Genomic DNA, 121,855 nt, shown 5'->3' with positions numbered 1-121,855 from the left:
GTTATGGTGGTACAATCTAAAGTTCGCATATTCTGTCACATATAATCGTGTGCAAATTTGTCTTCCAAGTATTATACTTGGAAGACAAATTTGAGAAGTTAGTAATTATGAGTCATAACATGATACTCAAATCTTATATTATTTTATCACTATATCATCACATTATTAAACTGTATTATTTCGTTATCAAATTATTTTTAAATATAATGCACCCAAATAATCGTTAATAGAATATATATAAACTATAAACCGAATGTTGGATCCTGTGGATAAGTTGCCGACCCAGTAAGAGATTTTCAATGACGCTTATACTGTAGCGTGGCTCTATATGCACCAATGTTAAATCCCTCATTGGTATTTTAAAACAGGTATGGAAACATTTTTAAATTAATAAATAAGGAAAATAATTGCAAAGGGCTTTGTTTGTAATTCCAATTGCAATTTCCATTTTTTTCTAACCGGCTATATCTAGTAAATTATATATCGTAGAACGATGTGAGTCATTAGTTCCCTAATTGTAAAATTAAAATGTTCATGTAATTATGTATTTATTTGCATTCCATAACGTTACAAAAGATGTTTATGAGGCTTAAAGCTAGGTACAATATTATGGACCCTGTTAGGGCACAGCAAAAGAAGGCATTACGAAACCTATATAACATAACTAATAGCAACACAATAAAAAAATAGCACATAAAGCTTCACACTCCAGGCTAGTACCAATTACACAGAATAACATTTTTTTATTTATTTATTTAATTTTGTATATTTAGGGATTAATAATTATGAAATTAAGCAATATTTTTATCTTCTAGGTACTCATTAACGCTATAATAACATTTACGTATAAGAAGTTTTTTTAGTTTGTTTGTAAATATATGTATCTTTTTTTCATTTCTTAGTGTCTCCGGTAGTTTATTATAAATTTTGATTGAAATGACTAGTGGGCTTGATGCATGTATTTGTAATCGGGAAGATGGTAGGTTTAGGCGTTTTTTGTGTCGAAGTGTATATCTTGTCTGTATGTCTTCGCGTGTGGTGTAAAATTCTTTGTGTGTATGGGCAAATTTACAGATTTCCAATATGTATAATGAGGGTAGAGTGATAATGTTTAGTTTTATGATTTTTTTCCATACTATAGCTAAAAACCATCGTATTAAAATAAAATATTCCATCATCCTGACTAAAACTATCGATGTCTCTTTACGTCACAGCGTGAGCACAGTTTGACAGAAAATTACGCAAAATACTTAAGACTGCCAGACATGTTTAGCTTTCAAAATAAAGCTACAATACAACCCATGCCATTGTTAGCTTAAAGCTTTAGCTAAAAAAGTGTGTTCATGATTTAGTTTTTATTAATATGAAATATATATCAAGTTATCTCTACAGCGTTTGATACTGTTTCACGTCAGAGGTGCGGATAATATTAATTAACAATTACTGTTCGTATTAACCCAGTATTTAAGCGAGATGCTGAGAGCGCATTAATCAACTAACGATTTAATTAAATGTACCTTTGTGAGCTTGGCCTAGAATATTATATACTACGAAAGGTTAGATATAAATAATTGGCCCATTTAATTTGCGAAAAGTTATTTAATTATTATTTCGTTTTATTTTAGAATACGCAGGCTGCAATTTCCCTGTACTAGATAATCTAAAGTTAGTAATTGTTTTCTGGGAAACGGGATACTTTTCTTTAATAAAATACCAGAGGCTTTTTTATCTCAGCCTTTTAATAAATTTAAGAAATGTATTAAATAAAAGCTATGTAAAAAGTCTTACTATAAAGTTTACGATTATCTAGTTGATAAAAGGGCCTCGGACTAGTGCTAGATAGGCTACTTCTAATTAATTTGCGATATTTGTTTTTTGTTTCACTACATTTTTAGTGACATATATTGTTAAATTATTCACAAAAACAGTAATTTTAAAAATACCGATAAAGAAAAACCTGTAAGAAAGTTAAGATTTTGTGATTAGATAAATACATACTTATTTCGTGATAGTTCATAAATTGACGAGAACTAACTTAATTAACTTTAACTTGAAATATGAATCAAAAAAAATTTCACACTTATAATTTGTATCTTTAATGAAATGTGACATTTTTCCTTGTAAATTAAATCTGAATTATTTATTATATCAATGATAGACGACTAAATATAGTTACTATAACGTCGAGTTTATTTGAATCATATAATTGTTCAAGTGATAAATTAATTAGGAAATAAAATAAGATAAAAAAGTAAAAAAACACCTTTAATTACTGAAACATGTTAAGTAAAATACACATACTTAGACAATTTTAAACGCTCTGTGATAGAGAACCCTTTCGCTTAAAACCACCGAACCAAAGATCTACAGTTCTCTTATTTCCGAATAACCAGAAGAATATTGAAAAAGCACAATGATAAACTGTGACTACAGTTGCCAAAAAGAAGAAATTTGACAAATTATATTCATTGACACTCAAAATATACATAACCCTATGGACATCTACTATTATCTGCTGCACACAAAAGGTAAATAATAGCGTCACCATGACAATTACAATTCGAAGATTATGTCCACTTTTTTTTATTATCCGGTGAATTATAGCCTTTAAAACCATAATTAATAAGACGCCGTTTGAAATGAGCAAAGGCCATTTTATGAAAATCATGTATACAAATTGAAATTCACCATATCTTAATAAGCATAAATAAGATGTTACAAAGAATAAAATCGCAATGATCACTGGTGATACCCACGCAACGATAGATAATTTTAACATACACGTCTTGTCAACTGTAAATACTTTTACAAAACTTATATACATTTTTTTGGTGAAAATAAACATCCAAATTATCAAAGCAGCTTCCGTTGTTAATTGAAATATTAAATGATAGTTGATGTGCGAACTAACATGCATACCACAAAGATTTAACACATCGTAAAGATACCTCGAGAAAGTGTAAAAAAATCTTGCAATCATAAACTGTGTGAGGATCTGGTTTTTTGGCCTTCGTCTCCATTCGACGAAGAAACAAGTCGTTGCTAATAGAAAAATCATAGCTACTGTTGAGCACACCATGCCAATTGTGATGGCTGAGACTCTTAGTGTTGATGATGGAGTCCATACTGATGCTTGGAGGAGATCAAAACATTCCGGTTTAGACCACTCCATTATCACACAAACTATCTTTGAAAATTATGGCTTGGCTGATTATTGTTTATTGTTTATTGTTTATTGTTTTAGCAACACACAGAGCTTCATATAGAGAAATCTTGCATTTTTACTTTAAAAGAAGCTTCGCAAAGCACTTTCACTATAGCTTTGAATTATGAAAATAATTACTTGATAAATATAATCTTTCGGCGATTAGATTGCTCTTGATGGAAATTTATTAAGGTCCTTCCGATAAGGATAACATTATAATATTATTACTTTGTTATTGTTGCTTTGATCCTGTAAATGATATTTTCGTATATAATAATAGCTATCCTGGCCAAGAAAATATTTGAAATAATTTAACAGTGTATAAATTTATAAACGTTTTCTCTTCGATATTTTAATTTTTCTATACATATGTCTTTACTAAGATATCATGGAATATTACGATCTAGCCTAAGTAAAGACTAAAAACTAATTTAAGTCTAACCTGAAGTGACTAACAATACTACTTACAGCCACCATTAAAGGGTCAGCAGTCTTCTTGTAGGCCCGTGATATCAAGGAGTTGAATAGCCTCGACATTCATGCTCCAAAATGATATGTGATAAAATATTCTATAGTCATCAATTTTATCTTAAGCCGGCATCGCATTTTTAAACGTAATTCTGGCAATGTTAGTTTGACAACATTTCATACCCTTTTTGAATTTATATGAAAAGGATGAATAATACAAAATTAAGGAAACACAGAGATTTTATTACCAAGTATCAACGACAGGTCTAAAATAAACATTGTTTGTGCCGAATATTAATTATAAAAGTTCCATACAATTAGTCAACAAGGATAGGATTTAACCTATCAAGACTTGCCTATCAGGCCATAAGAACAATATTTTCGTGTTACGTATTTTAATGTTAAGGAAAAGATTGGTTATCACTCCTCTCCACCGTGTATGCGTTTAGATATATGAAACTATGCTTTACTGTGTTCAGAATTCAGTGTCAATTAAAAAATCCGGTTTCGTTCAACCACGAACTAGTAGTTCATTACGTTAGAATTTTACTATTAATTTTTTCCAATGAGATTGATTGTGAGACTGCAACCAAATATAAAAATGATTTTAAAAGTGCAATATAAGAATACATTGATAAATGATATTTGTTATTGAACCAATCTACGCAGTGCTAAACCTTCATCTGCCACAAAGATATTGTTCCTATACAGTTAAAATAATACAGGAAGCATTTTAACATCGTGAAGTTACAGTTTAACATGAAAATATTTTTCCAAAGAGATTTCCACTAATAGACCTATACGTGCATCTACTTACAAAATATTATTGCATTTTTTCTAGCAATAGTCACTACGCTACTTTATGTCATTAGAAATGTTAAGAAATAATCCACCGTAAATCATTTTCTTCATATTGTATTCAGTTCAGTCAAAAAAAGTTCGCAACCCATTAAAAACATACAGATTTATATATTTCAGTAATAATATACTCATAACTCAAAAATTATACAATTTCATTGTCTGTCAACAAAATATTTTGTTTAAATATTCAATTATATAGGAAATCACCTTGTTTCTTAGATAAAATAATTTGATCGCTATTATAGTTTTTTCCATTTAGACAGTTTAACGATTTTAAAAGATTAACAAACGTTTACAAATGAATATATGCATCACAAATAATTATGTAAAACAAATGGAATTGTAGTGTTCTTTTCTAAAGTTTAAAAAGCTACAAACATTTTTCTCTAAACGTGTAAAAGTTAAGTACTAGACCAAGAACTAGGTACCTAGTTTTTAATACTTATTATAGGGATGTAGGTTCTTAAGTAGAAGTCTTAACAAGGGATCACAGTTTGGAAAACTAGTTCAATTACAGGGTTCGAATCCCTGTAAATGATACATCGGTGTAATATTTACTAAGTCTAAACTGAGAAACAAGTCTGCAAAGCATACTCCTAATAGCAATAAGTAACTATAACTCTTTACCAGGCGTGAATAGGTCGACTTCAAAGTAGTATTTTCTACGGATTCACTATAAAACGTAGACAAAGAATTTGCGACATGTTTGTAACCAAAGTTTTAACTTGTTTTGCAAGGTGTGTGTGGTTTGTTTAAATTAAGCAAGTTTTGTTCTGGATAGTGACTAATCAAAAATCAAATACCATACAAATTAAGCATTGCCTATTATGGTGTAAGTTTATATTTATAAATGCATCTCACCTGTAAAGACGGAAATTGTGCTCATAAGTAAAAGGCATATCAATTAAAAAACAATGCACTGTCTTATGGTATTGAGAGTCTTTATGGGCGATCTTATCACATAATAACAGGTAATCCTGCCTCACATTAGTCGGCCTGTCTTAGATATGTTACGATAGTTATTGACTATTATGATTAAAAAAGTATCAACCTGTTCACGTCTGGAACGGCACATTAAAACAATAATTACATTAAACATCGATTTTACCACTAAACAGTTTGAAATACAGTGACTTCTATTAAGCAGTAGGTCTGCAGTAGAATTTATTACCACCTGGAAGAGTAAGCTACTAGAGCTTAGAAACGAGAGATAGAAACTATTTGACAAAAACCTAATTAAAAAAAGAGAAAAACAGTTTTCATCCAAAAGTTAAATGTTTTTTTTTACCTTGTTATTTCAGATTTGATCAATATAAACAAAATTCATACTCATAATATATTAATAATTGTGTCACGTATTATTTGTTAACATAAAAGTAAATGTTACTTTTCATATTTTATCCAGTGTGCATTCCGGATTTCGCTGTTTTGATATTCAGATCCGTTTGAGTATTTCTCAAGGACCTTACCTTATTCCTTTGGCTTGTGGCTACCTTATGGCTTGCGACGCTGAAGACTAAACTGGTATTCAATTTGTTTTCAATTCAAATTTTTAAAAATTCAACTCCAATTTATGAATAAACCAAAAACTTGATAAATAGAAGTCACTGTTAAGAGGCTTCTTCCAACTTTCATCTTTATGAAATTGAAAGAAACCTTTTAGAAGCTAAAACTACAAAATCACATTGCAGAGGCTTTAGGTTTAGAATTACGTGAGGTACACTAATTTACTTCAACAATCTACTATTTAGGCTCAAGAGTATAATTGAAAGAACTAAATCATTGACTAAGACACAAAGGAGTCTCATATCTCGTCATGAGACCTTAATAGATATGATATGTGTATACATATAATATGCAAATTATATATATAGTGTAAACTATGTAACGCCCCTAGATTTAACGACGAATTCACTAAAGCATCGAATCAATTGGCTTTGGTTGAAAGCTTGTCTTTCATACAATGATACACTCTACAGAGCATGACAACCACTCTCAATAACGACAACAATTGAGCACTAAAGCACTCTTTAAGTTGCTAAAATTAATAAACAGCGCAGCTGTGTAAGATCTTTTGTTTCTTTATTATCCTAGCCCACAATAAGCTCGAACATCGGCATCATGCATACGAACTTTGGGACCACGTGTAGACTGTTGTTGACCATGGCTGATAAGTAGACGTTCATTTTTATTCTCTCCATTTAATGGCAACTTTCTATAATGACATAAAATGCACAGTGCTTTAAGTGTCGTTATAGAGAGCTTACACTGTATATATATAACATATGTAATTTGAACATCTTTTTATATATTATATTTATATATAATTTGCAAGATACAAGATACGATTACATAAGTTGTACAAATTATTGTTCAACCAAAAACGTTATATCACAACGTCACAACAACACACTATATTTTATATAGTGACGCAAGGACTAGACATAAAAATAAAAATTATTTAATTGATATAAACGCAAATGTCGCAGTCTATGGACATAGTATGAGAGAGATGTTTCTTACTGACAATTATAGACTCAAAGTTAGAGTTATGTAAACAATGTAAATACATATTTTTTAATATGAATAATAATGTAATTCCCTTTCGACAATATTGACACAAAAGTGAAATATTATACTGTAATGTTTGATAATTAATAAACAAATTTATAATCATAATTAGTATGTATTTCTTTTTTGACTACAAACTCCTTTTTGTCTTAGCAAATACAATCTTGACTAACTTAAGTTGTTGACTAAACAAAGTTTACTTAAAAACACAATTTAAAAATAAATAACACCTAGTAAAAAGCATAACATAATATAGTTTTGAGTCCAGCTCATATTTTAAATTAATGAGGTTACATAAACTTAAGATAAGTCAAGAGTTTCCTATTCCACCATGTGCTCTGAAAATAAAACAATAATTTAAGTTTAATTTTATTTTGAACTACCTTGCATTAAAATTCTTAATTATAATCAAACCTTGATGTTATTCCAATTATAAAAATAAATAAAAAATTAACGGAATTTTATTCAAAAATCATTTCAAACGACCCAGGCTTTCTCGTTAATAATAGTGTATCTTTTATTTATACTATTTGATATATTTTATATCTACATTCCGTTATACATTATACGTTGTTGGATCTTAATTCGAATTCACACGCCACGTCAACTCAACGTCTAACTTTAATATGCAAATGTATTTGAGCCGCGAAATCTCACGCAAAGTCCAATTATACTATTAAGTTCCGCAAATGAAGACAATATTCTGGAACATATATTCAGTATATGAAGCTGATTTTCGACTGTAAGGTGATCAGTAATTAATAACGTTAAACATAATTTAATCAACAAAGCTTTTTACTAACTTGACGAACATTTAAATGATCCTAATTGTTTGTGTCAAGACTTGGCGATAAAAAAGAGAGGCCGAGTGTTACTTGCCAGTTCTTTTCGCCAGATCTATGTCCATGACTTGCGAACTGGTTGTAAATGTTTTTTTTCTGTGAAGTTCATAAGTTTACTTGTTGCTTGTCATATTATAGGTAATGAATAAAGTTATTTTGAGTTTGAATTTGAGTATAAACCCTTTAGATTTAGTGCATTGATGGAGCAGAAATATTAAAAAATAACACGAACGCGGATACTTTAACTTAATTTTTTCTTGGGAATCGAAACCCATACGTGTTGAATACATACTGACGCATTACTAATATACCATTACAGTTATTATAATAGACTAGATATATTAATAGGTATTTGATATATCACTCACTCACATGCTCTCACACAGTTTTAAAAAAATGCAATTGAAAAAATTATTATGTAATTTTTTATTAAGTTTGTTATGGAAGAGCTGGTAACACATTTATTTAATAAAGGGTTCCTAAATCGTATATTATAATAAATAAACTTATTTTTATTATTTTGAGGATCATATATCGTGAATTCTCAGTACGTTCTAATTAACAACCTCTCACCTTGCTCCTCAACTGGAGTGTGCTCTTCATCAGACGAATCCACGCGTTCGATTAATGAACTTTGTTTTGATAGAGACTAGAAGGAAATAATATACGTAAATAACTATAATAAGACTGTTTATTTTTTTCTATCCTTCCATGCCAAATGGGAGTCAGGTTCAGGACTGCATCGTGAATTGAGATATATATAGGGTAGCATAACAGACGTAAGTCTTATCTTTTGCTAACATAGCTTTTACACATTGATAGAAAGCACTTTTTTAACCGGATTAAAGCAATTTGTATTATTATAAACTTATAATTATTTACATAATTTTAAATTTAATTTTGTCTCCGACGTTTCGCATGCGATATCAACTCCGGGGAAATAATTACAGATAACACAACTTTCTCTACAGCTGTGATACTTTTTGACATTCAACACCTTTTGTCTTCAGTCACCATGACGACGCACGCTGTAAAGCACGCGAAACGTCGGAAAAATTTAAAATTATGTAAATAATTATAGGTTTATAATAATACAAATAACTTTAATCCGGTTAAAAAGTGTTTTCTTTCAAGACGTAAGTATGTATAAAGACCTCAGGCATGACTTTCATTATTGACGAGATACAAATTATCAATAATTATCAATTTCAGATATTTTCTTTGTATCATATTACATACTACATATAAAGATTAAGTCGTTTTGAAATTGGTGGTCATTAAACACAGTTTTTAAACCTATATCAATAACCTTCTTAACCAAATTAATGAATTGTATTATTTAGAAGCTGTGCGAGTGAAATTCATATTTTACTTAGCCGTAACGTACCTAGTTATTATTTTTTATAAAAGTACCTTATTAGACCGTCGCCTTGGAGGTGATATCTTATTCCATAAGGCTTCGAGCTGATCAAAATGTTGCGATTGCGCCAGCGCTGCCTGTTCCGGACCAAGGCTTACCTTTAAAAATTTTTTTTTTTTAATTTCCTGTCCAAAACGCCAAAAGTAACGCCCAACCCACAATATTACGTGTTTTTGAGGATGATTATAATTACCTGTGAACCTAAATCTTTATTTTTCGCTTCTTGTATTTTCGATATTTCTTCCATCGATGCTGATACGGAGAACCTGTTGAAAATAAAAATGAATATACTACATTTTAATTATATTGACGATTTTCCTACACAGAAATAGTACATTCAATTCAATGAAAGCTATTTTAATGTATGTCGTACGAAAACTTAATGAAATAACTCTTATCTTAAAAATTTATTACAATTCTCAGGTCAGGTCGCTGTTATGAAACGCTCCTCTAACAGATGCTATTTGGAAATTCCATCTTACGTACGTACTTACGTAATTGCATCGATATTCATGATTCCGTGAGCTTTTTAATTTATTTTAGATTGAGGTTGGTGATTTTATATTTTTTTTATAAGATTTGGTTTACACTTGCATTTTACCCATATTCTTATTTCTTGTTTTATTTATTTATTAACACTTCGTTGCATTTCCATATAAAAATTGAACAAAATTAAATTAAAAGGAGGGCAACTGGCGGCTTCAGTTAAGGTTGGCTGAATCCCTTGTTAGCGATAAGGCTGCCCGTAGCATCCCTTATAATATTCACGTGTTATGTTAATTATTTTTCTATAAATGTAGCAAAGTGTTAATAAATAAAACTTAATGGATTTCAGCATTAACAGTACAGTGGCCTTATTTCTGAAATAGCTATTATATTCGCCAGGTGATACTGGCGAGATATCCCTCAGTTTAATTATGAAAGGTCAACGCACGCTTAAGAGTCATCAATAAAATAACAGTTATTTTAATAAAATTCTGTGATATATAATAATACTAACAAAATCAGTACAATTTATAGAACAATAAGTGGCACTACAACATTTTTAGGTCTCGGCCTCACATTTCTAAATCTGTTTCTTGATCATCGTCAAAGTAATAGACAAGTAATCAGCCTCCTGTGCCTGACACACCGTTGACTTCTAAGGGTCTCGGGTCTAAGGCAAGCTTCCTCACGATGTTTTCCCTCACCGATCAAGCAAATGTTAAATGTGCACATAGAAAGAAAGTCCATTGTTACACAGGGGATTGAACCTACGACCTGAGGGATAGGAGTCGAATGCTGATAGTCGGAGAATTAGCGATAAATATAGTTTAAAAAAAAACCCGCAATTTGTTATTTTTTACATTGTGATTCTTTACAACCGTAGTATACCTTCGTTTCAGTCTTTCATCGACTTGAGCCATCATCGCTGCGGAAGTCAGATGTGCATATTTCTTTTGCCACGTGTAGGTATCCAACGAAACCTCTTTCTTTAACAGCCTTCGCATAGGACGCTTCGGTGCCAAGGGGCGGAGCTCTGAAATAATTATTTTTTGAGTTAAGCACAAATCGCTTAAAAGTGCAATACAGCTGCCCCTTAAAAAGTTCAGATATCTATACGGTATATTTATTCTTATCCGGTACACTCTTGACAGAGCGGTCGTGATCGCTATTTAGTAGTGGTAATCAAAGGAGCAGATGTGATGCGCTTCACGACGTTTCGCCATCGTTGCCTATTAGTGGTCATCCTGCTACACTCATTGAGTGTACCTCTACGGTATATAAAAAGGGATTAAAGTCCGACATTAAATAGAAAAATAAATCTTCAAGCTAGCTAAATTGAAAGGTAATACAAAAGAAGCTTTTAGGAATACTTAACTTATCTAGGAGATTAACTATCTCCATAGGCTTAAATATATATATATATTATTTGCACATAATAAATAAATAATTAAGTAAAGTCATTCCACAAAAATTGTTGGCGTATCTCTGTCGCAAGAAGGTATTCCAAACAATTACCAAAAAAAGTTAAAAAGTATTGTAATGGTGACTAATGGGTTTAGAAGTGACTTTTATAGCGAAGGCGTGAGACAATTGGAGCCGTAATGCCATGGGATTTTCAGATTGCGAAACTGCAAAGTTTCGGAAGATAAGAATTTTCCGGAAGTTTTCAGCGCATTTACCGGGCGTAAATGAGCAACTTTCTCTCTTTTGTGACATTTTGAAAAGGGTTTTTTGTTCTGATCACTGCGCTATACAATCTTTACAAAATAATTCTGCAACTTTAATTAACAAGTAACTTCAGACGACAGTACAAATATCTAATTAAATGAGTTAATAACAAGAAAAGATTGATAGCGACAAGGCTGTTGAGCTCAAAGTGTTAAATAAATATCCAAAAATGACGACGTGTATATAAGTAGTTTAAAACTTTGCGGCTACTCATTATCCGTTAATAAACACAATATATTTTAAATCAATGACGCTAAAAGAATTTGTGGTGACAAGCACTACCACGGTTTCGGCGTCAAACCACATACACACTATGAACTTCTACTGCGAAGGGGTCGTCACGCCCCGACACAGGTGGGAGTATAATTTGTCTTTTTTTTCATTTAATAATAATAATAACAAACCATCGACATCCTTCGTGGGCGCAGCGTAGGTCGGTATCTTTACGTAGGTGGCCGGCGTGTTGTGTAAACAGATTATCGGCAAACAACCTGTTGATTGAATTATTGAAGTATTGAGGTGATTCGATGAAAAATAATTGTGCAATTATGGTTTGAATGATTGCCTTAAATAAGTTGAGAAAATACAGAAAACGGGGCAATATATATATATTAATATCTGAGACCCTTTTTAGGTTGGCTTATATAACTTCGACTAAAAGATCTCAATTGTTTGAAACAAGTACTTTGATATAAACTAGCAATATATATTACTCTATCAATAATATATATTATTCAAAATCGTTATTTTTTATAGACACTCATTACTAGAAGGCTCGAGACTGCGATGGTGGGCTTCTACGCTCGCTACGCTACGCTATTGATACGCTCTTTTCTTGAAGGACTCTTCCTATTGTTTACAAAATACCTCGACTGGTTAAATATTCAATTCAATATAAAACCATCATGGTTCTTAACCACGTAAGTTTTTACGTCAAAGTGACCAATTATTATTTAGAAGTTTTTATTTACAAAACAAAACTTAGCGATTAAACACACTAAGTTTCTCGCTAGAACTCGTCAAATCTACGCCCTTTATTTAAGTACTAGTCGTAGTTAGAACCAGTTTATTGATAATCATATAGTCCATAATTATGAGTTGTATTAAGCAAAGCATTTTAAAGAAACTTACCTCTATCCAACAGATGTATGACAATACGAGCGCAGTCACTTGTTATCTGGAACCCGAGCAGAGGAACGTGTAACGCTAAAGATGTCAACGCCAGGCCTCGTTTCGTCTCCCATATTATCAGCGTTTTGTCCTCCGCACCTGCAATAATATTTTATAATACATATGTGGTACATGCAATTGGTTGAATGTAGGTAAATTTTGGTATAGAATTTCAGGTGATATGATTAACATAATATTGTCTATATACATTCAAACGACGTTGAAACATTTTCAATCAGAAAAGTTCGCTTAAGACATTAAAGTAGGATTTCAAGTTTATGACCAATGTTTCCTTGAAAAGTTATAAATAAGTGAAAAATGTGAGTACCTTTAATTGAATACCCAACTTTATTATTAACTGTTTCTTTTTAATCTTAATGTTTATCTATATCCTTATTTTCTATTCTTACAATTACCTAATCTTAATACAATAGAATATTAATATATTGTTTATACTTGGAACATATTAAAACAAATAAACAATAAATATAAGACCTAAGCCTTTTTATAACAAATTATAAATAATGCAATCCCAAATTGTGATAAAGCTTTTATAAATTTGACGAATACTTAAATGTTTATGATTAGTATAATCCTTGGAATTGATTTGCTACAATTCAAAAAAATTGTATGACTCAATACTTGGCGAATAAAAAGAGTGGCGGAAAGTTTCTTACCAGTTCTTCTTGCCCGATCTACGCCCTTCACTTACGAACTGGTAGTAAATATAAATTTACAATTAATTAAACTTCTTTTTGACGTTCATAAGTGTTGTTTACCTATATGAATAAAGTTGAGTTTGATAACCAGTGTGCAATTAAGTATCAGTCATGATAAATCACAGCTCAACCAAGGGGCACATTACATTTCTGTATAAGTTTTATGAATCTTGTTGATAATCTTATCGTTTAGAAATCGTAATTGTTCCGTTGCATTCATTACCAATTTATCGTTTATCGCGTGAAGCAATAAAATTATGATTATAAATGTTTTGAAAGAAGACGAAAACTTCAATTATGTGAAGTGTGGTAAACTTCTCAAAATAATCACTCCTCGCTAATTTAAAGGATCCTCAAGAAAATTAAATTAACCCTTGTTGTAAGGGCTCCGAGCGCTCCTCCGGCATTGAATAGACTGCGAGGAAATTAAATAAATCACACCGAGCTTTGAGAATGCAATATTTCCTAGTAACATTTATTTAATGATGACACATTGCATAGGCTATCCCATTAAATTCATTCAATTACAAAATTATGCCAAAATACAAAATTGAAAAACAAATGTGTAGCCCTTATTTAATAAATACACGGATGTATACAAAATTATTTGCATAATCAACCTGCGAGAGTGAATAGTGTTCAAAGAAAAGAAACGAACTTACGGTTATACGTATACGTACTTATTTTTAAATTAAAAACCATTTTTCACTTTACAGATGACATGACAATACTGTCTGAAAAAAAACTAATTTTATTATTCAGGCAGTGCGTCTAAGAATAGGAACGTTACCTTAAATCGATAAATATTCTAAGAGTCAAAACTTCACGTTCTTTACGTTAAGTATATGTCAAAAATATATCGAATTTGTCACAGAATACTTAACTTAACTAAAATAATAATACACATGTTTTGGCAGTGATAATTGTAAGGTAAATAACGTTACTTTAAAACCACACAATCATTTCACTTAAGATATTTCACAAAGTAGTTTATATTTTTAAAGGTCACACTAAGGTGTCCTAAATTTTTGTTTAAGGCAACCTCCGAAGAATTTACTTTTTGTGCAAAATTTGGCAAATGACATTTAGGAGACAATTTGAATCCCCGGGCGAAGCTTCCTTGAAAATTAAGCTAAAATGAAGGCTTAAAAATTTTCAAGCAGAGTTTTTGACGCATTAAAAGTTATCTTACACCAACGTTCTTTAATGTTCGCTACAACTACTTATTATATACATTATGTATTAAGTATGTAATGGAACCCTGTAACGGGTATTTCTTTACTTAAAATGGAAAATGGAAAAAGGATAAGGAAAAAACTCATTTTTATTTTATTTGTTATTTAAAATACAAGTGGTTTCTATGAAATGTTAATGTAAATATGACAAAATACGTCAGTCCAAGGAGAAGAAATTAACAATAAAATAAGTCAAACAGCACTCTTTAAACAAACGAGTGTTGTGTATTTTTCAACCTTGTCTCTTTTTATCACGTAGTAAATATAATTCCGTTTCTTATCAGAAGAAATAGATGTATTGTACAGTTACAGTAAATTATATACAGTATAGTAAGAAAGAGTATTGAATTACGAATATATTAAAAAAATTGCTCCAATATTGATTTGTGTGTTAACTAGGTATATAATATATTGCACCAAAGCGAAATAGTAATGATATATATATTTATTAAATAAAAAAAAACGATAAATAATTCTTCGCAAATCAATAATTGTTTTGTAAGAACACAGAGAGCTTAAACATCAACTATGGCTCGCTTATCAGCAACTTTTAATGGCCCAGTTAATAGGCTATCTCGTTCTTACAACCTAATTGATAACATTGATGTAAATATTGATATATTTTACAACAGTTATTAATGAGGTTTTAGCATTAGTTATTATTATTTATTTTCTGGTTGCTTGTTTAATTATTTGATTCCATTGCTAGCTTGCCTAAGTTCTAATATAATTGATGCATATGTGTATGTGAGTAAAATTTGTGATGCCTTGCCGGCTTGTTCAGATTTTCTGAGTTTTACAAGCATTGCGATTGTCGGAATTGTGGAGTGTGGCTCGACTGTTTCGCCAATTACAGTTACTATATTTAACTAAGACACTTTATTGCTTCCAGTTAACTATTTTTTGAAAGCGAAATGTATGTATTAAATTGAAACCAGAAACTCAGGAACTGTACAACACTTACCAGAAACTGCAATGGAGCCATCACCAGTGACCTTAACACAGGTGACCTTTCCAAGATGACCGGACAGCAAGTGCAGATCAGTCCCAGTGTTGATGTCCCAAACTATCAAGTTGCAGTCCCAAGAACCGGACACCACCTGAGTCTTATTCGTTATGGCTACCGCAACGCAGGTAACTATATCTGAGTGACCCACTAGTACCTGAGAAATTGTAAATAACTCTCAGAAAAAACCACACATTAACCTTTATCATGTAGCCCTGATATATCAATCCATAGGAGTGGTTCATAAGCAAAAAATTGGCGCCAACATCTTAGCTAACTACCAACAACCATCTGGAATAACATTTATTTAAACAAGGTTTTTAAGTATGTAAAAATATGTGCTCAAAATGTAAAACGTAATAATAAAACTGTTAAAGTTATTATCTAAACAAAATTAACCATCAAATATTTAACTTCCTATAAATAAGGCTTTTTATGATAGCAACACAGGAAGCCTATTTTATTGCGCGTTGAGAGTTTAATCAGTGAAGTCGTATTTACAATCAATAAAATTTTTATGGAGATTTCTTATGGCACTGTGATTTGTTCTGTTTCTGCTTTAAACATGAACGTCGTAAATACTGTCGTTTTTTTTAAAGCAGGCAAACGGGCAAGACACTCAATCATTTGTCATAGACATCCCATGGACACTCACATTGCCAGAATGCTCGCAAGTGCGTTGCCGGCCTTTCAAGAATTGGTACGCTCTTTTCTTGAAGGACCCTAAGTCGAATTGGTTCGGAAATACTTCAGTGGGCAGCTGGTTCCACATAGCGGCGGTAACTGCCTTAGAAAAGGCCCGGATGTGGAACGACGGACGTCGAGGTGATACGGATGGTATTTTGTATTTTACCTTGAAGTCCGATAATGAAGCTGAGTTTCATTATTATTATTATATTAACGGGTATTAGACAACGAAAAACTCTTCTGAACACTCCCCATGGTAAATGCGGTAGAAGATGCAGCACCCAACTTCTTTACGCAAAGCCAAGGGATCAAGCCGCACGGAAAGTAATTGGTCGTCGACGATTCGAATCGCTCTTCGTTGAATACGGTCAAGTGGAAGGAGCTGGTACTGAGGAGCTCCCGCCCAGAGGTGAGAACAGTATTCCATGTGGGGCCGAATTTGCGCTTTATAGAGTTGTAAGCGGTGGCCCGGAGTGAAGTACCGTCTCGCCTTGCTGAGCACACCAAGCTTTTTGGAGGCTAATTTAGCCTTCCCTTCCAAATCACCGCGAAACTTGACGTTATTTGATATGTCAACGCCCAATTTCCGATGTTAACTGAGGCTTTAAGGAGAGTGCCTTCAAATAGGGGAGTAGCGACAAAGGGAGTATAAAATACAATAATTTATATAGTACACATACATACATCGTCGGTCCAAAACTGAGCGCTTTTTAAGGCAGTTTTTGCCACGAAGCATTACTATATGGAACCAGCTGCCTACTGAAGTGTTTACGAACCAAATTGACTTAGGGTCTTTCAAGAAAGAACGTACCCATTTGTAAAATGCCGGCAATGCACTCGCGTAACCTCCGGGATTGAGAGTGTCCATGAGTGGCGGTATCCCTTAATACCCGATAAGCCTTCTTACCCGTTTGCAGACCAGAAACAGAAAAACTTACTTGCGACAACTTGCCCCCATCCAACTGCCATACTTTTAAAGACATATCCATAGATCCAGTTACGACGTGATGCGAATCGGATGTCAGAGCAAAACATGTAACTCTCTCAGCATGAGACACTGATCGCTTCTCTTCGTCACCATCAGCTAGAGCCCATATACGGACAGAGTTGTCGCCTTCGGAGAGGACCTGGAATAACATTATTATTACACCTACTTTTAATTTGGAAATATAATAAAAAATTTTGATCAAAAGATATGATACACAATAGAATGATAGCTTTTGCAAATTATAATTGAATATAATATATATTTAAATACGCCAAGCTTGAAGAGAATACAACATGCAAGATTTCTATTTTACCTGTCGGAGCGTTTTCATTAAGAGGCTGTATTGTTTTCGACAGTATTCATTATTTCTATACGTTAAAGGTAAGAAAAGGAACGTTTAATAACGAAAGCAAATTTAGAAGGGGCTTGTTTCTGACATTATTCTATGAGAATAAGAATAAACCTTACCAATTTGTTACAATGTAAACCTCCTATTGGAGTACACAGAAAACATATAGCATATTATATTTAATTTCCGATTTGTCGTTAGGGAAGGAATCTAATATCAACAAATTAGGACATATGTAAGCTTACTTCAAGTTACAATTTGACGTTGAGTGTTGTCGGAAATGTCAAACAGTAACAAGACAGAAATGGTTTGACAGTTCAACTGTCATTGTTGTTCCTTTTTCATATTCTGTGTATAAAGAAAGTCACTCTAAATTGCTGCGAAGTTTTGATGTTTATAATTTGGTCACCATAGACCGGTGTTTCTCCATGAAGCATAACATCTTCAGAGCTGTAGGGAGAGCCAAGTGGGCGGCACATAAGCTAAACCCACTCATCACAGGCAACCTACCCCTCCGCACCAAGCTCACGCTATACAAGCTATATGTGCGTCCCCACCTGACACACACATCACCGGCGTAGTTCTCCTTCACAAAGGAAACCAATCGCCGAAGACTGCGCATCCCTATCTTACGGCGCGCAGTACTACCTACCTACTACTACCATTGTCGTCGCACGGCTCGCGAAGAGAATGTTTGATCGAGCGGACGCCTCTCAACATCCTTCAAAACATGGCCTCCAGACCGATACAAGTACCCGCGTGAGCTCTTCTCCGCGGGTCCCGACGACACCAGGGAAGGAACCGCGGCTTCGACCGCTGGTCGCCTCGCTGGGCCTTCCCTGGGACAACCGGGGGTCTCACGAGTCAACCGGCGCGAGTCTGCCCACTACCACGGACTACGACACCGGGACCAAGTTGAAATTACTCCTTGGCCCTCACCACTACCGGACAGACACCCCGAGTTGACCCCAACACCGGCTGCGCGCAGCGAGTGGAGCCTATGTCTCCTTGCGCGATGCGTCCCCCACCAAGGGCTATATGTCTACCCCCGTACCACCCTGTATCAGCAGGGTTGCGAAAAAGAAGCACCACCTGAAGGGGACATACGGCTCGAACGGGCCAAAGGTCACCCCTTTCAAAGGAGTGTGCAACATGAACAACGATGTTCATAATTTAAAATCACGGTTTGTAGGAAAACTAAAAAAAAATATTTTTTCCATAAACAAGTAAATATATTTTAACTCCTTAACATTTACCAGAAAATTAACATTATAATCAAACATTTAATAAAATTCCCTAACAGTTGCCAAGAAATTAATTAGTCGAGCTGTATTGTATATTAACATAATTAATATGTAAAGTAGAAAAGATGGAAGGAAGATTTTTACAACTATACATTATAAACAAAATCTTAATATTTCGGAATTTAATTGTTTAAACAAAACATATAGAAGAAATTATGTTGATTACATAACTAACTAAAATTCAATATTCATAAGTAGTTTTTGTTAGCTTAGTTCAGTCTGTTTATCTCTTACTTATCTAATTATTGATAGAAGTAAAATAATCAATCAAGAAGATAAAATTAAACGATAGACTCTCGACTAGTTTTTCTAGTTGACAATTTTAATAGTAGTTTACTTCTAGAAAAATTGCACTTTCATGTTCCTGTTTAACAGACTCGTAATTGTGCTTTGTTTCACGTTTCTCACATCAACACGCAAAAATCATTTTTTTTTTGTATCGCTCAGCCTGGACATACAATGATCACAAACTAAGACTTGACATATTATACTATCGCGGAATATGCTTAAAAGGAGTATTAAGAATATGAATCACCAGCACACCCCACATACCTACCGTTGCGCCCACGACACAGCCGAATAAGGTATTACTTAGTTAAATCTATTTCATAATTGTTAGTGGTTTTTTTTCTTTTCGTAAATGTTTGAACCAATTTACATGCATTCTATTTATGGCCATTTCTTTAGTATAATTGTTTTTTGTAATAAATAATTTACCCGCTGTAAGCTTACGTAATAACATATTATATAAACAAATTTTAACTAAAAGTACGTTTAAGTTAAACTAGAAAATTATGATATATAATAAAAGACTTACCGCATATTTCATATTAAGAGTGACATCAATACTAGTGCTGGGACAGGCTGTGGAATGTAGAACAATTCCAGAATCTACCAACCAGACGTGAACATTGCGCGCGCGGTCTCCAGACATAGCACGCCGTCCGTCCGACATCATTAAAAGGCTTTGAAGGGCTGCTGAGTGACCCTAAAAAGAAAATTTATTTATTTACAACACAAACAAAAGGTACAATAGAATAATTATTGTCTTCAAATGAAATGTTAAGCAGCGCTTCATGGCCTTATTTAAATTTACATTTCATTAGAATAGTATTTGTTCATAAACAATATCATTCCTTTGATGTACCGACACAACGCCGATTACGTATGATGGCCGATCACAGACATTTATGCACACTAACGTGATTGTCTTTAGTCGCTCATCATGGTCCATTGTGAAGGGGAGTCATATATAAGACACAACAAACTAAAAAAAGGTCCAAATAAATCCAAGTCTTTGGTTAAGGGTGTTTGGTTTGTCTTAGGATATAAAATCTTCAAAGGAAGTACAATAAATTAACATTATTTTTAAAATTGATAACAATGAATCTATTTCAAACCCAACTTCACGAGCGTTTTGTAATCTATACGAAGATATAAAAAAATCCCTTTAACCTACTCGTATAATCTACTGAAATGTTGCATATTAACGCCATCTATTGGCGATAAGTTGGTATTTCAAATTCTACGGGATTTTATTAAACTCTCTGATATAAATGAAGTTATACATTTCCGTTATATCCGTGGATTATATAAAATATTAAAATGATCAGAACTAAAGCCTTGTAGTTAAAAATGAATGCCTAAATAATAAAATATTGTTCGAAACTTTCCTAATATAACTGAACAAACGTCTAAAGGTTTGAGTGAGTTTCGAAGCGATTCTTCCTCTCGAGACTACAAAGGAACACTTAACGATCCCAAAAAGCCTTTGTTGTGGCGAAAAAGCCTTTAGAATATATAAGTTTGCAATACTTTCGGTATGATAATTAAAAGTTTCAGTTATGAATCATTCTTGGGCATTCTTCGAAAGTTTTATAAAGACCTAAAATTGTTAATTATAAAAGAAATTTAAAAGTTTGCGTCACAGCTTTACGCTTCGGTATGCTGTAATGAAAGTTAAATGGAAACTAGTTGGAGACAATTTTCGTATTAGTTGGTAAGTTACTTCAATAACGTCTACCTACTTAAAAGCGTTTCAACCTTCTAAAAGAGATTCTGACTCATTTTCACTTTGTATTTACAAAAGTTTGCCTTCCTTTGATATTTTTTTTACTTTATTGTTATGGCAAGGTTAGGATAGTAGTTTAGTTTATTTAAATTTCTTAAATAAATGGCTTAATGTTAAGAGGCTTTAGCAGGTGTTATTACAAAAGATGCAACAAAAAATACAGAACCTGTCATTTATTATAAGTAAAAAAATTATGTTCAAAATTAGTTTTTATAAATCCTTTTATTACATAACTAATTCAAACAACGGTTTTACTACAACAGACTACTAACAGATTAACAAAAATTTTCAAAATTAACGCAAAAGTACAATTACATATATTATGCAGTATTTAGACGATAAGTTTGACACCTTTAAATAAACCAAGTTAAATAACATAACTTTGACATTATGTTAATGTTATATGTCATTGTAATAATTGATATGAGAGCAGTGTTGGCCTAGTGGTTTCAGCGTACGAATCTCATCCCTAAGGTTGTAGGTTCGATCCCCGGCTGTGCACCAATGGATTTTCTTTCCATGCGCATTTAGCATTAGCTCGAACGGTGAAGGAAAACATCGTGAGGAAACTGGCTTGCCTTAGACCCAAAAAAAAGTCTACGGCGTGCTTCACCTACTGGCCTATTAGATTAACAAGTGATCATGAAACAGATACAGAAATCTGAGGCCCAGACCTAAAAAGGTTGTAGCGCCTTTGAATTGCATGCCTATTTATATATGGCTATATAGTGCAGATATTTGTAGTTGATCGATCTAATTGTACCACTATCTTGGCAAATAAACGATGTATTATTATTATTATATTATAGAGATATCTACTTTATATCGTTAAAAACACGCATAACAAAAGTAATATGTATGGATTTATACGACTATGAGGAAAGTGGACAATCTTTGAGTGCCTACTAGCCCAAAAAACCTACAAACCACTACGTATTCACGTCGACAAATGAGTCACAAAAGGGGGCATGTACCTTATAAGTCAACGATGGAGAATTGTCAGCTAACTGCCAAACGACAATAGTTCTATCCTCAGACCCGCTCAGCACCAGGAGATTATTTGGCGAAAACGTCACACATGTGATGTGGCCTATATGACCACTAAGAGTTGCTTGGAGCCGGTGTGTGGACAGCTGCCAGACACGAACCAAGCCTCTAGCACAGCCACTGGCAGCGAGCTGTCCATCTCTTGATACTTCCAAGCAGCTTATTGGTATTAGTTCACTTTGTTCCGCCTGAATCAGAAACTATAAGTAAGCATGAATAAGTCAGAATTTGTGTAAATTTCATTGCAGTCGCCCAAATAAGTACTCTAAAGGTAAATCTAAAAAGCAAAGTCGTGCAAAACTTTTTATACCTTACAAATAGACATTTCTAGACTCAAATGTTTGTGTTAAAGAAAGTTACACAAAAGATTATAGTTGTTCCAATAAAACGAGTTTTAATTCTGTAAAACGTAAAGTTTAACTGAGATTATCTCGCTCTGTAATAGTATAACCCTCTTTGATATGTACATAATTAATCTTAACAGCTTTTCATTAAATTTATATTAAACCTAATCTGATTTGAAGTAAAATAAAATTTAAATTAAATAATTTCTAGTTATACTTTTTTACGTTTTACAAATCCGCTCATTTATCATAAATAAATTAACATTTATTATAATAATTAAATGTAAGATTTAATAGGTAATATTAACATATACAAAAGTTATTTTCAGGTTATAGCGGTTTCTTTAAAAATATTAAACTGGAATCTGTGTTCAATATTTTGTATGAAAATTTTCAAATATTAAATCTCTAAAGTTTCCATACTTAAAATACTTTAACCGTTTCACATCTGTATCAATTGGATTAACGTCAGCTGCAACTGAACTAAAAATAGATGTAAAAACATCTGATATATCGCTGAAACTTTTAAATGAATTGATGGAAAACTATTCACGCAAAAACCTCAATTTTAAGGGTGAAATATTTTCAGCTTTTTAATAAATAGGATTATAATTTACAACAATTTATTTACAGTAATAATATCGTACAATAGATATTCGTATTTTCTGTTTGTAACAAAACTCGAGCGTTGAACGCACGTAACAAAGGGTTATATTGTTATTTATTCTACTAATGGCTTGTCCCGGTTCTAATAATAAAAGCTTTTTAGAGATAACTCTTGTAATCGGTCCAGTAGTTTTCTAATTTAGTCGTTTGACTATTTATTTTAGAAAGATCTTGAATCCATCTCGAAAAAAGAGTTGCCAACATAGAAAACTAGGCTAGCGTACTTTAAGATGTCATTGGAGAATTGTAGGAAATTAATTGATATATCGTTTTCATTTAGTCAGAATAAGATTGATTGCCCCAAGCTTTTAACTAAATTTAAATTTCGTGGTCCCTCTTGGTACCCCAGGCTATCATCTAATTTGCCCCTCCAACACTCACTGATATCTAGACTGAGCATTCTGATACACGAGCTAGATCTGTATTTTCCTTTGATTTTGTTTATATATCTTAATGTTTGCCTATAAGTGAATGTCACATCTAATACCGTATTGTATTTTTCTTTTACCAGTGTATCAGTGTACCGAGTGTTGTCAAATAAATAAATAGTTGAGATATACTATGAAGCTATCTTTAGAGAAATAATTTCATACTAAGTCTATTCAATGTAATCGATTCTATAGATAAATGTTAAAAGCCTCTACGTGTTTCGAGTAACATCTCGATAGCTATAACTCGACTCTGATTGAGAGGCTTCGTGTTACATACTTGACCTCATTGAAGTCTAGATTCTAGAACACTCTGTTTGTAGAACTTAAAGCTCGTTATGTTTGTGGTGAAGTTCGTTCGACGTTCGTTAGTGGATTTGATGAGCATACGGTAAGTATTTTTCAATGATTTTTTACATAAATGTATCATTACGCCTATTATAAATATACTATTAGATATAGGTAAGGAGCGATTCTCATCCTTGAGGTCATAAGTTCGATATCGTGCACAATTGGACTTTCAGTATATCTGCGCATTTACCATTCGCTCAAATGGTGAAGTAAAATATCATGAGGAAACTGGCACTCCTGAGACCCAAACTTGACAGACACAGGAGGCTGATCAACTACTTGCCTTTTAGATTGACAATTCATAAACCAGATACAGAAATCTGAAGCACTGACCTAAAAAAGTTGAAAAACTAATAAATATTTTAAAGAATTAATTTTTGTACAATAAAATATTGTTTTGAAAGACCCTCGCCAAGACATGAACTAAAATTATTTTGTGATACAAGGAATAAATATTAACCTGTAGCATAGATATATTTGTCGTTGATTTTGTTTGACGTCTCTTCATTTGTTTCGTAGGCCTGAAGTTCGTCAAGTTATCTTCTGTGTGGAACGAATATATGGTCACCCGATTTCCTCCTAAAAAGGACCTCATCACATTATTGATCCAAAATATTCAAAATAACATCAAGTCATACCTTAAAGTTAACACCATTGTTAGTATGCACGTTGTATCTCACGTTCCCGGGATAATAATTGTATTAATAATGTTTATCTTATAGAATATGCGCTGTATCGTTAAAATTTACAAATTATATTTATTTCAATAGTCACTAATGTTACAATATTTATACATTTTAAAATAGCCGTGATAGCACACTAGCTAAGCGCTAAGCTTTTCCCTTACGTCAAAAATATATTGGATTTTGACATATAAAACTCCCGGTCTTAGTTCGTAATTTCTGTTTCACCCTAAGTTACCAACATTTCATTACATCAATATCAACATACATATGATTAAATTAAGAGATAAGCCACTCCTGTTTATATGTGTCATACAATTAAGTTTTTTTTATGTAAATTTGCTAAAATGTATAAACTATTGTTGAAAATGGTGAAACTGTCTGTGGGAGCCCCACTATAGTAAATGGTACAATAGAGTAAATGGTACAATAGAGTGCCTATTAGATTATTGGTTATTTTTTATGTTACAGGCGGCAATCGGGCAGGAAGCTCACCGGACGTGAAGTCCAACCGCTGCCCATACACTAATTGCTAGACGGCTCGCAAGTGTGTTGCCGGTGTTTTAATTTAATATATTCAACATGATTATTTTATTACATTGTAAGGTAAGATTTAACAATGTTAGTATTTAGGTGAGTGCAGTATTGGCAATGTTATACGAACGTAATGTCAACGAAGATTTGTCCGCATTGCAGCATGCTGTAATCTAGTACAAAACAGTAACAACTTTAAATATCTTTTTTTAATTAAATTAATCAATAAATCCTTTTATAAATTAGGCTATAATGATCCTAACCCTTGGTAGTGTGTGTGTGGCTGTGACACAAATATTACTAATATACCATTTATTAAACTAAAACGTACTAACTCCTCCGTACTATAAAGTATATAATAACAACGAATTTTCCGCGTAAACGAACATATCCCATTATATAAGCCTCCCGTTAGTACTTAAACAAACGAGTTTGATTTTTGAATATATTACAAAAACCTTACCAGCAGCAAGAAGAAAATGATCTTGATCAGCGACTGCAAGTGCGGCGATGTCATGAGCAGCTGCAAGTGTGCGCAGGAGATGTCCACTATGAAGGCTGTATACGTATATGCGTTGATCTGTGCAAGCGACCGCGGCGCGTGATGAATCGTGGGCGACGCAAAAACATTTCACCTAAAAACGTGTCGCAATACTATATTAGTTATATGCGTTTAATCCTATCAAGAGGCTAAAACGTTTAGTTAAATGTTAGCAATTGTGCAATTCTGTAGTTTTAGGTAACCTGATTTTTACTCTTAATGCAACGAAAAGATAATTAACAAGTTTGCAGTCATCACTGTCGAAAATTAATAAATTTTATGAAATAATTTTTAAAATGGATGACGGTCAGCGGATAGACACAAGCTGTTTCTTTGATTTTATAGCAAATACGTGTAGTCTTCTGTACGTCAACCTGAAATAATGAATATTTTGTGTATGTACTTAGGACCATATATAATTGAAAAAAAAATGTAAGTATTGACTAAAAAAATGTTCACACAAACAACCTGAAAGGAAATCTGAATGTGATAAATGTCGATATATTATAAATTTAAGTTGTAAGGCGTTTGAGCTTTCATTAACCTGGTTGAAGCTCCTAAGATAATCAAAGCGGTATCAGAAAATTCACCAACAACAATGTTCTGTTTCGGACAAGTTCAGATAGTTTCAGTTAGTACAAATATAAAGTCCATGTCATTATTCACGGTTTATAAGGGTTTAATTGCATCTTACAAGAGGCACCTGAGACTACTATTCCGAATATATATATTTATATATATACTAGCGGACCCGACAGACTTCGTTCTGTCAAAAAGATTTAAAATGTGGCAGTTTTTTGTTCCTACCGATTTTATAGTCGGCGCAAACAATTCTCCTGAACAGAACCGTCACCCTGATGATAGGGTGATGTGTGAGGTTCAGCTCGGGTGACCAAAGTATCTTCGCTTCCACGAACTTTGGCCACTCTTCTGTGACCCGCTAAATAACCCCGACTGGGATATTTTCCTATTAGTAGGTATGTATTTAAATAATTTAGCACAGATAGGGATATTAAATTAATAATTCAAAAATTAAACCCTCTTTTAACGCGGTTTGTTTGACAGATGTAATGACGTGAAAACGTCGCATGCCGAAACTAAAATAAAATAAATAATACCGCGAAGCCAACCAAAATAAATATCAGTACTAATGATCTATAGCTATTACAATTTTTGACTATTCAATTTGGTCGGGTTCGCGATATTGTCACTTTTGTTGAATTTCGGAACGCGACAAAATCCTCCTACACAAACACGCACACTGTTTTGATAGATATGATTGAATTTGAACTTTGTGCAGCGATAATAAAGTGCAAATAGACTCTTTGACGTTAGGAACACACCTACATTGCTTAGACAACAGTGAGTGCTTGTAATTTAATATGAACTTTTTTTATTAGCAATAAAGTTCAAATTGACTGTAGAAAATGTTTCTATGGGAAAAAGAAAAGGGCTGTTTTTAGGGTTTTCCCGGAAATTATTAGATTTTTTCTCGCCTTTTAAACCTTCCCTAGACCTCCACGAACATTTCAAGACTAAGATAAGATAAATCCGTTCAGCCGTTCTAGTTTTAGTGAGACTAACGAACAGCAATTCATTTTTATATATATAGATTCATTTATCATCATCATTATATCATATATTTATATATAAATTTATTATATATATATATATATATATATATATAAATGAATCCCTATTTCCCTTGGTCACGGCATCACGCGTGAACGGCTACACCTATTTCGCTAATGATTTTTTGTTGTGTTTGTTATTGTCAGTAGGTTCTTATGTAAGAAAAAAATAAGGAACTGGCGCGGAAAATTAGAAAATTTAAGAATACTTAACCACCATATTAAATAATCCTGATTGACTTTTGTTATGATAGCAATTTTTTTCAGTGTTTTTACAATTCAAACTTTTTTGATGTAACCTAATGGCGTTGGACATTACATTGACAGAACATTTTTTTAGTTAATTATACCAATTCGAAATCAATATTCATAGTTAAGACAGGACAACGTCAGTCGGGTCCGCTAGTATTATATATAACTTAATATTAAACATATATTATTTAATATTCATAAGTTTATTTATCCAAGGGGTAAGTTTTAAATAAGAGTGTCTTAGTTGAACTCATAAACATCTAAAGATGTAGAAATAGAAAACTGAAGTATTCCGAACCAATTCGACTTCCTTCAAGAATAGAGCCTACCAATTCCTAAAAGGCCGGTCACCCACTTGCAGCCTTCTGGGAATGGGAGTGTCCATGGGCGGTATTACTTAATATTTGGTAAGCCTCCTGCCCGTTTGCTATATATAGAAAAAGCATAAATAGATTTATTATACAAAACGTATTTACTACAAAACATTTCACTTATAACCACAATAGTTCTTCAAGTCAATGATGCTTAAACTATTTCTACAGGGATAGAAATAGATATTCGAGTACAATATAAGATCTATTGTGGCTTCGTTGTCGACAAAATATTATGCATTGTGCTCTGAATATCCATGAAGAATATTTGTTTAAGAAGTTAAATATTTATTATGATATATTGACAAAATTTATGAATTCATTAAAGGTAAATGTTAAGCTTTTTACAATTAAAAACATGTCAATAATAAAGAGTAGCGCAGAGTTTCTTGCCAGTTCTTCTGCAATTTTACGCGATAGATTCAACGCCCAGTGAATATAATTTAAGAATCATTTTTGTGGATACCTATATAAAATTCCTGTAAATGAAATGAAAAAAAAATGTTTCATGATAATTTTTTTAATTTAATAGGTATTACAGTGATCAGCCTGCCGTGTCTGACACACGCCGTCGACTTTTTGGGTATAAGGCAAAACTGGTTTCCTCACGATGTTTTCCTTCACCGTTCGAGCCAATGTTAAGGTCCTATACGGTCGCACAACTCCAAAAAAGTACAATGTTTCTTTAGATTTTTTGTCAACGTTTCTTGAAGTATGGCAGATGGAAAAAATATATGATGTAGTTGAGTAGTTTATACATGATTGAAATACCTTCGCTCGATAGAAAATAAATCCAAACATAGCCAATTTTTGACACTTTGAATTCATTGTATGACGAAAATGTGTATGAAACATGATTTTGAAATTTACACGATATATTTTATCGCAAGCCAAGTAATCAATTTCAGAAAAATAATTGATAAAATTATATAATTGATAAAATAAGGGACCTTCATTGTGGACCGCAGTCCACCCCGAGACACTGACACAGCAATGCGCCCTGGTATAGGGCCTTAAATGCACACATAGACAGAAAGTCCATTGGTGCACAGCTGGGGATCGAACCTAAGATCTCATGGATATTATCTAAATGGATATATATTTTAAACGTGGTTTTTTAACCACAATAAACCGCTTTAAACGTATCAAAATTTCATTACCAAAATGGACTGAAACTGAGCAGTTATCACTAGATCCTGTAAATGTAATAAGACAGGGTCTCGGCCATTTAATGGAAATCGACGGCAATTTATTTTATCCACCAATGTGTAAGTAAGAGGTAAAACACATCGGTGATCCTCAATTACAGCAGCCACGGGAAGAAATTTAAGATAAATCCTTTTCGGTGTTCCAATAATACGATCACTTAAATGCCTCTTTGCTGCGTAATGGGACGGAGAGTGAAGTACTCTCCGTACTATTTATTTCTTTTTTATAGATTACAATTTATTTGCGGTATGATGGAGCTCATTAGTGTATTATCTTAATTACTTCATATAATTGTAAATTATATTAATTCGTGTACGTTTTTAACTATTTTTAATACTTTGTGAAGGATTAAATAGCGGCGTAAATATATAATCCGTTCGTAAGGTATATGTGTGTAAGGTACACGCAACAGGGACCAAACTTTTTAAATTTGTTTTTATATTATATTCATTCATTTTTAATTATTATTATTACTATGTAGGTTAAGTGAATTGTTAAAAATAAATCTTTAATTTATAAAAAAATACAAAACTGGAACTGAAACACACAAATGTAATGTTGAAATTTACACATATCAAAGATGTCAAATTCAAAAAAATGGTTTTAATTTTGGCCATAAATATTGACATTACGCGATGTTTAATTAACTTACACTTACATGCTGAAACTGGAATATATAAATCTGACCTGAGAAGAAAACATTATATGGTTTTGTTAATAATAAATTATATATCTTTATGTTCATCGTAAACTGCTTAGCGCCTTAATCTTTTAAACTTCTCTTCATTCACATATAAAATAATATATAGTAAAATATATTACTATAGTATATTATATTTACAAGCTAATTAATAGCTGAATAATAAGATTGAAGTAACAAGAAGAAATTTCTTAATAAATCAACATATCCGATTGAAAAGCAATCCAATTAAAGTTCAACAAGAAAACTAAATCTTATATTATTGACTCCTGACTTCCATATAACCTTTTTTTTATATCGATATATTGAAAATAAAGAAAATGTATTTCTTTGTGAGTGACCTTTTTCGCTAGACGTCCGGGATTATTGAAACTTCAGACGCGTTAATAACATAGAATGTTGTTTTGACAATCGCTTTGCATATAAAATCCAGTTGTATATACATTATAAGGGTATCTATTTCTAGATATTTATCATTTTCTATTAAGACTTTAAACCTCTATATTTCTAGAAATGAATAATCACTACGTACGTATCCCTAGCCCCGGGAACAAATTCGCTTGCTTTAGCAATATCTATTTTTTTTTTCAGAAAAATAAATTACTAGGATACATATATAACAAATCAAACAGTTTTTTCCTACTTGGCGATTTAAATATATTTGTTGTAAATAGTTAAAAAATTACTAAATGTACATTAAAATAATTTATCTAACTTGACGTTTTCAATTGCTTCACTATTTAAACATAATTACGGTCACAGTAATCGCACATTACGACGGTAATTTTGACGAATGTCTAGAACGTAATAATTTATTGCCACTCTTTTCCCGGAAATATTGGTGAAACAGAGATACATTACCAAATACCAATATACCAAAACAATTACAATGTTTATTTATTTTAAAACAGTCGCATTCACTTATATGATAACTTGCCAGAATTTCAATCTGAACTAAAACTATCCTAAATGTTGTTACTATCAATTTCAGGAAAGTAAATTAGTATTGACTTTGGTTACCATAGCTTTTACACATTGAAAAAAAAAACATATTTTTAACCAGATTAAAGCTATTTGTATTATTTATTATAAGTTTATAAAAAATATTTTTTTTTCCAAAGTAAATTAGGTTGTGCTTAAAATTATTTTCGTAGAATAATGATTTATAAGAAGTTGTATTGCAAAAAATCATCACCCAATGTCAAAATTGAGAAAACATTGAAACAGTCGTAATAGTGCTTTATGGTTTTCTCCGGGGCAAGCGATATGCAAAATCCTGGAAACAAAAGAAAGCGCTCACCTTAGCCTTATGCCGTTTAAGAGGATGTAAATAAGTTCCAGTGATAAAAGTTCTCAAATGCAATTCATTTTCGCCCTGAAGTGTGATGAGGAAGACGTTGTCATCTGTCACTTCCATGATATGTATCGGAACTCCAGCGGCTATTGTACTCAGTAATATGAAGTTGTCAACACTCCATGTACAAACAGTGCCATCCTGTGATCCAGTGACTAGAATGTCGCCATCTTGAATCACTTTTACTGACGTCACTGGACCGCGGTGGTGGTCCAATTTTGTTACCTAATGAAAAAGTTATGTTCATTATTCCATGCCTTATAACTTTAAGAGTAATTTTTAAAATTATTATTCATGTATAAAACATATTAAGGGCTCATTTTTACTTTTTTATATTTAAGATAAAGTCTCAAATTAGATGATTGTGTTAATTGACAAACTAAGCTATATCAATAGTGATACATTATATATATACAAGACAAAATTCAGAAACAATTCTAAGGGCGAACAAATTCTGTTCTTCCACAATCCTATTATCAATTTCGCCACTTAGCCTTGCATCAATATACAATATACTATTAAATTGATGTTTTTGGTATATTTTATTTTTACATTTTCGGTACAGAGACAGACAACATATTGATTGAATACATAAAGCTACTACAAACTAAACAACATTTTTAAACCTGCACCTACACCTGTACACATAATTTCTGTGGCATCTTCAGTCCTGGTTTACCAAATACTAAGCATTACATACAGTATACATTAAATTCAATGACAAAAATAGAAATTATTTCGTTTGCAAGTCTTCACCGCGAATAATCTTTTTAAATTCATAAAAACTATTGTGAAAAATATCAACACACAGAATTATAATACATTCTAGCGAGTGGACCATTCTGGAATACATTGTTGTAACTTATGGGTGTCTTACATAGTTGTGGGATACGCACAGAAGGTGTCGGTACCTTGATGTCAAGTTTATCTAAAAGATAGCTGTCAAGTGAGCCATTTGCTATTACGAAGAGCCCAGGTTGATCAACCACCTCCTCCTTTCAAGACTTACCATCTGAAAGTGGGCAAGACGCTGATCATATTGATTTATTTCGAGCCGAAGTCCATACGAGCATAAGGCCCTAACAAACCCCCTTTGTATTGCTACTAATCTATCTGTATGAAATGTATAAAAAAAACCGTCTTAACATCCTCAGATTTCTGTATCTGTTTCATTATTATTCGTCAATATAATAGACAAGCGATCAGTGTCCTGTGCGTGACACACGCCGTAGACTTTTTGAGGCTCACGATGTTTTCTTTCACCGTTGGAGCGAATTTTAAATGCCTACATAAAAAGTACATTGACGCACGAACCGGGGATGGATGCCTACGATATCTGAAGCCACTAGGCCACCACTGCATTTGACATATACTATCTAAAATTAGTCTGATGAAAGGGATTATATTACATTGCAATTAACGTACCAAAGCTCCATCGACAATAGACGTCACAATAACAGCCGAGTCCTCCCCTCCGCTGATCACAAGCGAACGGTTCACGATAGCTGCCACGCACAATACGGGCGCAATATGTTCCCTGGAGAAATTATTCTCTGATTATTCAACTTCACTAAGCACCATATTGATCATATCATGTGCAAGAGACATGATTACCGTTCATACCCTCTTATACGCTCTGGGTTTATACGCCAAAGTGTCTTTGATTGCATATATACGACGACCGCCACTAGTGAATAATATGCTTTGGATTTCAGTACAATCATAAAACACTATACTGAAAGTACAATTTAATTAAAATAGGTACTGCAAGAATCAAAATCCACTGAGTGAGGTAGTCGAGTATCGACTCGATCGAATATGATCGCGTAGCGGTTGGCTGTTTTAAATGATTGATGATGAACGATGCTACCCTCAACAAATACAAAATAAAACTGGTACTTCGAACAAATTCTACTTACTACATCGTTTATTAAAACCAAAACATAACAATCTAATAAGAGTATTTACAATTTTCTTAACTATGTAGGTTATCTATGTAGGGTAATAATAAAAATAATTAAATATTAAAAGTTTGGTTCCTGTGGCAGTGTACCTTTAAAGTTTTATTTTATTCTTAAGTAGAACACCAAATTCCATATAAAACAACTCGTTCCTGTGGATAGAATTTTTAAGGCATCCTTCGACAAAGAAAAATCTTGGAACCTTATTGGCTTCGGTAAAAGCTAAGTGTAGCTTTTATTTTATCAAGATGGCACGTTGAAAAGGCTAGTTTCTATAAAATACCCTTGTAATCGGTCTACCAGCGACAAAGTTTCATCGGGTAACTTTAAATGTTCAACCGTGAACAATTGTTTTCAGATAGGGTAACAATAAAGCATTCAATTTGAAAGTGTAAAATACAATTGAAAGTAAATGGAAAATCAACAGCGCGATGACATTCAATTAAAGCCTTCCTTGGATTTTACTAAAGTTCTGGTAGTATTGTTTACGGAGAAAGGTTCATTTTACTATAAGAATTATGCAATCTATAATAATAATTATCATACATTTATCCATATTTACGAAATATACACACACATAAAATTTATACAAAAATATATTTTTTTTCGAGTACTTTTATAAGTCTCCTTGAACTAACATCACCATTCTCTATCTTGAGCCTACTGTGTAAGAGGGCAATCTCTCTTTATTTTTCTTGGTGGCCCTGTTAACCTGATTATCTATCTACCATTGTTCATGTGTGGCCCCGCCCATTTCGAATTAACTAAATCAATTAACTTACAATATCTTCGTTTTAACAGCAAGTGTGTGAAGGTCCCAAACAATGACACTTGTATCTTCGGAACCGGTTAGCAAATATTGAGATTCACGAGTCACGCACATACAGAGAATCCTGCCCGAGTGACCTGCAAATATACACGTAATGGGAACACAGACCAAAAGCAAACAACAAAATAAATATACTTGTTTGTTCATAGTGAAATGGCGTATGATTTCTGAAGGGTGGAAATTGACAAAACACTGATATGAATGTTACCTGTGCGGGTTTTGTTCGTATGGAAACTGTATAAAAACAAAAGATACACACGGCGGGATATGCCTTTAATATTTGTAGGGATAAAAATGTACAAAAATTATTTATAAAAACTAAATTAGACTGGTGGCTTTTTGTATCTTTCTGTGAAATTTTAATTACGCGGTGCTGAAAAAACCATAACTAAATGATACTTTAAATGAAATGGAGCAATTAGGTACCGGCATTTATACATAAGACTTATACCGCTTATAAAAATAAATTAAGTTATATTTAATTTTGATGGCAATACTTATTAGTGCATTTGGAGTCGGTTCTATTAAAAAGAAGTTCGAATTTTATTAAAATCTAGTGGTGTCTTCTAGATTTGTTAATGTAGTCTTTTGATTTAGCTGGCTCAACAGCTTCTTTGGGCTTTTCTATCGCTCCCAGTCTGTATGGCCTCCCTAAGAAATTATGCAACTGGATCTCCAGCTTTCTCGGTGTTCGCAGCATCAAGGCCGTCATTGACGGAGCATGTTCCGATCTAAAACCCGTGAATGCTGGGTCCTAAAGTACTTGGGATACTCTTAACACTGTTGTTCTGATTAATACCTGCAGCTGAGTCTCATAATTGGTTGTTGAAACAGAATGCGAAATTCCACTCATATCACCTCGAAGACGTCCGTTGTTCCACAACTGAGCGTTATTAAAGGCAGTTTTTGCCGCGCACCACCACTACGTGGAACCAGCTGCTTACTGAAGTATTAACCGAACCAATTCAACTTATAAATAAAAACGAAAACCGAATATTTCAATTAGCAAGGCACGGTGAATAGAGATTATGCACTATATCACTGTGGGAAGAGCACGCCAACACATAGTATGACCTACTACGTGTTGTGTCAATCAAAATTGTGACAATAGTAGTTATAACATATTGAAATCACAATGCTAATTATTAATATCTAAAATGACATGTTCGTGTTGGTTTTTGTTTTGTAACAATACACAGTAGAAATGAAAATATTAACGCATTCAAAATAACGAACCATTCAACAATAGCTCGTTCGTATTTTTATATGTAGAGTAAATTACAGTTCTTTTAAAATGAAAATTTCACTGGCATGACTGATTGGCGTACAGATGCAGATACTTTTAATAAAAATCTAGTAGACTCACTTCACAAATGGTTCAAGTTCACAATTATTTTAGTTTTGTTACGTTAAAAATTAATTAAATAAATTCAGATAATATTACGTTTCAAAACTAGAGATTGAAATGGAATCCAAATCTATATTACTCAACTGACTCAACGGCGAATTTTGTAAACCGCTAAGTAAAAAATCGTGAATTGTATTATTAATTGTATTATTCAGCAGGTTTGAAAGTGGCACGCTCTATCCTCTCTGTTTATGATCACTACTTATAATCTAAAGCTCATTTTAGGCGTTTAAGTTAATATTTAACTTTCGAATTCTATAAAAGTAAACCTTCAGTCTGCTTAGATCACATAACCATTTTTATCACACACCAGCATAACCAGCGAAAGCCCAAATGTACAAACTTTATATAGAGTCTATATTAATTTACTGTATATATGTAAGCCGTGTGAAATCTTGGATTAACCCTTAGCAAATAACGTCGCCGCAAAACTTCACATTCCTTCAACCTTAAGAGGAAGCTTCGAGAAATTTGAAGAATATGAATGAATTGAATTGTGAATTTTATATTGCAATGCACTGGACAAATATCTACATTCCCTATTTCAAAATGAACATACCTTCAATATATTAAGGATATATATATATAGATAAATATAATAAATTAGTTAGGTTTTTTATTTGAAATAAATGTATAAATGTGTTCATAAGCTTTATGTATTTTTTTTTTTAATTTTACATTTTCGTTTAGTAGTAGCATTATTCGAGATTGTTGATTGACAATCAGTTATGCACTTTATCGTTCGTGTTTTCCCTGTTGCTTGATAAATTTTTAGCGTTAAGGCTGCCCATTGTCTCCCTAATCATTTATATTTTATTAATTTAAACCGTGTGTTTAAAGTTTAACGAACTTGTGATTAAAAAAATTGCTTTAGGTTTGTAAGTAATTTGAGGATAAATATTATTTATAATTTATAATTTTAAAAATCAAATTGACAGACGGCCAAAAATGTTAGTCGTCTTAGCAAATTTAAGTACGTTGCCGCCTAAACAGTGTAAGCTTCGCCTTAAGTATAAACTGTCTAATGAAACCTCGGTAATTAGTCGTAAGTAGGATTTGATAAATGAGCAAAAATTCCAACTCCTAAATTCAGTGCTATTGTAACAGAGATTTATACTCCTTTATAATTACTCTTTGATTAAACTTTGGGGCGAGGGATTTGGGCATAATTATAAAATTGTAACTTGAGAAAAAGTTTGACCGTAATATTGGCATTGAGGTTATACGGGTACGAAATATTTTCAACCCTCTGTTAATTAATGTATGAACAAGTTTTTATATTTGTGTTGAGTGCTTTAAAAATAATTTAAAAGTATTATTTTATGTTCACTTATCTTATAAACATACAAAGAAACTTAAACTTTATGTAAAACATATTTATGAAAGTTTTTATGTGTCATTCTTTTGTCTAAGCTATATAGCCTGGATATCCAGGGATTCGTAACATTGTTAGATTCTTAGGTCTCACCCATATATTAAGTTCCATAGTTATTTATTACATATAAATTTAAATACACAATTTCACAGTCCATATCATGAATAAGTAGTATATTACAAATTTAAACATTAGTTTTAACGCCAGTAATCCAGGACTTGTGGTTGAAAAGAAACAATTTTATCTGAATTTAGTTTGAAAACATTAGCATTATTCAAGGGAAAAATCGCAGGATGTAAAGAAAAATGTTAACTTCTGACGCAAAGTTGCACTCGCAACAAGGTTGGTCTTTTCTTTCAACTCCAAAACATGCTACAAATTTATTTAAAAAAAATCAGTGGCGCTACAACTTAATTAGGTTAGATTATTATACTTATTATTAGATTTCAGTATCTTTTTCATGATCATTTGTAAATAAAATAGGCAAAAGTAGGTAATCAGCTTTCTGTGCTTGACGCTCGCCAACGACTTCTTAGGTCTAAGGTAAGTCCATTGGGGCACAGCCGAGGATCGAACCTTAGGGATGAGAGTCACACGCTGAAGCCACTAAGCCAACACTGCTCTGCAGAAATCTCATTTACTTGTATTTAAACCCACTTAGTTATTTCAAATGCGTACACTTTAGACGATTTCAGAATTTTAATAATAATATTTTTTTTCATTATACTGTCGCTTAATTCGGCTTTGATTTAGGCCATCAGACTTACAAGTATAAACTTAATTAATTCTTAGTAATTTGAATAAAAATCGTACAATTGCTTTTAGTAAATATAGGATGTAGTCGGAAAACACATACAACTGTGAAAGCCGAGACAGAGGACACAACAGATTTTATTTTTCTTCGCATTTTTCCTGTTGTATTATTTTGATAGACATTATAGAACAACAATGGTATATTATTTATTGAAAAATGGTTGTAAGCATTCAGAACTTTAGATTTATTTATATCTGTGAACGAGCGTCTAAGCAATTCTTACTATTCTGAGCCTACCTACCTATTAGACCTACCTGCACTTTTGTATAAAATATTGTACATATTGTTAGAAACTAATATTTTTATTTTATACATCTCATTTTTAAATTGTTTAATAACACTATGTATCTAACCTACTCTAAAATTTCTCATCAGGTGAAAATTATTTGAGAAAGACATTCATAATCTGAACAAAGAAATCCCTAATGTATAAACATATAATATCTTTATTCATATAGGTAAATAAGTACACTTAAGAACGTCAGAAAAGAAGTTAAATTAATTGTATATTTACATTTAGTACCAGTTCAAGGGCGTAGAGCGGATAAGAAGAACTGGCAAGAAACTTTCCGCCACACTTTTTAATCGTCAAGTTTTGAGTCATACAAATTGTTTGAACTGGAGCAAATTTATGACCATTTGGATATTCGTCAAATTTATAAAAGGATTTATTGATTAATTTACGTTTGAATTTGAAGTTGGGCTTTGAATAAATTAAGATGTATATCATCCATAAATACGGTTAGCTTAAAGCATTATACAGAACTTTTAAAAGAACTGAATATTTTATACAAGATTTTATTTTTCTTATAAGCTTTCTAGGTAATGAATGAAACGTGATAGCGTTTCGAAATATAATTATATTGATTATTGATCACGTGTTTTAGACATTTCATATAACATTTTGAGATTACTCGACAGCGATATCAATACTCTAAAGCATTGTTTAGCAAATAGAGCTGGGAATTTCTTAAATAGGTGCTCAGCTGATATAAATGTCAAAATAACCTTCTATTTTTTGGTTATATATACCTCAATTGTAAAACAAAAAAACTTGGCGATTAAAAAGAGTGGCGGAGAGTTTATCGCCAGTTCTTCTCTTCCGATCTACGCCCTTAATTTGAGATGTGGCAGTAAATGTAAAATTAGAAACATTTCAAATTCATTTCTGTTTTTGACGTTCATAAGTGTACATTGTGTTACCAATATGAATAAATGATTTTTGACTTTGACATGAAATTCATAAAAATAAATAAATTAATAAATGCGGCTACAACTTTTTTAGGTTTGGGCCTCAGATTTCTTTATCTGCTTCATGATAATTTGATCCCTAATAGGCTAATAGGTGATCAGTCTTCTGAGCTTGACGCACGCTGTCGACTTTTTGGGTCTAAGGCAAGCTGGTTTCCTCACCATGTTTTCACCGTTCGAGCAAATGTTCATTGAGCACATAGAAAGAATGTCCATTGGTGCATAGCCAGTGATTGAACCTACGACCTCAGCGATGAGAGCCGCACGCTGAAGCCACTAGGCAAACACTGCTCAAATTAAACTATTACTTATGAAAATATCTGTCATTTTGTTTCTTAGACTAAAATTTTCTGAAATCAAAGCCAAGAGGGAGTGCGTAAGTGACAAGAGAAAGAGATAAGCTTGAAACCACATTTAGAACCGGAAATCAAATTTACTATTTGAAAATTTTAGAACACATTTAAAATTCAAAACTTTTTTATCACGGAATTAACTAATCCAGTGGAACTCTAAAAAAGCGTAAAAAATATCTTTAATAATTGTAGATTATTTTCATCAACTTGTTTGTTGAAGCTCTGTTCCATTAGCGGAACGACGTTAAAGACATCACGTTATGCAAACGCTGCATTCAATACTTTTGAAAGATTCTAAGAAAAATAAAAAGTTATATAAAATATTCCGGTTTTTTTTAAGTTTAATGATTTTAGATACGCTAATCGTATGATTAATATCTTCATTTTAAAATATAAATAAGATTAATCAATGGCGCTACAATCTTTTGTAGGTCTGGGCCTCACATTTCTATATCTGTATCATGATCATTGGTCAGTCTTTTAGGCAAGTAGGTAATCGGCCTCCTGTTCCTATCACACGCTGTTGACTTTTTGGGTCTAAGGCAATCCGGTTTCCTCAAGATGTTTATCCTCACCGTGTGAGTGGATGTTAAATGCATACATAGAAAGCAGGAATGAAACCTATGTAACGTAGTGTTAAACACCTTGCCGACCGCCTGGCGTAAGTTCTTGGAACTCGAGAGGGTGTCAATATCGTACCAAAGAGTCCATCTTACCAAGAGTTCTTACAGTGCAGGAATTGTCTCGGTTTTGGGCACACCAAAAACCGTTGCTCAGCCACAGCTAAATGCGCAACATACAAAGTCCATCACTTTATTGATATTCAAGAGAGCGGCCATAAGTGCCTGACACAATTTATATTCGGTATAAAGAACAGTTTCTGGGTTCTTTCTACTACATATATATAGTATAGTATACATACATATATATGTATGTATACTATAGAAGAAAGAGGGTAGACAAACAAAAAGTTTTACAGAGGTAAAAATCATTCTCACCTTTGAATGTGTGTACTTTGGAATTTGACATAACATGCCAAAGTTGTGGATCACCCGCAGATGGTGCTAACACCAAATGTTGTCCAGATGGCGCTAGCTGAAGTAAACGTGCGCCTGCGCCTGGTGTTGAACCACCCACAGACATGACTCGTACTGTTGATGCAATGGGTGGATGTAACCTGTGACCCAATAATAATGTTAAGAAAAACACTTTTTGAACGGATTAAAGCTATGTATTATTAAAACTTATAATTATTTACATAATTCTAAATTTTAAATTTGCGTGCTTTTCACGGTGACTGAAGACAAAAGGTGTTAAATGTCAAAAGTATCACAGCTGCAGAGAAAGTTGTTTTATCTGTATTTATTGCCCCGAAGTTGATATCGACTAAAAGATGACGGGTTTTTGCAAAAATGACTCACGGTGTCCTCTGTTTTCGCAGATTGTTTGTCTTAAAGTGTTTTCTTAATGTGTAAAAGCTATTTTAACAAAAGACAATACGATAATAATGTTTATAAATCAGGAAGCGTAAGTAGAAGTTTAAGAAGCATCTCCACTAAGACAATTTATTATTGAGAGTAAGAGACGAAGGAGAATATAAGAGTCAATATAGACAAATAGACAAATATATCCTATGATGACTAACAAATTAACATTGCCAGATCCTATAATTGGGATATGTACAGGCGTTGCAGCTCCTTACAACCGTTGTGTAAAACAAATCTTGACGATTGAAAAGAGTGGTGTAGAGTTTATTGCCAGTTCTTCTCTTCCGCTCTACGCCCTTGATTTGAAAACTGGCAGTAAATGTAAAATTAGAAGCATGCAATATACATTTCTGTTTTTGATGTTCATAAGTGTATATTGTGTTACCTATAAGAATAAATGATTTTTGAATTCGTATAACTATAACTAAAGTATAACAATTTCAATAGTAATATTATTACATTTAAATATTATATATCTAATATTTTAATTGCTTATAAGATCTATGTTCCGAATGAATATCATATTACAGGAAATAAACATTTTTTTAAATTTAAATACAGTAACTTATAACTACATAATAAAAGTTACACCATTTTTAAAAATGTAATTCAAAATTCTAACATACTACTCTTTTATACCATAGTAATTTAATACTGGTACAAAATGTCAGCGTTCTATTGAAATTCAACTCGGCAATCCCTTGTGATTTGTATTTCATTTGCTAATGTAATTTTTCCGACGTAATTGGATAATGGTATTTCATATAAACGTAGAAAAACGTTGACTTTTCGTCAAATTAAAGCTTTTAGGAAACTCGTTTCGCTATCTTATATGTTTGAACAACCCCGCAATAACGCTTGGGGTGGTGGCATTGATAAAATTTGAGCCAAGAAAATCATTGCGTAGCAACTGGAAACAATAATTATTCCGTGTATAGGATATTGTAATCGTGTATAATTACAGCTTAATCAGTGGCGCTACAATATTTATAAGTCTAGGCCTCACATTTTGTATTTGTTAAGTAAAGGTGGCAAGTAGGTAATCAGCCTGTGCCTGACACACGCCGTCGACTTTTTGGGTCTAAGACATGAAGGTTGTGTACTGTAGTGCTGTTTCAGGCAGTAAGGTAACCTAAGTGTCTGTATGTGGCAAAATTTTGCATATAGATTTTAAAATTCATTAATATTTCTTACCACCCATTCAGCGGAACAAGCAGTGGTTTGTCGTAACCATCACACCAAGCCATGGCCGCCGTCACCAACGTTGCCAGCACCCCACGACGAGCTACAGCTGGCCTCAACCAAGCTATTATCTAAAACAATTTTTTATTACATATATAACTATAACACTTTTCTGTCTATTTATTATCTATTGAAATCTAATTAAATATATTATTAAAAAAAAGGAACAAAGAAGGAAAACCCAATAACAACTCATTGAAGTTTTGTATTTCGTTAGGTGCGGAGTTACGTTCGTGCGTCACGCAAAAACCTTGTCAATATCAAGACGAGATCCGAGACGAGATTTAAACTGTAAATAATGAAAATTAAAATCTTATGTTGAAAAGTCCAAATGGATAAGAAAATGTAATGCGGGATTAGTTAACAACTAACTCTAGGAAGCATAGCGCAGTGAAGTGAGTGATCAACAACAAAATCTCATATTTTACAAAACAATAAATTATAATCAAATCTTGATTGTATATTGAATTAAACTACAAACAAGTTGTACATTATTAACGGACCGAATAAATTTGGAAGGTATTAGGGTCGTAAAATATCGTTAATTTATAATGAGCGCTTAGAAATCAAACCATTTGCCTTCAACCGCAGAGTAAACAAGCGGCGAACTTCCAGAGGGAATACCGAGGCTATCCCATTAAAAGGTAAACATTTTTCAGAATTTTCATTTATGCTTAAAGCTCCGAAAATTTTATTGCTGACAATTTATTCCTATTTATATAGAGCAATAATAATATTATACATTACAGTTTATTTATATGAGTTAAAGAAAACTTATTTATCAATATAACATTTATCAATTAGACTGCTAGAACTTATAGCTGGACTAGGTATACAGTTCAATTTTTTTTTCCATAAAATATTTATTTATTTTTGAAAAACATAATCCTGTCCTAACAAGTGACCCTAAATCGACAAGAATTCACAACAAATGAAAAAAATACACCAACCTCTTGGTTGGACAAAGATAATTTTATTACGTTTTTCTAATTTTATTTTGTGGATGCTTGCTTGCTTATGTTCTAATATAATTAATGTGTATGTGAGTAAATGTGATGTCATATTTTCTTGTATAATATTATGCATACACATGTTTTCAGAACTTACAAATTAATAAGAAATTAATTAGGAAAAACAAAATTTCGTAAAGAAAAATATACAAAGATGTATAGTACATACTATGGAAATGAAACAAATGAAAAATGATTATATTAAGCTATTATACAAAGGAGAGTTCAGATTTCGACCTTCCTATTAAGTCAAACAAATTACTTTGTATACGCGACAAAACATTAATAAAGGCGCATTGTATGGAAATAGCAATTAAATCTAAACTAACATTTCAAAGAAGATTTTTCGTTTGTCAAGGATAGGCATTAAATTTAAACTCTTTCAACAAATTAAAGCTATAACTGTGTTGTATTATCGCCACGTTACTATGGAATGAATGGGGGCGAATACGCTACAACCATTTTAGGTCTGGGCCTCAGATTTCTGTATCTGTTTTATGATCATTTGTTAATTGAATATGCAAGTGATCAGCCTTCTGTGCCTGACGCACGCCGTCGACTTTTTGGATCTAAGGCAAGTCGGTTTCCTCACGATGTTTTCTTTCACCGTTGCGAAAATAGAAAGAAATTCCATTGTTGGCAGATCCGGGGATCGCATCTACGACCTCAGGGATGAGGATCGTACGCTGAAGCCACTAGGCCAACACTGCTCTAATATTATTATATTACTAAATGTCTTATTAGACATTTGACATTTCTCATGGTCAAAGATCCTCAATTTACAGAGATGACGTTCACAAGACACTATCGGAGCCACGTCGGAGACACGACCCTCATCTGAATAATGCCTTCAACTTGTTGCATAGATTATATCCATAGATTATCTAGTCTACCCACTAAATTACTGGGGTGTCACGAGGGAGAGTATTGAGTCATCAAAGTATTACCAGGCTATACTTTTATAATGCAATGAAGATAGAAATATTTGACAGGTGTTTTTTGAAAAAAAATCCTTAGTAAGGTTCATATTTTGTGGAAATCATCACACTCCTGTGTGTACTACATTCTCTGCTAAAACTATTCGTCCTTCAACATGTACCTTAAACATTACAGGCCCTCGGGGTTCACAAAGCGATTTAAATTAAGAAGCACGCTCAACCACTGGGACGCTTACTCACCAATAAATCTTTATATGAAAAAAGGTAAAAAATACGGACGGGGAACACAGAGTACTAAAGTTATAAATAAGCATTGTACGATACGGACAGTGAGCTATGTGGTAATTTTGTTTAAAGGCCACCCGACGCTTCTTACAAAATTGAATTTATAATGGAAACGGCAATGTTTATGGATGTTCTACCCGCGTTATATTTTACGGCACTTTCATAGATATAGCTAAATTGATACTTAAATGTTAAAGTTTATAAATAATTATTTATTTATCTTATATATTTTTTATCTATATAGTAATAGCAATAATTAAAAATGGATAAACAAGAAATTACAACAAATTTAAAATTATTGTAAATATTGTATATTTGTGTGTTTGAAATAAATAGTTATGATTTATCTATTTTAAAACGTTGTGCTTATCTGTTTAATTCTTTTATTTTTATTATTAAAATCAGTTCTTTTCAAGCGGAAGGAAGGTTCGTAGCGCAATACCATGCCATGGTTAAGTAAAAACCTCAAGTCAAAATTATTAGGAGCTTTCAACAGAGCAAAATAACTTGACATAAATGCTGACTTGAAGGGATACATAAAAAAACAAAGACAAAGACAGATCAGCGAATGCGAAACAAAACACTTCAAAATATTTCTTTTATTTCAAGGGGAAAATATTTATTAGGTGACATCTGGACAGCAGATAACGAATGGGTGAACATGTCGGCCGGCGGAACTGGCGGCGACAGCGGAAATGAAGGCGGCTTTCACGGAACGCAGTACACCGTTGGTTTATTTATGTTCCCTTTTAATTGAATTAACGCTTAGTTAAATTGACTGAAATCTTTATCAAATTCAATCAATCTTGAATTTTCAACCCATTACCCGCTATCTATTAAAGTGCCTGTCACTCTAGGTGTCACTGTTCAAATAACCATGTCAATCTTCAAACAGTAATTGAATAAAAGCGTTACCAAAAACACTGTAAAATGTATTAACTTAGTGGGTGTGTTGGTGGTGAACCACCCATACATTAGAACACATGTATTGAATAATTAGAAATAATACAGTGTTTCGTTTAAGATAGTATATATGTCGTGTTATATATGTAACCGTAAAATTGTAAATACAGTAAGTTTGTAATCTATCTCGCGTGATTGTGAACTGTCGAAAGATTGTGAACCTCAACGTACTGCTTACAATTTAACGTATTATTATTCGGTAGATTGTAATCTATCGTAGTGAAACCGTCAAATTCCAATCTTAAGATTGTCAAATTGTCAACTTTCATCCGCAAAAATATTACCCTCATGCGCGTAAAGTTTCACTTCAATAATTAACCATCACGAAACCACCATGAAAAGAAAGATAACATTCCTAATTAAGAAAACACTTTTTAAACGGATTGAAGCTATGTATTATTATTATAAACTTATAATTATTTACATAATTTTAAATTTAATTTTTTTTTTCGACGTATCGCGTGCTTTACAGCTTGCGTGTTCACGATGACTGAAGACATGGGATTCCAAATTAAAACCCCGAGACAAACAATCCGCGAAAATAGAGGACACCGTGAGTCATTTTTGCAAAAACCCGTCATCTTTTAGTCGATATCGACTTCGGGGTAAAAAATACAGATAACACAACTTTCTCTACAGCTGTGATACTTTTGACATTCAACACCTTTTGTCCTCAGTCCCCGTGACCACGCACGCTGTAAAGCACGTGAAACGTCGAAAAAAATCTTAAAATTATGTAAATAATTAATTGCTTCAATCCGTTTAAAAATTATTTTCTTAATGTGTAAAAGCTATGTTAACAAAAGACAATACAACATTCCGAATGTTATCTTTCTTTTCAAAAATTCACGCTGCATCAAGTGCTATCTACAACTTATTCGTTAACAGCTAATTTAATTAAAAAAGGACCTTTTACTTCTCGAAAGCTCGATTAAATCTGATAAGATTCCATTAAGCTCCAGTACAAACAGATAAGGGTCGACCATTTAGCTCAATTAAATGTAGGTATATGTCATTAAGTAGTATTATTTTAATTTACGTAAGTACAATATTCAACTTGAATACAACATAATAACAAGTTTAAGGAATTAAATATTATGTCACTATCTGGTCAAGATATTTCAAGCCTTGTTGTAAAAAAAATATAAACGATTTTAGAACAGATGGTGACTTTAAGAGTCTTAATGCCGTTGAAGCCAGAATTTGTCGTAACCCCAGAAAAAAATCTTATCGCGAGTAATGAAGATTCCCGCTAGGCCTCTGTCGATATAAAGGTGAAAAACACCTGCGTCGGTGATGGTTTTGTGGGGCGTCATCAAGGAGTCACAAAACTATTTTTTTGTGAAAAAGAAGCAAAAACTTCATATAAGGAAGAACAATATAAACAAATGGTGACTTTCACCAGTATAATACTCGAAACAGAACTAAGCATACGACCAACCAGGCTTCAGAAGATAAACCACTTCTTATATGGAAATTGTATTATTTTATTACTTTCTACAACAAATTTCGAAACGAAATTAGCGTATTATCAATGAATAAATTCTAAACTCTCGTTAAACGTAAATTAATCAATAAAGCTTTTTATAAATTTGATTATTTCTTAATCCTTGGAATTGATTTGCTCCAGTTTAAATATATATGGCTGCTCTGCTTGAGAAACCATTGGTATGACTCAAAACATCGCTATTAAAAGCGCGGCGGAGAGTTTCATGCCAGTCCTTCTTACCCGCTCCACGCCCTTGACTTGCGAACTGGTAGTAAATGTAAATTAAAAATCAATTTAACATCTTTTCTATTGACGTTCATAAGTACTTGAAATATGAATAAAGTTATCTTGAGTTTGAGTCAATATTTAAACGGGAATGATTTAATTATTAATATAATGTGTCCCTCAGCTGTGGCCAGAGACTGCCACATGAAGTCGATAGACTCTTATTTAAGCTTAGAAATATTGCCAGTTTTATCAAAATAGCGTTCGATATGAAATGTGGAATATACCAATCCCAAAATAAAATTACTGCCAGCCTGCCAATTAAGACACGACAAACATAATTACGTCTTCTTTTTCGCATTTTGAAACTAGTACTAATTTTCATTCAAATTCAAAAACAACGGGTATATACAAAATTGTACAAGAAAATATGTTCACAAGTTTTGCACACATATACATAAATTATATTTGAACATAAGCCTGCTAGCAACGGACAAAATTCGCCATCAAAAAAACAAACAAGAAATAATAATAACATTGTTTGAGTACGTCTAAAATTTAATTTTATGTCTTTAACTTTCCTCCACTATCTAGTTCTTATTCTAAGGGTTAGAACCTATTGAAATATTTTCCATGTTTTGTCCACCATTCGATTTTGCACAATAAACAAGATTATTCTTATGACGATGAGAATCCTCGTAAAAAACCGGACATCAATGTCATGCTCGGTTCAGATGGATTATCTAGGAAGGTTGTTAGAGGTTGTAGCGTTTTTATTTTTATATGTTGTACAATGTTCGCTTTAGACACAATAATATAAGTGTAATGTGAGTATTATTGAGTAAATTTACAGTCGAAAAAACTGTACGATACATAATTTCAACTTTACATATTTAGCGGCCTAATATAAAATAGACACATTAATATCACTTTATAATACCGAAATTATTAAAATTTGTTTCACAAGAAGTTTTTAATGAAATCTTTAATCAAATTAGTTTGGATACTTTGATTGACGCAGTTTAACTACAAAGTTTTAATCAATTAAATTTCCAAACTCAAGTCAAGCTACCAAGTCGTTTAAATTACTTAAAGCTACAAGTTTCAATTGAATATGTTAACATACTGCTAAGACTTATTTGACACTTAAGGAATTTGATAAATATTGAAATGAGTAAGAACCATTGAAAAAAAACTTGAAAAAGTTGTGACTGTCGTTTTCTGCTTAATCAGTTGAGTGATTACATATGACACAAACGACTAAAGTTTGACTATTACTTGACTATTCAAAAACATTAGTGAAGTATTCATTCGTTCTCGAGATACCCATATAAAATTCAAAATAACTAATTAAAACTTAAGATTTAGAGCCTTTAAACACGGACGGAAGAACAGAAAGAGAAAAAAAACTCTCCGCTACACCTTTTAATGAGTATTTTGTTTGGTGCGTGTAAGCGGACTTTATTCTAATGTACAATGATTCATCGAAAAATTTTTTGTTAATTCATGATTATAATAAGTTATCCTCCGAACATATTTATTTATTTATATATAAGCTTACGGCCAAATGTCAACTAAACATGACTATAATACGATTAAGTAATTTATAAAATTAACAGATAACCTTTTGCTATCTATTAATATTTTCTATGTATGTTTTTAAATCATAGTATAATATAATACGCTTCATAAATAGGTAGCTTACTGGCAAAGAGTCGAAAAAACTATTTCATCTCTAACCCATCTTTTTTGTTTACGTACGTAGATTAATAATTATTTTGGCCATCTACTGGCCTAGATGGTCTTTGTTTCACGGTTATTTGCTTAGAGTCCAACCGATTGCACTCTATTAATATTATGATTGGATCCTCTGAGATACACTAGATATAATTTACATAAGGCTTTTGGAATTAATTGAATACATCCATATTTTATTTAGTAGTCCATCGTCCAGCATTAAGTTATTTGTTAACCCTTCGATGTTAGTATACAGAAATATAGTTCAATTAAAATAATTAAATAAAAAGGAGTGCAGCTTATCGCTTTCGAGCGATAACGTCCAGGCAATCACTATGAGAAAAACAATTTAGATAAAGTGAGCGCAATAAGTGAAAAACCACATAAGACACAATTTTATTACTATTACTATAGATACCGGCAAACTTCTTGAGCATTAAACAAGGGAGTGGGGGAAAGTTTGCGCATCGTACACAGCGCTGGACACAACTGATTTACCAATCACGCGATCGAAACGTCACTCTCCCACTGCAGCGCACCACCGACCTCCCAAGTGATACATAAAAATCGCTTCTAGGCAAACCATTTATTCAAGATGTTTGCCGGGATCTATACTTACTAATTATTTAGACAAAAGGATATTTAGGATGAAACAGGATGGTGTTTTACTAAATGAGAGGTTTAAAGTAGTGTCTGATATATTTGAATCTGCCGGAGTTGTAGTTTGTTAGCTCGCGTATGACTCCATGGCTAGAAACTAGTACTCAAAAAGCGTTAACAGTATTTTACATGAAAAAAATAAAGTGAAATCTCTATAACTCGAACCTCGAAAGTCGAAATCCTTAGTAAGTCGAGTAAAATTGCCATTTCCTTCCGCTTAACATACACGGTATCATTTCATTAAATTTATATTAATTTAGTTAATGATTTATTTATGGTTAACACAGATAATTCCCGGAGAGGTCTAGATGAAAAACGATAACATTATTTAGTATCAAATGCTGTCTGTTCTATAATATTTTCATATATTTTTTATTTTTATGCAACTACTAAATCCGTTGATATTGTAAAAATATTTTTATAATATCGTAATTAATACGTTACGTACGCCAATCCATTGGGATATTGCTATTATAATTGCGATTTTTTTAAAATATATTGTTTCACAGACAGAAGGATCTTTGGCTACGTAATTCCAATAAATTCTTAGTTCCAACAATCTGTTCCTAACTTCTCAATATCAAAATGAGCCGTACAAGTTTGTGCCAAAGCAAACAATAGAAAAAAGAAACGTTTTGAAATCCCTTTGATTGTATCCTTGATTGTGTTGTGTTGTGAGCCTCGGGGCTAACATAACATACGGCTAAAGTTTCTGTTTTAGGCAAAGTAAAAACCTGCTTTTGAAAATGTAACTTGGATACGTTCAAAGAATTTTAGTTCGACATTTATATATTGTTAAGTCAAGTCCCCAAGTATATTTCAATTTGATGTTTAATAATTAGATTTTTTAACAAACGATCACATTTTCGTGTAATTATTGTTTTCTGTAAATGCAAAAACTTAAAAGCAGATTCACTCGGCGCTATCAATTGTTTCAATTATGATAGTAAACCAAAAAATTTCATACGCTACATACTCTTTTAAACAAAATCACCAAACAAAACAAAATGTCTAGTTAGTAAACTGTCAAAGTGACAGCTGACATATCGCGTGACATGCGATTAGGACAGCTTAGAGAGTGCTCACAATAAATTACTAACCTGTGCTCCCAATTGCATAGGGTCCCTCGTAAGTATGTCGCTGGCTTTCCTAACAGCTCCATACACCAACTCTACATCACGGTCCAGTATGTAACATCTCACGTGTTCCAATATACAACGAAGGTATGATATTGTTACTGTTTGTACCTGGGAAAAAAAATATTATTTTATTTTCGCTCTCAATTATTTCTTAGTGCCGTTTATTATTTTCTGATAGATTATTGAATAATACAATGATCACCATGAAATTTTTGGTGAATATGTATATAATTGTTTTCATTAACTAAATCACATTTTAACACTTAAGTATATGAAAAAGATTGTTAATCTTACCGCCGCTAGTAAAAAGTCAAAGTTGCAGACAGTCAAATCCTTTAGTTTTGTAAAGTCTCCAGCTAAAAGTAGATGGAGCCATGATTCCTCCACATGACGCTGAGTAAAAGCCGCCGCAGTGCGACTAGCTGAATGGAATGGAGTCGAGTCCAGGAGCGCGTCATCATCCTCCACACAACCTGCAAGGCAATGTTTAGGGTCTGTTTAGAACTAAGGAAAGAGTCAAACAAAGTGCAAAAATTCCTCCGGCAACGCACACGCGAGCCCTCTGGCATTGAGAGTGTCCACGAGCGGCAGTATCGCTCAACATCAGGTGAGCCGCCTGCCAGTCACAATTTTTTATTTTATAGAACAGGGGTCATTTCTATAAAATAAAAAATTGTGAAAAAAGTAGTATATAATTTGTATATAAGCCAAGGATACCTTTTTACAAATGCTGTCAGTTTAATTATATTTCCGGAGACAAAAGTATCATTTGGGTACCAACTGTGGTTTTTACAATATCCGTTACTCCTTTTTGGACAAGACAATTTGTCTCGTTTTGACAAAAGTAATTTATGTTTTCATATAAGGGACAGACCTTTTTTTGTTAAGATTTATGTTCGTAGCATATTCATAGACTTACCAGGCTCCTGCGTTTCAGATGTGTCTGTATCATCAGGGTCACACAGAAAACTTGCAAAGTGCAAAGCAGCTAAGTCTGAATGTGCATCCCGCAGGGCACTTTGGACTCGTACATATCGCCGTCTCGCTCTTGCACTTGCGGAAGCGGCTCGCCACCGCCATGTACTGCGGCCCGATACCACATTTTCGCTGATCAACGATTCTAAAGACATAAACTTGTATTAAGAAGGGTTTGAAAAGCAATCGATAGGGCTTCGATAAATCTTAGTATATATTATAAAAATACTAACTCAAACACAAAACAATATAATATATAATCTAATCATATTTTCTTTACGTAAATAACTAATTTTAATACTTTCCGCAAATAAGTAATATGTATTAGTTTTAAAAATGGACCAAAACCATCCAGATCCCAATGAACCCATATTGATGGTCCCTAATTCCTGATCGAATAATGGTAAAAAAATTGAATCAATTCCTTCCAACTGTTTGTTTTATTTATTATATGTATAAATGACCATCGTAAATTTAATTATTTATAAATATAATTGCTCTCAAATCTATATTTATAAATATATTTTTATAGTTTTAAAGGTTGGTTTTTATGAGAGTGCTTAAAGAACAACTTCCTTCAATGGTCGTCTCCAGTTTACACTTAGAAGTACGTATTTATCATAGCGCCTTCCCCACTAGACATTTATTACAAATATTTATAAGTACATGTTTTTCATGTCTGGCATACAAATGAATATAACAATATATTCAACTTAATCCACTGAATATAACTCGTTAAATTGGAAATAACACAATTGAAAATACAATCAATTGGAAATTTCATTTCATTTAGTCTGATTCAATAACATTTAAATCCTGTTTGTACCAATAATATTAATTCCCAATTTGTATTTAAAAAAAATAATTAACACCATTTGTGTTTAAAATGATTATAGTAGATTGCTTTATCGAATGAAAATGAGAGCTGTTTCTAACAGCTGGATTCATATATTCCTAACATTTCGAACATAGAAATGTTTATGGTATACCGTCTATATAAACATAATCAGGAAGAAAACCAGGCTGCCTTTATGTCTGGAACCTGGTCCTGGAAGAAAGCGTCTGGAGCGAACAATCAGTTTCTCCAAGTTCTCATCGCCTCTGCGCATGGAAACAAGCATCTAGCATGCTTATTTGAAGAAACTCGAATTGTTTGATAGATTAACTTGTAGCACAATACTAGTGACCTGCATGAATTGCATGTCTTGCACATGAAGAAAATAAATAAATTGTAATTAATTTTTTTATTAACGAAACTGTGTTTCAGGAAAGGAATGAATACTTACTCAACATCATATATTTAGCGACACACAAAGTTGAAAAGTTAAAGTTCGCGTCCTTGAGTGTAATAACAGCCTCGCTGTTACTCGTAGGCATCAAAAGTTCCAACAACTCGAGCTCCGTGAGACCAAACTCCGAACAAGTTATGTAACCTGAGAAACAAACGAATGAACTTTGGTAATTCCTACTGATAGTTTACGAGTACAATATTAATAATATAAGTAACTGTGGCCTTAGGGATACAAATGTAAAATAAAATGTAAATAATACGGTACTATTTTCATGACCGCTTATATTAAGTATAATTAAAATAAGAGGATTGCTGATGAATGGGTGTTAGGTGCGATTTTTGTGTCATCAAGGGAGTCGGTACGGAATTAGTTTAAGTAATTAAATATTATGACACTATCTGGTCCATATAATCTTGAAGGCTTGTTTAAAAAAAAAACATTTAAAAACAATTTGTGAATTTCACCAGTAGAATACTCGTAACGGAACAAATCTAAGCGTACTACCAACCAGGCTCCATATGGTAAACCATTCTTTATATGGAAATTGTATTCGTTTTTACAACAAACATTCAAGCAAAGTTAGAGATATATTACTGAATAAATTTAAAAATCTCGTTAAACGTAAATTAATCAATAAAGCTTTTTATAAATTAGACGATAATTTCAATGATCCTAATCCTTGGAATTGATTTGATTCAGTTCAAATAATTATGGATGCTATTTTTATGCTACCGTTAATTCATAAATAACCTACACGACGGGAATACGGTTCACTAACTACGCTTATTAATTTCATAATATTTAAGTATGGACTAACGAAATAATCACCTGCCAGTTTACTGAACGCCTTAGCTCCGAACATAGCTTCTAAATTATCAAAGGCACTATCAATATATTCCCCGGAGCTATCATTTTCCGGCATATCCTCGATCGTTTCCAGCAGGTAATAACAGCTTTGCACCTTGAATTTCTCCTTCTGAGCTGGAGTTAGTTGCAATTGATCTAATGATACAGCACTAGTGCAGATTAAAAAAACGTTTCTCGGTAAGGACATTGGAAGCCATGAGAGGCCGGTAACAATGTCACATTCCAGGGGATTCACTCTATGTACATTGTCAATAAATATTAGCAATATTTGGTTTTCCATTTCCTCGCAGCGCTTGAGCAAACCTTGGAACCAATTATTTATGTACAACGGGTCGAAACTTGCGTCTTTCGGCAAGTAGCCCTCTGGAATGTTTAGAATAATAGACACTTGTTGGCACATAACTCTCAGAAGTTCTAAGTTGTATGCGGATCGTGGCGTTGATGCTGAGAATCGTATTATCCTTAAAACTGGTTTTGGAAATATCTCCTCGCATTTGTAGTATAAATGCGTTAATAATGTACTTTTCCCAGACGCATCTGGTCCGTGTATAAGTACGGGTGGGTGTCTTGATTTTTTTTCGTAGTTCTCTTTTGCATTGCTTAGTATGCTTTCAGCTACTTCTTCTATGTGTTTAACTGTAAGTTGATATTTCTGATGTTGTTCTAAACATATCCTTAGATGTGTTATGTGTTCCAAAAAAACTTCCTAAAAAAGTAGGACTGATAAAATGTTTTGTAATTTTAATAAAGGTAAAATAATTAGGGCAAAATGGTTAAAAATATAATAAAATCAACTTTTTCATTTAGAACTTTTCAGTAAAAGTAATACAATTATATTAAAAAGTTATATTCATATAGATTTTAATATATTCATAAACAAATTATAAATCTTGGAAGTAGTCTTAACGAAGTTATTAAAAACGTTATTCAGTCTAAAAGGCTTAAAAAGAAAGAAAACACTGTATCTTACTTGAACAGTCTTCTTTCTCCCCTTTCCCTGATCAGGTTCTGTGCTAAGGCTTTCATCAATCAGGCCACTGACTGCATCCTGCAGCTTTTGCCTGAATGGCGTTAATTTCTCTTCACTGTCTGATGCTGCATCCGTTCTTGACGAATCCGCTGATGAAGGTCTATTTATACAAAATAAATATTACATTAGAACGTATAGAGTTCATATATTCTATTTTGTTATTTATTTACTATCAACCAAATGGATTGCCATTTTGATGCATATAATGCAGGATCTTCACTTAAAGGTGTTTAGTGTTGTTATATTTTTATAAGCGTGAAAGTAATATATTTTAAAAACACACATAATAAGTTAGACTATAATAAAACATAACATAAAAGAGACATTATATTATTCGTCTTAATAAAATGCCCACGCAAGGTTTCTATAGATAAAAAAAATATTGACCCTGTTTCGTACTTTAAATGATTATATCATGTATAATATTAATCTATAAACTTAAATAACTGTGAAATAAGAAAAGTTCATATTCCATTTTCAAACAGTAAAAGCACGTAAAGACTATAATACTTACTCGAGATAAATAACATGAGTTTCGGGTAGAACATCTTCAATCCTCTTTTGAAGAGCTTTTAACCGAGAATGTGCTATAATTGTTAATTTACTATCATCCGGTTCCAACGCGGAAAGTTCTCTATGCGCAACTATTAAACCTTTTGGGTGTTTACCCGTGTTAAGCAGGTCTGTAACAAAGTTTTAACATAAACTTGAAAGTTTTCGTTAATATGATGAAGTTTGTGTACTCTTCATCCAAACCGGAGATTTTATATACCTTATATATTTAGATAATAATAAATACCGGATATCCAGTGTTAAAGGTACACTGCCACAATGACCAAACATTATAAATAAGAACCGGAATAAAGAAGAATTTTCCATATACATACAATAATGGCTAATAAAAACGAATTCAAATGTTTATATAATGTATTTATATTATAATATTATTAATATTATAAGTTTTTGTACTTAGACTATCTTTTTATTAGCTACATACCAATATAGGGAATATTTTGCTATGCTAGAACAGCGAACAGAGACTTTTCTCTTTATCAGAGTAAAAAATAAATAAAACAAAGTAATAATAATAAGAAACGGCTCAAATATGATGAGTCTTTCCTCCAACTGTGCTCCCTCTGGAGTAGAAGCTCTTGGGCCGTGGGGTTCACGAGCTCTAATTAATGATTGGTGGCGCCTGGTGATGATGATGAGAGGGTACCGGTGACCCCAGAGCTGGTGATTTCCTCGCCCAAAGAATAAGTATCGTGATACAGCGAGAAAATGCTGCTTAAAGGTATATCGGGACAAATCTTTATTGTAAATACAGTATAAAAGTACGTATATCAAAAAAAAAGTTTTTTTTCTTCATATTATACCAATTTTTCCAGAAAAACGTCTACGAGTTGTTTAGGAACATATTTTGCGATTAGTTAATTAGTGTTAATGCACTTTAGTATCAAGTGCTAAACAGTGAGTGAAAAAATAGAACACAAGAACAGAGTGTCTTCTTTTTAAAAGAGACTGTAAGTAGTGTTATTGGACACTTCCTTATGTTAAAAGGCCTTTTTAGCCAATTAGGTTAGACTTAAATTACTTATTAGTCTTAAGTTAGGCTATATCGTTATTATCGTAAGTTCCATAATATCGTAGTAAAGACACATGTAAAAAAAACATATTTATTATATTTTATTTTTATATATATAGATAAAATTTGATCAATAAGTTTTGCTAAAGGTTAATCGAATTGAACTCAATACAATTTCCTAATTAATTTATTGATCTATTTATACATAGTGTATTGAAATACAAAGAAGTTTTAACGATTTTTCTTAATGTAGTAAACATTTTCAATTAGCTATCATGTCTATGAAACAAAGTTATATAATAATTGTCTTTAGCCTATTAGAAAAACCATTCTGTTTGGGATAACTTATTGTATGGTAGGATGATATATGTACCAATAAATATGGCGCTTTTAATAATATTATTATTATATGGCTATGTAACTCGTTAGTTAACGTAAAAAAAGGAAACAGTTCCCATTCAAGTGGCTTTTTACGTTCAAATCAATCAATGAAATTTGGTATTATTCGTCTACAACTATGATATTGATTTAATTAAACATTTAAAAAGTAAATTAAATCACGTCAAAACGTTGTGAATATAGATTAATTCGTTACAACGTTGATGAGGAAACATTTTATATTTTAATCGTCCAACAAATTCCTGTAATCAACAGGTGCGATGGATCGGACGATATTTTACCCGCTTCCAAAGAATTATGTTGCTCTTTTTGAAGTTCCATGAAATACAGTACAAAGAAAATAATTTCGATTCTGTGCAATTTACTTTTTACGGCATTCAATACGTTTTTTAAATTGAACTTTCGAATTTATTACCAGTTTGGTAATTTACAATTGATTGCCTAATATATAAAATACAAAACTGAGTTTTTGCATAGTTAATGTTGATGTGATGAACATGAAACGACTACGAGTCTTGTTGGTAGGAACATGATAGGTTATGTTTCTGTTCTTTGAGTATCAATCATAAAAATACCATATATTAATAACAACCTTTTTGTACTATATAACAGAGCCTACCAGGCTACGCGTGCGATTCTCATTCAAATATACGATCTCAGTCGTGTGTTCGAATCACGTACTATCAATGGAAAATGTATTTCTATTTGCGTAATTGGCACTTGCTTCAACCATGAGGAAACTATCATGCCGCAGCCTGTTACACAGAAGGCTATCACATCTACTAGTCAATAATATAAAATTTATCGATGAAACGAACTTAAAATCTAAGATCCATTTAGGTTTGTAGTTGTAGTATTATCAATAATTGTGTAATAGTTTTCCTTTCATCACCTGGAATATGTTGCAACTAGCGGCCTACTAGACATATCATTTTGTATTATATACAACTACGAGTAAATAAAACTACTTGAATAATAAAAGATATTACCTAGAGCAAGCTCGCACTGTATTTCAACAGGGCTTCGCAATAAATCTGCAACATCTAGGCCACTGTCATGCGCTTCTAGTACTAGTGAATTAAATGCTTTCTGAACAGCTGAGAGACGCTGTCTCTCCTCTTCTCTTTCCAATAAGTTGCTGTACCTGTCATGAAATTCAAAGAATATAATTCTACAGTCTTTTATGCGTGGAAATAGTCTTTGGCGGAACGCGAACTTATAAGATTGCGCCTAAACATGTACATGTAGAAACGTAAGTAACTAATAATTATACATTGTTTTTATAATTTAAATGTTTGAAACAATCGCGTGGTAGACACAATTAAAGTATTGTTAATAACATCTTTTTTAATGTAACTGGAGGATAACGGGCAGGAGGCTCATCTGATATTAAACGATACCATGGACACACATTTTCAGAAGGTTCGCCAAGTGCTTTGCCGGCCTTTTAAGAATTAGTACAATCTTTTCTCGAACTACCCTTAGTAGAATTAGTTCTGAAATACTTCAGTGGGGAGGTGGTTCCGCATAGTGGTGGTGCGCGTCAAAAACTTCCTTAAGAAACGCTCAGTTGTGTGTATAATATAGTAAATTCGTGTTAAATAATGTTGTATAAGACTCTTTGTTGTGTAATATCGATGTTTGTTTAAACTATTCTGATATGAATTAGACGTTTATGAACTTACGTTAAAAATTGTCGTTTTAATGTATCAAATTATAAAAATACGCATTTCTTACTTAATAATGTCCAACAAACATGTATATTTAACAAAACATAGGTATGTGTATGTAATAAACATTTATTGTCATTTTATGACAATGTGTAATCCCGAACCTTCTTATATATATTTAAAGAAAGTTCCCTTGAGCGCCTTCAACGTTTAACAATTATCACAAACCGAAGCCAGAAACTTATAATAATTCTAGCGTAAAAATCATCACCTAGATAATTAGAATAAATAGAGGTTACACATATAATATATACATATATATCAACGTCGCTACAATCTTTTTAGGTCTCTTCCTCAGATTTCTATAGGTTTCATCATTTGTCAATGTTATAGGAAAGTAGATCAGATCTGTGCCTGACGCATGCCATTTTCCTTCCATTTTGGGTTCTAAGGCAAGCCGGTTTCCTCACGAGTTCGCCGTTTGAGCGAATGTTAAATGGGCAGATAAATGTACATTCCTGCACAGCTGATGATCGAACATACTTGTTAATATAATCCCTATAATTATATGTTGATGTATTATGATATGCGTGTAACCATAAAAACCCTGGCAAATGAAGTGATTTGAAACTATATCTCCATATACGCATAAAAAGCAATTCCAAGAAGGGTCAACATATTGAATAATGCACGCAATCTCATTCATACCGTTTTCCTATTCGAGAACCTTTCTTCAGGAACCTAACGTTATCTTCAGGTAATATTATAGATAGCAATAAATTGTTTATTTTACGATCCCATTGAGTAATCGTATTCCATTTGAGAGCAACGGTCGTAAATTGTTGCGGTAAATGTTGGAGGGATAATGAGTGGGCCCTGAAAAGTATCACCGGGATACCAGGAGATAAGAAATACGTTTGATAAATATTTTACCTAGAGCCCTTGACTACTGTTATCATTTAAAATGGAGTATAGTCATAACTAAAGTACTTCTACTACTAATTATAATAATTTAACCTGTATGTAATAAAGTTCAATGGACGAAAATAATTACGAGAATTAAATCATATCAAAGACGCTAGTCGGGTGATAGTATAATTTTGGAAATTATTATAATGCCAACAAAAAAAGGGAAAATGCAAAAATAAACCTCATTTTTTAAAGTGGTACATAGTCAGCGATGTCACTGACAACACATATTCCCGTATTCATAGTCAAAAAAATAATGGCATCATTAAGTCACGTAAACATAGATCCAATCAGAAACCCTTCTTACTTTACATAATTTTAATCAAATTACATTTCGTAACCTATAAATTTGCATCTATCATCACAAATAATTACACGATTCTGAGTAGGTCTGCGTCAAAATAGTAAGTGCGATGATGGCCTAGTGGCCTGAGCGCGTGACTCTCATGCTTGAGGTCGTGGGTTTAAAACTCAGCTAAGAGAATTTTCATTCTATGTGGGATAACGTGAGGAAATCAAAAAAGATGCCATAGATCCGAAAAAGATGACGGCATGTGTCAAACAAGGCTGATGACATATTAGAAAAAAAATCGCGGACAAATACAGAAATCTGGACGTCGGGCGCCGCTATTTTTCATTAAGTCTTTTAGACCTTAGAAGAAACAGTTTTTTTAATTAATATTTAAAAAAAACAACTAAAACACGGACCATTTGTCATCGCCATCTAGTTTGTAATCCTCTCCGTTACATCTGTAGCTGGCTCGAATGAGTGCGGTTTGGGGTGACTCAGATTTCACCAGCTGTTCAAATGTGCCCTTGGCGATCCTGAAGGGCAGCACCGGTTGATAGGACGCTGCTTCACCCCCAATTATACACTACAAATAAGGGTTAAAATACATAATTTTAACATTGATAAAGTATTTTAATACTACAACGTAGTGCGGCAAATCAAAACGTTACAAAAACTACTTTTAATAATTTGCCTAAAGCGAGTAAAATTATAGTCATCATAAGTTCGTCATGCCAATTACTGTATCAACACTACTGCCTTATGTTTATAATTTATTAATGCTGTTCAAATGGATAATGAAAAAAAAATATAAGTATGTGTTCAATGTGTTACATTGAATAATAAATCATGTTTCTAGAATATAGTTTCATTTAATTTAATATACAACCAACCAAGTAACTTATTAGGCGAATTGACACAGTGAAGAATGTTTAAAAAAATTCCCAGTTGTATAAGTGTGATTTTCTAAATAAACATGGCTTTCCCGTGTACCGTCATGTTTGTATATAATTATTTATTTTCTGTGATTTTTCTAGGATACATTCAATACTCTATTTATTTATTGTGTGTGTCTCGCCGGGTAATGTTTTCAAACAACCAATACATTGAATACATGACGTACTGGGCATTTTCAAGATTTAGTGGAATGAGGGCTACGAGAGCTACGAGGTAAAATTCCCTTGGCCTTGGATTAGGGTATGGTGTCTACGCGGTCTTGGTCGAAAAAGCCTTGTATTTGTTTGTCGAAAAGCCTTGTATCTGCTCACAGCAGTCACACCAAATAACTATCAACTGTCAAGTGTCGAGCTTCACACAAAAAATGCAAAATAAACGTTTCGTTCTAAATTGTCATTGTTTATGTTACAATTAATAAAATCAAAATTTAAAATTTTCTACTTATGTGTTTTAAAGGGCAATCACTAAATGACGCACCAACGCGTTTATACTCGTAGATGTATTCAGCAATTAATGTTACTCAGTGCGAACTACTGCGACTTACGGTGACATTTTGGTGGGATCCAACGTTAATCAACTTAAATCAATCGAGTTAATTAAGCACATACTGACAGTTTTTGTTAAACTTTATATTATATTCGTTTTCTTTTCTAATTAAAATAATAATATTCTTACCAGAAAATAACCAGCTTTGGAGTTCCGATTACAGCTTCGTATCTCTTCCAGATGATATCTAAGCAAAGCGGGATTAGTCTCTTCGCCTCCATCTGTTCCATAGTGCATATCCACGAACTCGACCTATAAGAAATAGATAATTATTTCCTGTAGACATAATTTAGGCATATGAATAGATAAGGACCTGATTATAAATATCACGTACGTGGATAACGTTCACTGTGTCAAAGTTCGGGTCCATATAGTAGCAAAGTTACAATGTCAAATGAGCAACAATACAGAGCTGAAACGGATACCAAGCTCCAACTTTACTAATAAATTGTACGAAACATATTTTAACAGATTGCCCGGCAATGTTACTTGTTAAGGGTTTTAAATAGTTCCATTGTTTACAGGTGTTGAACAATAACCATGGGATGACAAAGATAGATACTTTAGATATATAGTATTGTCTTTTATTAACATAGGTTTTACATATTGAAAGAAAACACTTTTTTACCGGATTGAAGCTATATATTATTATAAACTTATATTTTTTTACATAATTTTAATTTTTTCCGACGTTTCGCGTGCTTTACAGCATGCGTGTTCACGGTGACTGAAGACAAAAGGTGTTGAATGTCAAAAAGTATCATAGATTGTGCGACATCGCAGGCAAAGTGGTTTGCGATGTTGCACAGATCCCCGTTAGCAAAGATGTTGCACCAACTGAATGCTGTCTCGGACCGTATCGACATATTTATGTTTTCGCAGAGTGACTTCACAGTAGTGATATTGTGTATATTATGTATTTAGTATATACCATATCATATTTAATTTTTCTCGTCATTAAAATAAAAATATGTTTATTATGGAACATAAGATACAGGTATCACTTATTCCACGTCATTAAATTTGTTTCAAAGACAGAGGGTGTAGACCGAGAGAAAAAGCCGGCGTAAAAAATTCGTTTAAACAATCAAATCATCATACAAAATGCGCAGTAATTTGCAAACAATACTTATTTTAAAACAAATATCGCAAATTGATAAAAGAGCCTGGGACTAGTATCCTTCTTATCAACTGGATAATCGCAAACTATACAGTAAGACTTTTTACACAGCTTTTATTTAATTCATTTCTTAAATTTATTAAAAGGCAGATATAAAAGAGCCTCTAGGATTTTATTAAAGACAAGTATCCCTTTTCCCAAAAAATAATTACTAGCTTTAGATAGTCTCGTACGCGGAAATTGCAGCCTGTATTTGTTCCGAGTATTAACATTATGCGTATGTTCTATTGTAGTAAATTGAACACTATTTTTGTATTCATACATAATATTTTCATAAATATATTGCGTGGGAAAGGTAAGTATATATTTTTTCGTTTAATTTATCTCTCATATACATTTTCAATTACAGATTGCACGAATAGATCTCTAGATGGAAATAGTTTCGATGATATTAGTATTAGTATTATCGTATTGTCATAGTCTGTAAAGATAATGTATGTATTTTTGTTACAAATAAAAAAAATATTCAGCAACAACGACGGTTTACTAATGTTCACTCTACTAATCGAGTTATATGTTTGTAAATTAGTTTTATTTAAATATTCATAACTTGTGTAAACCCTTTGGTTTGTCTTTAAAATTAACGATTAACATAGTTAAAAAAGGGGATTTTCTCTGCCTTTCACTTCAGTGATTAACATGTTTAATATTCGTTAATTTTTTTACCCTGTTTAGAGTTTATTAGAAATAATGTAATAGACGACTTAGCCTTATGTAATTATCAACTTTAATGCACTCTTTTTAATTCTTCTGTCAAACTGTGTTTACGATGATTATATTATATGATGAAAAGATGTTAAAGCAACCTGTAGATATGATGATTTATAAAGAAGAGGTTCGTGTATAACTTTCTGCGAAACCAGAGAACGTTGTTCTTACTGACCAAACGGCCGGGAACATATTTGCACTATGTGGAAGTTCATGATGAATATGACTAGGCCACTGAAATCTGTTGCATGCGCTAAAAGATTTCAGCTAACAAATGGGAAGTTTCTTTTATAAGTGTTTACAGAGGAAGAATCTGGCTTTGTGGTGTACTGTCCAAGCTATTTTGCGATATTTGCATTTTTAAAGATTCATCATTAATTATCAACATATTTAAAATTACCTCAATGTATCGATCATCATATGTTGACTGCAACTCTGGACCCACCAACTCCAAAGTTTGACGCCTTTCTTCGCGGAAATCTAAATTAGAAATATCATTAGTTTGATCATGTATCATGGTAATGTTTATTAATCAATGGCAAAGCCAAAATGTATTTAAATGAAAAGGATACAAAGGGCTTTCGTAATGACAATTAAATACACTATATTTAATGGAGAAGAGTTCTAACCTCTAACTAATGAATGTTAAGCGTAATTAACGTTTTCTCCCCCAATCCTATGAAGCAGCATTATTTCTGGGCAACCGCAATACAAATAGGTGACCATCATCGCTTACCAAGTTTAACAATTATTGTTTTAAAGTTACGGACATAAATATTGGAAAATCTGCGAGCAATAATATCACAAAACAACTGATGCGTATATAGTTTAGATAATAGTTATTCCTTTGTTTTTCCTCTGATGACATGAGCATGTCTTTGCCTTACAAACGAAATGCAGAAGAAGTGTAAAATGTCTGTGACGTTTGGGACTTAAAATACTATAATGACGCTTTAAGAACACAGTACTAGCGGGAACGGGACACTTTAATAACTGTATCACTCTAAATATAAAGAGCGTACTAATTCTCGAAAGGCCGGCAACGCACTTACGAGCCTTCTGGCAATTTGAGTGTCCGTGGGCGGCGGTATTACTACCTCCTCTTACATAAAAAAACTATATATTCAAAGATCTTCTAGAGTTTAAAAAAAATAATATAAAAATATTATCCCATTAAGGAATGAATATTAATTTAATAATGTGATTATGTAGTGCAATTTCTATGATTCATAATATAATTGCAATTTCTATGAAAATTCTACCTTTTACGACAAACTTTCAAGAAATTTTATGTGGCAGACTATGCGAAGCTTAGTACCATTGTCAGTACCACATTCTTGCAAATAAAATAGTATTACTATTAATTGCTACAAAAAACTTCGCTGCAACTAAATTAATTGTTTAACGTGTCTGTAAATGTAATGCTAAACGAATACGGCGACTAATGGCTATATATAAAAAGTTCCACACCTATTCATACTATTGATTAATGTTCATGGGAACGGGACCACCTGGAATATCGGTATACAATATTTGACAATAGACTTATAAATTTTGAGAATTATACAGATTAAGAATTGAAAATACGGATAAGTTAGTCGAATTACGGTCCCAGCTTAAAACAGTTTCAAATTGTTCTGTACCGTTCTTTACGACTTGTATATAGTACCCTAGGAAATACGATGGATCTGCATAGCTTTGAACTCCTTAAAAATTTAAAAAAGTTAAAGTAATATGAAATGCATGATATCTCAGTTCCCAGTAGATTCTTTTTTTTTTTATAAAATAGGGGGCAAACGGGCAGGAGGCTCACCTGATGTTAAGTGATACCGCCGCCCATGGACACTCTCAATGCCAGAGGGCTCGCGAGTGCGCTGCCGGCCTTTTAAGAATTTGTACGCTCTTTTCTTGAAGGACCCTAAGTCGAATTGGTTCGGAAACACCTCAGCGGGCAGCCGGTTCCACATAGCGGTGGTGCGCGGCAAAAATTGCCTTGAAAACGCTCAGTCGTGGAACGTCGGACGTCGAGGTGATACGATGCTGAAACTCAGCTGCAGGTATTAATCCGAACAACTCCTCTGAACACTCTCTATGGTAAATGCGGTAGAAGATGCAGAGTGACCCCACAGATTAGGTTAGGTCAGGCATTTTTTTTTATCCAAGAGGCGTTTGTGATCAGGTTAGGTTAGTTAATTTCTACCTTCTTTTTAACAAATCATGATATTTTAATTAATTTCTATGGCGTTAAAGAGCATGGGCCACCACATTATTGCATGGCACACCATCGCCGAGCGATGAAGATATGTAGATAAAAAAAATGGAGCTGTTTTAAGCCGTGATTCGACAAATTAACAAAAATACGATTACACCTCATAATTTTTGTGGTTTTTAACAATTTTACAAAGATATTAATTTAATATTATATTATTGTCAATTTTCTGCTTTTTATTGATTGAAAAGTCCAAAAGAAAATATAGCATATACATATAAGATCATTAAACAAAATATTATACATCAACGGGTGAAAAACTTTTTTGTAGGAAACTCTTAGAATAAAAGCAAGGCAATATGTGTTAAATGATAGCAGTACTAAAATTTTCCATCTCCATTTACGTTAGGACGTCACAAAACAAAATCGCACGAACAAATGTACGCCAACACGTGCATACAATTAAAAAGGTGCGGCCATATCTGGGTACCCTGCGTACTGACCACAGCTCACAGTGTGTCTGACGTGCATGTATTGGAATTTTTGATTTGTGAACCGAGCAATACAAAATACTAATTTCCCAACGTGGACACATAGGAGAGCTATTCGAAAATCTCCTAAAATTATTTGGAATTTGAACTACAATATTTTATTATGTTTATTATATTAGAGTTTCTTAAGTGAACAATTCAATGTTTTAATATAAACAAGTATGTAGACATAGGGCAACATACAATTTTAGAAAGGCTTTGCGGGCGTTGCCACAAAGGGTACAAAACGGATTGGGAAACACTGCTTTAGAGTTTCCAGATTCAATCTACTAAGTAATTCTGAGTGTACAGATAGACTAAGCCAGTGTTTTTCAACCTTTTTTTGTGCCATGCCCCAGCTTAGCCTTTCTTAAACTCTATTCCCCCCCCCCCCTAAAGTAACAAACATATTTTTTAATATAAAAAATTGCATTTCTCGCTTATTAAATTGCTAGCTTAAATAATTGTTCAAAACTTAAATTCAATTTCCAAATAATTTTGATAAATTATCTAACAGCCCCGTTAATGATCAAAGCCCCGTTGGAAAATGCTGAACTAAGCAGTCAAAACAACTTTTTCTATCTAAGCTAATAATTGATCTTAAATTTAATATATATGCATACCATTATATAGGGATGCAATGTAAATCTTGACAGCTCGTGGTCCAGGCCACTTGTCGCTCTCCTGGGTGAACCCCTGGAGCGCCTGAAGCACTAAAGGTTCTGGAGCGCTCATTGCGCCCCAATCCGGTCCTCACTTCACTCCACTCATCCCTATACACCGCATTCTGGAAAGAAATTGTTTCATTCATTAATGCAATAACTAGATTAAAATCTGGCAACAAATATAACACTTTCTGATATTATATAATTCAATTAGAGTCTATTAAAATTATTTGAAAATTTTATGCAGACAACTTTAACTTTAAAATCTTTGCAGAGTATGTATTCTAAATATAGAAACTTGTTATTTGATAAAACAAAACTAAGTAGGCATAAAACATGGTGAAGAAAAACATTTTTATAGTCAAATAGGTTGCAGAAATAATAAGCGTAAAGCACATTTTCATCTGATATGCATTTGTTGCAACCACTTGCAATTTCCACCCTCAGCCTAGATTATACTGTTATATATGTAGTTTTGTCTTTTGTTAACACAGCTTCTAATTATTTTACAGATCTTTTTTAAAATTATAAGTCTATAATAAAACATAGCTTCAATCCGGTATATAAGTGTTTTCGTTATATACGTGCTAAACCTCACAGTTTATTTTCTTAAGTGGCATGCTCACCGCTTGCCTTAGAAATTTGACCATATTGACACAAAATTCTTTAAAGAGAAACCTTGAATTCCGACCGAGAATCGAACGCGATACCCCTCACGGACTCTTAATAAGACAGCTAGGCTATTGGGCTCTTATAGTTTGTTATACCTAGATTATAATGAACATTTCAATAAATCAGAAATGTATATTACAGCCATTCTAAAGATAGCTATTAACCGATAATGTACAGAGGCGTATGAATACAAAGTGCCTCGGCTAACTAAATTGAAACTCAGGGCAAAAAGAAAATTCATCCTCACGAGCTTTCATAAAATATAAAAACGTTGAAAAAATATTACACAGACCTTCTGTGTATTTTTTTTTCAACTAAGCCTTTTAAACTTTTTGCTTGACTTGTTAGTCTGATATGAAAACTGAAAAACCAATAGTATAACTTTATCGCGTTCGTGTAGCTACGTATACAGTCCGAGGCACAATGCATTAATAAATACAATGTAATTAAACTGGTTCAGTTTTCAAATAATATCAAAAACTTTATTTATGACAAATAAGTTGAGACAAAATGCATTTATCGCTAGTCACGCCACACTAGGGACGCCGTAGTGTGTGGTAAATAGGTAACTATTATTCCGTGGTACATGGTTCGCGTTTAAAACAGTTTTTTGAGAAAAGGTTAAGTGTTAACTAATAAAACATAACATTGATTTATTACCTTGGGAGTGTTCCTCTTGGGCCGTGGGCTCAAGGGCATAGACGCTAATTAAAAATTTACTTTGAAGCCTGGTAGATAGTACCGGTGATTTCCTCGTTCAACGAATAAGTATGGCAATACAGCGAGGAAACGCTACCAGCGTTAAAGGTGCCAGCCACGGGGACAAAGCATTTTTAAAATTTGTTTAAATTTTCTTTTTATTTATTTCTAAGTGTGTGTGCGAATTTGAGAGTTTTGATAATGGGAAGCTATTTATAACATCTTCTTCTCTTTTTATTTGGCAGCTCATATCTGAGCGTCGTCATCAGCAACGAAGCATTTAGAGTGGACTACCACCACCAGTTTCTGTCTGTTCCGTTCTGTTTATATTAACTTATATTTATATTATATAAGTTTATAATACTTAATTAATGTTTAATAACCTATTATCATTGTGTGAATATTATGGTATTTTATCAAACACTCATATTAAGCATTGCTTTTACGAGGTTAAAAATAAAATTATTAATTTCTGCCTCAGGTCATGCTTCGAGATGCAATAGAAAATAACAATATTACTTTTCCGTGTTTTTCGGACTATAGACAGGAAGAGATGACATAGAAAAGTTTTTTTCTCTCAAACACCATGTTAAAATGAGGACAATCGGATACTTATGAAATTTATTAATAATTGAAGATATCTGGCATTTGTTCGAAAGGCAATACCGACTTAGGGTCCTTTAAATGAGAGTACCAATTCTTAAAGGCCGGCCACGCAGTTACAAGCGCTCTGGAAATGTGTATCATGGGCGGTATCACCTTTCATCAGATGAGCCTCCTGTCCGTTTGCCTCCTATTACATAAGAAAACCGAAGTACATTTATAAATCTTCAAAATACGCCAGCTGGCATGTAGCTAAGTCAAAGTAGGCAATTATCTCATGAATTATTCAGAGAGTGGGTAATTTACGAGTACTTTATAAGCACCTGTGGATGCTTTTACGTATATTAATGAAAGTTGCTTACAATTTAAGTGGATTTCATGATTTTTGAAATCGCTTTAAAAAAAAATTCGTTGAAAATCAATAAAACACAATTGAGAATTATATTTCAGTCTATATGCTTATAAATCTTCATGATACATTTATTTCCAACACATATATACATTATTTTCAATTTTATAAACCTACGATGTGATAAAAAAACATAATTTAAATTTAATAAAAAGAAAATTGAAACACATTTGAAAAGTTTGGTCCCTGTGGCAGTGTACCTTTAACACCGGCAGCTGTATTAGTAGCTGTATTACGCTACTTATTCGTTGAGGGAAAGCACTAGTTCTAGGGTCACTGGTATTATCTACGATGCCAACTTAAATCTTTAATTAGCGCCTCTGCACATGGGCCAAGAGTCTCTACTCCAAAGGGAACAAGATCGAAGCCGGAGGAAAGTAAGTAGTAAAGACTCTTATACTTGAGCCGCGGCAGCTTATTAGAATTTTGAAGGTCCTGAATGGGAGAATAATAAAAAAAATAGTTTCATACGTTTCATCGAATTGAGCTGTACATGTTGCTGTTGCGATCCAGCGAAATATTATTTTTGAAATTGACATTTGTATTTAAAAGCATTTTATCATTAGAAATGGAATTTGTTTCAAAATTAACGCTATATAAATGGGCTAGATACGCATAAATCAATTAAATTATTTAAAATTCTAAATAAATACTAAAACGTTTTAAACAAAACCTCGATACATGAGACGCTTTAACGTGAGTTCCTCATCGCTTGATGTATTCATTAATACATTTAAAATGTGTACACACGTAAGAAGTACAACTTTTTAATGATCTTATTTTACATTTAAATTGGTTAAATGAAATAAAATTAGATAAAGTTTAACAAAAGGCTTTCATTATCATAGACATGAATTGAAATAATTGTATTATTTCATTTTACCTTATTACTACTAAGATTATTACAGAATTTCCTTAATCGCAGTAGAATTATTACTACCATTGTTATCGTTATTATATACTGGATTAACCGTGGACAAGAAAGAGATAGTACGTAACCGAAAAATGTGACGGTAAATTTTTTGCTGACTCGTTTTTAGAAATCAAACGCGATTCGAAACCGAGTTACATAAACGAAAGCTCTATGATTTAAATTGACACAAACTTAAAACCTTTTTGCGTGATTCACAATATTTATAAGAATATAACAACCGTTACATTTTATATATATTCTGGCAGAAAACATAGGTACAGTATTATTCTCCCAACATAAGCTCACAAAAGCACTCCAACACAATAGCAGCAATATTTAATCATCTTTATTGTGTTTTTATCGCACTCGTATTTACTTGGACGAGGTACAATTTTACTATTGCTATTTTATTATTGTGGACGTGGTCATTTTATCTGCATTCAGATATTAGATATCTATAAATTGAGTCATTATGGAGATGATTTTCTAATGACATTTATTGAAATTGGTAGGTAGTCATTTGGTTCATAAATAAATAAATCAGTAGCGCTACAACCTTATAAGGCGGACATCAGATTCCTGTATCTGTTCCGTGATCATTTGTCAATCTGACAGGGAAGTAGGAGACCAGCCCCCTGTGTCTGTGTCTGACGCTGTCAACTTTTTGGCTCTAAGGCAAGCTAGTTTTGTCACGTTTTTTTTCAATATTCGAGCAAATGTTAAATGCGCACATAGAAAGTACATCGGTGCACAGACGGGGCTCGAACCTACGACCTTAGGGATGAGAGTCGCACGCTGAAGCCAACTACACACTAGGCTAACTTTGCTCTGCAGTAATATGGATATGGATTTACATCGTAATAAAATGATCTTAACAATATTTTTAGCTGTTTTTATCAATTTCTATTACCTTAATATTTTAAACATCATCACATTTTATTTCATTGACCACAACGCTTTAAGGACATATTTTGTTAGAAATACACATACGTACGTAGATCCATCAGCCCAACATATACATATATTTCATTATAAGCTAATTTTAAAAATCTCACCAACTAAATAAAGTTAACATAAAAATAATAATTATAATAAATTTGAGAACATAGCGCGTAGCACTTATGTAGCACCTGTAGCACTTTGTAGCGCTCGTACCGTAGCGGCATATTGATCGGGGTTTTTCGTGTACGGTTTTTGCACTCCAGTGCCTTTTTTCATTATATTTATTTTATTTTCGTTCTTCGTCTGTTTAAAAATAATGACAAGCAGCAATTCATACAACCATATTGAATATTTTTTTTATATTTTTACAGCATCACATATCTATAATGTTCTACATAAAAAAGAAATATTACTTATATTACAAGGGCCGTAATACAGTTGTTATCCATTTAATTATGTTAGCTGATGCATCATAATATATCGTAATTGGATTTAATGCTGCCAATTAATTCATGAGGACATCGCATATTAAATGTATCTATACTATTGCATACATTGCGGTTTAACTTTACCACTTTGAGGCCGATATTATAGTTAAACCGATTTTGCGTGTATAATTTATAAATGATTTTGTTTACAATAATAAGCTGGTCAGAGCAAACATTCTTGGATGGATATAATAGGGAATAAATTAAACTACTTAGACACCTTATTGGAACAGATACCTTGATGGAAATTTTTATCAATACTTAGTTCATTATATTGGAAACCAGACTTACCAGGCCCACTGAAAGCCTTTCGGGGTGTGAAAGTGTACTCCAAGACCTCGGTTTCTTTGTGCCTATGAGATATGTGTGATATCGAAGGAAAGGTGGTTTGCGATGCAATGAACCAGAACCATCAGAAACAATTTGGATCTACTGAATGCTGTCTGCGACATTATTGACATATTTATATGTTCGTAGAGTGAATTCACAGTAGCTATATTGTGTTTAATATTACAAAATAAAAATAATAAATCAATGGCGCTACAACCTTTTTATGTCTGGGCCTCAGATTTCTGTATCTGTTCCATGATCGTTTGTGAATTGAATAGGCAAGTAGGTGATCAGCCTTCTGTGGCTGACACACACCGTCGACTTTATGGGTCTAAGTCAAGCCGGTTTCCTCACGATGTTTTCCTTCACCGTTCGAGCTAATGTTAAATGCGCACATAGAAAGAAAATCCATTGGTGCACAGCCGGGGATCGAGCCAACGACCTCAGAGAGTCGCACGCTGAAGCCACTAGGCCAACACTGTTGCTATTATTACAAAATACTTTATTATATTTTACTATATTTTTTCTCGACATTATCGTATTAATATAGTCTGTATAGATAATTTTTGTATTTCAGTAAAACCAAAGATAATATTCCTTTGTCTTTGACTAAGATTATATCAACATGCAAGCTTACCTACTTGTAGTACTTAGGCAGATGCTTCAAATGCATCAGGATTTTAATCCAGCACAGTTTGGCCTAAGCTGTAGTACGTTTGCGAAATTATTTCACGCTCATTCCGATGAATAGACGACCTAGATTATACCGCAATTCGAGTGTCTAACTTTACTAGTTGAAACGGAGTTTAATGAACGATAGGTCATCAACTTTGATATTAATATTTTGCAAAACAATTTTTGAGAATTATAAGAAATGTTCACTTCACATTTTTTTTCATTTTCAATCATAACATTATTTAAATCATCATTTTTTTAACTCTTTGTAATGAAGGTTGATAAATGTTATTTTAAAAGCGAAAAATAATAAGAGTAAATTTTGTGTATCTGGGTCACGTGTCATGAGTGTTACTAATAATAAGGAACAACATTGCTTCTTCTTTATCTGACAGAGGCGAAGAGATGTTTTAGAAACGGCATCATTCGGAAAAATAATGAAAGAGCAAAAAATAAAATAATAAATACAATACTCTCAGAATATCAATAAATTTACTGTTGTAAAACTATTCGAAATCTCATGGGACAATATACACGTCTGTTTGACAGGCTTTTACGATTGAGACAAATCTTTGATTCGTGTGCCTAAATATTAAAAGATGGTAACTGAAATAATGTTTTATATCCTCTTAATAATTTTAGTTGGTTTGTAATAAATAGGATCGGAACAGAAGAGCTTGGTAACAATGAAATATGTCTTTGTGTTATGTTATACGTTTTCATCTTAAGCTTTACCACGACAAATCCTTTGGACAAATGAATCGTTGCAAATTGTAATCCGACTTCGTACGGGTTTAACAAAGATTCAAGAATCATGATGTTGATAAACATTTGTAACAATGTTACATCTAAATTCAAGTATGACTTACTTCTTCAGTCTTCGCTAATCGTCTTAGTAGTATAATGTTCATAAAATATTTATCTCCACTAACAACGAATGACACAACAAAATAAATATTGATATATTCGGTAGTTGGCTGAGTAATTTAAAAAAGCATTGTTAAACGCCTATCTGGTACCTATTCCACATTACTAAGCAAAAAATTACTTGCAAAAACTAACATTGAATGTACTAGTTTTATTGTATTTTAGAATAGACATCTTGTGATATACTGTAATGCATTATATATGATGTGGTAAACCTTAATAAATAGATACATCAATTACAGACTTATATATTAGGTGAAGGGGGGCCAACATAGCAAATCTGAAGCAAAGTTTCAAAGCGTTTGTAGTTAGAAACTCAAACACACCTAGTGTTGCCACAAAATGCATACAATATATCAATAAAATATTACCATTATCATTATGTAAAACTCAATAGTATTAAGTACAATTTGAATAACATTCCCTGAGCGTATTTTAAGCTAAACAGAATTCAGAAACGAATAGTTGTCGTGAGTTGGAGAACAACAGCTTAGCCGTATAGTATGTAAACTTATCCTGGTTAGTACTTATAACGATATGAGACAAGCGAAATTAAATATCGTGCGGTGTCATGTCGCGTGATCACTGCCGGTTTGTCTTTCCTTTAAAACTTTTACCTTTTTAGTTACTTCAGATATGTCTTTATACAATGTCCGTCATGTTACGTATATATGTTGAATTGCTACTGGGTGACAATATTTTTTATATCTATTTAGATAAGGATGTAGATATCCTTTATAATTCCCATATACGTAATACACAATGAGAACAGAATATTCAAGATCGATACTGCGAACCCGTTCGTAATATGTATTTCATGTAATTCAGGTGAGCCGAGGACCGTGTTTCGGTTCCAAGCCAGTTTTAATCATATTACGTCAACAGAGGTAACACAAATTGATGTAGCACTGAATTTATGTAGAATTTCCAAGCTGGATACCAACACCATTGTTTTTATGTCTCCTTTGGTTCTAACGAGCTTTTATCTGATATAATTCAAAATCTTTTTAATACTTAATAATAATATTCAGCGAAATGTAGATAACTAGAAATTTAATGTACAGTACAGATAAGTCCTCATGAAATATTGAATTACCTTTGTTTTTATACATCAGGTTTGTTTTAATAATTGTTTAAGTCAACCTATCACAGCCTACAAACAGATTTTATATAACATACAGCTCATTTCCAACAATAAATTAAATGCCATAAGCAGGAGGAGGCTTATATACAAGTTATTTTTTTTTAAATATAATATTGTTACGAAGATGGGTCGACTGCAATGTTTCTAGATTTTTCCACTAGTTAGAAAACTTTTCAGCAGGCTGTAATATGATTTCTGACCGTTTCAGGAGAGGGTCAATCACATATTAGAAAATTGTAATTTCCATAATGTTACCCTAGTTTTCAGGAAGCTGAAACCTTTTTTCAGCCCGTTTCAGAACATGTGTAGTAGAGTGGTGCAGTTTTCAGGCGTTTTCAGGCCTAGGTATACCCCTTTGATGAAGGAATATTCTAGACCGAACTTTCTAGGTGTGAGACAAGGACGAAATGCGAGAGAGAGAGAGAGAGAGAAGATCAGAACATCAGAACTTTCTCGAAACTAGACTGAGTACTCTAGAACGCCGTACGACAAGGACGGAGCAACGTGCGAAAGAGACAAAGAGTGCGGACGTTCTAGAATTGTGCAATCGCTACTCAGTAGCAAGCCCGCCTAGAAAGTTCTCGAATATTGTTTAGAATTATTCCCAGGGATATATAAGCGAGCCGAAACGCGACTAGTCGCTTTTAGTTTGGAATGCGATAACAAGAGAGAAACACCGAAGCGATAAAGTGAATACAAGTGATAAAGTACTGTGTGAAGTGTGCATAAGTGAAGTAATTAGTGACTGTGTTTTTGTGTGTTATTAGTGCATCTCTGCAATTAATTCGTGCCCATAAATTCCTCGTTGATTTACCAAGAAATAAACCATTGAATAAATCCTACGGCATTTTCTATCCGATCCCCTAGCTCGTAACAATATTACCAATATCACCGACTCTTGCGGGACCTTTTACACATATTTTGTACAAATATGTATTATACTATTCATATTCTGTGTTGCAGTAAGTGACGCATTTCAGTATCTTATTGAAGAAATCTTCCAGTTGCGATCTGAAGCATCTTAATATTTGGGTATATGACCTGAGATGGGGTTCTCTATACAGAAGGTAATATCAATTGAGATCAAAGTTCGTCAAGATTAAAGAAGAAAAAATTAAAGCATATTAACAAGCCTAGTGTGCAACCAAAGACTAAGAACTGCGTTTCTTTGTACTAATATGTGTGACGGCGACGGTCTGTTTGCAATACCGTTGTATTACCCAGACGTTGCGCCTTCTGAATGCTATCACCAACACTATCGATGTATTTATATGTTCGCAGTGTGAAACCACAATACCGTATATTGTGTTTGATATATTATATTAAACACTTTATTGTATCTTTTCTCGACATTATCGTATTGGCATAGTCTGTAAGGATGTGTGTAGTATGTATTTCTGTACAAATATATTCTGCATTATATTAAAAATGTAAGTAAAATTTAAATTTAAAATACAAATTTATATTATAATGGCTGTTGATTACAGAAGATGGAAAATGACACGCAAAGTTTTCTTGCGAAGTTATAATGTTATACTTTATTACCAAGTTGCGTGTTGTGAAAAACGCTATATCCGGCTAGGAATATTATTATCAAAGCTGTTTGCGAATGAGGTAAAATATACTTTTATCACAACATTCCTTGAACCACCAAAAGGCGAAAATTTTTCGCCCTTTAATTAACTTCGGTATAAATTAATTTATACAATAACCCACGATCTTAATAAATCAATAATATCGGTTTATTTGCAAATAAATAAAACGAACGAACAAAGATGCTGCAATACTTACACATTACATGTAGTATCCTGTACATTAAAATTAAACCAGCCAGTCTTCAGCGCAAGATGTAAAAACGCCGTGGCATTAAGCATCTGCTTCTTTATACAGCAGACCATAAAACGAATGAAGAATACTGAGGTCAAGACCAAGTGTTGGGTATCTTTCTGGCCACTTTTTTTTAACGGACCTCCCGAATGAAGTCCCGATATGTGATTGACCTATATACTTAAGAAATATAGGTCAACACACATAATAAATTATTAAATTTGGCTTGTGATATATATATATATATATATATAGTTTGAATGTGGCTCAAAATAACGTGTAAATTTTCGATCTAAACTAAGATATCATTTTGGGTTGTGGCCATTAATATAGTAAAATAAAATTAAAATATAATGAAATAAAATCATATAACGTCACAGTAATTCCTTAAGCTTATTAACAATTTTCCTTCAAGGAATCGTACCAATTTTTAAAAAAACCGGCAACGCACAAGTGAACCTCCGGACAATGTGAGTATCCATATATAGAAAGGTATCATTTAACATCAGGTGATCCTACCCGTTTGCCTCTTGTATATAAAACGTGTGTGTTTTACGTATTAAACATAATGATATTTAACCTTAATGTATAGAAAATTAGGAGAAGGCTAATTTAGTAAGTGGTAACTACTGTTTCTGAGAACTAGATGAAAATTAATGATGAATGCGTCCACACGCATTTCGTGACTAGCAACCATAACTAACCACCGTGAAATATAATGTCAGACACCTCTGTTTCAACACACAGGTATAAGACGTACCTACTATTAAGAAGCAACTTGACGTTTGGATGCTCTTCAGCATCTAAACGGATGAACTAATGACAGTTGATATTCATAATTATCATCAATACAAGCCCTTGTGGGCCTTAGCTCATTCAAGTATATTTCACCCTATTTAGTCTTTCTAGCATCCAACCCGAACCCCTACTCTTTAGAGCCTTGACAATTCTCGATTTGATATTATGATTAAAAATAACAAAAATAACTGTATCTGTTTCGTTATCATCTTTTAAGTCTTTTGGGTGATCAGCTATCTCTATCTTACTTTACTATGATTACGTACGAGCTACTGTTTAACATTCTGAGTCCACTGAAATATTAATGCCATGAATGCATGACAACATCTAAGGCATTTCGTGTTTATATCCGTAATTGTAATTAAATGTGTTATACTCGCGTCACACAAAGTATTCAAAGTTACACTTTAAATATATTATATAATATTTATTTTAATATTTGATTATTGTTAAATGAAGCTTTCTTTTGCATTATATCTGTAGTGTATCTTATTTTGTCTTTGTGCGTAGAACAATTATTTTAATATTTATTATCGATTGTTAATTATTAATTTTCGTTAAGCAATTAAAATAATAATAGCAATTTAATTCAGATACATTGAAACACGTTTCTATCAATCTTCTTCTAAGCATCTGTATGCCCCTTTATGGCAAAGGCTTCCTCCAAATCCCGCCATTGCTGTCGGCACTATGCCACTCATGTCATGGTGTCATGTACTACCTGCTATTTTTTAATTTGGTCTTTCCACCTTCTATTTTTCCACCTGCTTTAAGTTTGGTACCGGCACCGGTTTAATACTTTTTTGCTCCACTTTTCTGTTCACTTTGCCATGTTTATTACATATATTATATAGATATAAATAGATACATATTATGTAAGTTTTATGTTTGTAACTATAATATCAAAACGTATAATTTTGATAACGTTAGTAAAACGTTTTCCGTTTCACGAACGTTTTTTTTTAAATACTTTATGGAACATATGTGTGAAGCCATTGTAATATTCTAAACATTCCATCAGTATAAACTTCCTATCTTTAATATTATAGTAAAATAACAGAGACAATATAACCTAAAATAATACAACAAATACAAAGCTATTCAATTATTTGGCTTTCACAAAAAATATTTGAAATTCCCGCGAAAGCCTGAGCCAATTCCATTTCGATATAGACGCTTATACTTAGGCCGCACTACAACTGATATTCGCTAAAAAAATTAACTTAAAAAATATAATTCTTGATAACATAGTCATGAGTTTTCATGTTCATTAAAGCATCTAGGTATGCTTAGCGCTTTATATCGCTTATCAAGAAATACCAAAAACAATAGACTGTATTTCCTTTTTCTATATTTAAAAAAGACAAGGCAAGCAGAGACAGTATTGTTACCTAGAGTCTAGGCGATGCCAGAGATAATCATACTCATACATTGCATTCCAAATTCAAACTCAGATTACACAAATACAATTACAATTCCACTTCTCCAGTTTCAATATAGCTGCCAGTCTCCTGTGAATGCTTGAGGTACGGCTTGTATAAGTTTTGATTCGTCATTTATTTTATAAACGATGTTTTTCCGTAGTGCGAGTTAAGCTTTAAATCCGCAGAGGCATCGTCAGTCTCGAAATCAATACAATATTATGTAATCCATTAAGATTTCAGCCATGGGATTGCGTCCGGGTACTTTGAATAATTACAAACTAATTTTGTTTTGTGATATTAATTTTGCTACCCTTATATATATATATATATATATGAATTATAGAGTATTTTCAAGATACTAGTGTTTTTAAAGAAATAAGATGAGATTAGTAAAATAATATTACCTATTTCTTTAACTCGGGGAATCCATATCATGAAACCAAACCAAACACCAATATCAATAATTTAGTATTGTCTTTTGTTAACATAGCTTTTACAATTTTTTACCGGATTGAAGAATGTCAAAAAGTATCACAGATGTAGAAAAAGTTGTGTTATCTGTATTTATTTCCCCGGAGTTGATATCGACTAAAAGATGACGGGTTTTTGCAGAAATGACTCACGGTGTCCGTTATTTTCGCGGATTGTTGTCTTAGGGTTCGTTCGTTGTTGGTTGTCTTCGGGTTTTAATTTGGATATTATTGGATCCCAGGTGTTTGATAAGGTGTTTTATTTAACAATAATTTATTTAAAACGAAATATAATGATTCGAATTACACAAAGCGTGTTTCAATTATATGATTTGACACACAGATGCATAGGCACAGACAATGTGTAGATTATGGTAGGCCATTAATGGCCTTTTTTCTTAATTTATTACATTAATAAAAATGTTATTACTTTATAAAAGTAACATTACTTTTATGTAAGCTGTTCGCTATCTAAATAAAAATAATTTTCTATTCAAACTTACTTTTATAAAATAAAAAATTGACTTAAAAAAAATTCTTTATTCAAAATAACATAGACAATAACCCGTAATGTCAGAATAGAACAAAGCACAGACAATACATATTGAATTATGATTGGGCGTGACTTATGGAATGCGCGAAATTTCAATTGATATACAAACAAAATGTTATTTTAGACACTATTAGTTCAATACAAAGGGTTGAGGTTTGGGGAGATTTACGTATAATAGGTATCAGGGGGCATGGGATGATTACCGAGGCTATTATTTAACCGTATTCAGTCTTTTGCTGACTGACATTTTAAGGATGAACTTGAACAATATTTTGTTCGAAATTTGGAATTCGATTTCCCGTCAGAGTATACTTTAAAACAAAAGAAACATTGTTTCTTTGGTTTGACTTGTTTGAAAAATTGTTAACGCAAGTTATGAAACCTAACACTAATTAACGTACATATATTTTAGTTCATAATTCGTAGCGCAAACCAAATGTTAGCTATCGCACACTTGAAGCCAAAATGAGCACTTTAGTTTTTGCCACACCCATCAATTGTAATATAACATTCTCGTTTCCAATAATGTCCAATAGGTCGACTATTATATTCTTTATGGATAACATAAGTGTCACTTAGATTTAAGGCCCTGTACCAGCACGAATTGATGTGTCAGTGTCTTGGCGCCACCCCAACGTCATACGCAATGGTGAGCTGTAGCGCTGACGCCCACCGGCCTTTAACAACAATTAGTTATGTAAATCATTAAATTAATGCAATTAAAAAAGACTGAAATGTATTACTTGGGTTGCTATAAAATATATCGTGTAAATTTCAAAATCATGTTCTATATACATTAACGTCATAAAATGAATTCAAAGTGTCAAACAAAAAAAATGGCTATGTTTGGATTTTTTTCTATCGAGCGAAGTTATTTAAATCGTATATCGATCATTCTAAATGGATACATAAACTACTCAACTCCACCATATATTTTTTCCATTCACCATACTTCAAGAACAATGTACTTTTTTGGAGTTGTGCGACTGTATAGGCCCTTAAGAACCCTATAATAAGTCAAGTTAGTGTTTTGTTAGTGTACCTAGATTTATGTGGCCAGTTTCAAAGAAAGAGTTTCATTGAACATATATTTACATATCTCTCCAATAACAGCCACTGAACTTAACTTGCTGCTCGGTACCATACTATCACCTTGATACCTATTGCTATAAGAGGATAAACGTTTGTGTTTCCTATTTATTTTTCATTATTATCATAAATTGCTTTGCGATAAAGAACAGAATACCCGCAGCCCCACGACAACCATTTACTAAAACAATAAACTTTGCAATACAAAGAGCGATGGAGAGTTTATTGCCAGTTCTTCTAGTCTGTTACGTCATTTGAGAACTGCCAGTAAATGTAAATTACGAATTATTATTTTCTTATAACGTTCATAAGTGTATTTAGTTACATATATGTTACCCCTGTTGTTTATTCTAATTAGACTAGAGACTCTTGGGTTCAAGTGCATAGGTGCTTATCAGCGATTTAAGTTCGTGCCTGGTGGATAGTACAGATAGTTTGCTCAACTAATAAAAATCGCATTTTAGTGAAAAAATACTACCAGCATTAAAAGTACACTGCCACAAAGGTCTAGCCTTTTAAATTTAATTTTCTATTTATTCTCTTCTCCTTCATAATAATCTTAATTATTATTATTACTTTGAAGGATACGAATATTGCAAATATCAGTCAAATCACGATTATGTCTATAAATTTTAAATGGCTTTAAATTAACATAAAAATCTATTGATAATAATTGAATTGAATTCCCAGCCCTGCGAATACTCGTAACAGACGCAAAAAAAATAAAACAATTTCTTTTAACACGCAACCCGACCTGACCCAGTAAATTACTCAAACGTTTTATACATGTTGTCATGACATGTCAATTCAATTACTCGTTGAAATGCACACGACTGTTTCTGACGAGGGCGTGAGGTCTTTTACTACATTAAACGCTTATATACATCATACATTTTATAACATCATAAAATATACTAAACGGAAACGATTAGCTTTTTTTTTAATACTGCTTAGTAATATTATTCGTAGCTAGATAGTACTCTTTTCTCGTAACCATGACTTACTTAATATAATATAATAAATATAATTTGTGCCCAATACATATTCTCATATTGAAGTCTTTGAACAAACGTCTGGGCCTAAATTCTACAGGAATTATATACAAAACAAAATATGTACTTAAAGTCACCCTAGGGAAGGCAAAAGGAGTAGAGGAAGACCACAAAAATGATGGAAAGATGACATCAGACAAGTGGCAGGAGTGATGTGGAACATAGTGGCCCGAAGTAGATATGAAGTGAAAAGGTTGTAGGAGGCCTTTGCCGACTGGCAAACAGATCTGCAGAAATCAAACAAGATCCAAATATTAGAATAGTTTTTGTTTTTCTTCTTATATCTTGTAAATATAATGATCTATGTTTATGTGTGTACCAAAGTCGATCTGAATAAAAAGTTATATTATTATAAAACACTGTCTATTTAATGTACATAGTCTTTCACATGAATTAAGTTCTGTGGCGTTTTTTGTATGGAGATGTTTAAATAAAACTCTTTGTTTGAAGCTGAGTAACAAATGACTTTAATGGGCTTATCTGAGCTTATAACTTACACAAAATTAGAATTAGGGTTGCGACGCTGATAAAAACAAATTGCTTATCTATGGTTTCATAAATCTAAATACCACTTATGGACATTAATCGAAAACGAGAATGTTAAAATACATTTTGTTAGTGTGGTAAAAACTAAAGGCTATATTGGCTTCAAATGTACGATGATGTTTGGTTTACGCTTCTTGTATAGAAATATTACCTAAAATATTTCTATGTAACTTAACTAAAGGTTATATAACTCTACTACATTGTAGGGAAATCATGTTATTTTTCTGATTATACATTTAGATTTATATTTTTGGTAAATTTGTCAAATCACGGCTCCACCTTAGAACAGCTGGACATATTTTTATATCGTTCCTTACGACTTGTAATATTAAGATGGTGCATGGCTTTGTACTCCTAAAAAAATTAAAGTATTTCATGCATGAGGTATATGATATTGTCTTAGTTCCCAGTGGGTATCAGTGAATGTCATAAAGTTAGGTTATTTTATTTAAAATTCTATGTTTGTGATTAGGTTAGGTTAAAGCCAAAAATGTTTACCTTCTTTCATTTATTTGTTTTAATTAATTTATATAAGGTTATAGAACATGCACTACCACGCATGGTACATGCAGATCTGTGGCCGTTAAGCTAGGCAACTGGGGAGTAACAAATCTTCCTTTTACTACTAGAATAGTTTATATGACTGTTTAATATGTCAAAAAAGGTTTATTCTGAATTTTCTGTTATATAAATATCAAGTTCAAGGCTAAAATTAAACGCAAATACACTTCCAGTGCACGTCGTAAATGTAACGAACGTATAAACAAAATGCAACATATACGTAAATCGTATATATACATATACGATAAACGTAAATCATAAACTTATAAATACATGTCGATTTAAATCAAAAATGTCTATTACTACAACCTTTTTAGTTTTAGCTCTGGGCCTTAAATTTCTATGGGAAATTCCTATGGGCCTATAGGAAAACAGTGCGCCTTACACACGTCATCGACTTTTAGGCAAGCCGGTAAAAAAAAAAATATTTGTTTTTATGTATATATAAATAACTATGGGTGATAATTAAAAATGAAACGAGTCCCACTTTGCGCTAAGTGTCGTTTCTAAATCTTACCTACGACTTTGCTGATAAAAAGATATTTAACGTAAACATATTAAAATGTATTATATATTTAGGGGCAAACGGCCTCTCGCAGATGTAACGTTAATCCGCCGCCCATGCCACTCAAATCCTCACAACGCACGACTGTATTGCCGTATTTTACTAGAACCTATACTTTCTTCTTTATCATTTCTATTTAATCTTTTTACAAAAGACTACGTATAATGTATATGTATATAATGTATACTATGTATAATGGCAAGCTTAGTATACGATTTAACAAAATTAAGATTCAATGAAAAACCAGCATACCTTAAGTTTGTTTGCATAGGGCAATTAAAATCTTACTTATGTGTGTGTTATATATAATATGTATAGCAGTGTTAGCCTAGTAGCTTCAGCGTGCGACTCTCATCCCTGAGGTCGTAGGTTCAATTCCCGGCTGTGTACTATTGAACTTTCTTTCTATGTGCGCATTTAACATTCGCTCGAACAGTGAAGGAAAACATCGTGAGGATACCGGCTTGACTTAAATGCAAAAAGTCGACGGCGTGTGTCAAGCACAGAAGGCGCAACCTATTAGGTTAACAAATGATCAGCAAACTGATACAGAAAAATTAGGCCCAGACCTACAATAGTTGAAGCGCCATTGATTCTTTATATATATGTATCATAAAATCTAGTGGCAGATTATTCCATTAGGTATGTTAAAGAAAACGTTAGTCAGAAATCAGTTAATTTTAACAACCCGAAATGGACCAGTTCGGACTGACGCAACAGAGTTTATGGCATGTCCCATGGGGATCATATCTTACGACTAGCGAGTGTCATTGAAAACATTATTATTACATATTGCAATATTAAATTGCGATTTTTTTAAACAGAGTACATAAAGTCGTATAACATCTGAAATGTTTTATTCTTTATAGTACAGCAGTATTTTCAGATGATCGACAAATGCAAGATTGTTTGATGTATTTAGTATTTTTTTTGTAAACAAAAGTTTTAAATACTGGTGGGGCATTGTGAGCTAAAGAAATATTATTATTAATAAATAAACTCATAGATAGAAATTAATGTAATTGTACCGTAAAATACTCTATCAATTTTCATCAAGCGTTATCAATTCGACTGAGACAAAACAGTGCTTTATTAGATAGTCCAATAAGAACGATTTCATTTTTATCCCTTTACGCTGAAGACCTTAATTCAAAATCTAAATCTTCGCATCCGTTTCGTTGTTTCAATAGAATGGTGACGGTGGAAATTTGTATTTCAGTAAGCGACAGAACCGTTTTGAATGCACTAATGGGATTATTCATTCAGTGTTCGTACCGAATACGTGCCCCTGAATACCAGGGTCCAAATCAACATTGAATTGATTACGGCGCTAAATTCCACTTGCACTGACTTGAATGAAAACAATTTATAGTCTTTTTACTTCAAACATGCCTAACGGAAGAGCTGTGGTTCAGTCATCCACAGGAGCTCTCTAGGTTATCCACTGGAGCGTCAGATCAATTTCATCACAACTATAACGTCAAGGTTTACTGTACGGCTGTGGAGCTTAAACGCTAACCTAACCTAACCAAACCATGAATGAGAAGCAGGAACAGAGCACAAGAAGTTGCGTAAAATCTTGGAACCGACAACGAGGGCGGAAAGAGACTCCAAAATAATGCCGAAATAGAAGATTAAAATTATGGGAGGAAACAAGGACATATGACTACGTTGGCTGACGCATCTTAAGCGCATGGGTCAAGTTCGGGCATGTAAATAAGGCATAACTACGCTGGCCTAGTGGTTCGAGACCTCCGGTCGGCCCACATACGGCTGAAGCCAACAATTCCGACCGGAAGCGCTGGAAGTATCACTGACTGCGGACTGACAACTTCAGCTATACGTCCTGAATGTCCGCATCGGAGATCAGATAATAACGATGATACATTATTGTAGAAAGTGGCTAACTCGCAGACTAAGTAAGTAGAAATGTGGTAGAAAAATAAAGATGAAATCTTAATATAACTATAAAAACTTCACGACTAAACAAACTTTTTTACATTACCTCGAAGTTTAAAGCCGTCTGTAGTGAAATAAAGGTTAATTTTAAGAGCAAAACTCTAAAGAAGTCCATGAATAAGTAATGAAATCAAATGGAATCGAATCCAGGTGCAAAGAAAAGTTATTGATTATTAGAACTTTAGATATCTCAAAAGTAATACTTTTACTATTAATGGTAAGATTTTAAGAACTTTTTAAAGAATGTCAGAAAAATTAGGGTCTACTGTGAGTTAGTTTAGTTTAAACTAAAATACGTCAGATGTAACACATCTTGTCCTGATTGCTGACGAAAATGACAAATTTTGAGTAAAAGTCGCCGTGGAAAAATAAAAAACAATTGTAGAATTATTCATAACGTTTTACGTCGCAATAGTTCAGCACAAAAAGATTATTAACGCCGAACTCACTGTCGGTGTCCTCTCCCAAAACAAACCTGTGTTATGAATCACGGGAACGAATGTAGCGTCAATAAAAACTGAAATAGATACAGCGCCGTTTATAATGCTCATTCTCCAAATAATACCTGAACCGAAAGAGATTGGATGCTATCGTAAACTAACTGTTTGAACGTAAATGCGTTTTGTATTGAAGGAAAAAGTGAAACTTCATTAACTTACATGAATGTGAAATATATATTTTAATTTCATGTCCAAGATGTTTAAAGAACTTTATTTCACATGACACAATTATATTTTATTTACATGAGAAACATTATGTATATACGTTCGAGACATACGTACAAATTTCAGTCTAATAGATTCACTCTGATATGTATTTTTAATGCCCTTTTGAATTTGTTAAACGTGCTAATACTGTGAATTTTAGATGGTAATTGATTAAATAGTTGCACACCCTCATACCTAATTGACCTCTTCAAATAATTTGTGCGCGCCTTCGGCAAGATAAGCAAACTCTAAACTAAGATAGGTTCTTATCTTACACACCTAGCCCGTTATGAAGTTTCACTCCCCGTTTTTATAGCACCGTTGATAACAGTTAATGATTATTTTAAAGATAATAACAACACATGTAACCAGCACTAACAAGTTACTTTACTTACTTGTCTATAACGTGTTTTATAAAAGCATTAGTCAAGTAGACAAAAAAATTGTATATCATTGGACGATCATTCGTTGATACCTTCCGGAAATGTATCTTGGAGATCCCGTTAGATATTATATGTTCCGGTAAAATTCGGACACAAAATGGCTACTTAAACATTATATTCCCAGACATATTCAAAATTTAATTTAATTTAAATTTAAAATTAAAATTATTTCAAACGCGATCATCGACCCTTTTTTTGTTTTTCAATGTTAACGACTATAACTGTACCCTATGCCTTAAATTAGTAATGTTTTGACACGTCTATTTATTTGTTAGCGCAGTTAGAGCAGTGTTGGTTTAGTGGCTTCAGCGTGCGATTCTCATCCTTGAGGTCGAAGGCTCGATCCCCGACTGTAGACACCAATGATTGTTAAATTATACCGACAGCAATGAACTTTATATGTGCGTATTTAAGACTCGATTTAACGGTAAGGGAAAACATCGTGATGACGCCGGCTTGGCTTGAAAAGTCAGCGTGTGTCAGGCACAGAAGGCTAATGACCTACTTGCCTATTAGATTGACAAATTATCATGAAATAAATATCATATCTAATATCATAAAAACAGAAATCTGACGGCCAACGCTAAAAAGGTTTTTTTTAATGTAACAGGAGTTAAACGGGCAGGAGGCTCACATTGAGAGAATACTCGCTTTGACGGCCTTTAAAGCTTTTAAATGTTGTATCGCCATTGGTTTTATTTATTTGTTAAGTAACGTGAGGAAAATACTTGTTTTGTAATAAAAATACTTCTTTCAATTAGGAAGTAAAATGAAAATGTTTCACTCCTTTTTTCGTGTTAAAGTATAAATCCTTAAGACACTCAGTAAGTAAGAAATGTCTGAGCTTTTGACCTCCTTAATGGCACATTTTTTGTCCTTTCGAGCTTAAGAGCACTTAACTGCGGATAAGTTCCGCTGACGAAAGCCATCACTCACTATACTATATAAGCTTCTATACATTTTTGTTCAGTTACATTTTAAATGAGACAGAGATGTGTAAAGTGTTTGGTTATCGGTTCGAATCCTGATCAAAAAAAAATTCTCTCTATACCTTAGTATAGTAGGTAGAATTTAAAAACCTCAAAATTTAATCACTTCGATGTATTTAAATTTTAGAAATGTCCTTATTCGTGCACAGAAACATTCATATTTTTATGTCGAATTAAGAAGTCGAAGTAAGAAGTAGACATGGGGAGAAATTGGCTGTGACAAAAATCTATCAGGAACTGTTTAGGAAAAATACCTTTTGTATGGCAATTAAAGTTTACAATAATTTACCAAAATAATTAAAAGATCTTCCGACTAGAGTCTTCAAAAATCGACTTGGAAAAAAATTATTATTTGCATGAAACACTGTACTTGATACAAATTTAATAACTTAATAGTAAAATGTAAAACTTCTTTAAAGACAAATTTGCGCGTCATTGTGTGTGGCAGAACCTTACACATTTTTGTACCATATTATTGCTATAAATAATTATTATTATACTAATACTACTAAGAATGTATGGAAGACTAGATTTGACGTTTATAAAAATAAATATTTGGGGTGGAATTTCGTATTCCACCTCAACGTCCGATGATGAAACTCAGCTGCAGGTAGTATCAGTACTTTTCGAAATAGATTTTTTTATATATAATTATTGGTACTAAGATCGATTCCCAACTAAACAATATTTGTTGATGGCTGAAAAAAACAGACGGCCATACTTTATACATTTATTTTCATCACTTCTAAGATTTATCTTCGCACGAACTGAAGTCGAATTTGTTGTATAAAAGCTTAAGGCCTATATGCGTATTTGTAATAATAATAATATTTTATTTACAAGAATTTGGTTTAAAAATGTTATGGTGGTACAATAGAAAGTTCGCATATTCTGCCACCCATAATGACGTGCAAATTTATCTTGTTAGGAATTTTACATAGAGGTTTTTTGATTATGTGTCATATCAATCAGTTAATTCTTGTATTATTTGTAGTGATAAAATATCTCGTTATTAAAATATATTACTTCGTTATCAATAAATATTAATTATAATGTTTCACGCAGATTATCATTTATAGAATAATATTATTTTCCAAAAGTTGTACATTAAGTGGACTGTAACTCAATATATGGTCATGTTTTCGTAAACCAAATGTACAGAAAATCTGTCAATAACTGACATATCGACGTATGACTATGACTCTAATGAATTGTATGTCCAACATCAGCGGTCTACTGTCAGTCGTTTGTTTATGTTGATTGATATCAACTATGTGTTGACAGTATCGCCTCTGACGTAAGTATCAGAATTCAAACCAGTATCATAGGTACTGTGTCAAATGTTTAAATTTAAATTATTATAAGTTTTAATGTCCAATTAGCAGTACTTTTTATAAGTGGCTAAATTATTATCCATATTAATGCGAGAATTCTGGTAGATGGTGGCTGAGTTGGTGGGATGGAGATGCCAAGAATCTCGAAACAATAGGTATAGTTTAGCCTTCGAGAGCTATAACAATTATAGGGGTCATACAATTGCTTGATACCATTTTTATAGTACGATTTGTGTTTAGCCTCAAAATAAGCTTCAGTTTCGATTACCTCTTATATATACTACGGATAAGGATTTATAAAAAACTTCCAAAATTCCGGCTCTAAAAATATATGGAACAAATATAGAACGGTCTCCGAAATTAGGTCAGATATACAAACTGAGTGAAGGAAACGGTAAATCTCATAACATGTTTTATAAACATTGCAGAGACTAAACTTTTGCTTCTAAACTCAGAACTTGTTAAAACTGTCTACTTTAAATTTATAAAAAATTAAAAGTATTAGTCTTGTGCGTCGCGCGTCTAACTCTGGGTCGCGCGTTCGAACGTTTAAAATATTTTGCTTGCTTGCTTGCTTAATTACCACAAATGTACAACGACTGAGTGTTTACTGTATCTTTTAACTTTCTATATCGATCCGTAACATTTATTTTGAATCTACCCCACACGTTGTGTGTTTACAAATCACGTTTTTTTACATATACAGTATTCAATCAACAATTGTTTGCTTAAAGTATTGCAATATGCTATGCTATCTACTCTGTGGAGTATCAAAAGTAACAAAACATCGGCACAAGTGTATTAAGATACAATTATTGAGAAGGTAGTGATGCTACTTAACAACACCATGTTCTATAACCAAGAATGGTCCTTCCAGCAAGACTTAGCGCTGGATCATAAAGATCGATCTACGCAGTCTTCGTTGGAAACGAACGTCTCGGACTTCATCAGAGCTGAAGACTCGCCGTCGTCTAGTCCCGATCTTTACCTGGCCTATGATTTATGGTCAGTTTTAGATAGTAAGGCTTCTTCAACGCCATGATAGTTTGGAATCCCTAACACAATCTTTACTATTGGCAGTGAAGAATTTTCCCATGTAAACAAATAAAGGACTGTATTGCAGCCAATGGAGACTACTTCGAATAAGCTTTATTATATTTTAAATTGTTTTATATTTATGTATTAAACAAACAATATTAATATATTAATTATAATTGAATATTTTTTTGTTATTTTGTTTCTGTATTTATGGCTAGATAATAGATAATACCTAGTATTATACTCGATCTGCCGTGAGACTATTTAGCTTCATATGGGGCCTAGACCATAGCGTTACACTCCAAGTGTTTCTGACTAAGCGTAACATATGTACACTAACAACAATGATATATGAACCCAAGGTTTCTGAAAGCCTGTTCGTATATGTTATGAAATAAACGAGGACATAAAAGGATATTAAATCAGCTAGGTAATGCTTTATGTAAGCATCACACTTCGAAGTAAGATCTGCTCAGTCACGCCTGATTATCCACAAAGGGAAGGCACCAAGTGAATGCGTAAAGAAGCGTAATACAGTGGAAGGATATATATGACAACTTTTATTGTGATAAAAGTCTAACACGAATCTACAATATATTAAACATAACGATAATAACTATAGCATTATATTAGGTCCTTACATATGAAATTGGCGTTTTGTATGGGAGGAACAAAAAGTCAAATATTTTTAAATATAATATATTTAATTAATCAAAGTATGAACCATTCTTTTCTATGCACTTTTGCCATCTCATAGGTAGTTCATTGATCCCTTTACTAAAAAAAAAATAGTCGGACGGGAATCAATAAAATCTGTGAAGGCGATTTGGACTGCCCCATCTGTTGGGGTTCCATCCAAAACATCCCATTAAATGTTTTTCCTTGCAAGAAGTTATCCAAATTTCGAAAAAAATGGTAAACTGTTGGAGCAAGGTCCGGGGAGTACGGAGGATGTCTTAGACATTCCAATTGAAGCTCTTCTAATTTGGAAGCCGTCTGTTGTGCAGTGTGTGGTCTAGCGTTGTCGTGAAGTAGCAGTGGCGTGGAGCGATTGACCAGCCTAGGTTGTTTAGCCGCTAGATTTTCCATCATGGTTTGCAATTGCTGATAATAGACATCAGCCGTAATAGTCTGGCCAGATTTGAGAAAACTGCAATGAACAATACCGGCACTAGTCCACCAAACGCTTACAAGTAACTTTTTTGGGGTTAATTTTCGCTTGGGGCAGGATTTGGCTGGCTGGCCAGGATACAACCATTGCGCTGAGCGCTTCCGATTATCGTAAAGAATCCATTTTTCATCACAGGTAATGATTCGGTTTAAAATACCTTCATTATTGTGCCGGTTCAGTAATGTAACGCAGCAGTCGACGTGCGTTTGCCGGTTTGCTTCAGTCAATTCGTGAGCCTTTCAAGCTTTTTAATCTTCCCAATTTGCTTCAAGTGAATTAAAACAGTTTTATCACTAACACCGTTTATTTTATAAAAAAAAAAAATATCAACTTGGGTCTCAGGCCGTGCACGGGGCTTGTTCTGCAGGTCGAAATTTCCAGAACGAAAACGTTGGAACCAAAAACGAACTGTGTTTTCTTTTGCAACATGACCGCCATACACATCATTCACCCTTCGAGTCGTTTCCGTAAATAAAGCGATACTTTAAGTTTTCCATTTTGTAAAATGAGTGACGCAAACAGAAGAAAAAAACAAATGAATGACGGTCATCACAAATACATGAATAAATAGCTGTACATATTTCAATTTAAAATTCCTAACCAAAGAGGAGGTATTTGAGGTCAAAGTGGCCAGTACGACAAAATGCCAATTTCATATGTAAGGACCTAATATATATATATATTACGTATGGTAAAATACATTTGGAGCATAATCAATGCAAATATAATCAAACTATTATCTGTATAATATTAGTGTAGATAAGATTCTCTTAGAGTAAGATATAATATAGAGAAAACAAAACACCACTGTGCCACTTCCTGCTAGATAAGAAAAATAAATTTAAGCAAAACACCTGCATAATTTTTGATATAAAATTCGGGTCGGTCAATCTGTGAACAACGCTTTATTATAGTAATTTAAAGTTTTAGTTAAATCGAATCCAACTATTTAAAATATGTCAATGTTTACATACAATAATAATTAATTAATAAATTCACATAATCCACTTGCATAATCAAAATATTAAATGAAATTTCATTAGGTTAAACTCGAGATAATGACACAAATCTGGAACATTTTTTCGAATTATAATGAAGCAGAAAGATGAAAGCGCTTTAGATGTCAAGGCTTGTAGCGTTTAAGCGACTTTAGAACACCACAGATTAAAATAGCAGCTGTTTAACACGGCGATTATTTTTCTTTTGATAGTGAAAATATTGAAATTATTATATTAGTATCATAGATGGAAAATCTTGTTTTTTTTTAAATAAATAATAATGAAGCACCTAAATTATTGTATATTCCTTCTTTCAAAGATATTCTTAGAGCCGTGTTGGCTTAGTGGCTTCAGCGTGTGACTCACATCCCTAAGGTCGTAGGTTCAATCCCCGGCTGTGCACCAATGGATGTTCTTTCTATGTGCCCATTTAACATTCGCTCGAACGGTGAGGGAAAACATCCTGAGGAATCTTGCTTGCCTTAGACACACAAAAGATGGCGTGTATCAGGCACAGAAGGTTGATCACCTAATTGACTATTAGATTAACAAATGGTCATGATACAGATACAGAAATCTGAGGGCCAGACCTATAGAAGGTTTTGGGCCACTAATTTTTTTCTATATATATTTCCAAGATATTCTTAAGAATATCTTGGAAGTGCTTAAGCACAATCATAGCCGTGACATTAAGGACGTAACAATACTGTCTCCATATCCACGAGGAAAGGACCTTACCACAGTTCCACTAAGATTTTTAACCGACTCCGTTTCTTGCTCTATAGTATTGACTTTGTATGTGAATGCTAGTTTGTTTTACTCATCACGATGGAGGAGATTTTTTAGGACTTTTAACTTTTAAAACTATTATTTTATATATTTCGTATTTACATAGAGATGTAACTGCTAGAAATGAGTTAGTAGCTCGTTTTAAATATGTAAATTTAACTGTATTTTTAACGTCAGAATAATGAGTTTTTCACATAGACCACGTAAACAGTAAGCATTTTAGAGATTTCGGTTACGCGTCACATTATTCCGTTACGCGTCACATTTTTCCGTAACGCGCCAAAAGCCGTATAAATTACACTAGCTAAATTTTTATGCTGTTTATGACGTCGTTATTATATGTATAGATCACATAGGCAGACCGCATTGCCTGGAGTTGGTTAGCTGTTTACATTATCTGTGACAAAATCCCGCGCCTACTCGAGCACACAAGTACGCTCCACAACGGTCCAGAGAGCAGAATTAATAAGATCATCGTGTAGGAATATTCTCAAAAATTGCGTTGAATTGTTGGCATTTCATTCATGTTATATTTCTACCAAGGGCTTACCACACCCATTGTTAGCCTAGCAATGTTGAACAATTGTTAGATTGGATAGAAAATTACACAAATTATTTTATGGATTCATTGATGAAGCGTGATATTTCACATATTTTTGCATATGAATAAGCGTCATTAGGTACTATGAAATTGAACGCCAGAATACACATTTACATTATAACAATGCGTTTAAGTATGAACGTGTCCAGTTTTTGACTGGAACTATTTTCAAAAATTTCATTATAAAGTTTATTTTCTACCACAGATAAATATTATCCTCAGAGAAACCTGAATCAAATTATGAGGCACTGTGAGAGAAAGGAATGTGCTTTCCGTGGCGCCATCAACATTGTTATTATTATTATTACTCCAATTATAAATAAATTAAGCGTACAAAAAGATAAAAAGTCTACGTTTAACCATCCATTCTCCATAGGCTTTATTTGCTCGTATTATCCAATGTCCAGGTTGCTTATCTTGTATGCGTTAAATACAAGATAAGCAAAATCTAAAACTTGTAAACAAATATAATGTAAACAAATCCTAAAGAAGTACCGATAATCTAGTTGATACAAGGGCCTGGGACTAGTGCTAGGCAGGCTGCTTCTAATTAGTTTGCGATATTTGTTTTCAAATAAGTGTTGTTTGATGATTTTCTATTTTAAAAGAGTACCGAGAGTTTTTTAATCCGAATTTTTCTCTCGGCCTCGGTCTTCTTTGCCTTTGAGTAGGGATATCTACCGATACAAATTTAATGACGTGAAATAAGTGATACATGTATCTTATATTCCATAATAAACATATTTTATTTTTATTTACATTTTAATGAGTAAATGCTAAATGAACGTAATAGATTATAAAGAAAATCTCTATTTTTATGTAACATAAAAGGGATGTTAAGGGATACTACCGCCCATACAATCACATTTCCAGAGGACTCGCTACTCCCAGTTGTCGGCCTTTTAATAATATACACTCTTTTCTTGCACCCTAAGTTGAATCGGTGCTCTTAGAGGAGAAGTATAGAGTGCTACTTGTGGTGGCTGATTATGCTTAAATTTGTGTATGTATTATTATTAATAATTACCAGTTGAGAAGAAATCAATACCAGTAGTTTTAACCTTGATCGAATACGTGATACTCTGACTATAATGTAAGTGGTCCTGTTTCACCATGCCTCCTGATGCTTTGAGTTCCATACTCTTATGATTCATTGTTTCAATGTCATGTGGGGCATGATGCAATGTGGTTCCTTACAATTACACTGTCAAAAACTAGGCGACTAAAGCGGCGGAGAGTATCTTGTCAGACCTTTTGTTTTATATTATATGTCAATTTAGAACCTCCAATTTTCTTACTGACATTTATGAAGTAAGGAATTAATGAATTTTTATTTAATTTTTTAATGAGGTCAAAGGGCAGGAGGCTCATTTGATGTATGAATACCTAAACACCCATGAACCCTCAATGCCGGAGGGTTGGCGAGTTGTGTGTGTGTGTTGCTTTACTTTACAACTGTTTAACTTAATAATATAATTTCATTATTATTATTATAATATATTTTATTCTTATTTAAATTATTCTACTAATCTATGACATCGTTAACATAATTTGAAAGCGTACCTGTGCCGACAGTACAAACAATAGGATGTTTTTCCTCGTAGAAATGTATAGGAAAACATCTTTCGACACGACTATACGTAATATTTGAACACAAAGAGATAAACGAAGAGCCTTGAATCGTATTTGCACGTTGATAAAGCAAGCGTAAATCAGTACTCATAGAAAATTTGTACGAGAATCCTCGTAAGTATGAATACGTGAGCAAGACCTGTCATATATCTTCATTTTTGTCTGTTATTTTATTTATATCCGATCGTCACTTTGTATGATTAAAAAACCATTTTCAGTGTTTAGTATTGTCTTTGGTTAACATAGCTTTTACACATTGAAAGATAAAAAAAATTTAACCGGTTTAAATCTATTTGTATTATTATAAACTTATAATTATTTAGTTATTATATATATTATTTAGTTTTCTTTCAATATTCAGTGTTGTTTTTAATTTTTTTCAATCTTTATTCTTTGTAAGTAGGTGATTAGCCGCTGTGCTGGACACAAACCATTGATTTTTTTCCTCAAGAACACGCCAGTTTTCTTATGATATCCGAAAATACAAAGACCTGATACAGTTTTAATTTCAGGTAGTCGCTTAAACACTAACCAGAAGAGTAACGCTTCTTCTAGAGAAGAGAAATTAGACTAGTTTCTCTAACTACTGTATTACCACTGCTATATTTATAAATATTAATTATTATTTACGACATAATTCTTCCTTCAAGAAAAGAGCGTACATTGTACAGTGTCTACGACACTGTCGACTTCAGTATTTGTTCACAGGGTGAATTCACAGTTCACATACAGAAATCCAATGTAAAATAAAAAAATCCAATTTTAAACCGAGTATAACTTTGTGAATAAGATTCATTATTTTCTGATATCACGGTGACTGGATTCAAAGTATAAACTTGAATAGAAATTCCTTTCTTCCGAGAATCACTCAGGATCCTAATTTAAAGCTGCGCTACCATCTCGCCATGATATCCCGTTAGAAAATGTTGAATTTATTTCTTTTGTATTTTTGAAACTATTTTAAAAATACTTTAAGATAGTAATACTTTAATTCTTGGCATAGCCTATTGATTGTTGGCGAGCTGAAGGCATCCGTCAGGTTTAAGTGGGTAGGCTTGTAAATATTAAGTTTGAGCCCCACATAAACCCTTCTGGAGTAAAATACCGCAGCGTAAAAGCATTTCCTGACTTAAAAAAAAGGCTATTGTTTTAAGCAGGTTCAAACAAAGTCTTGTCGCAACCCTGGTACAAAAAGCATTGCAATACCTATCGCTATTGAGAGCTACAGATTTGTGATGTGAAACGTCGAGAACGTGCGTAGCTGGAATGTCTTACAAATAAACTGTTACAGAAATGCATAACTAAGTGTATATTTGTCTGTACTGGGAACGCTGCTGCTGACGAGCCAGCGTTTCAACGGAACGAGCGAGCAGCTTCATGCCTTGCAAATAGGTACGGTTTTGCCACGAATCAAACCCTGAACCCTGTAGAGTACTTTACAATAAGTAAGACAGCTGTTAGAACTTATAAATAGTCGGATATTTATGGACTTAACTGCTGACGTCTATGGTAAACGTTTCAAAATAAAACTCCCTAACCTTTCTCCTACAGACGCAGGAATAGGATTGTTCGTGTTTCACAGATATACATATTTATATATATATATCCCTATTTCCCTTGGTCACGGCATCACGCGTGAACGGCTGGACTGATTTCGCTAATTATTTTTTTGTGTTTGTTATGACTGGTCATAACAAACAGGTTTAACAGAAGGTTGTTATGAAATAAAAAAATAAGAAAATTGCGCAGAACATTAGAAAATTTAAGAATACCTAACCACCATATTAAGTATTCATGACTTATTTATTATTATTATTTGTGGCGGTTGTGTGCGCTAATTGTTTGTGGCATTATTCTAGAAAATCCATGTTTTTCACATGGCCAGTTATGTGTCGCCTGTTTCCATGTCGACATACCAACAAAACTATTTATTTACGCGCTAGAAAAACAAACAAAGAATGTTGTATATCATAAAGCATTTTTAGTTAATTATACCAAATGGAAATCAATATTCATAGTTAAGACTATAATAAATTATATATACTATAATTATTAATAAAACTATAATAAATCGTGTACTCGTAGGGTAATGGAAACATTTAGTTTTGGGCTTAAAATACCAATATTTTAACATTTCAGTAGAATTTCACTTTATTTTTTAGCAGTAATTAGCTTCTGTTAGGAGACTTAAAATATATAAAAATCGTGTTGTTAGAAATTGATATAGACAATATTTATGTATTCATTCCTTACAAACAGAAAAAAAACACGTGGCGCTACACTTTTTGTGGGGCCTAGGATTTCTGTATGTGTTTCATGATTATAATTTGTCAATCTAAAAAGCAAGTAAGTGATCAACCTCCTGTGCCTGACACGCCGTCGACTTGGGTGTAAGGTAAGCCAGTTTCCTCACGACGTTTTGGTCCACCGTTCGGACGAATGTTGATGTTATGTGCACATCACAGACAGAATGTCCATTGATCGGGCACACTCTGATGCCGCTAATGCTTATATAATATATTAATATAAGGCGATGACGCATTTATGTATATACTGAATAATATTGTAAAACCATATTGGGTAGGCTCAATATGATATTGAAAAGTTATTCAATGGCAATGCAAACGCAAAAGTACGGGCGGATATTAAGCAAAAGTTCTCGGTTTGCTTACGTTCTTATATTATACCTACTTCGAGGGTTTCTACTGTCCTTTTGTGATATTTTTCTTATTAAACTTCAGGCAGTAAATAAAAGACTTTTTCATTTCAAGGCATTTGGTGAACACAATATAAAACAAAATGGAGTTTTAAATCTTTAAGGTCTGTAACGAGGTGTAATTAAAGAAGACTGTGTGGATCTCGTTCAATAGTAGAATTCAGATAACAACTGTTCGGCTTTAATCTATAACCATATAAGGAGTGAAAAAAATATGAGAAATCATCATTAAATTGTCATATACAGTTCATATAACGCACCTCAATACTTCCGTGGCTACCACAGACTTCCGTGATTTAACAAATTTTTCACAATCCCCTTGAACTGTCCATAAGAGTACCTCTAATTAACGAGTTCTTTCAACTCAAAACCTTTATATAAAGTTCCAACCAATGTATGACTCTTAATCTCATAGTATATGATGTAACATCATCAAAGAACAGGATCATATATGTTGTGATGTATGTTTTTGTACCTTTCTATAACGAATTTTAGACCAACCTAACCTCAAAATTACAAATCTCAGTTCAACTAATTACGAATATTATCTTGTTCCCTTCCGATTTGTTATATTTTCAATCACTGAAATTGGATTCCGTCAGTATAATTAGTTTTTCAATATATAGATTAATAATTTCCCCCGCATAAAAGCTGGCGCGGGCCCAGAGCAGGCAGAAAATAATGAACGGCTCAAATATAAGATATAAAATATAGTCAGTCCCCCAACTTTTATTTTGTTTTCTTTGGCGTAGAGACTCTTGGACCGCGAGATTCATGTGCAGAAGCGCTAATTAAAGATTTAAGGTAGTGCCTGGTGCCTGGTACCAGTGACCTCAAGAGCTGGTATTCAATCAACGAGTAAGTATCGCAATACAGTGAGGAAATGCTGCCAGTATTAAACGTACAGCGCCAGAGGGACCTAATATTTTAAATTTGTTTTAATCTTCTATTTATATATTTTTAATTATTAATATATATGTTAAGAATACTGTAAATACAGTATATTTGTGTGTTGTAAGTAAATATTATACTGTCAAGATTTTATTATTAGACCCTCAGTTTGTGCTGTAAGCGCATAAATCACTAAATGTAATTAAAAAATTTGCAAAGCTCGCTTCAATTACAACGTTTTAAGTGCCTCGATGTACAAACTTCAGGACTTTTAATGAATAAAGTTGAATAATACTGCCAGCGCTCCTTAACGCATGATTAACGACGTATTAAACCATAAGGAATTTGTTGAAATTTTAATTGAATATCTTTATATTGTTTATTACTTAATAAAATTATTGTAGTAGTCAACCTAAAACCTCAAAAGACATGCTTGATCTGTTTATTTTTCTGTAACAGATTAAAACAAAAAGAAGATGAAGATGCGTTTCAAAATACCCCCCCCCCCCCCCGTTGAAACGGAACTTACAGCTTTAACTCCTATCCAGAACCTACCCTACCTACACCTAGTATAATAATCCATCATACATCATATAGTAGAATGACTTGAATGGTATACTGACCGTCCAGCAGTGACGCATCTCATGCACACTCTTTAATCTTTTTCCGTTTATAATTTTTTTTAAGTCTCAGTAAAAAAAATGATATAGAGGATATGTATGATGAGAGTATGTAGTATGTATTAGACGCAACAGATTGTACTTATCACAGTTTCTACCATTGCATGAGCATAATTCCTTTCCATAAATTACAGGGCCGGTTTTCGAAAACGTGACATAAGGTTTTAAAGTGCGTGTCACTAAGCCAACGCTGGTAACAAATAACTTTAATTACTTTTATAGAGAATTAAATTTTACGTAAGTTGCAAACAAAGCACACTGTCCCTTTCCGAAAGTTAGTTACCATAATCTTGTTTACGCGTACAAAAGTTGATTTTAAATTTGAATTTTTAATCAACCTTATCTCGCGTTCTTAATAAAAACAAATCAGGGCAACTGTTTAATTCCGCCACGGAAGCCAGCTCCTAATATGATCGTATAAGTTAACTAACAAAGTCTTTTGTTAAATATAAAGGTACAAAACTGTGGCATTAGACAACAATTGTCCATTAAACATGGTTTGGCTTGTTAAATAAGCCCACTCAACCCATTCTAGAAGCCTTTTGCGATCGCAGGGTTCTTGGAAAGTACGGGTTAATTAGCTTCTCACTTCCGCTTTGTAAAAATTTCAATTATAAGTCTCAACACTTATCGTTACACTTTGTATGCTTAATATAGAAAAGCTTTTTTTCGTCCTACTTTCTCTGGGAAAACCCTTAATATTCACGCACGATAACATGAAAATCACATTCCTAATAGTGAATAAATGCCTCGACACAATATTAAACACTTAACCAGTTTTTAATAAGATGTCAAAGTCGAATATTTAAAAATGCAGAGTTCAACTTAATTTACAATTATTAAGATTAATTATTAATACTACATATACACAACGTAAAAGAATTATTGTTAATTATGTGTGGCCTCTTTATGGCAAAAAAATATTGATTTGTATTATTACGTTCGACTTCATATTTTATCTAAATCAGATCATTTTAGTGTAATATTAATAATATAAGTTATTAAACGCATCATTGCAGAGTCGAAGGAAACTGGAATGACGTGGAGTAAAATTAACACAGCTGCCCAGGACCAATCAGGCTGATTTTCTACGCTGGATTCTCTCTGCCCCACGTGGGAGATATAGGAATTTAAGTCAATTAAGTCATTCTGCGAAATATAAGCAACTGCAACGCCAACTTTTTGGCAAATACAAAACAATATCTTAATCAAATTTCAAACAAAAGCTTTTTAAATAATTCGTACCGTTTATGGCTAATTAAGACCGATACAAAATGTATTCATTGATATATTTTTTAAAGGTTAATAAGCCGCTTAGAAGTTAAAGAAATCTATTGATTTTACTGAGTACTACTGAGCGCAAGCTAAAACAGTCTCCCGCCCGCCTCTGTCCCGGTACATAATTGATGTCTCGCTTCATTCCACCTCATCATTTATTAAAGCCTCACTCGTCCCTCCATCCTAACAGAGTTTTGCACTAGAGGAAATCTATTAATGTCCGCCCTAGATTTTTTGTAAGGACTAGAATCTGTTTAGCAATATTGTAAACTAATACGCCCTACTAACTAATTTTGTAAATTCTTATTATTCAATTACATTTTTAAAGTTTAAACCGTTTAAACGCTGTTATATCGTAATACTTAATATACTAATGTCATATACTTTATAGGTTATTGCTAAGCATAATATTATTTAGTGGATTATAATTTGGCGTTTCTCTGCAATTTGGAAACTCGCCCATACATCACTGTCCTAAAGAAATTTTATTAAATGTTGAGAATGTTAATAATAAAATCGAAAAGCCCACCTATTTTTGTCCTCGTTATCGACGATTTTATTCAAAATCGTGACAGGGGACTGTTGTCAACACACAAGGGAATGATTTTTATGAATAAAAACATGTATTTTATGAAAGATTTCGATTTAAAGTTGTAGTTCTTATATAAAAAATTAATGTCGCTACAACCTTTTTAGGTGTGGGCCTCAGATTTGTCCAGACTTGTGCCTGATGAATTTTTGGGTTTAAGGCAAGCCGATTTTCTCACGATGTCTTCCTTCACCGTTCGATCGAATGTTAAATGCATAGAAAGAAAGTCCATTGGTTCACAGATGAAGATCGAACCAACGACCTCAGCAATGAGAGTCGCACGCTGAAGCCACTAGGCCAACACTAGTCTAGTTCTGTAGTTCATACATATTCGAAATAAATTTAGAGTATAAAAATCATTTTCACTTATTATTTATTACTTTATCTATATATATCGTAAGTTAAATTGTTATATATATACAGGAAAGTTTTCATAAACTTTTAAAGTCAAAAGTTAAATCATTTATTACAGAAAAGCCATTTAAAACTCCATCCGTACTCTTTTAAAATAGTTTTTAAAATATTTTGTATTCATTGATATGAGAAGACCATGTACCTAGAACAAATCTACTATACTAAAATAAAATAGCCGCAAAAACAAAAAAACAATGCAGCAGATAACTATTTTTTTATGTAGATACATGATGCTCACATATTTACAGTTACATAGCACTGTTCGATTAATTTGAATGCTGCTGAATTCAAGCAGGTTGAATGATTTTGTTTAGCATCAAAAATTCGAGCATTCGGGAGCATGACCGCTACAATTTACAAGCTTCTATTTCGACTCGAATAAAATCATTTTTGACAATGTATGTAACGAAACTTTTGCAGTAAAAATAATTGAATTTAAGTTTTTTATTGGACGCAGGAGGCTTACATGATAGTGACGTTTCGTATCGAATTAATAACAATATCATACAGTAATTAAAATAAAGTGAGGGAATAAGATTCGCAAACGGGATTAACCGAAAAGTATGATAAATGTTTTTGATATACGGGAGTATGTACTTCATAATCAAAAAACGATGCCGACAATATCAGTCTGTGCTTTGGTGACACAATGCGTGTGACGGGAACCTAGAGAAGCTCATCATGATTACAACATGATTATAACGAAGGCAAAAGATCGCGGGGACGTTCGCCAACGAGGTTGACTGATGAAGTCGAAGAGTTGTCGTCTGCCAAATAATACACCATTAGAAGCACAGGAATGAAAACGTCGTATGATGATATGATTTAGCGACCCAAAGAGTGCCTGTACAAGTATATCTGAATGTTTTGTTAATATTATCGTTGAACATAGGAAATTCATTATTTATCAGAAATTGTGTCAGTAACTAATATATTTACGAGCAGTGTCAGCCTAGTGGCTTGAACGTGTAACTCTCATTCCTAAGGTCGTAATGCGATCCCCAGCACCAATGGACTTTCTTTCTATGTACTCATTTAACATTCGCTCGAACGGTGATGAAAACCATCATGAGGTTGCCTTACAGCTAAAAAGTCAACGGCGTGTGTCAGGCAATGGAGGCTGATCACCTATTTGCCAATAAGATTGACAAATAATCATGAAACAGACAGCAATCTGAGGCCCATAACTAAAATATTGTAGTGCCACTGATTTATTTTAAAACTAATATATTTGATATTGGGATTCCATTATTTCCATTAACGCTGTCAGCCATAATTGAGTCTTATTTAATTTGAATAACTAAATGGAATTTAATTAATTACAATGCGAATGAAGTTATTAACATAGACCTCTTTGATTGGAACAAACTGCTTATAATGAGAGCCGATAATATTACACAAAGTAGCTTGGCTATAAGGGTATCGAATACGAAGATAAATGGCTAAATTACAAATCAAACTTTGGCCCTTGTTGGATTGTTGGATTTGTGATGAATTTTTTATTAGTCAAGTAGGCCTTCTGTGTCTGACATAATCATTGACAAAAAGTTGGTGGTTGGATGGTTCCTTTGGTGGACAGCTGGGTTTAGGACCTACGACGTTAGGGTTAAGAGTCACGGGATCTAGTCATACTGAGTTATTTAAATTATTCTTAACTGAGTCCTTCTCAACCTATGAAGTATGTTAAAAATGTTTTTAACAATAAAATCGTATTAATAATAATAAATAAATAAATTAATAGCCTCAACCAACGAAATTTCACAACGAAAATATCTTAGACATCCTTCTTACATATACTCATTAGATTAATAAATAATCAAAGTAAACTTAATTGTAAAATAATTTGAAATGAAACATGACGAAAATTATACATTAATAAAAAAGTATACCCTTTCAATTCAATTTGTTTTATTAGCTAAACATATATAAGCACTGTTTTAAAGTTGTGAGGCATTAATCGGTAAGGTGTTTAATACACTAAAATTATTGAATACACAACAATAAAAATATAAATGGAAGACACAATAATAACAGCAATACGATCGCTACCTACTTGTTAACCAGTGATCAATTATTTATCCACGTTGTGGGCGTAATTACTTACATAAGAGCGCCCTAGTACCTGATATATTTAAACAAAACTCACACCTATTAAGGTCAAGTAGATAAAAATACAATTGATGCGAGAAAATTAAGTATTTAGCAAGACAGTTTCAAGGCAATATCTTTCTTTTGTACAAGAATTTTCAAATCATAATAAATTCACTACTCAAAAGCGGCTCTTTGGCTAATTATTAAAGTCTTAATGAGGAAAATAGGTAATTAATACTTAAAATATCCAAACAACAGCTAATTCCAACTAATGGCCCATTAAACTAGTAAAAGGTATTCAAATATAATTTCTATAGGATTCCGCGAAGTTTAGTACTAGAGTTATGGTCTATATACATTTTCATGAATATATGAAAAGACTACTACTATTTTGTAGGTTGGCGTCATATCCCGAACTAGTACTGAGAATATTCAGCTCAATCCTTATTTTTTTTATGTCATAGGAGACAAACAGACAGGAGGCTGATCTGATGTTAAGTGATACAGCTGCTTTGGACACTCACATTGACAGAGGGCTCACAAGTTCGTTGCCTGTTAAAAATTGGTACACTCTTTTCTTGACCCAAGTCGAATTGGTTCAAAAATATTTCAGTGGGCAGCTGGTTCCTCATAGTGCGCGGCAACTACCTTAAGAAACGCTCAGTTGTGAAACGACGGACGTCGAGGTGATACGGATGGTATTTTGTATTCTACCTTGACGTCCGATGATGAAACCCAGCTTCAGGTATTCGTACGAATAACTTCGAAAGACACTCCATGGTAAAGCGCAGCGAGACATCTATACGCAACGCCGAGGAATCAAGGAAAAGTGAATCAAGGTTTATTAACTGAATTATTCTTATATAACTTATATTGGTACATTATGACGATCTTATCACTATCGATATATCAATAAGACTGCCTTATATTGTGTTTAGTTAGACTAGATAGTTTTTGTGCTCTAGTTTGACATTGCATTTTAATAAGGGTTTTACTTAAAATATACTTTAAGCAATTTATTGGAATAAAAGAATTGGTCGAAGCTTTTGAAAAACTCATTTGAAGTTTTTACTTCCGGTTTTTCAATCTTTATTTTCTAGTCAAAAAGGGAAAAAGCGTTATATTTGAAAAAAAACATATATATTTCCAAAAAAAAAGGAATTTCAATTTGCATTATGTTTTATATGAGCAGTGTTTGTGTCCTTGTGGCTTCAGCGTGCGAATTTTATCCCGGAGGTCATAGGTTCGCACCTAGCTGTGCACCCAGCAATGGACTTTCGTTATATGTGCGCATTTAACATTCGCTCGGACGGTGAAGGAAAAGATCTTGAGGAAACCGGCTTGCCTTAGACCCAAAAAGTCCACGGCGTGCGTCAGGCACAGAAGGCTGATCTACCCGCCTATTAGATTAACAAATTATCATAAAACAGATACATAAATCTGAGGCCTAGTCATAAAAAAGGTCGTAGTACCATTGATATTTATTTTATATTCATACTTGGAAAATAAACGTCATAAAAAATTTGCGTTCATATCCACTAGAGTTATGAGTATCCCGAATAAAAACAATCTCTACAGCCTTTGTCCCCTTCACGTGAAATGACCCATATGACTAAGGCAAGGGATTTGGTTTCTGTTTATACTCCTTAGCGATAATGGGTATTAGGGAGATTTGTAAAAAAATTTAGTCATCGCGTTAAGAGCGTCTGTTATCTGTTACCATGTGTTATATTGATTACAGCGATTTCTATTCAAAACATTAAAATAAACTTGTCCCTATCTGAGTGAGTGTATGTAGCACCAGGTATGTACCACAAGGAACGGTTCGGTGGCCGTCGACACACAATCTTATACTAGAATAATAAGTCCTGATTACATACCTCGTTACAATATCTTACCAGGAAGAAAGGCACATAATATTATCAGCCGTAAGAATTTGGAGAAATTCTATTAGTTTTGGAACAAAGAGAGGTTAGACTGATATTAGCTAATACTTTGCCTAAACACTTACTATAAAATTCTAAATAGTGGACGTAACTATTATCAATTATAATTAACAAAAAGTATATATTAAAATAAAAATGTGTCTAACGTAACCCGAGTAAATCTCAAAAATGAATTAAATGTGACGATCGGCCGATAAAAAATATTTGGGATCACCCTCATCAAAAGTTTTGACAACAATTATAAATCTTAGCAGTTGTTATTATAATAACATTATAGTTTAATATAACTGAATTTGATTTTTATAGTCAATCAGAATGAACTTGTTCCTCGCAAAGAAACAATTTTTTTATAAAGATACAGTTTCAAAGGCGAGGTCGGTAATTTTTATTTGTTAAAATTCAAAATCATCAATTGGGTAAAACAATGTACACTTATGAACAGAAGAGAAGAACTGGCAATAAATTCTCCGCCACTCTTTTTAATCGCTTAGTTTTTGTCTTACACAATGTTTGGAAAGAGCTGCAACCATTACACCATGTTCCACATGACATCTTAATTAATAAAATAAATTTAAAACGATGATTTGTCCTCTACCAGCAGAAGTCATGGTTATACAGGAGCACGGACTTACATTCTCGTGGGAACAACACGCAAATTTATTACATATTACATTATATAGAACCATTAAAAATTAGCTTCACTAAGTATATAGTATAAATTGAAAATAGACAAGCTTATTATCAGTCCTCTAACTATAAATATACATTAAACTGAGTAATGTTTTAAAGTCAAATAGAAAACAATAGCCGAACTCCTATTTGGAATTTTATAAAGTATTACTAATTGTGAATTTTATCTAATTATATTAAAACTTACTGGAGTGTTGCAGGCGATAAGATAAAACACAATCCTGATTCAATTTGGGATACGTCATGAATGGTCGATTTTTTTAATAACATTATTTATCAATGGTTTCTTGTTAAAAATCAGCTTATTTAGTATTCTATATTAAAATATCAATGGTTATAACTACGGCTTTGTTAATTAAATGTGAAAACATTTCTATATAGACTCGTATTAGTGTATAAAATCGAGTGAAAAACATGTTTTGTGATGAGGAGAGGACCAAATATCGGTCCTAAGAATCGTTGTTGCATAAAATATCGTTGCTCTTAACCAAGACTATTGATATTTCATGGTCAATGCAATTCAGCCATTTAGGACAAATTCTTTATTTATTTATTAAAAGAAATTAAAAAAAATAACATAATTAAATCAAAAGCAACTGGCGGAAACGTTTTCTTTGTGCAATACAAAATATTATAACATTATTTCACTTCTTGTTGTTACACTGAACACACGACCTCAGGTTTGAGAGTCACAACTTTAACCACTGTTGCTGAAACAATCGCATAATGCGGGTATAATCAGTGCAAAGTATAAGAGTGCCCAACCCTCGGGACTGCTGTAAGCTATCTTCATCTGACCCATATATTTACTTCATGAAATATGTATAAGGGATTACAAGAGAATTCGGCACACGTGCCCACTTTAAAAGTTGACATCGTTTTTCACCAATTTTCCGATAAATTTTAGTAAAGGATTATTTCACTAGATAACGCTTATCAAACTAGAACCATTATTTATTTCTACGATAGTGTTATTGTTTAAAAAGTCTATTATGTCGTTGAAATTTAAACTGACAATCAAATATATAATAAAATTATTCTTATTTATATTTATTTATTAATGATTACCTCATCATAAATGGTACTTAATCTACAGCATATTTTATATTATCTTTCATCTAAAATGTATGACAATTAAAGTAAACATAAGTATTTCAAAAAAAAATAATTAAAATATATAATACAAAAAAAACTGCAAAACAGCGAATTAGGTTCGAGTTAGGGACCTAACACCTAACTCTAAAACAGATCAGCCCACAACCGAATATATCCAGATCCGGATAAGCACTATTGAATCCGTTAAAATCGCAAAGAATTCGAAAGACTCTTATAAATAATACGGGAGTAATTGAGCTTTGTAAGATTTTTTTCTACTATCCTTTAATTTACCATAAATAACACAGACTAGCAGAGACTTAATACAATTAATATTTTCACGCCCTTAACAATCTTGGATATTTGGGTGTATCAAAGAATGAAGGGAAGAAATACTAAACGGTATAACGGTGACACAAAATTTGAATTTAACGAATACTTATCCTGTACTACTCACTTAAAATATGTTTGAAAATAATTCAAGACCAATAAATAGAAATACATTACTTACTTCATAGCGAAAACTGAAAACAAAACTAGTTCTATAAAACTCTTATGACTATACATCGAGTTGATATTCAAGTAAAATCGTTCTAAATAGAACAATTTTACAAATGACTCTTTTGAAACAAAACAAAATTGGGCCATCAAATATAAAAATAATAAAATATTTCACCATCTGACAAACATTCCACAAGTAGATGAGTTAAAAATATTTGGATCATGTTTATTATTCCTACTTTTTTCCGACGAAAAACCTTGATTAATATAATGTTCACATTCCGAAAGTGATACAAAACTCTATCTGCATAACATCAAAGGAAGATACTAATATTAATTAATAATCCAGTTTAATGAGCAATAATTGGATAATGTGTTAAATAAACTTACCTAAACAGTTGAAAGAATAAAGCACAACACAAATATCACTGGGAACTGGGTCACAGACACTGAGATGAATTTTAAACTACGAAACAGAACAATTATTTAGCAACGATTTCAATTCATGCTTTGTGTATTCTAGTTTCGCGGTATACGCTCTAACTGACGCACAGTACCGCCCACTAAGAAGGCCAAAGGTAGACTGCGGTAAGGTGCGGGGCGATACAGGCTTCGAGCCGCCCGCCCTAGCACAGACTACAGGAGACATTCCGACTCGCATATCCGTTTCCGGAATTGAGGAAAGTAGATCGATTTCTGAAAAGTATCTTCACGTGTTTGTGATAAGATAATGATGATTCAGAATTGTATCTTATCAGGAAAACGCTATAATTTTATATAACACAACGATATTTAATATATATATTATAACCATAAACGGCTTGTAATTTTATTTGAAGGCCTACGAATTATTGGCTTTAAAAACATAAATCAATTACATCATTTGTTTTTACCAAAATCATACATTTATATGAATATTTGATGTTCTTTTGTTTTGTTATATTTTTATTTGTATAATTCCGATATACAATTCCATCTAGCTGTTTATTATTAACGATTATAGTATTGAATTAACTATGTATCAATTAACATATACAAAAATAGAACTACCTAAACGGACCCCGTTATGCTGCGCAAATAATAATGCGCATTGTCTTCTTAAGATGCTTATCTATTGATGGAAGTAATTCTAATGAATACCAAATGAAGTGCTTTGCCTGGAGTTAAGCCTGTGGAATATGAACGTGCAAAATTTTTATGAGAGCTGATAAAAAGATTTCATTTATAAATTATAGTTATACCTAACACTGAATTGAATAAGGATGAAAACTCCAAGCTTTTTATTTATATTATTTTCAGATTATATTATTGTACTTCTATCTTATTTTTTATTATACTTCTATATAAAAAATCAAAGTAAAGAAAAAGGTCCTTCAAGTTTTCTTGAGGTTTCGCTCTTTTGAGCGTAACGATTCTTAAAAGTCCGGCAACGCACTTGTGAGCCTTCTGGCGGTGTGCTCAAGGGTGGCGGACATCAGACTTCATCTCGATGTTAATCAGGTGTTTCGGGTCGTTTACAAATTGTTCTATAAATAAGCTAAAAATTGCTAAAAAATTATTTAAATGTCGTGGTAGGCATTTTTGGTGTGCTCTTGTTGCGTACCTAAGCTTATGTAATTTTAAAAATTCAGGAAAAGTTCGCAAATATGCTGTTCCCAACTCTGTTGTCGTATGTATGGCCTGAAAGTATCAAAATATTATTAATGAAGTGTATTTCATTACGAGATAATTTTATAAAATGTTGTAATCTCTAGAAAACAAATATACTTTCGAATTTCCATACCTACTTTATTTATTAATGTGATTGACTTAATTTTATGACTTTTCATTTGAATAAAAGAATGAAACACAATTCCCGGTTGACAAATGCGACACAATTTATCAACGTCATCGTTTTTGTTTACAAGCCTCCCAGGCGAAAGCAAGGAAATAGACTTTTCTTAGAAAACACGGAAAACAAAATATCATTAATTATCATTGGTTTTTATAACATTACAAATACAAAATTCAATATTTTATATAATCAGTGAGAAAAGATAGAAGTTAGCAATATTAAAAATTCTTAGGATAACTTAAAACGCCCATACACACTTACATACCACACACATTGCACACACTTCAGTAGGCAAATTATTAGTACATTATTGATAGTGCTTAAACCTTCGTTGTATATATGGTGTAATCCGTTTTGTCTTTATTTTGCAAATATTATCTATTTTTAATCTGTGGATTGTTATAAACAATATAATAATAATATTATTGAACCCGCCTTGAATACCTAACACGTAATTTATATAAATAAATAGAGTTTTATTTTAATTACTTACTGTGAATGTTATATATGAAGGTATTTTTTTATTATATAAATCTACTTAGTACATTATTAAACTAAAGAGGTTGTTTGTGTAAACGTCTATTTATCTGTGCAAAGTACAATTATAAATTTATCCTATTCCAGGGCAGTTGTATCATTATAAAAACACAAGGGAAAATACATAAATAATAAAACATTCAAGTACTTTTCTAAATTCACTTCTCTCTCATTACTATGTCATTACTTGTAACAAATGTCATTGAGCAACCGTCCGTTAACTTTCGCAATAAGATATTAAACCAGCGCAAGATATATGCGAGACAATCTAATATTTCATACAGCAAGCTTTGTTTGTAATCAATCTAAGCAAAATCTTATGACATGAGCTCTTTTGTGAATTTTGCTTTACGTAATAAAATGATGTTGGTGGTTTTAGGTTGGTTGGTTGTAGGTTCGATACCCGGCTGTGTCACTTATAGAATAAATTAATAAATCAATGGCGCTAAAACCTTTTTTAGTCTGAACCTCAGATTTCTGTTTCGTAAGCATTTCAGCCAGTCTAATAGGAAAGTTGGTAATCAGCCTTCTGTGCCTGACTCGCTCCGTCGACTTTTTTGTCCAAGACCTGTTTTCTTACGATACTTTCCGTCACCGTACGAGCAAGTGTTAAATGCCACCATATATATAAAGTCCATTGGTGCATGGCCTGGATTCGAACCTACTCCAGGATTGGAGACACACTCTGAAGCCACTACTGTTGTAGAAATTTTAAATCATTTAATATCTTAATATATGTGATGGAAGCGTAACCTAAAACGGAACCGTGCCTCACATTGCCCCACTTTGTGTTAGCTGTTAGTTATAGGCTATTGAAAGAACTCGTTAGCGATTTGTGAAGCCATTTTAGGTAATGGACGGACATTTTTCTTCTTGTCAATCAGTTGATATAACATTAGATTGTTTAACAAGCTATTACCAATAATAGTAACAATATATGTATATAATATGGTGCGACTCTCATCCCGGACGATGTAGGTTCGGTCCCCGGCTGTGCTCGAACGGTAAAGGAAAACTGGCTTACCTTCGACCCCAACAGTCGATGGCGTGTCAGGCTCAGGAGGCTGATCACCTACTTCCCTATGAGATTGACATGATGCAATGATCATGAAACATATACAGGAATCTCAGGCCCAAACCTAAAATGGTTGTATCGCCACTGATTTATTTATATAATATGTAAAGGATATATATATATACACTAGTCAGGTTTATTTCTCTTTCGATGGATATTGTCGTTTTTTGAAATCCAATTCCATTTTACAAAAGAAAATGTTTAGAGACGCGATTTTTTATGTTTGAAGCTTATGCACTGTATATGTATTGTTAAATATATGTTTTTAATCTTGTCTGGTATGATATCCTTTATAAATGTAAAAACCCAAGTAAAACTATACATGTAGTTATGTGAGTAATGTACATATAAGTGTAGTTTTTAAATAAATAATTTAAGAAAATTTGTTTATGGAGTATGCTCATAATCAAAACTTGGTGTTAATATTCTGTTTTCTAACAAAGTCAGAGCCGTCTGGAGGGATTTGAATATTTTTATTTAAATCGCTTTTTTAGCAAAAAAGCTTAGTCAATAAATTATTCAATAGGCGCTAGAATAATGCCAAAGTTTGTACTTTTATATGCGAAGGGAATTGGGAATAATTACTAGCAAAAAAATGTTGAATACAGTGTTCACAAAAGTATTATAAATAAGTTGTCACTAATAACTAAAACTGAACAAAGCTGTGTTTTATTTTTCCAGGTGGGTAGTGAAATAACTTATATGTGATATTTTCTTCACTTCACAAATATTTTACTCTAGTATTATGTTCAAAGAACCATTTATTCCCATAAACAAACACAGTTTTGTTATTATGAGAACTTAATTATTAGGTGAATTGCACGTCGCCATCGGATATGAGTTTTTATTCTATAGCTATAATCTACTCGGTTCATAATGTGTAATTTTAATTCCTTTTAAATTTATTATATTCAGTAATGATCCGAATTTTTGAAGGTAATCCAATAATTTTACTGTGTAAATTAGTATGTAACATATAGTATAATTGTTAGGCTAAACCTAATCGTATGGCTAACAAATTATTCATTAGAATAGGTTTATATCACAAAACCATGCATTATAAAAATATAGACATAGATGTAACATTTATTACTAAATAAACACACACACACAATAAATAAGCCAAGTTAAAAAAAAGAATGAGAGAAAAAAAAAATATTTAAAGAACAAGGTACGTTTATATATGTGATGCGTGTGTGCTGTGGTTGTAATTGGCCCTGGCTGGGCTGTCTGCTCCTCAGCATTTTGCTGAGGAGCAGACTGTTCCACAGCGCTGATCATTCTGCCAGATGCCACAGCAGCTAGTTTGCGTCTCAGTCTCAAAAATGAATAAGAAAGTAATAATACTCAGTAGAAACAAATAATAATAATAATAGTACAAGTTAGCAGTATAAGTAATGAAGTCTTGTGTAAATAAAATTAAAAAATTAAATATAATTCTTGAATATAAATATATATTTTTGGAATGAAAACTATATTTCGGGAGATTTTTGTTGAGTAAGTAGCTGTTTTTTTAACTGATATATATCGTATAAATTAATAAAATTATGATTTTTAACCAACATCAAAGCAGCTACCGCGATTAATTTCGAAGTGTCAATCGATTTGTACTGTTGTTTTTATCATTAAACACCTAAAGTGTTTAATGATTTTATAGCACTATTATTATTCATACTTATATATTAAATCTGTACCATCATAACACTAAAGATACAGAATTAACAATTCAGTATTTTCATAATACATTGTGAAAACATAACACAGCTTCAATATGACAATAACAACACAAGTATAGAGGCATGTTTTTTTACGCCATACTAAATTATGGTAACAATTTTATTTCTTATTATAAGTGTATCAATGGCGACAAAATTGATGTTGGAACTTATTTATTGTTGACGCGAACGTGCTTTGAATAACAAGTATGTGTACAAATTATTAACGCTTCATTGAAGACGTGTTTTAATATGAAATACATAATAATAGTACATAATATGCTGGTAGATGATAAGTTAGTTTTTAACGAAAATAATGATTTGGTGTTGAGATTTTGTTTTAATCTAGATGATTTAACATTTGAAATTATATCAAAGCTGTTGTTCCAATTGAAAGAAAATTATTTTGGATCGAAAAACTAAAATGAATGAACACTGAATGAATTTGGTGGTCCCATTATTTATATTTTTTTATATATAATAATACTACCCTGCCATTGTGTTCAGGGACGTTGTCTATCTCTTACAATTTTAATAAAAAGATACAGTATATTAATTACAATAAATTTAAGTAACGCGTCTTGGCTACATCGGTAATATTTTTATTTAATTCGCTTCGCCAAAATATGTTTTTTTTAATTAGCCTACCTTTTTAGTAGCTTAGATACTAACATATTGTTACGAAGACGGGTCGACTGCATGTTTCTAGATTTTTCCACTAGTTAGAGAACTTTTCAGCAGGCTGTAATATGATTTCTGACCGTTTCAGGAGAGGGTCAATCACATATAGAAAACTAGTTTTCAGGAAGCTGAAACCTTTTTTCAGTCGGTTTCAGAAAATGTGTAGTCGAGTGGTGCAGTTTTCAGGAGACCCGTTTTCAGGCCTAGGTATACCCCTTTGATGAAGGAATATTCTAGACCAAACTTTCTAGGTGTGAGACAAGGACGAAATGATACGAGAGAGAGAGAGAGAGAAGATCAGAACTTTCTGGAAACTAGACTGAGCACTCTAGAACGCCGTACGACAAGGACGGAACAACGTGCGAAAGAGACAAAGAGTGCGGACGTTCTAGAATTGTGCAATCGCTACTCAGTAGCAAGCCCGCCTAGAAAGTTCTCGAATATTGTTTAGAATTATTCCCAGGGATATATAAACGAGCCGAAACGCGACTAGGCCTTTAGTTTTGAATGCGATTACACGAGAGGAACACCGAAGCGATAAAGTGCGAATAAAGTGAATACAAGTGATAAAGTATAGTGTGAAGTGTGCATAAGTGAAGTAATTAGTGACTGTGTTTTTGTGTGTTATTAGTGCATCTCTGCAATTAATTTGTGCCCATAAATTCCTCATTGATTTATCAAGAAATAAACCTTTGAAGAAATCTACGGCATTTTCTATCCGATCCCCTAGCTCGTAACAATATGTAACCTATGCTATGGGTTTTAGGTATTTCAATGCAATTTATCCAATTGTTCACTCCATAATAACCTTCCTCAGAGTTCAAGGAATAAATAAAAAAATAACTCGAATAAGTCCAGCTGTTTTCGAGTTTGCACTGAGCAACCTATTTTGCGTTTCTTTTTTAATTATATAGATATTTATGGGCCAGCCGGGAAGCAATGACTTGCGGGACCGGTTCCTTTATTACTTTTGCCTCCTTTAGATACGTAATCATTTCTTCGCATAGACTTTTAAATATGTAACTTTTGATATGGTATGTTTGTTCAAGGTATTTCAAGTCGTAAACTACATAAAACTTCAATACTATAATTACAAATCTATTTATTCAATGCAATGCAAGCAAGACCAAAAAAATCCAAATCAATTTCGTAAAAAGGGTTGAATTTGAAGATCTTGAACAGTAAAGTTTCACAATCTGTATTGCTTAGTCTCTCGTGTCGTCAAAAAGTTTTCATTTGCACAATTGTTCTGAATTCTCAACTCGCAATGTTCTCCCACTGATTAGTTCAGTTACTTGTGTATGTTATTTATAGGCATCCATTTAATGAGGGATTTGAAATATCGGCTTACATAATGTTTAGTAATATAGGTACAAAAAATATTTACGTAATTGTTTTTTATCATCATTTTTATGATCACATTATCTGAGACGGATATTTTAAGTTGCACACTGGCTGAATTAACAAAAACTTATAGAATTTTAGATTTATAATTAGTTATAAGTTTTCTTGTTTTGTTTTTAGTCGAATTTTTATATTCATTCTTACCTATTGTATTAGTATTAAAAAATGTAAAAATCTAAAATTAGGAAATAAATAAATGATGTTATTTCGCAATGGACAATCAATACCAAAGGTCTCGCGGGCGCGTTGCCGTCCTTTTAGGAATTTGTAAGGTCTTTTATTGACGGACCCTAAGTCGAATTGGTTAGAGTTGATAAATGTTTCTATAGATTATTGATATTATAATAATTACCAAACTTTATTTAAACCAATTAACTTAATATGGGCGGATATTATTTATTCATAGAAAATCATAAAATACTATAATTAATATAGTGATTGAAGCATGCTCCCTGATGTCGTAGATTCGATATTCGGCTTGGTACAGATGACTTTTCTATATGCGCATTTATAGAACACACGTATGGAGGAAAACATGAAGAAATTGGCATGTCTTGGACCCAATTACTACATAAACACATACAGAAATCTGAAGAGGCCAAGATAAAAGATTGTAGCGCTACTGTATTTCTATTTTTTTTAATTTTCTTTGAAACTCATTAAAACGATATCTATTTTAATGAGGGGGTCTTTGACGAGCTCAAAAAGAACTTTTACACCTTTACGTATATTTATTAAGTATTTCTCTTTCACTCAAGATTTCGACTCAGACTCTCCTGTATAAAGCCGTTTTAAAATATTTTAAATACATATTAATTATTATTAATATATTTATTTATAGCTGCCCTAACAAGGCCACACAAAAATTTTAAAGAAACTAGTTATACAAATTAGAACTATAGTCCAATACACATGTGGTTGTAAGGTGAACTAATAGGTGTGGTCGGCGAGCATAATAAGCTCATAATTAATACTTTACTAAAATAAATATTACGAATTGCAATAGTTAAAGAACCTAAGATAGTGATAACAGAATGCCGTTCTTGTAATCGAATGGGCGATCCGAAAACAACATCAAGATGGTACAGGGCCTTCAGCCGATTGCACATTCTAGGCATTCTGTTCAGTGAAGCGTAGAAGCCTTAATAAGAATTTAATAAAAAATATATTCCTCTTGTACAGAAAGCCAGCAACGTGAGGAAACCGGATCCTGACAAACAAAAGTCGATGACACGTGTTTTAACTTGTGTTTAAATTAATAATAATCTAACGATTATTTAGTTTCAGTTTAATTATTATTTAGTTTGAATTTATTATTAAGTACGGACGTTGTAAGCAAACTATCTGTTTCCCGTATCAAATTTGCTCTAAGGCGTCAAAGTGTGTTTTGTGAGCTTGAAACCCAATACCTCTTGACTAAGAATATTGGTTTTCCTTTACAGCTATTGAGGCTATGCTGTAAAACAATTTGGTGGATACATCACCATCAGCAAAGTTCAAATGTAAAATGCTATATTTTTGTTTATCGCATTTTATATCTTGAGCCAATTTTAACTATAACTCAGATCGGTGAGCAGTGTTGGCTTAGTGGCTTCAGCGTGCGACTCTCATCTCTGAGGTCGTAAGTTCGATCCGCAGCTGTGCACCAATCGACGTTCTATGTGTGCATTAAACATTCGCTCGAACAGTGAAGGACATCGTGAGGAAGCCGGCTTGCGTTAGACCCAAAAAGCGTGTGTCAGGCACAGGAGGCTCACCTACTTACCTGTTAGATTAACAAACGATCATGAAACAGATACAGAAACCTGAGACCCAGACCTAAAACATTTGTAGAGCCACTGAGTTATTTTTATTTATTTATAACATTGATTGCATTAATTCTATAATTTAGATTTAATTACGCAACCCAATGGAAAAAAATCCTCGCCCTTTTCACCGGGAATCAGAATGGTAAGACACCACTTAGGCACTAACTACTAGAACAGTTTCAGGTTCAGTGATTAGGTCAAGTTAGTGCTTGAAGGCGACAGTACTAATGACCCCAGCCTAGGGATTAAAGTGGAACGTTTTTTACGAATTACAGTATAGCTTTTTTTTAATAGAACTAGTATGTTTCTTAAAACCTTTTTTTGAAATATAATCATAATTATATGACCTTTATATTGGTTAAAAACTAATATTCGAACCTAAATTCACAACCTAAGTTATACCTGAAATAATAGTAATAAAATGAAAGATTTTATTTTATGTACAACACTTATATGAACTTCATGGGATTGTTCTCAGATTTCTCAACCAGTGGTGATGGTAGGTGATCAGCCTCGTGTGCCTGACACACACCGTTGATGTTTCGGGCCTAAGACATTTATTTCGCTTTTCTCACGATGTTTTCCTTTATCGTTCAAGCTAATATTAAATGCACATATAGAAAGAAAGTCCATTGGTGCATAGCCGGGGATCGAGCCTACGACCTCAGCGATGAGAGTCGTACGCAGAGCCCCTAGGCCAACACTGCTCTGTTGTTATATAAGTCATAAGGAAAAAGTCAGATAAAAAATAATATGAGAGTGGTACAAACGAAACAAAGAAGCGTATACCGAATACGAAATTTTAAATTAGTCAACACACAATTAAACACTGAACGCAGAATGTTCAATATTTACCTCAAGATGCGACCTGGCGCAACAAATTGGTAGATGTTGATGTGACCCAAACTATTGAGGAGCTTCAGATTGAAACTAAAAGTTTTTTAACAAAAGCGGGGACGGGAGTTGCGAGACAAGACTCGCCGATTATTTTTAGAAATTGTACGGTTCCTGGCTCATCGGGCTGCTTGAAATTAGAAGAGGATTTTAGTTTTACTCTATATTAACCACTCGCGTACAACAATAGAATATAAGCGAAATAATTAAATGTTAATTGCTATGTAACGAATGTATGCAATGTAACTGTTGCAGAGAGCGTGCGTCTGGTTATACTCGGACAGGCAAGAAACTCTTCACCACTCTTTAGTCGTCAGGTTTTGAGTTATACTAATTCTATGTAAGACAGAGAACTACTTTGTCCTTGTCAAATGTCCTTCGCTATCGAATTAAATTAAAGGAAATTCTATTTCCAAAACCTTCAAACTTAAAATAACTTTATTCATATAGACATACAAATTGTTTGTAACGCAGAGCAGCCATAAATATTTAAACTCGATCAAATCAATTCCAAGGATTAGGATCATTGAAATAATCGTCTAATTTATAAAAAGCTTTATTGATTAATTTATGTTAAACGAGCGTTTTGAATTTATTCAGTGGTAATTCTCTACTTTCGCTTAGGAGTTGGTTGTAAAAACGAATACAATTTCCATATAAAGAGTGGTTTATCTTCTTGGTAGGCTTAGACTAGTTCTGTTTCGAGTATTAGACTGGTAAAAATCACTATATGTCTAACAATAGTTTATATTTTTTTGTACAACAAGGCTTTGGTTTAATAGTTGCTCCGAACAGAGCTGCTCATACCTAACGTATGATATATACTATTGACTATGTGGTCCCAAGGTCCCAGAAAGAGAGAATTTATAATTCTCGAAGGTGAAAATCTCGAATAACCTGGCATAGAAATGACCGTTTCTCTCCATTATTCCCTTATTAATGAGGGCTATAATTTTGTATAATTTTAATTTTTATCCGTCCAATTACAGCAAAATTTAGCTCTGATTATTTAAAAGCTTTGCAAAAAACTAAAAAATTGCTTGAATTGACGATAAGATGGTTTCATAGTTATTTTTTTGTTAATTTCTTTACATAACCTGTTACTATATTTTTAAGTTTTTAAATAGTATTTTTTTGATTCTGCAAATGAAACACTTATGAATAATAATTGATTTCTACAAATAAACAATATCTGTAGTAATATACATTATACTTCATTGATAATAATATAATAATAAATGACTTATCTGTGAAGCGAAATTTTATAGAATATCGAAAAACTAAATTAAATGTGCTCCTTAATCCTAATCCTCAAAATCATCATTTCGAAATGCATTAAATTTTCTGCAAAAAATGCAATTGAAAATTTATATTAAAGCTTTTTTAAATGATGAAATGATTATTTTCTAAATAATCATGAATTAAAAACTTCAATGTTCGCCAATCCGTTTATATGAATAAACGGATTGGCGAACACACTTACTTGTGCAGATTACGCTGTTAAAAAGATTCGCTCACTAACTGATGTTGATACAGCTAGGCTTGTTTATTAGTTACTTTCACACCTTATTGACTTATGGCTTATTATTATGGGGTCATTCATGCTCCTGATGTCAAAACTATTTTCGTCCTGCAGAAGAGAGCTATTCGTGCAATCTATAATTTAAAATGTAGGGAATTTATGTGAAATAAATTCAAGGATATTAATACACTTACCTTTTCCTTGCAATATATTAATGTAAATATTGTGTATGTATGCAAAATAGAACATACACATACAAGTAATACTCGGAACAAACGCAGGCTGCAATTTCCCAGTACTAGACCATCTAAATGTCTTTAATATATTTAATAAATTAAAGAAATGTATTAAAGAAAAGCTGTGCACAAAGAATTACTATAAAGTAAACGATTATTAAGTTAATTAAAATGCCTGGGACGACCTGCTACGACTAGTTCTAATTAATTTGCGATATTTGTTTTAAAATAAGTGTTGTGGCAGTGACATGATATTTTAACACCACTTACCGTTTTGTGATTATTTTTTAGTATTTTGTACTTGCTCTCTTCATACCAGCTTGTTGAGCCTGGAGGAAGGGTGATGCGTGACATGCGCACTAGATTTATTAAGTGGGAAGCTGGGGATGTCATGCTTATGTCAAATGTGACTGGGGCAGTGGCGTCGTTTAATTCCCTCAAATATGGTTGAGTTAAACGATGGCTGGCGCACACGTCATGCTTGTGAACAGGTGTCGCTTCCGGAAACTGGTCTTGGAAAAGAGTGGACCGTGTCTCCTTCCTTTTGGTTTCTTCTATGTATGTTTGCCATAGTCATTTTGTACGATGATTTGATGTTTTAAGAGTACCGAGAGTACTATGGCTCTTTTTCTCGGCCTACACTCTGTCTTCTTTGCCGTAACGTAGAGTAAGTGATACCTGTATCTCATAATAAACATATTTTTTATTTCATACGTTCGAATCGCGGATTGGATGAATCTTACAATATACACAATTAACACTTACTCGTACGGAAAATGCAGATATCACGAGGAAACACAAATCCTAGAACGACATGTATCAGACAAAGGAAGCTTAATGGTATATAAATTAAAAAAACGGATGCAATCTCGAGTAAATTATTTATTAAACTTAAGATACCATTCATAGTAAGTAAACAATATTATTTATAAATTTTGCTAATACTTGCTTAAAATATTTTTTATCTCTGTTTTTGGTGTTATAGTTATATGTTGGAAATAACTAATAAGAGAGATAGAGAGGTTTAATATTCAAATATTAATTATACCGTCTAAATGTTCAAGCCAAAATTGAAATTAATTTTATATGACAGCTCCTGTCCTTCAAATGCGTTGAATTTTGTTGAAGCAATCCTTTGTCCACCCATCTCGATACAAATCTAATTAATGTACCCCGACATTTCATCTTTTAATAAAATTATGTACTGTAATATTTGGGTTTTTATCTAAATTTCGGAGTAATAAATAAATTTTCATTTTACTTTCATATATTTGTATATAGTACTTACACTTCAAGTTTTGTTTAGTCGCATTTCTTTTCACTTTTTTTAATTCTCATCATGTATTGGTACGAACGCGATAACTATAGTCGTAATCGAATCCAAGATGTACCCTATATAACAATTAAGCTATTAACAACCAATTCGGCTTAGGATCGACTTAAGAGCGTACCAATCCTTAAAAGGCCGGCAACGCACTCGCAATCCCTCTGGAATTAATAGTGTTTACGGTCAAAAAAGGAGCTGCGGTGTTGAAATGAATATGAACATTATATAGACCCCTTACATTCCAAACACGTATATTAAGTATAAAATCTTAGATGGATTAAGAAAAATTTATTATAAAAAAATTATAAATCAATATTCTTATTATTCCTGATACCAAATGTTTGGACTTCCATCCTGAATTATATTTAAATAATAATAATAAAAACTTTATTTATGACAAAAGGGTTGGGACAAAATTCATATATCGCTAGTCGCTTTAGGAAGTCCCTGTGTTGTGGGTAACTAGATAACAATTATTCCTTGGTACATGGTACATGTTAATAAATAGTATGTTTTTAAAGTAATTTTAGTGATACGACTATGACTTATAAGACATTAAGTATGAGTCAATATGTGATAGTGTGTGAATGAGCATGGGTTTTAGAGTGTAGCCGAGAGTTGTTATGACCGTGCGCTGTGTCTGCGTTGGTTTTTAGAACCTCAATATTTATCAATATTATATTTAAAAAGACTAAAACAGTTAAGGTGACATTATTGTTTGTTTTTTTAATCTAAAATATAGGAGAAATATCTGTATACAGCTCTTAAAAGCTGAGGAATATTCTTATTAATTTCAATTTTCCATGTCACGCCTATTCTTTTAATACTAAGGAAAGTGAAACACAATTTTCCCGCTCAACCTAATTGTCAACGTGAACATAATACGATATTTTCCAACGCGTCAGAAAATTGGTAATATTTCTAACAATAAGAAGGAACCGGGCGTGCCTCGAAATTTGACGTCTATAAGCGATGGATCAGCAAACAAAATATGATGGAGTGTCACGCATACGGTAACCAAACTACTGAATTTTACAGGATCTTCTCAAACACGTTCACTTACAATCTTCGTAACTAACTATGTGGAACAACTATGCTGAAGTGGAAGAGAGGTAGGTAGAGTAGTATAAGAGGTAAGGAGAAATTGTCCAGTAATCTGATAACATGGTCCATCTTACGGAAAGCATCGTAGAGGACAATTACATAAGGGATGGGATGAACATGGTGGGAAATTCACGCAATGTAACCTTATTATCAGAATAAAAGCCATTACACGCGACCGATATCTTATTATTAACGGAAAATTACTATTATTATGATCCGTA

At 32.7% G+C, this 121,855-nt stretch overlaps 1 protein-coding gene across 2 annotated transcripts; it reads right to left on the bottom strand.

Moving 5' to 3' along the window:
* Positions 1-6,578: 6,578 nt before the first annotated feature.
* Positions 6,579-108,060, bottom strand: LOC123708577 (protein qui-1). Of its 2 annotated transcripts, none has more exons than XM_045659353.1 (31): positions 107,888-108,060; positions 66,217-66,380; positions 63,255-63,334; positions 61,096-61,218; positions 59,883-60,049; positions 57,525-57,679; positions 55,066-55,234; positions 54,492-54,651; positions 53,483-54,227; positions 52,649-52,795; positions 51,307-51,507; positions 50,682-50,860; positions 50,349-50,495; positions 41,894-42,012; positions 40,211-40,389; positions 33,965-34,088; positions 32,647-32,758; positions 31,168-31,446; positions 25,627-25,798; positions 24,407-24,525; positions 22,085-22,357; positions 19,857-20,027; positions 17,337-17,525; positions 15,670-15,868; positions 12,713-12,850; positions 11,986-12,072; positions 10,742-10,886; positions 9,561-9,633; positions 9,361-9,465; positions 8,521-8,596; positions 6,579-7,443 (listed from the first exon to the last, which is right to left on the bottom strand). In XM_045659353.1, the coding sequence occupies exons 2-31, from the start codon at positions 66,326-66,328 to the stop codon at positions 7,427-7,429; spliced, it is 4,962 nt and encodes a 1,653-aa protein (XP_045515309.1). In that variant the 5' UTR covers positions 66,329-66,380; positions 107,888-108,060; the 3' UTR covers positions 6,579-7,426. The 2 variants fall into 2 exon arrangements, with proteins under 2 accessions (XP_045515309.1, XP_045515310.1); XM_045659354.1 differs by having other exon boundaries at positions 22,085-22,345.
* Positions 108,061-121,855: the final 13,795 nt, after the last annotated feature.

Source organism: Pieris brassicae, chromosome 4 (assembly GCF_905147105.1).
Source record: "Pieris brassicae chromosome 4, ilPieBrab1.1, whole genome shotgun sequence".
Taxonomy (NCBI): domain Eukaryota; kingdom Metazoa; phylum Arthropoda; class Insecta; order Lepidoptera; family Pieridae; genus Pieris; species Pieris brassicae.
Note: the sequence above shows the minus strand (reverse complement) of the source record. Positions and strands in the feature narration are given on the sequence as shown.

What these genes read in the sequence shown, in the direction of transcription:
- LOC123708577 (XM_045659353.1), bottom strand. Translation starts at nt 66,328, where the DNA reads ATGAGCGCTCCAGAACCTTTAGTGCTTCAGGCGCTCCAGGGGTTCACC. An exon ending in TTGACTTTTTACTAGCGGCG is followed by an intron (nt 50,496 to 50,681) that starts GTAAGATTAACA and finishes TTTTTTTCCCAG; the next exon opens with GTACAAACAGTAACAATATC. An exon ending in CTCCATCGTTGACTTATAAG is followed by an intron (nt 20,028 to 22,084) that starts GTACATGCCCCC and finishes TTTTCTTTTTAG; the next exon opens with GGTCACTCAGCAGCCCTTCA.